Consider the following 144179-nt stretch of genomic DNA (forward strand, 5'->3'; position numbering starts at 1 on the left):
AAGACAGAGAAATTTGAAGAGAAAGGACTGCAAGAGAAAAAGAGAGACTGGAAAATGAGTCATGGAACCAATCAGGGAGTTGCAAGATCAAAACTAATCTACAATCCAGTGGATGAGTGGCTTTTGAATGATTTGCATTGCTACATGTTCTCAGTATTGGAACTGCGTCATTGTATGGTTATTTCAAAACAATATTACAGCTAGTTTCAGTATTGTTTAGATGTGTAAATGGTTCTTTGTTAGATGATATTTTGCATCTACTTGTGAACAAATGTTTTGTTATAAACACTCCTGACACTATCCTAAATTAGAAATCCAGAGAGAGAGAGAGAGAGAGAGAGAGAGAGAGAGAGAGAGAGAGAGGTTGGACCAAAGAGAAGTGATTTAATGACAAACGAACGTAACGAGAGGTTACAGTGTTTTCCACAGAGACATCCTCCCTAGTCGCTGAGCTAAAGGTGAGAAACAATGGCCGTGAAAGGATGACATGCCAGCACAACGCCACTATTGTAGAAATAACAAAGGCTGCTGCTGAGCCACAAGGATAAGAGGACACGGTAACAGGGGAGCGTTCAATGTTCCTGAGTCGATTATGTTGTTGTTGCCTCATAGCAACGCCTTCCTACATCGGCACTGTCCTCTAATGTACCTCTCCCAAGCTAACACTACCCTTTGTACTCACGTCTGCTCTATCATCATCGTATTTTCTGCCCCCATTGTTGTTGTGCTCAGTGAGTCCAGATAAGAATTTGTGTTTTTATCATTGTAATGGAGAGTAATATAAAAGAGTTATGCAGAGCTCAGAAATCACCAAGGAATTATGATGATTTTAAAACTGTCTATTTGTTTGAATGTTGAGCTGTTACTAAAGACAGACCAAAGGTTGTCTTATAACTTACCATAGTTGCGGATGTGTGGTTTCAGCACTACAATACAGTAAAATGGCCATCAGAGCCAGTGAAGAGTAACCCAGTTAAGCTAGCTGAAGAAATAATATAGTTCAGTCAATTTCTGCAAAAAAAAAAAAGAAGTGACCTTGTATATTGTTTTCCATGGTCATCTACTGGTCAGTATTCCAACAGCCAACTCTGTCAGCTGTCAAGACAGCATGCGTGCATGCGTGCGTGCATGCGTGCTTGATGTGGCAGGGTTTGAACCAGTGAGTGGTAGAGTTCAGAGGGCTTGTCTGCACTCTCTCTGTGGGCTTCTCTCTGACATGACAGTGAAGTGACAGCGTCAAAGTACGGACACATCACTGACAACTAAGGTTAGACGTATAAATGGGGCCAAAAGTTTCCTTTTGCTTTAAAACTGGATATGCCTGACTTTGATTAATTGCTTTAACATGAACAGTTTGTAATATGTCATTTGTATGGAACTGGAACTGTTTTGGCATGAAAGTAGTGTAGTGAGTACATATACTATATATATACTTTATATAGTATAGTATATAGCAGGGGTCATCAACTACATTTTTCCAAGGGCCAGAATGTTTCTAAGCAGACACTCCGGGGGCCGGACTTCCAAATAAAGAAAATAAAATGAATTTATACCTAATACGCCTATTCTTGTTTGAAATTTTCACTTTCTTACTGAATTAATGCAATATTTTTTTTTTTTTTACATGTATTAGTGTGAGCAAACTCCTAAAAAACATGGAAATTCCATAATGATAACTGGCTCTTTAACTAGAAAAAGATCTCAGACTAGGAGGCAATTCACTGAGGAGTGATGGTTAAAGTCTGTGATTAGGGAAACATGGTTGTATGCAGCTTCCTGATTGGTGGAAAATGCTTGCAGAAAGAAATGGCTGTTGTCAGGTAAAAATGTCACTGTCAAAGAGGCTGAAGTGAAAAGTTGACGTGGAAAAGCCCAGCTTTAATGATGACTGGACTGATAAGCAGGCTATGCATTCATCATGTATGCCCCATTTGCAATGAAACAATGCTGTTGCAAAATAATACAACCAGCATCATTATCAACAATGAAGAACGCGAACATAACGATTGCGTCATTCACGTGCATATTAAGTAGCCACATGCATCTGTTTTTAGTCTTATAATTAGGGCTGTCAGCGTTAACACGTTAATCGCAATGCGATTAAGGGCCGACGTGACGCGATTCATTTTCTTTAATCGCATTAATCGCATGCCGGCATTTATTAATTTATTTTACACTTCACTCGGCTTCGCGTGGTGCCTAACAGGCTACTATTTTGACCCTTTGCAGCACCTTTACTTATCATCAAGCTGCCACTTCCTCCTAACACATCCTGCTGTTGCAGGCTGCAGGCATGATGGAGAAAGACAGCAGCAATAACTCTGAATGGAGCTTTTTATTTTCCTCCTGGACAGATCGTAGATAAGTTGAAAGCCATATGCACATTGTGTAAAGCCGAATTAAAATATCACCGAAGCACGTCAAGCTTGAGCTACCAGCTACGAGCTAAGCATAGTAGTACAGTTAACGTGATGCTACCCGCTAGCGGGCTAAACGGGTGGCAACTAACTGCAGACCTGTCAGCATAGCAGAGGACTCGGGTCTTAAAGACGTACTACGGTTGCCGTCAAGGGAGACAGTAGTTTCACCATTCACATACCATGCAGAGAAAGCAGCCACACTGGAACAGGTGCAAGGTCCTGCAAACGCTGTCTCATTAACCGGTGATCACTGGTCAGTGAGTAATCAACATTATTTAGGAGTTACTAAACACTATATTGACTCTGGTAAGGATAGGGATTTTTAGTTTTTTAGTTAGGTACTTGGAAAGTTAGGAATTGTGCAATAATGACAGATTCACACATTTTTCTTTTGTTTACAGTAAATAAATAATTACAAACCTTAAAATCAAGTTCATAAAGTAACTTTCTTTGCATTCATTTGATTCCCAATCAAGATACACTGGTAACAATTGCTTTCGATTGTTAATATGTACTTAAAAACTGTTCTGAAATGCAAAATAACAGAATTGAATGTGATAAAATCTGTGATTAATCACGATTAACTTTAGACATTCAGTGATTAATCGCGATTAAAAATTTTAATCGTTTGACAGCCCTACTTATAATACATCCATAGGTTTACCACTCCAGCAGAGGATGGCTCGTTCAGCCAGCAGTTACATTTATAACAATTTGTCCAAATTTCAAGATTCCCAGCAAACTCAGATAAACAGTTAGACTACAAACAGACAGCTTTTGTTTTAGCTTGTTTGTAAAAAATTTGCTATTTGCAGAGTAGAGCTGTGTTCGCGTAAAACAGCGCGGTGGACAAGAGTGGACTGAGCAGACAGAGCAGATTGAAATATCACTTTCTACATGTTTATGCCTGTCTATACAGGTGAGTGCATTGATAAGTATTGACTTTTTACTCACAAAGGTTTTATTGTAGCCTACTTACAGTAACGAGACTAGCGTGAGTTCATCTGCCCCAGCGGCCGTTGGTAATCCACTCTATCATTCCCAGTCAGGTACTGCGTGAGTTTAACGCACACACATCTCAGCTCAGCTGCGTGTGTGAGCGGGCATCGCTGTACAGAATCCCGTCATGTGAATAGAGATGCAAATACAGGAGCTGGGTTTGTGCTCTACCTGTGTAATGTTACCTACTGTAAATGCTTGAAATGCTAAATAACAGAACGCATTTTTTCCTCTTCACATTTTCTGAAATCATGATTATTTTGCAGGCCAGACTAAACACTTTGGCGGGGCCAGATGTGGCCCGCGGGCCGCCAGTTGACGATGGCTGGTATATAACTTTAGTTCACAAATCTCGGTATCAAACCCCAGGCTCCGCGACATCAGTGAGCCAAGTGAACCATGGGCGTCACAGAGCGATCAAACCTTCTATCCTCACTGAGTTTTAAAGCCGAGAGATCAGTGGTTGCTGCAGAAACCACATCTGACACCACCAAATACTCAATCTAAAGGCGGGCAGTATGTCAGAACTGCTTGTTGGATAGCTGAATAGCTTCAGATTCCCCCTCTTTCCTCACCTTTCCGACATTGACCGAAGCGGACTGACCAGCTGTTCAACCTCCTTCGATTCAAAACACTTTTGCCTTCTGACGTGGTTGGACAGCACGTATGAACTAGTTATTTTCTAGTCCTTAGTGTAGACCAACTCAGTTTTGTCTGCCTGCGTGTGTGAGAATGTAGTTTTTAAATCAAATTTTAAAGGTACCCTGTGGAGCTGGTGCTCATATTGTTTGTATTACGCAAACAAGGAAGCAAATGCACACCACAACTGCAGAGGGCGGTATTGGTGGTGGTGATAAATGTGCATAGCAATGCAGCAATAAAAGACACACATTTGCAGATATATTGTAGCAAGTGCATTCAACATGTTTGTCAGGTCATCCATGCTCTCAACAGATATGGGTTCAGTGTCTTGCTGAAAGACAGCTGAGTTGGCACAACACAACACAAGAAATTTACTGTAGATAATCAAACAGTGGAAGGAAATTTGTAACTAGTCTCATGTCAGATCTTAAAATCTTTCCATAAAACAATAATCTGACAAGGTGAGATGGTAATCCCGCTCTTAAACAAAATGTAAAGACTAACTAAATGCCTAATTAAATTACCTGATTAGAGACATTTGCAATGGAAATAGCTCAGCTATATAGCAGAAAAGTTTAGGAGGGCTCCACAGAAATGCAATGCAATGTGACTCACATAGGGTCACATAGGGCAATGTAAGAGCCCCACACAAATATCTACAAAAATAACAACTAGCAGTATAAAAAGTCGAACTTATGAAAATGGAAAGTTGGCCACATTAGTAGAGGTCTGGGATCACATGCCACCACTGATGTGAAATAAAGATTGAGTTAACCACTTTATGATTGCCAGTCTGTGAATTTAAAGCCGTTACAACCACACAGTAATTCATGAAAATGATGAATCATTATTCCTTTGAAAGATCATGCCTTCAAATAACTTTAACCACAACATTACTACTAGCTATATGCAGTGGATGCCATGGATTTGCCCAATTAATTTCAGCCAGAAAGAATGATAAACAATTCTGTAAGTTATACAGTAAGTGTGTGTCAGTTGAGTTGAGGTTGGATTGCCCTTATTTTATGCTACTTAAGCTTACGTCTCTGCTGTGAGTGACATGATGGAATATAGCCTACATCAGTATTATGTCAATGCAAAGCCTGGAATATAAAAATGAAAAAACGCCTATGCTGTCTGCGTAGAAATGCAGCCACACTGTAAGGCTTTGACACAGAGATTGCATAACAGCTCATGCATAAAACATTAAGATATGCATATGCAATGCAAACACAGGCAGGCGGGCATATGGTGTAACCTACTATTTCCTTCTTTTGCTCAGGCAAGGAACCACAAGTCCATCATGGAGCTGAGTGTGTGTACTGTATGTGCATTCTTGCCCTCATGTCCACATAGTAATGTCAGACAATGTGCCCTTCTTGGAGAGCTGCTTAATTGGGAAGTTTTTTCTCTTTCCCCCACCACACTTTTTTCTCAATCTTTCTCCCTCACACGTTTTCTCTCCACCTCATCCTCTCTCCGGACCAAAGATGAAGCCCACAGAGTCAGTCCAGCACATGTTCATCAAGTCGAGGTTTGCAGAGGACTCATAGGAGAAAGGATTAGGATTTAGTAGGCTGCAGTCCAAAGGCGATAGCAGGGGGACGAAGACGCAACCAGGATCATGTTTGCTTTAAGCACAGCTTTTGTGAGCTGATTAAAAAAAGGGGATGAAAAAAGTAGAACATTAAAGGCAGCCAGATTTTCCTTGAAGTGTTTTTGTAAGTCACTTTGGTGTCTTCTTCGAAAAACCAGATAATGATGGCACACAAAAAGGCCATGAGAGGACTTTAAAACTTCAGGCCATTCGAGCTGAAGTTAAGGAAGGGAGGACGTAAAAAAAAAGCTTGACAATCATTAAAAATGTGAGAAACTTCAAAGTGAAAGTAAAACACTGGAGATAGTTTCGGGGATAATTATGAAACTTAGAGTTGAAATTTGTCCCATTTTTCCACACGCCCAAGATCCAGAATCTTCCTTCTCCGCCTCCCTGTCCTCAAGTTCACCTCTCTGGCTTGTTTTTCCCGAGCTGTCCTCATCGTTACCTAGCTAATCCCAGCCACTGTCAAGATTTAAATGTTGCTTTCAGCGTGTGCCATATTTTCAGCATTCAGCATTCAGCATCATTTCCCTGAGCCCGACAGACAAGGAGAGGGAGAGAGGAAGTCGAACTGGAGAGGAGATAAAGAGACACACTCGCACACGATTACACACGCACATACACACATAAATATGCATATACACATGCAGGAACACAATGTTTGAGCCTCTGTTTAATTAGCCCGGCGGTTTATCAAGGTGATCAGGAGTTCAACACAGTAAAGTTTCCTGTAGATAAAACCATGTTTGGGGAAGCCAGGCCTAATGAATACTGAGCAGCACAGAGCAGGAGGAGGAGGAGGAGGAGGAGGAGGAGGAGGTGAAAAGAGAATGACAAGAGGCCACCTCAGTTTAATTGCTTACCTGATATTTTGCTTTTCTCCTTATCATCCTCTCCTCATCTATTACAGCAGATGAGAAAATTGCATCTGACAGATGCATCTGACAGAAATGCTTTCTTTTATTTGCCGGGAAAGAGGTGAAGGTTTATTATGACAGTTTAACTGCGATAGTAACTAACTGTGCCTGCTTCCGCCATTTGGAAATCCAAGAGCTTTGTGTACGGATGATCGACCAGTATAAGTTGATTGAGGCAGATGGTTATTATATTTTGTACTGATGGTCAGCACCTTAAACTTGAGTTTCAAATGACATTTTCACAACTACACCTAATATTATTACTTTTTTCAAGTCATTGTGGAGCCCAGCGTACGTTTTTCTCAAAGCTTCACATGCTTATGAAATATGGGGTTAGCGTCTGCCTGTGCTATAAGGGGCTGTGGGAGAATATTTCCAACTGATAAATATATTTCACTTTGTTTATAGAACAGATAGGAGGAAAACAGTGAGGTGATAAGATAAAATACATGTCAGGAGGATGGGTTACTCTGTTCTGATAATGAGTGTTAAAATAAATTCTTAAACAGAAATTTGTATTATCAGTTGGGACAAACTGCATGCTCAAATACAGTCACATCTGGTCCTTAAGCCAACAATGTCAAGCATGGATGTGTTTGTTTGATCCTAGCTTGAAGATTTTAATGAAAACTATGGTTTTATATCTTGGGTTTTGTTTGAATAGCCCATCGGTTCTATAAGTTATGAATGATGACACTGTACGCACCAAAGTAACTGTAGTCTGTGGTCTCAGGATGAGTCAACATCTATAAAAACAGGTGCAACAGGGTAAAAAAAAGCTGTCACAGACAGTCATACAGGTTGTAAACAGGTTAGCCAAATTAATTTGGAAAAGAAAACAAAGGTCAAATCGCAACCAAAACTGTCCGTTGTAAACATCCAACGCAGTCAACTGACTTCCTGGTTGAACTTTGACCTACCATACATGCCACTGAAATCAGAGATTATTAGCAACATGATCTGTGCATTCAATTTTGGTTTTACCTCTGAAAAAAAGTTTACAACCTGTTTAACATCTGATTGCATGTGTTTGTTCTCCCAGATATATTTTATGCAATGTCACCACGTTTTGAGATCTGTGCAATTATTCTCTGGCAAAGGAAATAAAACCTATACGGTGTAATGAACTGAAGTTTGAGGTGTTCATACACCACCTTCAAGTCCTGAAAATGTCTTTTAACAGGTGTTACTGTAAGTAAAAAGCACTCAGAAGCCTTCAGCTTGTACAGGATGCTGCTTTTAGACTTTTAACAACAAACAGGATAAGATATTATGAGAGTCCACTTATTTGAAATCTGCTTCTATGGATTGTAAAGCAGTACTGTAAATTGCAGATAAGTGAACAAAAGATGCCTCTCTGGTATTCTTAGCGGATGGTGCTTACTTTTGAAGTCATTTTGGGCAGTTGCTATAGTGGCACCATCCAGAGGAAGGGTCATATTATACATCATGTATTGTTCTGGACAACACAGGACAACAACGTTTTGTGCATTTGCCAATATACAGGAACAGCAGGCCTGCCTATAGGCTCTGGCACCTAATTAATGAGTTCTTAGATATGTTGCCTTATCAAAACTGAATTCATGTAAGGCCAGCATCACACTGTCAGATTTTGTTGTGTTCTTTTGTTTTGGAGGAGCAAATTATCCCACCCATTGTCACAGTTGTGTCCAAACAGTGCTGTATGAGACTTTGTGTCTCTGCCAACTTTTATTCAAAGAAAATTAATTCAATAAGAGGTAATTTGTGATAGAACAAGCTACCAGATTTACCCCTGCCAGTGACTGGGATCATTCCCTCCCAGTTATAATGTAATCACATCCAATTAGGGGAATGACAAAGCAGTCTTCAGTGTTTTCAACAGGAGGGGAAGTGTCCTCTTACTGCCTTTGTGTTCATGGGGATGAGCTAGTTTCATCGTTCCCTGTTGTCCTGCCTGTTTTTTTTTTTCTTTTTACTGCCCCAAAAATTTTACTTTCCAATTTTCCACCGGCTGTCTGGCCAAATCATCAGTGAGCTCAGCAAGAGAGGAAATACTCGATGATCATATTGACGATCCTTCTGCTGTAGAGGAACGCTGGGATTATGATCCAGAGAGGAGGAGAGGCAGCAAGGCCTGGGAGTGGGCATGGATCATAATAGCATAGTGGAGCGTTCTTTAGATTATATCATTATAATGGGGTGCAATTTTCAGAAAAATGGTAAAACATATATTGCCATGTCAAGGAATAATTTATCCTAAATGTCCCACAATTAATAACACATATTAAATCATTCAAAACTAGCTATATCAAATGTTTCTCCTCAGAATTTTCCTTTACTCTTTAAGTTTGCTTTTATATACGTTTGTTTGAAGTTTTTCATGGTAAATAATAAGATGCAGGAACTTCCTCAGAGACATCTAACAAATGTTTAGTCCATCCTTCAAGTGTTTTCATGAAGGTCAATCTGGTTTCCCCTTTATTCCTGAAGGTTTCAGTACAGTACAAAGGAAACACAAAGATCACAAAGAAATGGGGGAAAGAGAGAGCAAATAGAGAGAGAGAATGCCAGTTATGGACTATCATAATGGTCAATTTAAATAAATCGGTTACCTTCTTCAGGAAAACAAAGGCTCATTTGCATTGGAGCACATACATATCATTTAAATAATATGAGAGAGAACCGCAGCACTATGACCAGAATATCTCATATGAAGTAAAAGTGGGATATTGACTTCAAAAACAGCAGTATAGTGTTTGCAGAGGCTTTGATGAGCGCTTCACAAAAAGAGCCTTGAAAGCCTGAGATTCCTTTCAGGCGGAGAACTGGCGCACAGAGAAGGGAGACAGAGGCAGCCAGCATACACCGTCTGGTTCCAGCAATGAACACACACGCACACATACAACACACACAAGTGCAAATGGTCAGGCAAGCACAACAAAAAAGGAATGTGGATCATTCATGATACTACAATATTACTGAACAGCTGGACTGAAATATATCGACCAGAACACTCACACACACAGCACAGGCCTGGCAAGTCGTGTTATTGATGTCATTCATTGTTCTCCTCTCAGCACCACTACCCAGTGAACAACCCCGACCAATAGGGGTGCTGGTGGTGAGACTTTAATGACCCCATCTGGCAGGGGATTGGTCAAAACTCAGAGCCAAGGAGAGAGAGGAGTATGAAAAGAGACAGACCACCCACCAACAACAGCAGTTCCGATTGGATAATCCACCACTCAGTCCAATTGTTAGTCATCTTTCTCAGTCAAAGAAGTTGGCCTTTGTTGTTGAAGAGTGTCTCGGTAGTGTGTGGGCTTAAGCGTGCGGCAAGGAGGAAATTGAAAATTGCTGATCTCTGTCTGGCGAATAAAGAGCAGCAGCCCACAGCAGGCTGTCAGCTTGGTTATGCCACCCACTCTGACAGCTCTGCCTCTTCAGTGGAGCGCAGGAGTTTCACTGAGAATGAGTTTGAGGCCTTCGGCTGGATCTGATGTAAGATTTCTTCCTGATTTGGTCTGTTATCACATGCAAACGTGGATGCTTGTGAGGAAGTCCAACATGTACTGTATACGGTTGTTTAGATTCATGTTTATATGCAAATGTGTGCTTATGTAAATTGATCCTCTGTAGTGGTTATTTGGTTTGGATAGTGGCTCTATGAGAAAGCATTACTCACATAATTGTCTGACTTCTAAGATGAAATAAGAACAACTGCAAAATCAACACAAATAACCAATGTCATGCTAAAAAAAGTTAGTACTGCGTGTTTACCATATTACATACATTATTAAATGTTTTCCATAGCTCATAAATCCCTATGTAAATTCATTTTAGCACAGTGATCCCAAACCTGGGAATTAGGTTCCTACAAATGCTCACAAGATTAATTGTACCAAATAAATCAAAGAATGGGAAAGAAAAAAAAAACTACTTTCTGCAACACAAAATAATTTTCTATATACTAATAACAGATTAACTGTACTTCAGGGCTCAAAAATATCAAAAAAAACAAAACGCCCCTTTTGATTTATAGATAGGGAACTTTCTTTTAAGGGGTCACAAGCCATACATTGTTGCTAGGTGAACTAAAAAGATTATTTACTGCATCAAAAAGGCTCGTTCCCATACAATCCCACAGAACTATTTATTTATGGAATACACAGCTAAACTTGTTTTAGTTAAGACTGCACTTCATGTCTGCGTGGTTATGTGTTGTATGTATGTTTAAGTGTTATATTGTACGTGCGTACGTACTCTATGTAAGTGTATGTGAGGTTGAGTATGGACCATCCTGCCTGTGCAGTTAGCTGGCACTGTGACTGCTGTGGATCAGGAAAGGTTGTCTGAAGGTAGGGGAAGGATTAGAGCACTTCAAAGCAATGCTCACTTCTAAGCTGGCTGATGCAAAATCCGCTTTGTGCAAACGGACAGCCGGCACTCCAAAACAAATCCAAGCCCAGAGTCGAGGACGACTCGACTGTACTCTCAATACATTCACATTACTTGCAACAGACTCAACTTAAACACTTCTAGAGAGAATGAGTGAGTGTATGTACTCCAACTTCAAATATACAAATTCACGAAATTGTATCAAATTATTATATCATGGCGACACACACACAAGTTTTTGCCGATAGTTTGTTAATGTCAATACTGATTTTGTGGGATAGAAGTTTAAAAAAATCTGTTCATTTACAAGTATAATCTTTAAATGCCAAACATATACTTTGTGTTTGATTGTTGTTGAAATATTCATCATTTGCTAGTCTGTCTTGGGACACTGTACACAAAGCAGGATAGTAAATATAGTGATTATGCAAAACAACACATTTCACATTAAATGCAATAAAAACTAATTTAACATTATAAAATCCTACAGTAAATACTGTTTCAAACAAACTGTATTATATTCACCAAATCAGACCAGATTCAGTTCTGGCCAATATTGGTCCCACTGCATATCAGTTTATTTTTTCTATAGAGAGTCAGAGTTATCAGTATTGCTGACTGAACACACACATAGAGAGAGATACGGAGAAATGGTCTGAGCTGTCTGTGCAATGAAATTAAGACTAGGAGGTGGGAGGGTGATGGAATGGCTGTGGTCAAAGTACAGCAGCTAGCAGGGCTGCTTCGCTAAGTCCTAAATCACCAGGAAACCCAACCATCGCTGTGATGGATGTGCGTGGCACGCCCCGGATCAGGAAACCTCCAATCCGTCTCTTAAGCAGAAATGTTTCAAAACGGACACACTGGGCTGGGTCATACACTAACTCTCCACACAAATAACACACACAGATGCATGCATGCAAATATACATGAACAGAAAACCACACAGAGTGACGCACACATAGTAAAAAAAAGCCAGCAGTGAAGTCCAACAGATTTATGTGAGCAGAGGTGCTGTGGTCAGGTGAATAGATTGGTTAGATGGCAAGGTGGGTGGGTTCTGTAGCCTCAGTGGCCAAGACAGACCTTCTAATCATTCCAGTAGGCTGGCTGATTTATGCTGATAAATTCTATCTGGAAAGAAAAATCCACCCGCATTTACAGTTCTGCCCAACCAGAAGATATTCACAGTAAGTAAGGACATCGTACAGGAAAGTGGTCTGCGAAAGTAGTTTTTATGTCAAAGAGAAATCACAGGCTCCCTCAAATTGGTGGGATTTTCATTTGAGTGAGAAGCAAGGTTGTCTCAGCTAACGTTACCTCATTCATCTTTCACTTTATATCAGATTTTTTGTGAACAAATATTAAATTAGAGGAAAATACGGTTAACAGTATACAGACATTTGTGCAATTTCCAGCCTGGTCTCACAGAATTCCGTGAAATGATCACGAACTGTCCAACTGTAACACACCGCATTACATGGTGGTGGCACGGAATGTGTGAAAATTCTGTGTGGCCTCCACGGAAAACAATGCCAATGTATAGTCAATGAGAAGATGATGTAGCATTAAGAGCGACTATGGTAGCAAGTAGTATAAAAGCCCGAAAGTCCGCGTAGGGAGGTTGGTTGGGGTGGTGGATGGGTCAAACAACACAGGACTTTCACCCTGGAGACCGGGGATCGTGTCCCGCGTGTCACGTTTCCTAAACCCAACCGTAACCGTCCCGTTATTGTTTTCCTAAACCCAACCGTCCCGTTGTTGTCCCACGTGTCATGTAAACATAAGCCCACCCACAACCTTTTCCTTAACTTAAGGGGCCAGTGTTCATTTCACGGAATCTTTCCGTATACCCATCACGGAATTTTCGGCGATCCGTGTTCATTTCACGGAATTCTTCTGTGGCCCATCACGGAATTTTTTGCGATTCCATGAAACTGCCACAGATTTTGAGTTAAGGGGCCGTGTTCATTTCACGGAATTCTGTGAGATCAGGTTGGCAATTTCTAATAGAGAAAACAGGAGTAGATAATGAATTGTAATAAAGTGATGAGTCGTTGAACATCTAAAAAGTAATTATTAAAAGTGCAATAGTTTTCAGATGCTTTTTGAAAATAATAAACCACAAAAACAACAAAAAGAAGAGCAAACTGATATTAAAACTGGCCTTAATCTAGAACTGTGCTTTTTCTGTATTCTTTGTGGCAACATTTATTTGGCCATTTCCTTGCTATGTCCTTTGCAACTCACTTGATGTGGTGAAAAGGAATGTGACTCTAAACATGTAGTCAGCTGTTACTGAATGTTAAAGATGAAACACAACAAGCTGGATGTTGACCAGGCCCTCGCAAATCTGTGTTATTTCGTATGGAGTCAATATGGAGGAGCACTTGATGTTGTCCATACTGGGTGCATGTTATGTTTATCCAAACAGATTAGATTTCTGCCAGAGCATCCGTGCCATCTCCTCTCTTATTATTCCACACTTTTCTTTTTTCAGCAACAATAAGTGGAAACTTCTTTGTGCAGTGAACTATCCCGCCCGGCTCAGGAAAGCTCCCATAATTAGTGTAAAGCCACAACAAAAAAGGTTCTTAAGTGCACCAGAAAATGATTGTTTAGATCTGTGAATCATCATTGTGAACCCTTAAATGGTTCTCTATTGCACAGAACAATTGTATAGAACTATTTTGGTGAATACATGAAATTAAACGTTTCTAAACTGACAGTAATTAAAAACCACATTTAGATATTCATTGTGATATTTTAATTTTTAAAACAAGCAATTACAGTGCAGGAGAGGAGAAAATGTCTGAAAGGCTTATTCAGCCTCCTCCCCTTATACAAAAGAGGAAAAAAAATAAACAACTAAAACATGATAATTTCTCTACAAAAAAAAAAGGAATTCCTGAATAGTGATTTTACAAATACAAAACAAAACCTTTTGAGCGATATGTCAGACTGCCTGCAGCATGTGCTGAATAGAACCACAGTGGACTGAACAGGGCAGAACCCAACAGCTGACCGAATAGAGAGAAATTATGTCGGCACTACGGACTTATCACTCGACAATAACATCACATAGTTGGAAGATGACCACATCATCTTTCAATTAGTAGCGATAGATTTTACAATGGATGGTTATGTTGCCCAAATCTGTGTTTAGCCCTGATGACTGATTTGTACAAGATGAATGATAATGAACATGTGTGTATGCGAGTTTGGCATTAATTGAGTTAGAAAATGGGCATTGAAAGAACTTTTTTTTCTTGTTAAAGTTGAATTATCCCTAAAACAAGATTTACCAAAAGAGGACCTCATAATCAAGGATGTAATATAGCACGGTAAACAATTTAATCCCAATTATTTTCGCCGCAATTTATTGGCTGAAATATTTTAAAATCTGGATTAATTTACTTTTATTTTCACTGTAAATATAATTGATTTCAGGTTGTCTTGGTGGTTGTTTGCCTGTGATGATCACCAATGCCTACTTTTTAATTCCTCTCTAAACTTCTGTAGTTCGTAGGTGTAGGTTTGTTTCCCTGCTGTTTTTCTAAAAGTACATGTCTGGTTGGTGAGCCTGTCGGTCCCACCAGTCTGAACTGTCTGAGACAGCTGGACTCTGAAGCAATCTGAGAGATCACTGGGCGTGTCGTCCTATTTCTCTTCATGTCAGGCCGCAGAATGAAGAAATCCATGGGATTAGTGCATGGTTTGTATTCGCTGACAGACTGGTGACAGGCCAGATCGAGAGGCAGTTTCACATTCAGTGTACCACGCCCAGCAGACGTGCACTATATTTGGTCTTTTAAAGCATTAACAACTGCATATTCAAGGAATATCCTTTAAAACGTACTGTTTTTTCTTGCCCAAAATGATTGGAAACACCATAATTCTCAGTTATTGTGAGTTTTTCATGAGCAGATGGCTAAAGAGCTATGACAGCATTGTTCAAGCTGGGGACTAAGTTAATGCTGTTATGAGCAGCCAATCCTACATCACAAAACTGTCACTGAATTATTCAAGTTGGATTTTGATTTGGAATTTGGGCCTTCTTTGGATAGTTTGATGGTGAAGATGCAGACAGGAGAATGGTGTATGACATGCAACAAAGGTCCCCTGCTGAAATCAAACGGAGGACATTGTGGTCATACCATGAGGACAGCAGGATGCCCCTAAAAGGAAAAGAACAAAACAAGACTCTCTAACGCTACGTTCACATGGAGATTGATCTGCCTTCAGGCCCTGCTTGGAACTTTCCTGTTTTTATTTGCTTTGTATTTTTATCATTGCATCAATCTCTATATGATCTATACATTTACAATAATTAGTGCTGAAAATGTGTGCACATACAGTGTGTACTGGAATATGTACATACACTGCGCACATATCATACATTATCCAATTGGTGTGTTTTGCTCGTTCTAGCGGAGTAGGGAACCACTTAAAACGCATTTTTGAGATTCCACGTGTCCAGTTGATGACGACATATCAAAGCGTAATCACACTAAATATGATTTTAAATGGTTGCAGATGTCACTTTGTATATTGATCCACGGTGCCGCTCGGGGCTCTGTGTCTCGGCCAGCAGGTAGGCAGCACCAACCTTTCCCAGAGTAAGCGTGTGCATGGCTGCATTGATTAGGTGTGACTACTCAGGTCAGGGGGCAATTTGAGGTTGCCAGAGGGTCAAGCGTGTTGTCCAATAAAACAGCGGGACCTTCAGACTGGATCCGGCCAGTATCCTGGCAACAGGCACCGCACCCCCACCCCGAACCCTGAGAGCACTCGTCCGGTGGTGATTGAGACTAAAGGGCTCCATTCTCTTTTCATCAGCTTCAATTCATGCGTTCCTACACTTGGCCTAGATGAATTACCCTGAACAATAGAAACAAGGGGTCAGTAAAGCGTTCGCCATTGTCAAAATGGAGAGCAATTAAACAGAATGTTCAGATCGCACTGCTATTGGGTGAAAACAATGTTAATGCCAAATCATCTGTTAGCATGCTGTGCAGATATGGAAAGTTTGTTCCTTTCTTTTTACTTGAATAACTGTTTCAATAAGAATGTAAAACTGTGCGTACATACAGAATACTATCTGTTTTTATACACCATAAACAAATGTATATTTACTGTATATACCCTCATATTTTCTTCACAACAAGGAAATATTAGCATGACCTAATAACCAGGTCCACCTTGGATGATTTGTATTGGTTTGTGCGTGTCTACTCTGTAATTTATGACTCAAATGTCATTCAACTTAATGCAGCCTTATTGCATCACAGGCCAGTACACTCACATATTAAGAGAATCCAAGGCAGCACCATCACAATGTCCCACTGATATGTTTTCAAGCTATTCAAATAAGTCATTATATTAGAATAACATATGCCTTGGTATCTAATAATGTCAAGTAAATTGCAAAGTGATTTTCAATGAAGAGGAGTCAGCGATTCCAGGATTACATGCTTAGTTGAATTCAATAAGGCGGTGTATAGTGTAATAGGAAACCACAGAAAAATCAGTACTTACCACATCATCTGATAAAAATGTATGCTGCTGCTCTGCAGGACTCTGTTAAATCTATTAAAACACTTTGTCCTCCTGCTAATTTCAAAATAATATGCTGATTACAAAAGAGCAATAACAGACAACGGTGGTAAATCATCTTGCACCAATCAAATAGTTATTAAAAACACCATGAACTACGGATCATTAGCACTGTGTATCTACGGACAAAAAAATATGAGAAACAGACTGAGGAGCAAAGGCATTTGTTTCAATGATCTTTCCATACAGAAGGTTGTTAAAGTCAGAGGGAGAGAAATATAGGGCTTCAAGGGGAACTTCACATTTACAATATCACACTCTTTTGAAAAATAAAAATCTCGTTAATCTCTGGCTCGATAGAGAGCTGTGGAAACTCAAGAGATAATAAGCTGCAGTGCGGTGTTACCTACTTATAGCCTTTAGTTTTCAAACTGATAATAATACACCAATTTATGCCACAATTAGCTGGATGGTATGTTTTATTCTGCTTTGTTTTTTCTGGTTTATTTTTTTATTACACATTTATGTTTTCAACTTTTTTAAGAAGTGATTATCGTTGTAGGCATTGTCTGCTGAACTCTTTAGCAGCAAGGCGTTATTTTTGGAAAAACTCAACACAACTCTGAAAAGTGCTTTTTGCTCAGTATGCGAGAAGTTTACATTCAGTCAGCATGTTTTATATCCAGTGATTGCCAGCCTGGGGGTCGGGACACCCAAAGGCGTCACAAGAAATATCTGAGGGGTCACAAAAAGACCCATTAGAGGACACTTGTTAATTTTAAATACATTCCTTTAATCTTTGCTATTTTCTTGAGTTGCTGGATAATTTAACATCTTAAGGCCTAAAAATATAAGATAACACATTGGGGGAAATCGCTCCTTTTAAAGGGGTTACAAGGCAAATGGGGTGGGAACTATTGGTCTTTTGGGTCAATGGATGTTGCAAAAATCTCACTTGTTACAGTATATGAGTATCATTTTTATAAGCTAATACTGTACATACATTATACTTTGCTACACTGACTCAATATGAATATTTATATAATTTTTTAAGTTGAAATGTTTTTAGTTTTTAAAACATTTTCTGCTTTGTGCTACATTTTAGTCAACTATCAGCAATATTTTTTAAATGCTTCAGTTGATCAATTATAGCAAGCTAGCAAGCCATCCATTTAGCTACATTCTTCAGTCTTATCAAAAATAACAAAACCTTTTTTAATAAACAACCTCATCACCATGAAAACCAACACAATCAGCCAAAATAAAAATAAAATGTAGCTTAATACACAAAATGTATTGACTTTTTTTTTTTTTTATAAAAATGCCATGCCAGTTATGGACAGTCAGTGTGATAATTCCTCAGTAGATGCACAGCTAAGCCATTGTTTACTGTCTCAAACAACAGGGAACATCAGTAAAAGTCAGCAGATGATGATAAAAGATGTCTAAAACTAAAACATAAATGTATTTTATTTTAAATTAAAAAATGTGTTACGTCATGGCAAAATTCAATTTCAGTATCACACAGAGAAGAGGAAGTGATCAAACCCAGTCGTGTGTTTGTTGGATGAGGAATTAAGCAGTTTCCTGATGAGACACAACACATTACCAATCTCACTAAATAGCAATCTCACTCAACACTCAATGGCACCCATATTTAGTTGAGGTAATGTAAATGTGTCATTAACTGGCATATGCTGCAGTGGTGATAGGTGTTGAATGGTCTCCATAGCAACAATCATCAGTGGGTGCACAGCAAAGGTAGTTAACACGGAAGTGAGGCGCTCATGTTTAGCTTTTTTGTCAATTGATATTTTCCTCAGTTGTATTTATTTTCTTCTTTAAATGAAATGCCAGCAATGCAACAATACCTTTACTTGATAACAGCACTTTGTACCTGGCAGCATGTCAAGTGTACAAGTTAAAATATCCTTCCCATAAACTACAGTTGTCCCTGATCTGTAGCAGGATACTCACACAGTCCACAGAGAGCTTTTCCAGGACACCTACAGAGACCCCTAGAGAGGGGCCTAACCAAGCACCAGGCCCTGCCTCTGGGACCAGCATCATCCATCCCCTGCATCATGACACTGATGACTGTAATGTGTGTCAAGTGGTTTACACAGTGGTGCATCCAATTGCAGTCCATTCTTCCCAAACACCTCCACGGCTGTAAGTAAAGGCTGGTCTATGTGTGTGTGTGTGTGTGTGTGTGTGTGTGTGTGTCTCTGTGTCTGTGTGTGTGTCTGCATGTGTGCGCCGGCTGGAGGAGTTACTATATCTGCATAAAGACTGTGATTTGCTCTTCTGTACTCCAAATATTTGCCCTCCCTGTATCTGATAATGAAGATTATGTTCTCCCAGTTTTCCCAGATTGCTGAGAATAGGTGTGCGTGAGTGTGTGTGTGTGTGTGTGTGTGTGTGTGTGTGTGTGTGTGTGTGTGTGTGTGTGTGTGTGTGTGTGTGTCCATGTTAGCCTCAGTAATTGGGCGAGCTCTGCTCTCCCTCGGAGCCCCCGGAGGTAGAAAAACTCACTGTGCCATTACATCCTCCTCCTCGCTCCCTTCATTTAATTTGTCACACACCTCCTCTTCTCCCTGCAAGTGTTTGCACCTGTGTTTGTGTGTGCGCATGCAAGTTCAAGTGTCTGTATGGTTATGAGTTTGTGGAGGCTGGTGTGTCCTCACGCATGGTGTGTTTGGGTTTGTTATTTGTGTGTGTGTGTGTGTGTCTCATAATGAAGCCATATGGCCTGTCTGTTTGTCTGGAGCTGCCAGCACTGGGAGCTGTGACGCTGGCAAAGAGCGCTGAGATGAGACGTGAGTGGCATACCCCTTTCTTCCTCTTCTTTTTCCTCTCTTCTTTTTTTTCCTCTCTGCTCCTCCTCCTTCCCCCTGTTGTCTCCTACCCATCCCTCTGTCCTCCTCTCCTCCCATTTTTTCTCGTCTCTTCATATTTACTTTCTTTACTCTTCTGCCCATCTGCCCACTCTTTTTTTACTACTCTTCTGCCATCTTCTTGTGCTCTCTACTTCTCTTTTTTTGTTATAACACCCACCTACACCCCAGTCCTTTTTCTCCTTTCCCTCGTCCTCTACATTAGTCCCTGTTGTTTTCGCTTTTCCCTCCCTCTCCTCCAATAAGATTAAGTAGTGTGAAACAATCCATTTCCACATTTTCCTGTGAAGCCCGGAGAGGAGACTGTGGCCTGACCTAAATTTACATGTTAGTGAGGGAATCTAGATGACAGCACATGGAGGAGGGATAGTGAGAAAGACCTAGAGATGAGGAGGGGGCGTCAGGGACTTCCTCCGGACAGTAAGAAAAATATTCATCTATGTTTTTGTTCCGATGAGTAACTTCAAAAGTTAAAATTGCGATTCCCAGTTATGTCTGTTATTTGATTATATGTCCTTTGAGATAATAACTCTGATCCGCTGCCTTAATACATTTGGGTTTTAAGCTAATACACATTATTTAAAAAAGATTATAATTACTCATTTTTAAATTAGAAAACCTTTTTTTTCAGATTGGTTGGTATCTAAATAAATTAATACATCATGATAAAATTAGTTTATAAATCATAATGTCACTATATACATAATGTAAATAAACGACGCACAAAAATCTAGAATTTAAAATAAGTTTGAGAAAGACAAGCATCACATTTATTATTGTTATTGAGTTATTGTACAGAATATGGTGAGAAACAATAAATATATATATATATATTTTTTTTAAAGTAGACAAAAAAGACACAAAACAATGGTTTAAATCTGTACTGTCTATTGTATTTAAAAATATATAGGTATAATCACTTACACACAGTAGTTGATCTGAGATGTTGGAGATTTGTCATTTTTTTCCATTTTATTGATATTTTTTGTTTTATTTAAACAATGTGTCTTTTTAATACATGTATAGTGCAGCATAGAGTTGGAACAGCCGAATATTATTTTAAAACATATTCCACAATATAAGGATGAGCATACTTAAAAGTGAGAGTTTAGCAATGGGACAACTCTGACACAAAACATTTCTGTATCAGCACAGCTGAGATGTTGCTTTAGGCTTTTATCATTACTTTTTCATATTGTTTTTTTTTTTTAATTACACAGTATTGATTTCAACTAAAAAGCTATATATATATATATGTATCAATAGACACACCAACAAAAGGAAGATTTAATTTTACTGTAATTATTATTTTCTTTTTTTTCTTTTTGTGCGGCCTCACAATGCTTAATGACTGTTGGACATCTACTGTTTGTCTAGTGTTATTATACATCCACTATTACTTTATGAACCGGAACGTTTAAAAACTATTGCAAATTTGGAAGTCACTCTTGGACAAGATATAATTCCGGAGAGTAGCGCAATTATAATATAACATTTTAATATAATATAACATTACATAATTGTAATTCGGTAGAGATCTATACAATTTTAGGATTATACGATGCATCGTGTGTCTCAATCAAAATAGCCAATGAATGTTAACAAATGTAGCTTATGTTAGACAGTGATTAGCTGTTGAGAAGGGAAAAAAAACTTATAAACAGTAGAGTCATTTTTGTTTATTATAATTGTGTGCTCACTCTGTTGCAGACACAATTAGGTCATCATCATATATCCATATTTTTAACATTACTTGGCTCGAACAACAGAACCTTCTGTGGTGTCAGAAATGAATCAGCCTGAATTCAACCATTTTCAACCAGTAAAAGAAAGAACATTTTCAAAATCATACCAACATACATACCCTACATATTTAATACTACCTGCAAACATATGTTAATGGATGGAATTCTCCAGTCATTTCCTGCAATACTTTAAGTTAAAATCCCATTTAAGAGGTGAAGGCTACATTTATCTGCCATCTTACAGGCATGTATACTGTAGAGGTTCAAATGATAATGAATTTATATTGTTATATATATATACTGTATATATAGGGGTTTTTTTATAGTGTGAGGTACTGTTGTGCAAATAGAATAATTCAGTAGTAGAACTTATCCAGGAACTATCGTTCTGCTTTTTTAATCTGTTTATTTTGGGCTCTCCCTCTCTCTATTTTTGTCTGCCATGTGTCCTCTGCAGGGAGCAGACGAGGTAGACTGCTTCCGCATGCATGGGTGTGAGAGGAAGATTGAAACCCCCTTCACTTGCTGAGACACACATTGATGGCTCAGTTTGGTGTGTGTTTGTGTGAAAAACACTCACGCAGTGGTACAAAATAGTTTGTTCCTTAGCTGAAGGGAGTGGGACTTTCACTCTGTGTGTGTGTGTGTGTGTGTGTGTGTGTGTGTGTGTGTGTGTGTGTGTGTGTGTGTGTTGACTATTTGTTGGTCTTACACTGCGCCTGTGTATCTGTGCATGTGTGTGTTTCTGTTCCAGCTAGGTGGCATGAGTTAGGCCTCTGTGTTTGCCAGTGTTCCCGTATGTGGGATGGCAGCAGCTTGCGTGATCAGATCAAAGCAAGAGAGCATGACAGAAAATCCCTCAATACCCGGCCTTTAAAAAATGCAGGAGGCCAACGCACGCAGAAGCAAGTAAGGTAAATGTATAAATTATGGACCAAAAAAAGTCTGCTTCAAAAAGAGGGAGAGATCCCCCACATGAGGCAGCAAACTTTATTGCATGTGAAGAGCGAGTGGCTGCAGCTGCTGAGTGTTTGCTGGAGTTCCTTCACTCCGCCTTCCTAAAAAAATGAGCCAGCACCTTTCTAATAAATGGACCGTGTAGAGCCCCGCTGCCAAATATTTGGCATTAAGCCAGAATGTTTTGCATTCAAGTTGACCGGCAAAGAAAAAAAAAGAAAAAAGCTGCAATGATAAAAGGTATTTTCACTTTATTACTGTAAGAAATACTTCAAACTCAGATTTCAAGATTTTGTAAAATCATTTCTCATGCATTATTTTGAGTGTTTACCATCCTGAAATCACACTGCAGATTAACACGTCACTTGACTGTTGTAAAGTCAAATAATAAATACTTTTATAGACAGGGTATTATTTACAATACAAACATAAAATAGAAATGCAAAATACAACATGAGAAATATGCATATCCACACAGGCAATGATGTAATACGTTAGCAAAAATATGTTAAATTTTTTTGTATTTGAGTTTTTTTTTATAGTCATATTGAAATAAGTGAGAATATTCTAATGTTAAAATGAAACGTACCAGTGCTTCCTATTATCTTATTGGTAATTTATTGTTTTACTTTTAATTTTCTCTCTTTACCACAAAACATCATCACAAAACAAAGTTATAGGCTAAATTTAGAAAATATATAGAAGAGTAAGAAAAGTGGCCATGAGAGATTTTAATAACTTTTTAGACAGATTATTTAAAATAGTCTAAATTATTTTAATGTGTATCACTCTTCATTTTCAACCAAAGACAGTGAGCAGCAATGTAGAAGATAATTACAATGTGTTTTTTTCTAATATGTCAGATGCTATATTTACAGAGTTGATTGACTATTTCAATATATATCCCAACAAGTACGTTATCACCTTTTGTTTAATTTTACGGTATATAACTAAACTATATAACATATATTATACAAGTAAAATAGCTTTTTTCTATAAAAGATTACATCCTGAAATCATAACTCATACTGTACAACTGCTCTGGACTTGTATAACTAACTGGCACACTGATATTAAGAAGAGAATGAAAGACTGAATGACTATAACCACAATGTAACTGGGAGAGTTCTTTTATAAAATTGTTTATACTAAATAAAATCCGTCATGCATTTGTTCTAAAAGTTTTGACCTTGTGTCTAAATCAAAGCACCAGTACAGGGGGAACAATCCAGCTTCACTGAAGGTTGAAAGAGAAAACAGACCTAATTTGTTTTTAAATCATAATTAAGGCGAGTGATTTCTTTTGCAAATTTGAATAGGTTTTAACTTCAAAAGTAAAGAATTTCCATAAGCTTTTAGGGGCATACCAGTAATTGTGTCAACCATCATGTTTAAGCTTACAGGGGGACACAGATTTTAAAAGCAAAGTCATAAATAAAACAGCAGATGATATTATATGAGTGAAACAGTCTTTTCTGTAATTTGGAGCTTGTAATTTTTTGTATTTTTTACAAAGGGTGTCCTGATTCTGAGGTGCTATTTTTTAATGCTGTAATTTAACAGTGTTTATGAATTCCCTAACTGTACAAGGAAACTGTTCTGATGTCAACTAATACAAACACATGACCAAGGTTTCATGTCAGACTACCAAATGATGCAGCCGCTTTCCTTTTAAGCACTCAGCGGCTGTGTGTTCCTTTGTGCAAATAAGTGTGTGTGTGTGTGTGTGTGTGTGTGTGTGTGTGTGTGTGTGTGTGTGTGTGTGTGTGTGTGTGTGTGTGTGTGTGTGTGTGTGTGAAGTGAGCATGCGCATTCGACTGGAGTCCTCTTTAAATTGTGCATCAAGGCATGACTAACAAGTCAGCACACAAGTCTGTCCTTGCCCGCCATGACAACGCGGCGTCATCGCTGGGATTTAGAGGTTGCCTATCATCGCTCAGGCAGGGTCTAAAAATCTTCACGACACAGAGTTTGCATAGTTACATACTGTACTGTCGCAATGCACTTCAGGTGGACAAGACATGTCATTATTCCTGGTGGGGATGGTCAACCCAAGTCAAATGCTATTTATGTGTCTCACTTTCAACAACAAAAAAAACTAGGAAACAAAAACCATACAAAAGCAATCAACCCATAAGACCACTTTAAACCGAAGAACATGTTTGTATGCTGTGTAGACATACACAGCATATGCAATATGAAATAATATTACATTGAGAAACAATGCATTAATCTACATACAGGCACATAGGCTGCCATGTACAGTAACTTTATGGAGCTCTGTGTCTAGAGACATATGGCATAAAATCACTAGCTGAGGCACACTGATATTATTCTGTATATTACAGTGTATATTAAGGAGAGAATGAAAGTTCTCTGTGAGGGCATGACTCAGTACAGTGAAGTACTGGACAGTATTCAGATCATAAACAAACAAACACTTCATCCTAATGTCGCCTTCCTTTGAACTACATACATTATGGTACAGCAGCCCTCCCCTCACCTATTTGTAGGTGCAATTTGCAAAAATATTTGTTTGATACGAAAGGCGGTGAATTATTCAGGGATTATTTAATAATGCAGCAATGTGAGGGGGAGACTCAAAATCATGGCAGTGAAAACTGCTCAGCCTTGCTGCCTGGAAGCTCCTGCCACAGATACAGAATACGCCTTATGCATTGCCCTGTTTAGTTTCTAATTGGCAGCCATACCTAGTCTTCTCAGATGCACAACCTTCATTTTGCACTTGTACAGTCCCTTACATATATCTCATTACTGAGCAAAGTAGAGACAATGTAAATTTGTCATTTGCTTTTCCCATGAGCTGGAAGTCCCCTAGATGCACCCAGAATAGCACATAACTCAGTGACACTAAGTGCACAGATTGTGTTTGAGTGTGTGTATGTGAGAGTGTGTGTTTGCATTAATCTGGGAATCCTGCAGTTTGACGAACAGACAAGTGTTATCGTTAGAAAACAGCTGCACTTGTCACCAAACAGAGACGGCCCCAGCAAAGTACAACTAAAACACACACACACACACACACACACACACACACACACACACACACACACACACACACACACACTTTAGGTGAGTCACCACTTCTTAAAGAAGCAGTGGGTGGTTACGGCACCAGCTTTAAATAGACAGTATACAGCACAGAGTCAATCTGTAGAGTAACTGAAACTGACAAAGACAGAGACAGAGAGAGAGAGAGAGAGAGAGAGAGAGAGAGAGAGAGAGAGAGAGAGAGAGAATAAGACAGGGAAGTCAGGAAAATGGGAGAGAATTTGGGAGAGTGTATTTGAGTTGTGCTGAGTGTGTCGTGCTGAGCTGGAGGGCTAGGAATCATCTCACATCCGTCATGGAGGCTGGTTGCAGGGTCAAACTCAGTGCTGTGGCGAATGGCCCTGTTATCTCACTGCTTTACATTCGCTGCGCTGCCTTTACTCAAAGGCGGCAAAACAGGGCTGGAAGACAACCAAAAATAGAGACGCCCAATTAGAACTGCTCCCAAAGCTTTGATGGAATTAGCAGTGAAAGGGAGCTTGCATAACCCACCCTCCCAGAAAACGACAAAATGTGCAGACAGCATATGCAACGCTTGTCCTATTTACTGGAAGTGAGTCCTGGGTCAATTTTCTGCTGCCGTGAAAAACAATGGCATAAACAAACGTTTGTGCAGAAGGTAACTTCCTCTTTCTTGTTGTCAATTTTTGTAACACAGATTTTTGCCTGCTGTTACATTAAGTGTGGCCCATGTGAGAAATCATCCAGGGGTTGGTGTGTAGCCTACAGATACTGGGCATATATGCATCCTGGTGTATATACTCCACATCAGCCGCAGCCTGCCTGCCTCAGGCTGTACAGCCACAAACTGCAGAAGGGAGAAGCTGACAGTTATTTCATCAGGATACTTTATTTACACCACATTTTCTTAAGCTGCCTAATGCCAAACGCTGACAGACACAACTCAAGACACCACCATCATTTTAATGAGGTGACACTCAGTAGAAATCTGATTTTATGACTGAAAAATAAATATTAAAAGAGCATAGAGTATTTGAAATGATGAATGCCTTTCATTTTTTTGTGCGCAAATAAGGATGTTTTTGTAACTATGAATTTGAGCAAAGTCATGTGTTAAAAAAAGTCACCTAATGTATTTAAATAAGACATTACTGATGAATGTCAAAGAGCTTTTGAATGTAATTAGATGAAACAAGCCATTGCCATGACATTTTCCAAAGATGGTATTGTCAGTTGACTTTTTTTAGAATACTGTTTACAAGTTTGTCTATGCATTTTTGTAAAGGTTTTTCATTGTTTTAGCTTTTTAATTATCCATCTCTTGTTCACAAAAAGAAAATCATTTTCTTTCATAAGGTGACTCACAGTAAGTATAGCATTCTTCTAGCTTAGTACAAACTGACACAGTGCCGGTATGGAGACAGTCTGTCCCCAGGGGTTTGGTCATAGCCCAGCAGCCAATAGCTCAACTGCTGACTGGACTGAGTGGCAACAGCAGAGACACATTGGAAATCCAGCTGTACTTGAAAACAACAAACAGGCCTACAGTATATCACCACATTGAATATTCTAGGACTTCATCCCTGCCTTTTCACCCAGAGTTATCATGTGTACAGAATATAGATAATCTAGTCTGAATTGAATATAAAACATTGAAATAATACGTTTTTTATTGCCTTACCAATGACAGAATGATGAATCAGAAACGATGCTAGAATTAATCTTTTACAATTTGAGTGCATAATAGCAGGAAATTTGAAAAGCTGCTACATTTGTTCTTAATGACTTTACACAGTTCATTTGAAGTTCCAAATAAAAAGGAATTTTTAAACCACATATATTAATAATAATTGTTTCAACCTAACCTATAATAACTTTTGTAGACAGTAAAATATTTGAAAATAACCAGACACACACACACATACCCCATTAAAGTGAGTCTGTCAGCAGTCTGTATGCTTTTGATATTTTTTGACCAATCATTTGTTCATCAAAGGGACCAATAACTGTTATATTTAACCAGACATTTATCTTCCATTTTGACCATTTTCATGCAGAACATTTTGACAATCAAAATATTTTGACTATTATTCCTCTATGCCATAGAGCACCATTGTTCATAAACTCATAAAGACATCAATGAGCCACACTGTTGGGCGTCATGTTCCTTCATTATGATTAACATGGGCACTGTAGCTAATTTGGAGTCCATCCCAAATACACCATCCTGCAAACGTAAAAACTTTAATCCATGGTTGAATGTAGTCCCCAACAAATTAAATCAGGCAGGGTTCATTGCAGTTTTTACAGATTGTTACATAAAATCTCAAAATACGTAGATGATTTGCCTGGTCAGATATTTGGTGTAAAAATAATAAGACATTTAAAAAAAATGTGGTCAAGACAAACTCCTTAAAGAGGCTAATATGCTAAAACAAATTATCAGTCTTACACTCCTAATAATGTTACTTGCCACAGCAAGAAAAAAAGCACCCCCAGACAGAGGCCAGGGACAGAATATGGGGGGAGGGGGACTATGGCAGTTAATGGGTTAAGTCTATGGAGTAACTCACCTCCAGCTCCCTACCCAAGCAGACAGAGAGTGAGTGAAGGAGAGAGAGAGGCTGGTGATTGTTGGGAGCTTCGTCCTCCTCCTCTCAATAGTAAGGAGTCGGATAGAGGCGGTGGGGGTGGAGTGAGTCGGGGGGGGGGGACAGAGAGCGCCGCCGAGCGTGCCTAATCGGACAGGACAGTTCCTGCTTATTATAGAACCAAGCACGGATAATAAAATCTGAATCAAACTGCCAGCTGAGAGCCACGAGAGAACCTCCTACTCTTCAATTTTTTAAGTTATGGAAGCGCTTGACACTGAGGTGGATCAAATAACACCAGTGTGCGTGCAAATAGTTACTTAGAGAGCCAGCGCGGCCCAAACTGTGCAGCCGACACACAGGTGAGCAGCACTGCAACTCAAGCTAATTTCACCACAGCCACACTACTACCCCCACCCTACACTCACTCCCACCACCCACCACTCCCACGCCCTGCAAACTCAGCAACTGTCACAATCACCCCCTTTGAGTGGGCACAGTTAATTTCTTTCCATTACTTTTCATGAGAGCGGTGACCGCAATGACAAATTCATGTTTTGAAACACCAAAACACCCAAACAAAGAGGAGGCTTAGGAGAGAAAGGAAAGAGAGACAGGGACAGCCAAGGATAGGCTGGCATCTCTGAGTGAGCTGCAGGCCAACCTCTATCTCTTACAAATTATGCTCATATGCATTAGCAAAATACTTTTTGGGGAGAAATATAATGCTGCCTGGAAGTTTTTCTTCTGCATATCAGGCAGAATGTTAATATTGATCTATCTGCCAATTTTTCACTGCCAAAGTTTTCAGACAAGCACAATTGTTTGTGCCAACTCAGGTAGGTATGTTATATGTTTTAAAGTTAAGTTGAAGTTATAAAAGAAGTCCATGCCAACTACTAGTGTGAAAAGGGACTCAAACTGGGTTGCCAGTGTTGAATACAGACAATTTGTAAAGTCATCCCACACCTGTACTTTTTACTGCTCATTTACAGTTTTTCACGATCGCTATGACAATTTTTTCAATACTTTTTAACAACTTTCCTAAACTCTTAACGCACCAACACACCTACAACACACAATTGGCAAAACAGTTAAATTTAATGCTCAAAATCACACATTGTAAACTAAACTCTAACACTGATTTTCAAAATACAATAATTCACTAACACAATACACTGTGTTTACCAAAACAATACAAACATGTCTCAAAATCAAATAATTCTTCCGAAACACTAACACATGTTCTCTCCCAACAGGAACATTTAGTCAATCATACCACCGTGTCATACAAAACATTAACCTCACATGGAATTACAGAAACTGCATTATGTGTCAGGTCTGCCCTTATACAATAGACAATAGTGATTGTATTGTGTTTTTCACTGCAGGTTCTCTTGAAGCCTCTCTACATTTTTGTTTTGTTGGGTTTAGTAAATGCATGCATATATATATATATATTATTTTTAGCTGTAAAGATTATTTTTTGGGCTTTACTTGACAGGACAGCTAGTTGAGAAAGGGGAGAGAGCGAGGGGGAAGACAGGCAGGAAATCATCACAGGTTGGATTCGAACCCTGGACCTCTGCGTCAAGGCATAAACCTTCAAGTTCATGTGCGCCTGCTCTTCCCACTGAGCCAACCCGGCCACCATTTTGTTTCTTTTGCTGCAGAAATTCAATTAAAAAAATGAATGACCCATCTCAGAGTAGCTTTATAGAATGTACGGTTTATGAAAAAAAGGAGACAGAGACAGAGTTGTCCTGGTACTCCTCTTCCTCTCCCTCGTGAAGGCATTTTTCTTATTTTCTGTGTTCATCTACAGTATATTGTTCAAATAGGTCCTCTTTTACTGTACTACCATATGATCATGCGAGTGAAAGAACCTCAACTGAGTGTGTTTCCTAGAAGGGAATCAGCTGTGATTGATCTATTTGCATAACTTCAATCAGCTGTTTCTCAATAAATGCATGTATAAAATGCAGGGGATATATTTGTGTTTCAATTTACAATATGATCAGCTGTTCACTTTGACTTTAGCCTATAAGTTAGGTTAAGAACATGTTATTATCTGTTCTGACATACAGAGTGAAAGCATTTGTAAATTTGGCAGTAAAGATCGATTGTTTTGGTCTTGGAGCTTGTGTGTAAAAGAATTTCAAGCATTTTAAATGTATATTAACTGTATGCATTTTGTGTCAAAGCAACAAGAAATGTGTTAATTGTATAGCCTACACAGACGGATGTTGTGCTAACTGTGTTAAGAGTTTAGGAAAGTTGTTAAAAGTATTAAAAAAGGTGTCATAGCGATCGTAAAAAACTGTATTATAGGACATTAAACATACATATACTTGCTATACTGTATATTGCCACTGTATAGATTGGAGCACACGGTAGCTAACATAGTGATCAGCCAGAAGACAACTGTATCCGAGGCTGCCAGTCAACATGGCTTCCATTTCATTGGTTCCCTTCAGTTTCTTGAACGTCTTTGCACATGGTGGACAATTGAGAAGGGTGGGACCTCCACCTTGACACCCCCTAAAAAATGACGCTGACTTGGAGTAGTTTCATTTCTCATTTTCTCGTGCAACATCAGTGTTGGGTGTGGTTACAGGTGCAACAAAGGACCCTTCTAACCACACCCTTCATCACTGATGTTCAGAAGTGAAACACTTCCAACCATGAAGACAAAAAACATAGCTTTTCTGCCTGGTGTCAAGTTACTCTCTATACTTATGCATCAGTCATGTTGTATCAGAGTTACAGTTATTACAACTTTCCAACTTGGAACGTCCTTACACCACCAACTCTGCAAACATTTAACCCTCTTAAGTCTTCTGATGACATGAACGCTCGCAGGTTATGAACATATGACTTGAACGCAGCATTAGCACATGTTTTTTTTTTTTATAATTGCTGTCAAATTAATACTATTATATTATTATAATATAATAATATTAATATGGTCAACAAGTAAAGGAAGAAGGAAATCAGTGCCTTTTGAGCATCAAATAAAACTCACTTGATTCACAAATTCTTGCAGGTTAATCATTGGTCTGAGTTGTGCTAACTGAAACAGGCACAGCTCTGAATCCCTGCCCTGATTTAGAAAAGTTAGTTTAGAGAGTGTGGAAATAATCATGCATCGTCAGCTTTTTGAAATGTTTATGTATTCAAGTCACCTCATGATCTGAATGGGTTGATTAGGTCTGTGGTGTAAGGGTTTCAACTCCCTGATGAAAACTGAGCAGAAGGTTGGCAAATATTAGCTCCTTGATTTGCTCAGAAAACTCCCCAATTTGTCATGGAAAATAGTAAAAATCCCCCTTGCTCTTGAATGAATCGTTTGTCTCCATGAATTACCAGAGCATAGCAAACAATAGTTGACATATTAACATACAGGATGTCAAAGATTAATTTGTACATGTGCTACATGGTGGTATGTGTAGCTCTCTGATAGCAGCCAAAGCTGGCCAGTATTGTTGAAATAGCACCTGATATAGCTCGCATCACAACTGTGTGAAAAGTGTGCTCAGAGTGCTGAGGGGACAAGGACAACATGTAATTAATGTGTGAATGTGATAGGCCAAGGATAATAATATCAAGAAACAAATTCAGTATTAAACATCTGAACAGCAAAATACAGCTGCTAGCTGGTGGCTAACACTCCTCCCTAACTGCTCAGAATACACACAACAACCTGTTATTTCATTCATACATTTAATGCATTTAAGTTTTGATCTTGGAAAAAGATACATCAATATCAGATTTTGCCAGTTAAACAATCTTTAACGTGTAAAATGTCAATGCCTTTATTGCCATGTTCTTTTGCATGACCAACATAATAAAAAAAAAAAGCCATTTGTGAGCTTGAATTAATAAATTGTGTGCACAAATTAGTTTTCCCCTCTGTGACACCAAGCTGCCTTCACAGTATTCAAACACCCTGTATTTGATCGTCAACCTTTTCCTACCTGACAGTAGGAGTGCCATCTGTGCTGGCAGCCCCCATTTGTAGTGCTTAGTCAGCCCCAAACCATATGTTTGGTCATTGCTCTGTATGTTTTTTTTTTTTGCCTCATCCGTGTCCACTGACTCCTCTGCTTGTCTACTGGTGTATGTGTGATGCCTGTAAAAAGTCCCAAAGCATATATCCTTTATTTATTCAGAAAAGTTTCACAGAGACCCAAGCGCTCTTTGAATAGCCTGTTCACACTGACACAGCACAGAATGAAGGAGCAGATAATGCTTTCCTACTTTGATGTAGTCCAGTTGAGTGAAACCTCTCAGTATGAAAGAGTGTGCATTTCTGTGCTTTAGCACATTACTGAGTAATCCATTGGAGTATTGAGACTAGAGGAAAGTAGTATTACAGTTTTTTACGATTGTTTACACACTAAAATAAAAATGTCCACACAATTTGCAAAATTCTACTCCAATGAGCAAAACACCTCCACAGATTTGCACAACATTACACACAATGTCTGCTTCACCCTTTTTGCAAAACATTACACTCAGTGATTTGTAAAACTCGACACACATTTTCACACCTTAGACACAGATAAGGATTGTGAGGTTACTTCCTAGTCATTAAAAAGCCCCGGATTGCCAATGACCACACTAATGAACGAATTGGATAACCACATCCACCAGCTGTGGAAGCACACATGTGCTAATTTGAAAACGCAGCACTCAGGTGTGCTATAAAAGGCAGCAGGTGAGTTCACCTGTCTTCAACAAAAAGGAGCTAGAAGAAGAAGAAGAAGAAGAAGAAGAAGAAGAAGAAGAAGAAGAAGAAGAAGAAGAAGAAGAGGAGGAGGAGGAGGAGGAAGAGGGGGAGCTCAAAGAGGAGATGAAGGAGGTAGAGGAAGAGGAGAAGAAGGAGATAGAGGAGGAGGCCTAGGTAGAGGAAGCTGTAGAGAAGGACTTGAAGAGTTGATAGAACCTGAACAAAGAAGACGAGGACCAAATTAGACTCAAGAAATCTGTGCAACACTTACTGACCATGTTATCAACCATGGACTGACACTGATGGAAGCTGGACGAAGAGTTCAACTAAATCTCAGCAGAAATACTGTTGCGTTAGTAATTCGGACATTTCATCGAGAAAACAGGTAAGCTAACCACACAGTACATTGAAATTGAAGCTTGCTGTACTTATCATCAATATTGTTTACTGTGACATTTGACAGTAGGCTGCATGTGTATTTTTTTCATATATCTTTTTTACATAGGATTGAGGGTCGAGGACACCAAGGTGGAAGGGGCCCTATGTTCACTCGTGCACAAGAGGCCGCCATTGAACATGGTTTTGACCAATAATTGTATCAGGCTGCGTGAAATCCAAGCCAATATCATCAATGATAACCATATTTTCAATAACATCCAACGAGTCTCTCTGTCAACATTAGGTCGAATCCTCAAGAAAAATCAAATATACATGAAGCAACTGTATCGGGTACCATTTGACAGAAATTCAGAGAGTGAAACATCTGCGCAATGAGTATGTGTATTGTCCATCTGACTATGGTGTGGTATTGTGCACTGCTCATAATGTTCTGGCACAAGAAAATACTGTGCAATAGATATTGAATAGCATCCTATTGTCTTTTACTGTGTTTCAGAGAGTCTTGCAAATGGATGCTGCAGAAATTCAACATGAATTTATATATGTGGATGAGGCTGGATTTAACCTTGCGAAATCAAGAAGAGGGAGAAATGTAATTGAACACAGGGCAATCACCAATGTGCCAGGGCAGCGAGGGGGTAACATCACCCTTTGCGCTGCTATTACACGAAATGGGGTCCTCCACCACCATGCAAATCGTTGACACTGCAGATTGTCACAGCATTAAACCAAGTGGACCAGATGCGGTACATTGTCGTTTGGGACAATGTCTCATTCCACCGGGCTGCTCTGGTCCAGAATTGGTTCCATGAGCACCCTGAATTTGTCTTATAGTCTTATACCTTTCCCCCATACTCCCCCTTCCTGAATCCAATAGAAGAGTTTTTTTTTCAGCATGGCGGTGGAAGTTATAAGAACTGCGGCCCTATGACCATTTGGCCCTCATTCAGGCCCTGGAGCAGGCCTGTGATCATATCGAAGCAGCTTCTGTGCAGGGGTGGATTCGTCACACAGCCTGTGATGTGAATGAAATCTTATGGCCTGATCCAGCCAGACGGAGAGATGATGAATAGTTACAGTATTCTTGTTGCTTTTACAGTAGTTTTTCTTCAGAGTCAAAGTGTATGTACTTCATGCAGTGATTTTTATTTGTCTACAGATTTTAGTTTCATTGATTTCATTGTTGGTTGATTACTGTAACTGTTTATGGTAAGAAATACTGTAAGTATTGAAATAAATACTTGAAATATTCAGTCTGCAGCATCTGTGTTGTGCAGTGCTTGTTAAGTTTATAGTAGGCCTATTTGTGTACATTCTCCCTATATCTCAAACTAATAATTTTTTGTCATCTAAATTATCCCTTACATAACAATGTCTGGCCAAAAATCTGGCACATGCTATTTCCTAAAATTAGTTTTTTTACAAATGTGTTTATTTATATAGAGCAGTGTGAAACCGGCTGCAAAAGTATTTGATCATTGAGGACTGTGTTGGTTAAATGAAAACTAATAGTATTTTCACAAATGTGTATATGTTTTGACTGAAGTGTGTCATTTAACAAACAATCTAGGAATTATGCAAATTGAGTGTGGTGTTTGGATAATTGTGATTATATTTCGTAAAAAAGAACCCGGTTTTCAAAATTGCATGTAAACAATTGAAAAAAAACTAAGAAGATACAGTAAGTTTTTTTTTTTTGAAGAAAAATGTGTACACTGAAAATGCTTATTAGGTGCATTTGCACGGCAGCACAACGTGCAAACACACTTTTAGGTTTCATTTCATCAAGCCAAAGCATTTGGAGCATCAATTGTTAAGCAGTTTCCATGATAATTCATACAAAAGCAAAAAGCAAGGTCATTCTTTTTGGATGGATGCAATCACAAATCTGAGCTTTCAGGGAGTTTTAATTAAAGCAATAATATGACTTTGTTTGGATCCACAGTAGTTGTTACTGTGGCAACCAATGCATTTCCTGCATAGCTGATGAGTGATGACCACATTGTATTCTCATTAACATGACCACCACTTTGCTGTGTTCAAGCTCTTAACTCAAAAGCCTTTTGGTTACATTAAAGAGCATAATGCAAACCAGTTCTTATCATTCGCTCCCGTCCAAGCCCTGAGTCTTGTGGAATTCGCCTGGGACAATCACACAGCTGTGGTGTGTTTTTAAAAGTTTGTCACAGGGAGGATAAAAGGAGCAATGGCTCACTGTATGGTATCATTAGGTCTGTGATGTTTATGATACTAATGAATTAAAAATGTTCTCATCCCTTTAAGGCGCTGACACACCAACCCGATTATCAGCCGTCGGACAGTCTGGCGAGGTCGCTGACCCAAATCTCTTTGGTGTGTTCTGTGCCTTCAAGGAGCCGTCGGCGTTCATTTGGGCCGATTTGACTTGTTGAATCAATCGGCCAGTGGGCAATTATGACGAGCGGGATGAGCGTGATGAGCGTGACTAAGCCTCTCAAAATCTAACGAAAATCTTTTAAACTGACCTTTGTCGATCTGAAATGAAGACAGATTCAGCAACTGTATGGCCTATTTCTCGCTTAAAATGTTTTCAGAAACACGTTTCGGTGAAATATTTTAGTATAATACTAGATCGTACTCCGAACGAGCCGCCATTATGGTCTGGCTTTGAAATTCGGGAGAAGCCAGACCCACGTGAAGCGTTCGTCCAATCAGCTGCCGGTTTTAATTTTTTGGGCGACAATACAGATTAGCGCCACCTTCTGTTATGGAGACGTATTACGTCTCGCCCACGCGCAGAATGTACGTTCAAGTCGGCGTCGCCAAAGACTGATCAGTCCGACTGCCTTTTCTCCCGAAGGTCGGTCGTCGGGTTGGTGACCTCCCTTTCTTATGCCTTGCAAGGTCAAGATCTGCTTCATGTCTGTATCCCAGCAACTAGTGGGGATTTAGTGTAAATCACCTTCTGCAAACAAACATGGCCTTAAAACCAGGTTGTAGTCATTCAGTCAAACCCCCAGTATATACTGTATTAAAGACTCATACGTGAGTCACTAAAAAGCACCTGATTTCTGGTTTCTGGTTATTTCATAACACCCAAATCTGATTTAACACTGTTTAACACATGTGAAGGGTTTTCATTTCAAATGTGAAATAGGAGCAAACTTATAACACTGGTTCACTTTATGCAAAAGAGTTCTTGGTATTGTAATATAGCGATTTTGTTTATTTGCAAATTAAACTAAAATGGATATATACACACACGCATTTCGCAGACACATAGACATTTTTATTCATGTGGTACAATTCATCCAAATTTACATAATACAGCGATTAGACTCAACAGGCCTTGAGACCAAAAGTTTCAAATTCAAACTCAGTTGATTCCGCTGACAGCAGACACTATGCACTAATATGATAATGTAAGACCTATGCATACAGACAGACACGCAGGGACGCATGAACACAGACTCACATTGTGTCATCTGCTCTCAACAGTAATTTATCCATCTGTGATGAGATCTGGCAGGCCAACATGACAGGATAATGATTAGGCTGACAAGTATGAGCAGTACAAGAAACAGAAATGGGTATAAAAACAAAGAGGAGGATGTTGGATCTTTTCAGGGTGCGTGTGTGTGTGTGTGTGTGTGTGTGTGTGTGTGTGTGTGTACGCGTGCGTGCGTGTGCGCAAGCGGACAGTGGAGGCTGTTAATTACTGTGATAAAGAGAGAGAGAAGGCTTGTCACGTTAGCCGCTGGGTGGCATTGACAATAGAAGATGATTTACATGATTGATATGATGGAAGGATGTGGAGGGCTCATCAGGTAGAAAAAGATGATTATGCCTTGCAAAGTAGTGTGTGTGTGTGTGTGTGTGTGTGTGTGTGTGTGTGTGTGTGTGTGTGTGTGTGTGTGTGTGTGTGTGTGTGTGTGTGTGTGTGTGTGTGTGCATGTGTGTGCATGTGTGTGTGTGTGTGTGCGTGTGTGTGTGCGTGTGTGTGCGTGTGTGTGTGTGTGTGTGTGTGTGTGTGTGTGTGTGTGCGTGTGTGCGTGTGTGTGTGTGTGCGCAACAGAGAGAAAGAGAGAGGGAGCGTCTGCGGGCATTTATATGTACACATCCTCTGTTATTGTCTCTTGATGTTGACCTGTCTTTGTAACATTTCATTATGAAAAACACAGACTGAGACAGCTTGCATTTTAATTTGAAATGTTATCAAGCAAAACCATGAAGCAAAATTGCAAAATTAAAATATACGGAGTGAGCCATTCTAAGTTTCGAAGAATTTTAATGAGGTGAGTGTTTCAAACATTATTTAGTGGAAGTTTTTAAAGTCTGACTTTAAGTCTCAATATGAGAAAGAAATCTGGATAAACACTGAATAAATGATCTGTTTGTAAAAACATCCAAAGCAGTTTCTGTCTGGCTGCAAGGTTCATCTCAACCCACTGAAAAATATTTCTTTGGTGACATACCCAAAGATAGGAGAGGGTAAGAGAAAAGAGAAACAACTGATGTATGAGGAAACACAAGACAAATCAGACAAGAAAGGAGGCGAGAGAAGACAAGACGAGATAGAATGAGGCAAGATGAGACATTTAGAAAATTAGCTGACAATATCAGACAAAACAAGATGATTTAGATAATACAGGATAGGAATGTAAATAAGACAAAGGTAAATATGCTGACAAAAATAAGACAAGATGAATTTAAATGAAGTTACATGAGATGAGATGAAACGAGGCAACAAGAAATGTGTGAGACAAGATGAGATGAGGTGAGATGAAGCAACAGAAGTCAAGATGGGACGAGAAGAAATGGAATTTAAGACAAGGCAAAATGTGTGAAACAAGATGAGATGGAATAACATGAGATGAGGCAACAGGAATGAAAGAAAAATAGATGTAATAAGAGAGGATGCTAAATATGCAAGACAATATTAGAGATTAGAAGTCATTATTACATGACATGAGATGGCATGAGATGAGGCAACAATCATTAAAGGTGCAGTAGGTAAGACTTATAAAACTAACTTTCTGTCATATTTGCTGAAACTGACCCTATGTTCCAGTAGAACTACATGAAGCAGTTAATTTAAAAAAATAAATCCGGCTCGTCTGGCACCACCTACAGCCTGTAGTGTGATTTGCAAAAACCAACCGCTCCCTGTTCAGATACACCAATTAGGGCCAGGGGGGCGGGTGTCTAACTGTGTCCATATACAACATATGAATTGAGACTGAGCAGAACAAGACAAAATGAGATGAGCTGTCAGAATTAGATGAGATAACACAAGGTGAGACAACATTAATGAGGGCAGACTAAGATGAATTGTGGTATGAGACAAGATTCATATGACAATGGGACCTTCTTTTGCATGACATTTGTTTGAAAATTAAACATGATGAAACAGCAAAAAGATGAATTGTCTATTAGGATGCAGCACTGGTCTTTGTTTTCCTCTGACACCGTATAAATGAAACACAATTTTAAGGGCTCAAGGGGTTAAAAGACAAAGTCAAGTCAACATGAGTCAAGATGAGAGGTGACAACTCATGAGCAGATGAAACAGCAAAATGATGTCTGTTGATATGTAGACTCCTGCAAGTTCACCGATCCCTTAATAATAAATCAGACAAAATGAGAAATGACAAAATAAACAAGATTAACCAAGGTGCGAGGAAAAAAAGAGACAGATAACAGAAAGAGGACACCGTGTCTTTTCGGGTTTCTTATTAACCGAACAGAGCCTCCAAGAAGCCCGCAGATCCTTATCGGCAAACTGCGTCCTGTCCCCCTAATCACTGTAGATGTGATTACTGAATTATCCGTCTCCTCTGATCTTTCCATCTGATAGAAAAATGACACTTCCTCTTCTCCGGGGCACAATTCAACTCCAGTGAACTGCCACCATTTCCCAGCCTCGCATCTGCACCCCAGCTCTGATCATATCTCTGCAGTTCAACAGGAGGAGCCGGGGAGATCACACAGAGTCAATTGCCTGTCATGATACATTGGTTAAGAGCCAGCCTCGAAGACCGATGGTTGTAATGTATGTCATGACTCACAAGCAGAACACAATTGAATCGGAGCATCACAGTGGTAAATGGTCAGAGGAGATCTAATGTGGCGAGCAAGAATGGCATAAACATTCGTTCAAGTCATTTAAGATTGGTCACGTCAGATTTGTACTTGAATAAATAAAAACGACACGCAGATAATGTATGAAAACTACAGAGGTATTCACTTACCAATTAACGGGCAACTGGAAAGAAATCTGAGATTTTAAGAATAAAGTGAAGAATTTAAAGAGTAAAAGTCATAATATTTCAAGGAAAAGGTTGAAGGCTTAATATTACGAGATAATACTAAACAGGTAAGAGCAGTCTTTCAGCTTTGTGAGTAGATGACCTGAGGTCACAGGTTTCACCAATAAACACCTTGTCTTAAAGATTTTAAGATATAAAATTGATGAAGTGAAACCAGTTACATGATGTATGAGTCAGAAGTTGTGTTTTGAAGCAAGGGCTGGAGCACAGCTTTGGCAGCGAACTAAAGAGCACAGTCATGACATCAGAAAGTGAGTAATGCTCAGTGGGCTTTATGAAAAAGATATGAAAGGCAGCCAGTATCTACCTATGATATTTGCTGTGCATTAGGGTCCTGCTCTGTGATCGGCTGCTACTATATATCCCATTCAGACACTCCCCTCTAGTTCTGTCTGGGATTAAACCAAATTAAGAGAGCTGCTGTGTCCTGCTCTTTATTTGGAGAAGTTAATAAGACGTACATTTGCCAAAACAATAACTAAGTCCTCACCCTAAAGCCTCTTCTCTTATAAAACTGACAGAAACGGTTTGAAAACATTTCAAATAATGTGGCATATACTGTATGTCACATCTGTGTGGCTTGTTTATAAAGATACACATATTCTTCGTCCAAGATAGGAATTAGCATGAGAAAGAATGAAGAAAATGAGTTAGTTAGTTATCATTTAAATAAGGCCAACAGCACCACTGGTATGGTCCTTTAATATACCTTTTGGTTTGCATTATCCTCTATGACTCAGGACAAAATACCTGAAACATTACTCTTTTAAAAAAAAAAAAATTAATTATCAAATAAAAATAAAATAAAGACATATAAAATACTTTTCTTACCCAGAAAAAAGTGGGAGGAAAACACACAGAGAAGGTTCTCTTTGTCTGGTATGATTGTGATCTGAAACCTTCTGTTTCCTTCCACTGTGTTTCTTTCAAACAATGTCTTGAACTGCGAAACTATATTGCTGCAATAGCCTACTACATATGTCTTTCATTTTTACACACATTATTTCTGCACTTGCTCTAGAAAAAGTTTTCTTTTGCAATGTTTGACCCATACAGATGCCAGCATTCACCATGCAATATTTGGAAAGATCCTTATCTTGTTATCACTGTTGATTCTGGTTTTTAGTTCTGAAACAAGTTTTCTTTTTTCCGTGAGTTACTCTTTAAAAAAATACAACCTGCCCTGGCACAGCACTCAAGCATTTTGTGGACATAGATCAACGTGAGACTTGGTGGTGGTTAGCATTTTATTTGTTTCCTTACAGCACCATAAAAATCTGAGAACTATAGAACTACAGCAAACCTCTAAAACTGTTATTTACAGCACCATAAAGAATTGTGAACAATGTTCTGTCATGATGCTGTAATAAAGAGTGTAAATCTGTACCTGGCAGGAACCCTTTCAAAATACTGGGACCCTCTGGCCTGATTTAAGGTCAAAAAGTTTGCTTTATTGAATGTTATTCTGTTCAGCTTGATAAATAAATGCCAGTGTTGTGTTAGAGGAAAATTGATTATTGCCACATAGCCCTCCACCTTTCTCATTGTCTTCAAAAGAGAGATGCAAAATGATAGCAGATAGCCAGTTAATGAAGCATGAATGATTAAAGAGCCCCGCAGGGAGAGGTTGTCAAACACTGCAGATGGTAAACCTTTTTTATTTGTGTCATCCTCCGTTCACTTTCAGCTAGGGGCAGGAGATACACAAAGAGAAGAGAGAAAATGAGGGAGATGTTGTGCCACAGGGTGAAATTGAAGGAGACCAGACACGTTTGCAAAAAAAAAGTAAGATAAACTGAGAACATAAGAGATAAAAGAACGGTTTATCTCACCACAAAAGAGCTCTAAAGTAGAAGGTTTGGAGCAGAATTATAATTGTACAGGCATATTTAAAATACCCTGACAAGTGACCTGCTCTAATATAAAATCAGAACGGCATGAAAACTCCAAACATAATCTTCTCAGTTTAATGCGGGCCATTAGGCTGCCACATTAAACCCCAACACACACGCACACTATTAACCTCAGACACACACCTACAGTGACTCAGCTTTGCAACTCTGCAACTTTACTTCATGTCTCTCCCTGCAACCCTCCATCTCTCTCTTCCGTCCTTTGATCAGAAACCCTAAACAGAGGCAGGATTTACATCAGTGGAGGCAAGCTGCTCTCATCACTTTGCAGTGCCAAAGCTTTTTCTATCAGCGGAGCACTGAGGCACCCAACATGGAGGAGAATTACATCAGCTCTTAGGGTGCAGCTTTTCTGTCAGCGAGGCTATGACTGTGTCTCAGCACTACTAAATAATCCCTAAGTGCTCCCTATTTGACCTCAGATTGATTTGTTGGAAGTAAATCTCGTTGCCGTGTGCACGGAAATGAAAGCGCTCTAATGAAAGTGTGAAAACAGTCTGTTGTAACTTAGCAATTTAGTTTACGTCAACAAATCAGACATTAAGAAAACAATAAATCACAAAAACCTGCTTTGTAAATGGTGTTTATATACATTAATGCAATCCCCCTGTGAAATGGAGACTTTCAAGATAACAGCAGCATTTCTCTCATGCTGTAGATCAAACAGCAGGATGTTATGTGGCTTTAATTTAAAGCCTCTGTAATTTACTCACCATAGTGAATCTTTGAAAATATTCAGTTTAATATTCAGTTTACAGACATTCTTCACAAGCCAAGCTTGCTATCTTTCTTTGTAGACAAGACGGTTTCTCTTCTTATTGGAAAATGCTTCTCCTTTTTAGCTGTAAATGTTTCTTTTCATATTTTGTAAGTCTTTTACTTTTATAATTGAAAATGAATATCCACTGAAATTCCATCCATCTATTCATCCACCATCCATTCATTCTGTTAACCACTCATCTTGTTTAGGGGTCAGTGTGCAGACACATACCTAGACAAACTAAATGAATGTGAACACCACATACGGTTGTGTTGGTAAAGTTAAAGGCATTTTGGAAAACAACTTATTTGCTTCCTTGCTGAGAGTTAGATGAGGAGGTTGATAACACGGTCATGTTTGTACTGTAAATTAAAGCTACCGCCAGCAGTCGGCTAACTTAGCTTAGAATCAAGACTGGAAACAGGCTCTGTCCAAAGGTAGCTAATCCTACCAGAACCTCTTAAACTCACCCTAACACATTACATCGTGTTTGTTTAATCTGTGCAAAGATAACAATTCGCCGTTTTACATGGGCTATATGAGGGACAATTTAAGATAAGATCAAATAAACATAACAAAAATAGTCTGGTGGAGAGGGTGGTAAGGGTGGTTCATCTTAAAAATATATTTTCCAAATTACATTTTGTGTGTGAAAAGAGAAAACACTTTTGATTGTGCTCATATATCAGTGCTCACTGCAGGACTTTTAAAATCCTCTTCTTGATGACAACTGGTGAACGGCAGCACTGGGGATGAAAAAAACTATGCAAATAAAAGTGATAAAAGCTTGACATTAAAAAAAATAAAACCAAAAGCAGTCCCCAGTATCACCTAATCAGCAGTCACCTATAACATATTATCTTGATGACATACTAAAAAGAGGATTTTTGGCTATTCATCTGCGTTGCTGATCCTCGCGCCTCGAACACAGATGTGCCCCATTATCTACAACGTTTAAACAGACTTTCACATAATGGGGGTCTCCTAATATAAATACTGTAAGTGAACTACTATCTGGTGCTATATAAAGAATGATCAGAATGTGTTCTTAGCAGAGCAGATGGTTGCAATTCTGCCAGCGCTAACTAGCAGCAAGCCATTATGTGTGATGATAAGTTGCTTCTCAGTTGAAAGCCTATCATCAGGGCTTTAATTAAAGCAGTAGCCAGGGTGGGTGACACTGTCTGCCACAGATTCCTTGTACCCATGGGAAGAGGGGGGGCGGCACACTAATTCTCTTTCTGTCAGAGCCACGTGGTGCACATGTGTGCCACTTGAATCTGTTTTTCCTTTCCTGTAAGTAGCTTGGTATACAGACTCAGCAGAACGCACACACATGGCAGTGTCTTCGACTGGGGGCAACCAGTGTCGCCTTGTGTGGTCGAGCATCTAGACTAAGTGGATGCCCGATGGCATTTATAAAGAGGATGGCTGAGGAAAGGGCACTGGAGAGTCTTATGAATTAAAGCAGTATTTCACTGTTGTTTGAACACAAGAGCCTCTCAAACTCATTGCAAACTATTTTGCTCATTACTGTCCAAAACTGAAAGTGCATATTGTCATATTGATAGAATGTGTATTTGAAGAGCAGAGACATGTTGTGCGTCTGTAGCCCATTCTTTGCTGCTCTGTGTCCCCAATAGACAGCTCTCATTACAACAATGAAAGAATGTACTGCTCTGTGCATTTGACCCGAGTATAAAAACAGAAGAAAAAAGCAATAATGCCAACTGTGCAAAGGACAAGTGGATAGTCTGGGCTCTGTGTGACTGGCCTAGTTTTTGAGAATGCTGATGGATTAATAAAACATGGCTGGGAATAGATGTTGTACCCTAGACATGATTGGAGAGTCAGAGGAGGACAAAGTCGCCTTTCAACACTTTTAATGTTTTGGATTATACAGTAGGTACCGTAGACCAGTGGTTCCCAACCTGGGGTCCAGGCACCCCTCAGGGGGGCAGCAAAGATCACAGGGGGTGCGCAAGTCTTTATCTGGTTTGAGGTTGAGGTAAAAACACACGTTAAAGAAATTATGATATACACTAGAACATATAATGTATACAAAAATCTGTATAAAAATTGTATTTTTTTGTTTTTTTTGGGGGGGGGGGCTCAGCTTTTCTTATACATAAGTAGGGGAAAACCCAAGGAAAAAAGGTTGGGAACCACTGCCGTAGACCCTCACACCATCCAGTGTAAACACATATTGAAGTTTTAGAGCACCCTAGCTCAAGAAGCACAGTAAAGATCATCATTTAAATTACTTCTTCAAATATACCTATATTAATTATTTTTGTCTCCACCCATGCACTTTACAATTGACATGAAACCATGGTCCAATCCAATTTCCTATTTTTACCCCTACCCCTTGTTTTCGAGTGCCCCTCGCTTTTTGACTTGCCCTTGGAAGAGAGTTACAAGGGGTAGTGGTTGAAATTGTCCCCTATGAAATGGGACCACCCTTTAAGACCCTGACACGTAATCCGTAGTCATGGATTGCGTTTACGTAAACAGACGTAACAAGTTTGTTGTTGAATCTTGGCAGCAGTATCACAAGAGCATGGATGAAAAAAACGGATTGAGTGTTCAAGATGGAGCCCTGTTCATTCCTCATTCATTCCATGCTCAGCGGCACATGAAGCCAAAAAAGTTCAACTACCGCATATAAAATTAACCGGATGATCGGCGCTGCTTCCGCACTATGGGGCCTATAGAGCAGGCGCAGTGGAGACCTCCGCCGGCCAAGCCGGCTACATCCGGTTTAGTGCTCCGCTAACCTGAATGGGGATTAAATGATTTAATCGTGCTGCTCTTCTAGACATCTCTTTTTGGGCCCCATGGCATCTCGTGACAAACACGGAAGTTGTAATTCCACTGTTTTGCCCCTATGTTAAATTGGCTTCAAAGCTTTCTGGGGACCTGCACCAACCTGCTCAAAATCTCCTGTCTGACCCGGCCAGAAGCTCCTTCATATCAGATAACAGGGAAAAAAAAGTTGTAGTGGAGTAGAAGTCAAAAAGTGACATGAAAATAAAAGACTACAGTAAAGTAAAAGTACTTCAAATTTGTACTTAAGAACAATACCTGAGTAAATGGACTTAGTTGCATCCCACCACTGATGATATCTACTGTATTGGTTGTAGACTTTAGCAAGGACTTTATTATTGCAAAGGATGTACAACAGAATGACGTTATCCTCCAGTAATGTCAATTAATATCAATTTCATCTGATGTGGATATACTGTAGCAAATCAAAGTTGACAGTAAGCAATTTAACCTCATAGCCATTGTTTAATTACAAATATAATGTCCTGGAGTACAGAGCCAAATGATTAAAAAGTGTCACTGTCTGATCACAGCATTTATCCAGCCAAGTGAAAAAAGCCATCATCTTAAAATAATTGCTTAGAGCAAGCACGTCACTTAATTCTGACCTTCTTTGTGTCTCCCTCCGTTTCTCCGCAACTCACTGTCTCTTAAAGAGCACTTTGAAAGCACCAGGCATCTCGCAGCACCCTTATTAAAAGAATTTACAGTTAAATTGAATGTCATCAATACCACTGAACTGCAGGAGCTGTATAAAATGTCAATCAGCGTCCTTCAGGGGCCAGCCATCGACTGCTGTTGGAATGAGCTGATTTGAATGCTCCTTCACTTTGTTAGTGTCTCAGCATCTATGGAGGCAGGAAGGACGGTTGACTTTATATCAGACAAATTGAAAGAAAGAAAACACTGCAAATAATGGTAATCTCTTCTACTAACAAAGAGTCATTTGTGCAAGTGTCATTTTTCAGAACCAGACCAGTGCTGGTCGGAGATATATTTATTTGTAGTTGGCCTTGCTAATGCAGACAAAATCATGTATAATATTATACATAACATGTAAAAAAAAAAAAAAAGTTTCATGTATGCTCTGAACTCCTATAAGTATATTAGGGTGAAGCTTACTGTACACATAATAAAAAGAATTGATTTATCCACCCTGTTGGTTAGTTTGCTCCCAACCTCAAGGAAACCCTTGCATGCTTCCCGCTGAGGTTACAGTGTAAGATAGCATTATACAAGACTGCATAGGACCTAAATTCCCTTTTTTGCTGAAGTGTATTTGCCTGCCCTTTGCTTTGGCTTCTCGGGATATCTGGAGTCATTCCTAAAAAGCCCGTTTCCGTATTTTATGGAGCTGAAAGAATATGTTCCCTCAATTACAGTAAGTGATAACATTAAGTTAACTTGATCCTTTATTTAAAAAAAAAAAGTTTGACTGATGGATGTCATTTCAGACAGTTTGGGTGTGTTTAGTCCAATGGAACGAGCTATCCAAACATCTCGAACAGTTTGAATTAATAATGCTGTACAGAACAGTAACCGCCAGGAGAAAATTAAGATGGATGACCTGGCTATGAAAAACATTCCTCGGTCAAAGATCACACACATCACCTCACATGCAGCCTCTGACTCTCCCCACCCATAATCCAGTGGGCTAGACTCAATACAAACACCATCCCATACAAGTCAATGTTAGAAAGCAGCTTTAAAAGAATGTTCAAAAATATCAATGCAAATTTAAATCTTATTGTCTGCCCCAAAGCCAGAGGAAAGCTTTATTTATTGACATCTCAGGGACAAAATATCAGATGTTTTAAATCCAATTGCATGTAATGATCATCAACTCTGCCATTACCGCTGCTGCTCCTGAAATGAAATCTCAGCGTCATCTCGTCCCCTATTAGCTGTACATTACATGTGTAGACTAGTTCTGCTCTCCTCCTTGAGACGCATAATTACTTCACAGCAATAGCTGCAAAGTTGCAATATCCTTTGCAAGGAAGGGACATTCTGTTTTGGGACTGTAGAGAGAAGATAGCCGTCACTTGTTCTCCTTCTGCCTTCTACTTTTTCTTAATGTGTCCCTTCCTCTGTGACCCTCGCTAAATGCAGTATAGACAATTACCATCTCAAGCCTGATGATATGAATCCCAGAAATGTTCCACTGAGTATGATTCTGTTCTCTAAATGGCCATGATATTGCAGTAATTTCCTGGCTTTTAGCAACGCGCCTCATATTTACAGTGCACTTTCTGGTCTGAATCAATACATATTGTGAAATTTTGTATGGCGATACTGTTGTGGACTATGATTGCAAATTGCAGTAACTTGCTGTGGAGGATGGATAGTGACAATGAAAAAAGAACAGCTATTGTATAGCATAGTCAGAACATTGTTAAGGACACACTTGTTTCTGTTTCAAAGTGTATGTGCTAAATGCTTAACAGGCTTTTCTTAAAGCTTTTTTATAAACACCGTCTTTTCTGTAGCAAAGAGGAGCCTTATAAAGTATTTCTGTAGAGCCAAAGCACCACCATTTCCCTTGTAGCTTCACTCACAAAGATTAAACTAAATAATTCACATGCTACATTTGTACTGAAGGTGTATCATCCTATGAAATGATCGGTTTGTACTCCAAATGGGCTAACATGGTGTTGTCAGCACAGCCAAATTGGACCATAAGTGCTTACGTCTGCTTACTGTGTACGGCTACACCGGCTAAGAGTCCCCCTCTTGCACAAAACAAATGCTCTCCCATGTGTCCGTCCATCATCACAAATACCTTTCCGTCACAGGAATGGGAAGCACATCATGGGCTGCTTGAGTTATGACCCTTTCTGTGTACAGAGAAGAAGTATGTGTCCTGCAATGGATATTCAGTGGAAAGAAATAATAATAAAGTGGAGGCTGTTTTGCTGACACATCTGCAGCAGGTTACTGCCAACTGGCAGCTATGACGATGATGACATATTGACAGAGGCTCCACGGGGACACTCCCAACTCCATCGCTGTGCTGGGCTTAGGGCAAGAGATTTCTGCTTTGGGGTTTCGTCGGGGGAAATCTAGACGGGGTTGATGACGCCTGCGGGCCTCTTGGATGAGGATGGATGAGGACATTTGGCTGTCAGCAGTGAGGAGGCCTATCTGGCTCTGTCAGGAGCCCACAAGGGAGAGAAAAGACACTAGGGGCCTGGTCTCAATAGGCAAATGTAGCCTTACTCACATGCATTCCTCATCATCCTCATCATTCACGAGGTGGAATTTGTGGTATTTTTGCGTCTGAGTTGCTTTATAATGCCAGGATGTCTTTATTTTTTTTTTTAAGAATTGACTCTTTCTTCAGTCATCGATTGCTTTAGTGCTGTTCCTCCCTGAACTCTAGTGTCAATCATGCTATTTCTTTCAGTGGAGGAAGGTGAAAGTAGAGTTGCCAAGGGAGCCACTTTGGATGATTTGGAAGAACGTATAAGAGTCCTGTGTGAGATGGTCATTGATTTCACTGTCTTTCACGGCCTGTCTCTTTGTTCAGGGCCTTCAGGGCAGCAGTCTGGTATCCCACAACAAACACACTATGGGGGGTGAACAATCCACAGGCCAATCCACAGGGTGCTTTATCAATCAACATGACCTTCTGCTAGAGCACTGATTCTTACCTTCGTCTTTGTCTTCAACCTCCAGCATCTTTAGCCCCACACCCTACACTGCCCACTGGGTAGTCTCGCATTGCCAGACCTATCTCCACAGCGGTGTGGAGTAAAGACTGGCTACACCACACATACATTCTGGAATAGGAGAAAAGAATGCTCTGGGTTGTTTGCATTTCTTTAAACCAATCACAATCGTCTTGGGTGGTGCTAAGCTCTGGACGCAGCGATGGTGGCTCTGCGTAATGGTCTCTGGAAGGAACTTGTTTTGGTGGAACATTTGCACCCCGCAAAAGAAAACGCCACATACAATATCAAATTAAGTTAACTGCCCACTGCCTGAGAACAGCAGCATATAGAGAGCGGAAGGTGAGGAACATCCGGCATGCGGCTCTCAGGCAATTATCCTGGGAATGTACTTCCGTTTATCCAGACTACCCACTGGGTAACGCAGGCTTTCAGCACCCACAGAGTTGAGGCAATCTCATTATCAGGTTATCCTTTAAAAAGATAGCAATGGGTTAACATAATGATGTGAGGTATTCTAGCTTGTCTGCAGGATTCAGCGCAGCCAGGAGTACATTTGCAGCCCACTGGCATGACATTAAATCTGTTGAGTAACTCCTTGGTGGACCATTAAAATCTCAGGAAGAAGGTGAAACAAGAAATGGATTTAATAAACGACTACAGCCGTCTTGGGAATTTGAGTGCGGAATGTTTTCATTTTCTCCGACTGAGGACTGGTTGACTAATTGGGTTACGTGGGCTCGGCGAGGAAGTTGTCAAGCTTCAGAGGTTTTTATTTGTGCCTGGCCGTCAAATCACAGCCCAAGGCACTGACCCTTGGGGTGACGCCCCCATGAGGCCCTTTAAGGTACAGCTGTCTGATGAGTCAGTCCAGAAGCCCCGCTTTCCCAGAAAATCCCAGGTTCTGAGGTGATAGGGTGACAGAAAGCAAGAGGCCACACAGCTTGGTATTATGGGAGGGTTTTACTGCCACTTGGGTCGGCTTAGCGGCTGCTGCAGAGGAGGAGTAGCCGCCATACACAGTACATCACTCTCAACTTTACAGGACAAAAAAAAAAAAAACACAAAGGTGATGATAGTACTGTGGATGATGCACTCTGTGGACATCAATGTGTACAGAATGCAGCCACACATTTTAAAATGTGACTTTAATGTGTTATCCTGGACCAAGTGCTTGTGGTCCTGTTTTATATATGTAAATTGCTCGATATTTTGTGCATTTTCGATAAACACACACACTGTTTCATGTTTGTTCGTTAAGGACAGATTTTCTCTTATCAGTATTGCCACTAAGCTGCTGCACTTTCGCTGATAATGATATATTTGCTCTGAGGAAAGTGTTGAGTATGAGCTTGAAAATGTAATAAGTCAAAGTTAATATTATGGTTTGACATTGATTTTTCCTAGCAATTTTCAGTAAAGTCTGTAGCACTGCTATAATTACGAGGCCACCCTGCCGGCCCAGATGTTGGGAGCTTAACCAGATGTGGTCCACCTGCTGGGATGAGGACAATGACTTATGACCAGCAGGTCGGAACTACTTTCTTCTTGTCTCCTGTATTACAGAGAGAGACCAGCCGAAGTAGACAGCGGACACAGCTCACAGCTGTTTATGACATACAAACATATGACATAGAGGGTGTTTGCATCTGTGTATATGATCACAGGAAACTGGCTACATGAAACTAATGATAGTCAACATATGTACACCGTGACTCTCTGCACAGACATAGTGCACATTTGACCTGAAAATGCCATTGTACGCTAATGATATACATCATCTTTTTAATTATCCAGTTTTAGTCATTGAAAAATACTACATTAAAAAAGATTTAAGATGACAGATATGGAGTGTAATATTTAGAGCAAACACACTTTTCCACCAACCCAAATGTAATTAATCTATAGCTGCCTTCCCCTTGTGTGTGTGTGTGTGTGTGTGTGTGTGTGTGTGTGTGTGTGTGTGTGTGTGTGTGTGAGCGCGCGTGCGTGCGAGAGCGTGTCTAAAGGCAGCTACGGTGGTGGTGGCTTACTGGGGAATTGAAATTAATGAGTGTAATCAGAAGCAAACAGCAAGCCAGGCAAGGGCAATTAATACAAGCAAGGCGAGCAGAGCTGCTGGTTTGCTCGGCCAGGCATGGCTGCAACTGAAGAGATGGAGGATTAAGATGCAACCACAGACAAACTCCACAGCTTTTCCACACACAGCAGATGTCCACAGAGGGAACGCGCTGGGAGCCTGGCATCGACACGCATTCGCCAACCGGCCACTCGGTCAGCACGGCCCAATACAAGCTGACAACCTCCTGGCAGCATTCTGATAACACCATCTTCTCTGTTCAGCTCGAGAGCCAAGAGAAGGACCTCGCCGGGGGCTCCTGCACTGCATACGAAAGGGACTTTCACAGTGGAGCCACTATGTGTGAGAGGGGGAGAGAAACCGAGGAACATAAAGAGATAAAGAGAGAGATGGGGGGGGGGGGCATTGTGTGCAGGCTCAACTCAAGTACATCTCAATGTGAGGGGCATTTGTTGTTACCCCTGTGTTCCCTCCATGTTTTTCTGATTGAAACATCCTTGGCTGCATGCATTCCCTCAAACATGCATATTAGCTTCAGTGTAAATAAACATATTTGACCCAGCTGCCTTCAGAAACGGCTCTGCTTCTTGTTTTCTTTAATTGACGCTAAACGAGAGCGTCACCGCCCAGGATCTTTTCACTCAGCCCTTGCTTTGTTGCCTTGAATGGCGTCCATTCCCCCGGCGGTCTCGCATTTCCACTGTTTACGTGAGATAATGATGCATGTGTAAGGATACACCGCCAGGCAAAGAGAGGGGCTGATATGAACTGTGACGGCTGCCTCGTCGGTCCAAACCAATTTGTGTTGAAACGGAACAGTGATGTCAGCTCAGACATCAGGGAATGTAATGAAGAGTGATGCTATAGGGGCAGATCTGTGATGCACGCAGAAAGTAAAGGCTCAGGCACACTCCCAACAAAGACTTAAAGGTCCCGTAAGGTCAAACAAACATGAGGCCAAACCTGATTCTACTGATGCCACGATGTTGTTGAACTCATTCCCTCTTTGTGTAATGTTCTTAGAATGTAAATGTTATTACTTTGCTTGCATATTGAGTTTAAGTGGACCTTTCCAGGAAATTACCACTACTTTATGGCAAGAAGTGACCAGACAAGACGTTGTGATGTAATGTCTCTCTCTTTGGGTATAGAAAAATAGCAAACATCAACATTGTTGTTAAGATCAACTTAAAATGTATGGATAATTAACTTGTGTAGAAGTAGCCTACAGCAGTAGAGCAAAACACATCTTAATCAAAAGCTTGCAATAAGCTACAGCAGATTGTCAATTCCATAAACCAAACAAAAAGTAAAGATGTAACCCCTCCTCAGCAAATGATAAAGTGTTGTGGTTGTGGTTGGAGAATTGTGGATTGTGGCTTTAACGCCAATGCCAAACACTTCTGACCTCAATCCCTCCTCCTTGAGTTATGTGGTTGTTTCTCTGCACTTTTAGTGTGTACTGGTTTATGAAACACTGCTGGGTTGGAGGGCAAGTCCAACAAAATGACAAAACAACTCCGTCAAACTTTGATTGAATTCTCCTCTAACATGTATTGTCAGCAGGAGAAATACCATTGCCTATTGATTGAGTCCTTTCCTATTCATAAATCCTATTCTTTATTGTCCATAGAGTGCAGACTGCAGAGTATTGTGTTAAAATTGTCTCTGACACCTTCACGGGTCCTGATAAATTACTGACACTTCAATAACTTGTGAAATACGTGCTCTTGTGCCTATGAAAGGCAACAGTTTAACGTGTCGCTCTTTAAGAACCCCATTACTTTAATGGAAGACAATTCAAACTTGAAAAATTTACAGTTTTTCTCATGGCATTGGCCAGATAAAAATTGCTCACTCAGATTGCTCTGAGGAATTGATGAGTTTCCTCACGTAATAGTGTTAAAAGGATTCCTCCCCCCTCCCACCCCACACCCACTCTTCTCTTGGCCAGGGATCAAAGTCTTTCTTCTCTTTGGTGTAGCTTCTCTGCCCTCTTCTGGCCTCAGGCTGTCATTAGGTCAAGTCATATTGATGCATCACTGAGCAAAAGAAAATAAATATTAACATGGTATTTTTTGTATAAATATGCATCATTCTAAATCACATTGTTAAAAAGTAACATAAGATGTCACATACCTCAAACTAACCCATATGGGCAAATGATTAAATGTCTATTTTAAAAGCTAGAAGTTAACAGGAACAGAGAAACCTACATGTCTTACTCTAGCCGTCTTTTTGGGATCATTTCTATTAAATTAATAAACATAAAGATGAGATGTATTACTAATTTTGCATAAAACCACTTCAAGAACTCCTTGAACTACCCGAGAATACCCTGGGCTCCACTTTAAGAATAACTGCTGTAGACATTATTTAAAAAAAAAAATACACTTTGGCATTAATGGATCTGTAAAGCCATCAGCTTGTCAGAGAGTGAAAAATGCCTGTAGCGTGAGGCATTTAATAAAGTAATGTTGATAACTAATAAGGCTAAGGTTTCTAAGAGCAAACCTAGCATCCAATCAGTCACAATCAAAGTAAACGGTGAAAGAAAATGGATTGACAATCAAAGAAGCAGTCTCCATGGTTCACCACCCATAAGCTATTTCAAAGAACCATGGAACTAAGTTTGAGCATGTTTCTTTATGAGAAACACACTTCCCTATTAGAGGTAGGGAATGAAAAAAGAAGGGGAAAAAAGCTCACATAGTCAAAACCATCACCAGACGCCACTGCAGCGGTATTTTTGAACTTGTGCGTCAGAGCTGCGCCCGTGGCCAAACCGCTTATTAAAACGCAGAGAAGCCAAGTGCCATAAAGACAGAAGGCGAGCAGCTTGTTATTATTCTTTCTGAGAGGTGAACAGGCTGAGATCAATGGCTGCAGTGGTTTCTCCTCACCACAACTATGGCTCAGTAAAGCACAAAAGGCCATGCGGCTCCGACCCATACAGTCACAGATATTAACTATTCCAGGGGCCTTTGAAAACAGCTGCCAAGAATAATTTCCCACATGTAACATTTCCCACCAAAGCCACAGAGTCATACTGGCATATTCGGTGCCACACCAGACCCTATGGGCCCTGACTACGATGACACAGTAGAATCAATGGAAAACCAGAGCCACATCACAATTAGGGCTGCACAATTAATCGCAATTGCATCAAAATCGCAATATGGACTAGTGCAAAATCCAAATCACAGGGGCGGCGCAATATTTGTTAATGGCAAAATATGTGTCAAACCATTCTGAATAAAGTATTGTGGTGCTGCAGAGATGTCCCGGCCTACAAATCCTATCCTACAGACTAAAGAAAAAAATCTTTGTTTGGTACAGATCCTTGCAAAAATCACATCATCACAATCATTTTAATTTCTTTCAATGTTAATAATTTAATGAAAATGAGAATAATTATACAAAAACGATCATTTCCTCCAATATCGTGAATCATATCGCAATCACAATATCAGTCAATAGAATCGCAATTAGATATTTTCCTCATATCGTGCAGCCCTAATCACAATCCAGTCAATTTGTGTAAAGAGCTTAGTTTTTTAGTTTTGTCCAATTAATGGAGCATACACAGTATCAGTAAAAATGTGTGCTGTGTTGTGCAGGTGAAATGTGGCTTAAATTACCAGTTAGTGAGAAAGGAAAAGCTGCTATGGGGATAAAAAATAAGTACTTTCAAAGCTGATGGAGTCTGTTAAGGCCTCCCATCGGTTGTTGCTCAGCTGTTTTACAGTACACTGAGGTCCTGTGTTAATGATGAAGCGGCTGGATCCTCTCCTGACTCTTGCCCTCATCACCCTGATCTTTCTGATATTTGTCCTGTGGGGCAGATAACCTGAACCTCCTGTACTGCTCGAGCTCTCACGCATGCAGTGAGGAGGGTTGTTCTCACTTCTAATAGCAAAATGCAGAGTTGTTGCTGTGTCAAGAAGGGCTGGACCAATACATCTGAATGTGATATGCCATTTTGGCCAGTGAAGAATAAAATGTCAAATATGATGGAGGTTTCCTTCCTGACCACAGCTAGTGAATTTGTTAATTTTTATATACACAGATGTCTGACCTCTAAGAGAAACCATTGCAGTGTGGTGTGGGAGGCTTTCGGTCTGTAATGACACCTGTAATCAAACCTGTCTAGAGAGCATTGGGCCCATTATTAGCTGCTTTATACATTTTGAGAGACACTGACAGAGCTGACAGACTATGGTATGAACACGTTGTACACGTTTGTCCTCTGCTGGTGTATGGGGGATGTAAGTCACAAAAAGTAAACAAATGTGGCAAAAAATGCATTCTACTTATACATTCTGACTATGAAAATCTGAAAAAAACATATCTTCTTTGCAGTGCAATGCCAAGATGAACATCACATCTATGAGAAAAGCTTGGACTTGTGAGAAAGAAAAAGAGATCTGTTCATCTTGACAATACTTTGGTGAATTATGTGATTTTCTAGGGCCTTCAATACAGCATGAGCTCTGAGCCATGGGAGTGCACAGCATCTGGCCTCCCTACAAACAATCAAAGTAAGCATTGTTCTGCTTTGGTTAAGGCCCAATGAGACTTACATACATCAGGCATTTTTGTGCCAAATTACACTGTGCCCAAGGATAAATAGAACACACAAAAACAAACAAGCACTTAACAACTAGGCTGTCATTCTCGCCACAGCTGTGCACCATGCTATCAAAGTGTAAAATGTTATGAGTGGCGGGCTGTGTAGTTTACACCTGGGCCTTCAGTACTATCCTACAGCAATTAAACCACCTTTGGATAACCTCACCATGACACTAGGACATAATCCTGTGGAATAAAGTGATGTAAGGTAACACAAGGCTCAACACCTAGAGAGTTTCAATACACTATTGCAGAGACATGAATACACGGTGATTAAAGCCATCGCTTTTACGCAGTATGGCAGGATGCTGCATCACATATAGTCCAAATGAATGTAATTACCAAAGAAACTAAAACAAACCCACAACAACCGGTTACATTTACTTATACGACGAATGCAAAGTTATCAAAAACACAAATAACACAATTGGCAATCAACAGGCTTCCCCACAAATTCCATGTACCGGTAGTGTATAGATATTTATATAAAATTAATAATTATTCAAACATAATTTTCTGATTCTGACAATCTCTTGGCCAGCAGAGAAGGCCTTGCTGGCCCTCCTCTGTGAGAATGATACTCTACTGTATATTGAGGCAGCTATTCTACACTACTGCTGGGAATCACAGTATAACTCATTCTTGTAACAATATCTTGTCCAGAATAAAGGTAGTGTCACAATATACGTAATTCAGCAATATGCAATATCAATCAATCGATTGTTATTTGTCACATGGAATCGTATGAGTTACATTTCCAGTGAAATGTTATCCCATCAGCTCCTTCAACTTGTGCCTGATTCATCGTAAAGCAGAATGTGTCCGCCAGAGTCACCATCAAGGAAACATCAAAAAAGTGTCTGTTTAACTCAACAGAGAACTATAGTGGCAAATTATAAAAAGCACAAATTACTCACAATATAGTTATTAAGAGTAAAGGTGTAAATCACATTTTTATCATGATACGACATATTGATTCTTAAGACGTTTAAATATTTACTGATATCACACACTCTGCCACGATATGATTTCAATTTGATTCAATTCAGGGGCCTGCGACCCATACGAGACGATAAGCCCGTTTAACACAATCAGTTACATTTGCATATACATATTTACAAAAATAATTAAATTACTAAGCTCTTCCAGACTTTTAAATTAAAACCAAACTACTCTTTTTAATAAAAGTAATAAATCTCAAGTGTGAATTTTAAAATAAAGGTGCATCTTAAAGATGACGATAAGTATAGATATTTTCACTTTGTATCAATTATATTGGATAATTGGGGATTGTATCCTCCTAATTAAGAGCTGTCAATGTTACAGACAAGTGTGTACCTTATCGCACAGGTTTGAACCATTTTAATGCAGATACGTGTTTACCCCCAGCATTTACATGTATTCGTATTTTTGACCCTCTGAATTTGCAGTTGGACACGCCCAGGCATGAGACCAAAGGGGGTAAGCCTCTCTCCTCAACGCGTACCTCCTATGGCGCCATTTTGATGCTACCTAGCTCTCACCCGCCGTTAGCATTCCATTGACTGCCATTCATTTTGACAGCGAATAACTTTACATCTGACGTGTTTAAAAATACTTTATTTGTCCATTGTTTAGTTCTAAAGAAACACGACAAAAAGGCTCCATTACCTTGTATCTGACGTTATGGCTCCATAGCAGACGTTTTTGTAAAAATAGGCTAACAATGTGTCATAACCACGCGACTTACTGTCGCATAGTAGAGGAATTACCGTATAGTACAGGAGAAGCTCGCAGGCAGTTTCGACTTACATTAGCTGTTTAAGTTTAATTACTAATGTTAACTAGCATTATAGTTAGCAATAATTAGCCTGTGCCTATGTTATCTCCTTACATATACCTACGTTCCCCGTCTCTGCAAGATTGGGAATGATTGAGATTTCTCTTGGCACAGCTACCAGAAGACTTCCAACTTTCAGACAGGTTGCTCACATCACATCTATGTCTACGAGCTCAGTTGGAGGATGCGCAGTAATGCTCAGCCCTCAACGGAAAAGTGCTTCTAATATCCTTCACTGGTCTCCGTCCAGAGCAACAGGATCTGTTGGTCCATTTCTTTAACTGTCTATGAATGAGACGGGAGGCTTGATATACCCAGAACAGACCTTTGCATGATTACGCTCTGACTTTGTGAGCTTGTTTGACATTATCCTAATCCAATACACCTCTAAACATTATGAGCTGACCTTTCTTCATCACATAAAAGCACAGCGATCTTAGATTATGTTCAAAATCAATTTTATTAGACTGTATTGTCAAATGAACACGAACATACTATTTATTCTGTTTGCAAGTAGTTCCCTACTTGTCATTACTGTATAGAGCACAAGTGTTAATATATTTTTTATATTTGATATCATTCATATTTACAAAAGCACATCCATGTCTGTATTTACATTTTATCTTAGGTAAGGCACAGGATGCAAAAGCAACATAATTTGCATCAAAGTACAGTATATTTGAAGCAAAATGTTTCCACCTCCAGAAGCAGCAGATTTCCATTTGCTATAAGCAGAAAATAATAAGGGAACCTTTTCTCAAGCTTCGTCATGTGTTGATGTTACATCAATGATGTACCAAGTACATTTAGATGCACACATGGTTTGTGCCAGTACAATTGCTGTGTTCTAATCTCTGAAACAACTGCCTGAATAAACGCATTTGGGCAAGTTAGATGAGTCATCAACTGCAGAGAAGCTGCAATTCGGTGGAGTTGTAACTCAAGGCAGGCGCTACCGTGTCTGTCCCACCCAGAGCATCCTGCCCTTTGATCTTCAGGTTGACAAACTTGATCTTCCAGCAGTTTTTCTCCAGCGGAGAGCGGATGAGGCCAAATATTTGCTCAAAGATGCCCAGACAGGCTTCGCCTCTGTGGATGGTCCCAGCTACAGCCACTAGTACCAGGCCATGGGGGGAGGTCAGCGTCCTGAGGCCATTAGGCTGCATGTTGGGATTGAGGAGGAGGTGCTCATCCCCAGTCAAGGCCAGGAGACGACTGCTAACCAGTTCAGCCCCCAGGAACTCGTCCATCTGTTCGTGGCCGGCTCTGAAAACGGGGACACAGCTCTGTCGTCACAGTTTAGTTTGGAGTTTTCCTCAATTTAATTGTAACTATTGTAAAACACAGGTCAAGTTCAAGCTTCTACGTGCTTATCACATCTTTCAAATTATTATGATGGTATTTTTATTTGCAGAAAAATGAGACAATTGGTGCAGCTGAAGCCTGCCCAAAACATATAACTGCTGTGAACACAGAGAAGCTAACAACACACACATCACCAGTAGCTTAATTTCAATTGCCTTACATTATAATGGCTTTCTTACACAGAGAAGAGGCGTAGTTTCACATCTGGCAAGAAGTGTTGTGGTCCCCAGTCCTGAGGCGGCTGGCCCAGCAAGGGGTTGTGACTGTTTAAGAGTTGGAAGAACCACTGGCAGAACTGCTGGCCGAGGACCACTGGGTCAAAGCCCACGTCAGCCATATCTGTCTCTCCTGGAAGGCTTTTGTCAACCATGGTCTTAAAGAAATGAGACGTTATTGATATAGCTTACTCAAATACCTTGCCAAGCTGTGCCTGGATTACTTTTTAGTAGTCATGTTCAAATAACACATGCTGTCAACAGCTAACTATTGACACCGTAACATATTATCACCATCACCATCTTACTTAAAGGTTACTTCAATATATTCAACCTTGTTAACATATCTGGGATGTCTGACCCTACCTTCCCAGACGACCAAAGCTCCAGTGTCCTTTTCACAAGCTGGTGTTTCTCACTGTTTGGGGGCATCGCCACACCTTCTTGGGCCAGGTACTTGAATATGAGTTCGCGATAAACCTTCTTCCTCTTCAGGAGCTCCTCAGCATGTTGAGTGTATAAGAGAATTGTTTCCGTAGCCTCTATGTGAACAGATGAACGTAAAGGTCAAGACAATTGGACATTTTTTTTTTTTTTGGCAAAACTTTACAGACATGTAGTATAGTGTTTGAACAGTTCGGCATCATACACACAAAAATAATCATTTCCAACCAGGGAACATTATAACCTTACTTAATAAAATAAAAAATATATATATAATAATAAATAATAATAATAATAAAATTGAAATATATATAAAATTTAAAAAAGGGCATTTAATACATAATTAGGAAAAAAAAACATATAAACATATAATATATATATATATATATATATATATATATATATATATATATAATACAAAGGCAATATGAAATGGAATGAAGGCTATATAATCACATTTCCTTGAAAAACTCTTGCAGTAGATCAGCTAAATAAATAGTTTTCTTATTATTAATAGTTTGGATTGCCTCAAAAAAGTTCCGAAATTCAATTCTGAAGTTTGTAAAAGCTGGCCGAGATTTAGAAAATTTCGCTTGATGGATATGAAATTTCCCTAGTAGAATTAATAAGTTGACAATTCTATGTATTGTTTTGTTTTTGTTATCGTAATTAAGAATAACATATTTTGCCTCCAATTTAATTCCATGGTTCTTTTGAATATTTAAATAATTTTTTTTCCAGAACTCCACAGATTACCGACACTCCCAGAATAGATGTATAATAGTTTCTTCTTCAATCTTACAAAATTCACATGTATTATCCACAGCCGCAAATCTTGAAACAAATGTGTTAGAAGGATAAATATTGTGCAGTATTTCTGAACATCATATCCTTTAGGCAGACGTTGAACAGCATTAGCAGTTCCGGTTTTGGTGTCCCTGGTGTCAGCTTATGCCTAAGTCAATTTTCGAAAATGCATTCTTTCCTTATTGGTAAACTTGTTGTGACTCGCTGATCGGAAATGTACGACCTTCTACTTCTGCGTTTTAGAATTAGTTCGTGCCAACCCATCTGTTACGTTGGGACAAGACGAGAGCTAGCTAACCCTTAAGTATTTACAGCGGTGGATGTCTTAACAACCGCTCGTATAAACTTTTAACTTCTGAAATAAAGTACTTATAAAATATTATGTTTGACATGAACCTGTCTGTTGACATATCAGGAAATGAAGTGTAATTAACTAATAGTATGCTAGCTAACTTGCTCCTTGCTGTCTCGTAACGTAGCTAAGTTAACAGATTGAAAGCATAACGTTAACGTTACCTGTAACATTTTCCACAACTATCAACTTATTCGTGACTGTGTCACAAAGTGAGAGTAAGTCGCCTTTTGACATAGACTTCAGTATCTTTGTACATCCTGCGCGCTCTGTTTCTGACAGTGCTGACATCTTCGACACCCGAAAGCAACTTTTCTGTTCTCCTCTTCCATTCGTGTCCTACTAGAAATGTGTCCGTACAGGAACATGTATTAGTGGGAAAACGTTCCGCGCAAAGCCATGGTTGCCTTTATACGGCAGTTATGTCCAGCAAAAGACAAGAAGCTGCATTTATACCGATAGGTATTGTCGGTGTTTCAGGTTGAAATACACACAAACAACCCTAACTACTCAGTTCTAACCTATTTTATACAGTCTGTGTTATAACTTGTTACTGGCTGTCCATTGTTTTCCTTCCATGGCATTCACGTTACATCTTACCAATAATAATAATAATAATAATAATAATAATAATAATAATAATAATCACCACCAGGATCTTGCTAATCAATTCCCAGTTTAACCAAAATGTGATCAAAGAGCATTATGTTTGTCCAGGCATAATGACATACGCCACATATTGAAAAGACATTTACAACCATACCTGTTAACAGACCAGCATGGTTTGGCTCAACATATCTGGGGGCAGAGGTCTAGGGCTGACAGCACAAACTGCATAAATACAGTGTGTCACATCTTCTGCTGTGTCTTTTAGGATAAACTGGAATTGTCTACTAATACAATTTAAAGTAATTCCTTTATGACTAGACGATAGTTAATACTATTCTGTAATGTTTGTATTGGCCACATAAAAAGAGCAAATTTCATCCAGGAGAAAAGACAGAATGGAGTTAACAGAAGAAATAATCTGCTGCCATGTCAAAACAAGTGATTGCGGTTTGTAATGGGAATTGATATTATAGGTGTTATTATAGACTGTTAGGTGTTATCATTTATAGTCAAGCACGCTAGAATGTTAAGTTTACGAGGAGCACCTGAAGGCATCATAAAACAAGATAGCTAGCTAGCTTAACCAAAGCAGCTAATATGTGCTAGCCTGCGCAATGATGATGTACTGCCTGTACTGCCAGTGCAACTGGGTAATTTTCCTGCAAGATAAGCGACCTCTCGGCTGGCGTTATGCAGAACATATGTATTAACTAATATGTTTTCATTAACAGGACTAAGGGGAGCAGAGTTTTAAAATTGTACTGCCGAATTAAGCAAGGGAGTCAATCGCTGAAAGGTAACGTACCGTTATATCCACATTAAGTTAGCTTGTTACGCCATTCCCTTGTTAGTTGTATTGTATACGGTAAACGTTAACGTATATTCAGCGTTAAATAGTATATACTCATATGCCACTGAATTAGTTGTGTAATGATTTAATAATTGTTATAGTATTGTCAGTTATATTGCTTTTCACTTATTGAAACAGACAAATGTATCCCCTTGCTGAACTCCATAACAAACTTTAGGAATTTAATATAACTTTAGTCTTGCTTGTTGGTAACGCTTTACACCCCTTAAAGTTGAACTTTTTTCTAAAAAAAAAAGTGAAAATCTACAAATCGGGGTTCTCATACAACCGTACAGTGGCGTTTCATTTTAAAAATCTCCAGATTTCCTGCTTGGTCATCTTTAACGTTATATGATAATTGCACGAGAAAAACGGTAATTTACTAAACCACTTCCAAAATTCACTTGGGGACAGTTTATATGCTTATTGTATGGTCTCACTTCCATATTCGGTATACTAACTGCACTATCTACTTCAATAAGGAATCAAAATTGTTGAGAAACTAGGACGACTTGTACCTTGCCCTGTTTTCATCTAGCACTTGATAAGCCTAGACTAATATTGACTGACTGCTGGCCCAAAGCTGTGTAACAATCAACAAGGAACTGTGTCATTGGCTAACTTCATACAAAATCTGTAGAAATGAGCTGAGAGGAAGCAAGTCAGGCAAGTCAGTCAACTTAAATCACCTCAAGTTATAAAGGACTGTGAGATTGCTAGTTTAAATCCCTCAGCAGGAGAACATCACTCCAAACTACTATTGGATATCATTCAAAGTACAGAAACTTGAGGACAAGTACTTGAATCCTTCAGTATCGTGCAAAAACATTTGGAGAACGGTCTCCTTCCTCAGGGAACACAAAGCACAAATGAACCAAACCCACGACACTTGCTCATACTGGAACCAGTTAATCTCAATCAGACAAACGGTTTCACCATTTTGTGTGTGTGTGTGTGTGTGTGTGTGTGTGTGTGTGTGTGTGTGTGTGTGTGTGTGTGTGTGTGTTTATACACAAAAGTAATCTCACATGTATGCACATAAACTTACATGTATGCATGCATGAATATACAACACATACAGTATGCATTTACACATCTACACACATACACATAAAGACCAAAACTTATTAATACTCTCTACATGTGAAACCACCAACTAACCCAGAGAAAGCAATAGTTTAAGGCTTCATTCAGGCCAAACTATGTATATACTTAACATTTAAATAGGAACTTAACATAGGATGTGTTGGATAAAAGACCTACTGTGTAATCTACACTTGTTCAGTGGCTAAGAGCAGAAAGATGAACACTAAACTGTTTTTGTAACACGGAGCTCAGCCAATTTTCTCTGGACAGCTAAAGCTTAAAATTCTTTGCCCTCTTGTCTTTCCATAATTGCAGCAGATGGAGGAGTTTGACAGCAGTGCACTGGGCCGGGTAACAGTGTACTCCATCCAGGGCTGCCCACACTGTGTGCAGGCCAAAGCCACCCTGGGGCGTTTGGGAGTACCGGTATGTGATGTGGATGTGGGAAGGCATCCAGAGCTAAGAGCCAGAGTGAAGGAGTTGACAGGACGCAGCTCGGTCCCTCAGATCTTCTTTAACAACATTCATGTTGGGGGCAACGATGACCTACAGAAATTGGTGAGGAGTGGAAACACTTCCCCATTTGACTATTGAACTTGTTGTAATGTATATTTTTAACAGTGTCAAAAGAAATTAATTCCATCTACTATAATTCAAAATAATGTTTCAACTTGCATGCACTGTATGTGTTTCACTATCTCAGGCTCCTGAGGAGCTTCAGAGGTTGGTGAATGTGGTCAAGAAAGAGCCTCTTCCAGCAGATGCTCCACCACTACCAGACGAAAATCAACCAGAGGACACGACTGGGGAGAGTGATGGAGGTGAGGGATTTATTGGTTGATTTTTGTTGTCTTCACATAAGGATTAGTTTAAAAACAAGATCAGTTTCAGATTGGTTTAATCTGCTCAGAAATGGGTTTTGAAATGAACCACACTCTGGGGGAAACTTCCTTAATGTGAGGCATTGACTCAGATGAACTATACTTGGAACTGTAGTTTACGTTAAGTGCTGGCATATATGTTTGGGTAACAGCAGATGTGTGTGCTCATCTCCTGTCACTACTGCCGACACACACAGACAGTTGATATAGGAAACTTGATACTTTGGATGAGCCCAGCAGCACCAGGTTGCCTCACAGTTCCTGATGATATGTGATTTTTAAGCTCCCTACTGTGATAACAAAGTCTGTCCAAAGGGGTGCTTAAACTTCCTTTTGTGGAGAAATATTTGAATTTGGTGTGACCTACAAATACAAAATGTATTCCTTCGTATTTGTATCATTATGTCAAAGCTTTCATTCCATTAGTCCTTGCCCTCTCAACAGTCTTGATTATACATTATCTGACTATGGGGTACATACAGGCCACTGTATAGCCCAAAGTGAATGTGGTGATATCAAAAATAAATAAAAAATAGTCAAAGTTGTCAATCTAAATGACTCACTTGGATTCAATGCTGTTTTGTCTGGATTTTGAATAGAAACAAAATTACATACTAAGGATTTTGCCTGTTGAACAATATTTGTATTAGCTTTGACATTCCTTTTAGTATGTTAACATGGAAACACAATAATGTTATTTTCTGTTCTCTTGTGCTCATGAATTATTAATTTGAGAAGATGCACAAGTTATTTGTGTGCAATACTTAGTCTGTTTTTCTCTGTTTTCTCCATTATACCTGTATAGAACAATGTTGTTGTTTTTTTTATGACAAACATGCCATATGTTTATTTAAGTTAAACTGTTCTTACACATTAGCAACATAAGCAATTTGTTGCTGTGGTCCTTTCTGAATAATGTAAATCCGCCTTGCTGGATAAGGAGAAGCTATGACCTGAATAAATTATTTTGGTGCTTCCTTTCCCACCAACTAGATATTTTTGTTGTGCACATGCTGGACTGCACATACTCGTTTTTCATACATGTGGGTATGAATGAATATGTGTGTTTTTGTGTGTTTGTACATGTGTGGCTTGGCATATTCCTGCCCTCACAGAGTGTATGTGTGAGAGGGATGAGTTGGCGGACGTGGTAGAGGACCTGAAACATGGCACTGTGATTGGCAGTCATAGGAGGGGACTGACTTTGTACAAAAAGAGCTTCTCAGGTGCTCAACTCGTTGACTGGCTGCAGAAAGAGAAGGGCATGGGTAAGTAAGGCTGCAGACCTGCAGCAAAACAGGCTTTTAGTGTTGTGTTAGTTTGATTTTGTAGAAGTTATTAGAACAATCTGGAAACTCATTGAACTATCTGCCAACTCTTGACTGTGGCCATGTGTGTGTTAGCCAGTGCTGAGGCCTATAATACTGGCCAAGCATTGTTGCAGAAGAAGTACATGGTCAGTGTGCGTGGCTGTGGGCAGCAGGATGGCAGTTTTGGAGAAGGGAAAGACACACTGTACAGGCTGCTGGAGGATGACCCTCATTCAGCCCTCAACGCAGGACAGACGGCAGCCTGCAGTCCCATCCAGGGTAGGTCAGGACTGGATCAGGCTTTGGGGCATACACACATTGCATTCCAGGTTCACGCTGACTGGTGTCCTTTAAATGCTCTCTAAACTCCTGTCATTTCTTTGCTGCTGGCTTGGGATATGACCCTTTTTGGGTTTGCTTGGGTTTGTGTATTATGTCAGTGAGCTTTGTGGTGGGAAGAAGTGAAGTAGAGCTTAATGATGTATCTGATATATGGCCTTCATTCCCTGAGTAACTTCCGCCTCCTGTATGATGGTTATGGTGCAGTATGAGCATGAAAGTCTATGCTTGACCGTGACAATACCTGTCATATTTTGAAGAACAAAATATAATATATAAGAAACATGTTTGGTAAATTTATATTCAGTCCTATAATTTCTGTTATCAAATGTATCAAGAACTCCTGAATTGATTCTGATAGCACCTGAAGAAAAAATGAAAAGTTGGCCTGAATATATATATATATATATCATTGAAGCCCTATTTCAAAACCATGTTTGTGTTTCTGCAGGTTTGCTGTCATCTTTTTGACAGATTAATCCTTTTTCTTGTTCTGTGGTAGTGGTAAAGCATACAGTATTGCCTGGCTCTGTATTATATTCATACCTGAATGTTGCACACCTCTAGAGGCTAACTAACAAGCTAATCCGTGCAGTACAACACAGAGGTGATTATAATCACACTGCTTTTGTAAGTGTTAGTGTTATTATGCTTGGCTGTTTTTTTTTTTTTTCTCTTGGACTTATCTGCAACATGCTTTTCTCACAGTTAATGTTTCCTAATGGTAATCTCATTTGTACAACATCAAGGTTAGCCTGATCTTTATGCTGTTACGTTTTTTTTTTTTCCTTGGGTTTATTTCACAGCTTCTTTAAATATACACTTACCGATCATGTAAGAGCACCCAGTAACATCCCCAACATGTTGTCCCAGCTCAGGGGTTAATGTTTTGAAATTGGGCTATGAATTGTGTTGATTTTACATTACAGCAACACATTGAGTATATCTTATAAAAAGATCCAATTATTGTTAAGATTTAGGGGTTTATGCTAACACAGTTGCTCTTACCATTCAGCTATTGATCTTTTTTCCGTCTCAAAACGCTATTAAACATTAACTCTCTCTCTCTCTCTCAGCTGCTGAGCTCTCTTTGCTTGTACGGGAGTTGATTTTGAAATTGTTCTCCGAGCATCTCTCTGCTGATGGCAAGGTAATGTCCTCATTCACTTTGGGCTTCTGACGCAGGGTGTATTCATCTCTGTATGTTTGGTTGTTTTTAACTGCAAGTTTATGTACTTTATGTGTTGTCCTTGCTCCCACAGTCTGTGGACTACAAGGGCATGTCAGTCAACCCTGCCTTTGAGCATTACTGTGAGCTAGCCATTCAGCTGCAGAGGGTGGAGCTGCTTTCGCTGAGTCGGGAGGAGAAGCTGGCCTTCTTCATCAACATCTACAATGCCTTGGTCATCCACGGGTACCTACGCCTGGGGGCCCCCACCAACATGTGGCAAAGATACAGAGTACGATCACACAGCTGCGCTCGAAGATAAATATCCCCAGTCCTTACCATATTCCACAGTCCCTATAGAGCTCAACATTGTGGTTCCGGAAGTAAAAATCCCATTCATTTTCTCCATAAGGATTTTGATTATTAGCGATTATGTCTAACCCATCCAAGGTAGACTGACCACGAGCTACGAGCTTGTGAAACTAAGGTTTATGCTCCTGTAGAAGCCACTTGTCCGTATGATATTAACCTTGTCTTTAAAACATGAAAAACATGTTTTATGCTCTGCTACGCTTTTATGCGATGTCATGGAGAAATTCTACACTACCCACAATCCTAAGCATAACAGTGACGTCTCTGATTGGTGGAGCTCGCTGTTACCATGGAAACCAATTGCCCCTCTGGGGACAAATAAAGTTCTACTTGACTTGACTTGAAATGTTTGCCAAACTTGCAAACCAGCTAGAGCGAGTGGGCTGCTACCATTGAAGTCTATCATCGTTTACGTACACAGTCTTGTACCTTTGCCTTTTTTTGCCGTTTTCAAAATGTTCTTTTGTGCCGAATCAAATGTTTTATGGTTAAGATTTATTTCGCAGCTGGTTGGCTTGGCTCCAGGCTTAAAACTCTTTTATATAAGCAGTTAATGAAATGTCTGAGGAGTTATTGAATAGTGAAAATCACTTCCGAAACCAGAGCTGTTCAAAAGGTGGGCGGTTACTGTTGAGCTCTACAAAGTTTAGCCTATCAACAGCTATCAACTACTGCTAAAAGTATTTCTGTTTTTTAAATAATAATAATGCTCGGCTGATATTTCTCTATTGAGGTTGAGGATAGCCATTTTTGGTGCTGATTTACACTAATTACATCCAGACTGAAATATAAAGATGCACAGAAAAAAAGAAAAGAGAACCTGCATACTAAGTGGCATGAATGGTCATGTTTTCTTAACCTTTTGTTATATTTAAGATTGTCTTACTTTTTAATTCAATTTACATCGTATTTAAGCAGGAATGGATGACATTACATTAAAATATTGTTTCCTGTCCTATTTATAGTTCTTCAACTATGTGAGCTACCTGATTGGAGGAGAAGTGTTTACATTACAGGACATTGAGAATGGTGTTCTGAGGGGGAACAGAAAAGGTGTCGCACAGCTTCTAAGGCCCTTCTCCAAAACAGACCCACGACTACAAGTATTCAGACATTCTGTGAAATCTCAGCTGAACATTTCACTAATTCACCAATGACACAATGTAATGAGGAATTCCATTTCCTCTGTTATCCACTAGGTGGCCCTTCCGGATGCTGAGCCCCTCATTCACTTTGCCTTGAACTGTGGCGCAAAGGGCTGCCCACCAATTAAAACATACACTCCACAGGTAAGCACATTTCAAAAATACTTATGGGGTATATTGGTCATCTACTTATCTGGTAAATACTTAGGGCTTGAATGGTCTGAAATCAATTCTGATCTACTCAACTCTATCAGGACATTGACAGCCAGCTCCGCACAGCAGCTGAGGCCTTCCTGGAGAACGACGACGCCTGTATGGTGGATTCTGGGAAAAGAGAAGTGCGACTCAGTCAGATATTCAAGTGGTACAAGGCTGACTTTGGAGGAACTGATGAAAAGGTAGTTATGACTGCCAACCGTGTGGTCTTATTCACAGACGACAGCAGTGGTAGGAGACGTATTATATTTTTATTCAAGTAAAAATAGCAATACTACAGTTTAAAAATACTCTGTTACAAGTAAAAGTCCTGCATTCAAACCCATTTATACTTATAAATATACTAGTACCAAAAGTAAAAGTACCCATTATGCAGAATGGCCCATTTCAGAATCATTTATATTACATTACTAGATTATGATTAGTGATGCATTCATGTGTACATGACTTAAAATATGATCTATTATTATAGGTTAAGTAATACTAGCCCCACCTTTACCAGCTGCAACATTAATTTCTTGATTTAGATTTTTTATTAATCAAAATCTGCAAAGTAACTAAAGCTGTCAAATAAATGTAGTGGAGTAAAAAGTACAATATTTACCTCCAAAATGTAGTGGAGTCGAAATCATCAAAATAAAATACTTAAGTACAATTTTGAGGTACTTTACTGAAGTACAGTACTTAAGTCAATGAACTTAATGTCACAATCCATGGTTAAAATGGCTATACACTGGCGGAAAGAGATGGTGATATTAAAATCCCAATTATCGTTAACCCGACCGTAGTCTCGCTTTGCCAGACCTTCCTTCACAGCGCTGGGGAGGAGGGTCTGGCGAGTCCACACAGCATTCCGGGATGGGAGAAAAACATGCGCTGGTTTATTGGCATTTCTTTACACCAATCACAATCGTAATGGGCGGCGCTAAGCTCCCGCACAGTGCCGCTGCAAAATAGTCTCGGGAAGGAACTTGTTTTGGTGGAACGCGTACGTTCAAAGGTTGTTTTAGTCGTGCAACAGAAAACTCAGATTGGACAGATAGTCTAGCTAGCTGTCTCAATGCAGAGATCTGAGGAGCAGTTAACCATAGTCCTCATGAATCCACCAGAGTTTAAAATTCCAACACAAAGAAAGCGGAAGGAAACAGACATTGGTGAAAATACATGCATCCGGCGGAATTTCCCTGCGGCACCGGAGCAGTCCCGGAAGTCCCGGAACGTCGAGGATATAGACTAACCCGACCGTGAACCTCACCGCTTGTTTTCTCTGCCACCTTGTCTCTCCTGTAGCTGCTGAAGTGGGTGGTGGAGCACATGGGGGACTCTCCGAAGAAGACCAGCCTGCAGGGTGTCCTTTCTGCTGGGAAGACCAAAGTCAGCTTCCTCCCTTATGACTGGAGCACCAATAGCACCCACTGAGCATGCACACACCAACACATTCACATCCAGCTATATGCTATGTCTCTATTCATCTGTCCACTTTCTACTAAGCTGCAGCTACTTAAAAACCAGTAGGTTGGTGATTACGTGCTTGTCAAATGCAATCCACTGGTCCTCAACCATGCAAATGTTTTTTTTTTTATGCGAAAACAAACTGTAAATCCAAGTGGTGATAGTGGCGCATTTGCACTGTACCATCAAGTCATACTTCTCTTGTAGGCTTATCCTAGCTTTAAGTTCTTACTGTGAGCTCAGATAACTTCTGTTTGGAAGTCTTAACTGTATATGAGTTGTACATTCAAATTGTATTGGTTTGAAGTAACAACAGAGAGCCGATTATAGAAATCAAGCTGCACACTTTGTACTGCAGCAGCATAATTAATAGGATGAGATGCACATTAAGCATGTTATTGACTTCCGTTATTAATGTCCTTTTGTAAAATGTCAAAGCCTGAAAATTGACAGACATTCCCCAAATTATCTTAGAGTAAATGAACGCGGAGAAAGCTAACCAGCAGCAACAACAGCAGCAGCAACAACAGCAGCAGCAACAGCAGCAGCAACAACAGCAGCAACAACAGCAGCAGCAACAGCAGCAGCAACAAGGAACAACAACAAGAACAACAACAAGAACAACAACAAGAACAGCAAGAAAAACAACAAGGAAAAACAACAAGAACAACAACAACAAGAACAACAACAACAAGAACAGCAACAGCAGCAGCAGCAGCTTCCATGCTCTCCAGTCCTTGTATTTACACTTGTCAGCAACTCAGGAGTCATAGATTATCACAATCTTCTCGGTTCAATACAACACTCGTCGGGCTATTCATGTGGAGCATTTACTCCGAGCAGATGGAGATGATAGAAACACACTGCCTTGACAAGCCATATCAAAACCCTTTTGAACTTACCAAACCTACTCATTCATGTTAAGCGGGCTGCAGATTCTCCACAATGCTGGTCCAACATTTAACCTGCAGATGTAGACAAGCGGACCTTGTTTCCTACAGGGAACGAGAGGAACAGCTGTTGCAGTTTGCAACACTTAATGGTAATGGAACATTATTATATCATCTTATGCCGTGGACATTAAATACTAAAATATAAACATTACTTTGCTTGTGGCTGTAAAACGCGAGATGTTTAGCCTTTTAAAGAAATGTGTAATTAATTTCCTTTCCTAAACATCTATGACCCAGGTGTTAAGCTCTTTTTCATTGGACAAACAAAATCTGGTTAGGTGCTGCTATTGTCACTTGTCTTTGCCAATCGATTGGCACAGGTTGGACTGGAACTGTAGCGTGGTGCGGTGGCTCTGAGGGGGCTGTATCCTCTGAAGCCCCCGTATTTGTAGGATCCAGTCCCTGAATAAGAAAAGAAAGTGTTACTTGTTTAGAGCGCACAGACGTATGCAGCGCTCAGACTTTTGCATGTCTTGATCAGGTTTCATTTCTAACCCCTAGTGGCGTTTTTTTTTTTTCTCCCCCTTCCTTCACGTGAAGTCACATGGTTGTTCACCCATCTTTATGATCCAGGTCTTCCATTTTAAATAGGAAAAGTGCTACTGCTGTATTTTTGGCACAGTTATTTGGTAAAAGATAAAGTAATATTTTGAATTATAGAAATATGTATCAAAACGTCACCCCTTTGGGATGCACTCTGACACTTTGCATGTTTATCACCAACTTTGAATGCTGTCGAGACATATTTGTACTGTTTTTTCACAAAGAAGATGCTCACTGTTGGTCAGTAGGAGAGTACTGGGCTGTGTTTATTTATCCAGCTATTTCCAGGGAGTCTGCAGAAACTTCATTGCCCAAATCAGTAGTCATGAAAACAATTAAATGTAGCAGTTTAAGTCTTGATTAGAGTTTGCAGGTTTTTGGTGTGTTGAGTTTCTGCCTACAAAACTGTGCAGGATGCTTTTCATTTATTTTTCCAACATTAGAATTTAATTTTATTAGTTTCCATTTTACCTGGCCTTAAATGTTTGTAAGACTTCATTTAAAAATAAATCTTCCAGTGTGATGGACACACATTAAGTGCATATAATTACTCTATATGATTATAAGGATTGTGTGTGGCTTAGAAAAACTATTTAAGGGCCTTTCTCTGTTTCCATAATTCAAGGATCTTCTTATCTCAGGTCAAAGGAAAATGTATGTGAGTGAAAACAATATGAAGTTGTTTGATGTCATCGATGCACTCTATGCTGCATGTTGTGTATAACAATTTCAACTCGGTCTGCACAGTCCATATTCCTTTGCCCAGACATTGTGTCATGCACATTACTATATAACTGTCAGGATTCTTTGTCCGTAAGCGATAAGCAGCACCAAAGCATATGGTTAAATTAGCATGTGTTGAAACTGGAATGCATTTTGCTGCATGAGATACTGGAAAACTTATCTTGAATGCTGGCCTTTAGCAGGACTGCCTCTCTTACTGCTTTGTTTCAAGCCCGTAAACTCAGCCATAAGAAATAGTGGGACCTTAACACGTAGCCCCCAATTAGACAAATAAGGTGTCAGTTAGACCCTAATATTGGAATACAATATGTGTAATAGATTTAAAACTGACTGTATTTTATCCGTCAGTTCATTTATTCAGTGACTCCTGGCTTCACTACACTCAATTCCTTTGAGTAACTGAGAAAGAAAAGGGGAAGGCATTTTGTGGGCTAAAATGGACAGAAAAAAAAGGTTTTATTTACGTATACTACTGATCCCTGTACTTTTTCAAAATTACCTCATGTATCAGGAAAAAGTGATGCAAAAAGTTTTTTAAACAAGCAATTCTATTTATTACCCTCTTTCCTGGGGTTAACAATAAAGCAATATGTGTATGAATAGTAAATATGCAATGTTGAACAAAAAAATAAAATGTATGAGTTTGTCTACGGTCTCTTTTACTTTATAATATCATTGCATGCAACATATCTGCTTTAAAGCAGATGCCACGGAAGGAAAAAGAAAAACTCCTTGGTTCTTGATTTACGTGAATAACGTGCAACAAAAAAAATATAAAACAATTATCATCCATGACAACAGCTTTAGTTTCAATTTGTTTATTCAAACAAATGTAATCACTTTCTTTAAGAAAATAGATGGGGCATTATCAGTACCTTTACAAATTGAATCTATTAACATCTTTACATATAAATAAGCACGTTTAAGTGCACAGTCCCATAAAAACATTACATTAAAAAGTTATTAAACAGATCAAACCGTCTCAAAAGTATATACATAAACGACCCATGTGAAATATTCTACATGGCAGACATGGTCATGGAGTTAAACGGAGTAAAAATAGAAAACTTGAAATTCAAAGCAATAAGGTACTGTATTACTGTCTTTAATGTTTATCTTTACCTACAGTGTAACACTGATTTAGTCTTGGCACTAATACAATTGTGAATAATTTGTATACTGTACAGAATAATAGTGTGACAGTAAGAAGGCAGATTTTCAGACATTTTGGTCACGACTTCAATGAGTGATTCCTGTTGTCGTACAGGCAAACCCAATCGTGCTTCAAAAAAAAAAAAAAAAACGCAGCCTACAAAACGTATGCTGAAAACACCTTGTCTTGTATAGAGTAACAGTATAGAGAAGGTAAAGAGGACGCAACCACCACATATCCACTATTAATGTCATTTCTTGTGAGACTTTTTATATTTTATACATCCTCTCTACAAAGACCAAAGCTCAGAGTTGTGCATGATTCATTTGGAAGACCACAATAATTAAACAAGCATTGAACTCATCTTTCCAACAGTTAACATGATATTTCATAGTTGGAAAATGTCATACGGTTGCAAACACTGCTCATGATATACTGCATGTAAATCTACACTCTTAAGGACAAAATAGGATAGGATTTTCAAATCATAAGTAGAAGCCATTAATGGCAGAATTGTGAACACCACAGGTGGGAAAGCCAGATGTTTAAGAAGTCCCTTTGAGCATGATGGGACACCAAGGGTACAGCAAGGCAAGAGGAGAAAAACACTATTCAAAGACAGATTCTTAATGCCAACCCATTTCTTTCCAAAACATTATTAGAGGGTAAAATAAATGATTGTTGTCCATGAAAGAAGTTAGTTGGGGAACTTTGTCTATAACCTTAATCAGAGGCTCAAATAGATTTTAAATGGTTTAAAACCACTTGATCAAAAAAGGGATTAAAAATGACATTCATTCAGGCTCACTTTAGCCGACTGTTAGAGGCTTCAGCGTGTGGCCCAAATGGACATGTACTAGATAGTGTCAACAGGTCAAACGGAAGTCAACCAAAAACAAACATCTTTCAGTTACATATACCACGTCTTACTGTAACTTTACCACGGTATGGTGCAATGGTTCATCATTATCACACACTGGCATTCTGTGGTCTGAAATAGAAATACTGGGATTACAAGTTATTTTAAGGCGGTACATAACAGAGTATTGTGTTTGTTTATTCTATGGAGGTTGCCTTGGGCCATATTTGGTTTGTCAGACATTTTTCAGCGTTACATTTAGACTTGCTTAGAAAACAAAATTTGTTTTAACAATAAGTTTGAAGACTTATCGTAGATTAAGAGAATATACACTCACCGGCCATTCATTAGGTACACCTGTTTAACTGCTCGTTAATGCAAATATCTAATCAGCCAATCACGTGGCAATCAAGGACATTTAGGCATGTAGACATGGTCAAAACAACATGAAAGCATGGATCCATCCTGCCTTGTATCAACAGTTCAGGCTGGTGGTGGTGTGGAGATATTTTCTTGGCACACGTTGGGCCCCTTAGTCCAATCGAGCATCATTTAACACAGTCACCAGATTTCAATCCAACAGAGCACCTTTGCAATGTGGCAGAAAAGGAGACTCGCATCATCTGTGATGCTCTTATGTCAAAATCTCTGAAGGAACGTTTCCAGCATCTTGTTGAATATATGCCATGAAGAATGAAGGCAGTTCTGAAGGCAAAAGGGGGTCCAACCTGATATAAGCAAAGTGTACCTAATGAAGTGGCCGGTGAGTGTATTTATCACAGATTTGTTTTAGTTTTACCTACTTGACAAAGTGACACACAAAGTGATGCTTTGAGGCAAACAATGTGACAAAACGAGTTTTAGCTATTAAAGTTATTGCTTCAAAAAGGTTCTATCAATGAAATAAACCTCCAATTAACCATGTTGGCACATATTTGTTTACAAACTGGTAGTCAGGAATTAAATAAGTACTGTATCTGAGTATTAGGAAAGAGTTCCAGTGTTCCTTCATCTTGAATGCTTGCCCTGAGCCAGCTGGCTGGTTTTCATGAGTACAGTCGTCACCCCAGTTACAGCTCCTCTTGCTAACCTAAAAAAACAAAACAAAGAACAAATTGATTATCCAGTGGTTCAAGTGGGTTAGAAATAAATAACGGCTTGTTGCACTATATAATCAGTGCATCAAGCACACTTACTTTCATCGTCGGAATCAAAGCCAAAGAGAGCAGAGCAGGTGTTAAGGGCTTGGTGTTTCTGTAACTCTTCTAAGCTGCTGAAGGAGGAAAGACATTTGTCACAGCGCTGCCTGATCTTCTGTGCAGAGGCCACATTTTCCACCTGCTGCTGTTCTGGGACAGGCTCCATCTTTTTCTTATTGCTCCAGTAAGCATTTTTCCTTGGCGAAGCCTCATCAGTGGACCTCCTTTTGCGCATCGAGAGCCGAGATTCATCCAGGTAGGTGGAGGGTGGCGGCCGGATGAAGGGGGCTTTGATGAAAGTCGCATAGGCTGGATCTTCAGGTTTGAAGGTTTTGTGCTCAGTGATGTGTGGCTCTCCTAGTTTCTGCTGCACTCCCTCAGATATAGTGGACAAATCCTCAGGGTCTCGGACATTCAAGGGGTCCCACTCGATGGGCTTTCTTTTTCGACAGCTCTTACTTGGAGTTGCTGCAGCATTCCCTGTTCGGGAAGTGGAGATCTTCCCCTCTGACACTTGGTTTCTTGTCTCAGCCTCATGTCCATTAATGGTGGCTACGCTCTCATCCATGTTCTCAGTTTTCAGACAGTTTTCAGACGGGTTTTGATTACTGCCTGAGACTTCACAAAGCTGATCTTCAGGTTTTATAATTACGCTCAAATCCTCAATACTATAGGCCACACCATGATCAAGGGCCGGACTCTCCCTCTGCTCCGTTTTATTCTGCAGCCACATCTCCTCAACCTTCATTCTCTGCTTCCACGGAGCTTCAGGATTTTGCTTCATCTGTCTGCTGAGTCCCATCTCTAGCTCCTCTCTTTGAGGCGCTGGGATGTAGTGTCTCCATTCATGGTCATAGAGACCTTGAAGGGTCGAAAATAGCTTCTCACAGTCTGCGACTGAACACTGAGGTCTGAAGGGCTGATGAGTTCTGACATGGTCCTTTAATTCCTGCAGCGTCAAAAAGCGCTGGGTACACTCCAGGTGGTAGCAGAAGTGCTGGAGAGCAGTATTGTGGAGCTTCATGTGGTCCTTATAATGCTGGAGGACCTGTATCTGCCTGTTAGAGGAAAGCACAGTCAGCACAATAAGCTCCCCTCAAAAACAAACTCAAAATAACAGTAGCTTCTATTGAATGTGCAAAAATGGTGGAATTTGAAAACAATTATTGTACATTTGGCATCTAAGGAGAAGAAAATAATGGTTGTGATGCCAGTTTACAAACATCAATCACTGGTTTGTCTTTAAAACTCGGGAATCCAAAAAGGCACCAAAACTTCTATTTATCCGAGGAAGATGCTCTAATCTCTACTGGGGTGTCATCATCCTCCACGTTTTACATTATCTGCCCCATCAGAAAAGCGTGTTGTTGATTGATTCATAGTCTATATCGACGACGTTTCATTTAGGGGATTGTCCGGTGCTGCCGGAAGTTCCGCCACATGTCCCTCATCTGTCCAATCTGAGTTTTCTGTTGCACGACTAAAACAACTTTTGAACGAGCACGTTCCACCAAAACAAGTTCCTTCCCGAGGCCAGACCTTCCTCTGCAGCGCTGTGGAGGAAGGTCTGGCAAGTCTAATTGATTCATAACTTAAAGTCTATTTCCACCATTCCTAATTTAGATGGACACTAGATGCAGAACTGGGAAAGTATTTATTGCCAGCTATGCCAGATAAAATGGATGTTGCGATGTACAAGCCATCCAACTTCCCACCTTTTAATTGTACCTGTGCACAGCCAAAAAAATATATTAAATTATAAAAATAATTTAATAATAGAGCAGATAAACGTGTAAAAATAATCATGTTAAACTCTCCACATAAGGAAGTCTGTGATGCCCAACATATTGTACGTCTTACCTAAAGCATATGCTGCACTTGTGTTTGGCCCACACAAAAGTCTTCTCCAGCACCTTCTCTTCGTTAATGTGGCATTTGATGGCATGCTTTGTTAGTGTGGTGCTGATCCTCAAGAATACTCTATCACAGGATTCTGAGGGGCACAGGTGATACGTGATGTCCACACCGTAGCCATTTTCTCCTGCTGGCTTCTCCTCCCCTTCTCCTTCTTCTTCCTCCTTCACCATCACCGATGTATCTTTTACAATCACCAGGCCATCTTTAATGACCACCTGCTCATCCTTGAAGTCTACCTGTTTGAATATATTAGCGTCAGGGTTCTTGCACTTTTTGTGAAGCACAGATGTCTTTTTGATGAGGGTGCGGAGGTTCCTGATGATTCGATCTTCCCTCTTGAGGCTTGACACTTTGGTTTTGCCTCCGGGTTTCTGTTCGGGAGTTTTCTCATCCGAAATGGGAGTCTGAATTTCATCCTGAGGCTGACTCGGTTTTTTCATATCATCTACAATTCCGTTAGCAGCTGGGGTGTCCTCAGTGCAAGGCTCCTTATCAGGGGGTTTCTGCCTGCACATTTCATCAATGTGGTCCAGGACGTGCTTTTCGGCAAAAGGGAACAGTTTGAAGCGTTTTCCACAGAGTATACATTTTAGTTTTCTACTTTTAAGGTGTGAGAGAGCATGCCTCATAACATTCAGGCCTTTATAGTCTTTGCGGCAGAAGTTGCAGTGGTACATCAAGTGGGCATACTTTTGAGTACGGAGTACTCTGTCCTTCCACGTTCTCTTGGCTTTAACCTGGAGGAAAATAAAACAAACCACTGCAAGAAGTGCTACGAGTTCAACAGAAAAAGTCAGCAGAATATCAAATCAAATTCAAAACAAAAGATACTTCAACCCGCTCATGTCATTATATTTTCCTTACTTATATGCAGTCAATGCTAAATATTTTTCACAAGACAGTGAAGTAGTAGTAGTCACTGCAGTAGTTTATTCAAAGCAAAATCCTGCTAATGCATCATCTAACAAGTAAGACAAGATATAGACACATTCATTTCTAAGACATTCCGGTAATTATGAATATACAAATATGAAATTCCTGGGAGGATAATTACAGACAAACAACTGACCTCAGTGTTTGACGCTTCTGTTTGTACTGTGGGTTTGGGCTCCTGTCCTGTGTCGCCTTTAACTTCATTTGGTGCCGAGGATTCTGCAGGATGCAGTTTCTCACCATCAGGCTTTTTGGACTTAAGAGAGTAGCTGTGTAACATTGTTGGACAATCCAATAAGTCTAAGGGCGGACCATCAAGTTCAGGATCAGCTTCAACAGCAGGAACAGCAGCTTGAGGCTCACAGGGAAGACCTTCATAGAACTGTGTTTGAGATTCCATTTGGGTTTGTTCATTGAGACTGCTACCACAGACCAAGTCAGGATGTTGCTCAAGTCCATTTTCCTTCTCAAGATCATCCATTTGCTCAGAATGATTCTCTTTCGGTTTGCTCATTTGTTCAAGTTCATTCTCCAGGTGAGGCATATCCAGCTCCTTGTCTTCTGTGTCAATCATCTCCTCAAAACCAGACTCCTCCTCTGTAAGGGACATTTCATTATCAGGGTAGGAGAGTTCCAGTTTCTGTAAAGGCTTCCGTCCCCGTTTTTTCCCTTTAACTTTCACCTTCTTCTCTTTAACTTTCACCTTCTTCTCTTTAACGGTCTGCACCTGCTCCAGCCTGGGAACACCCTGCAACCATCTTTTCTTCTGACCCTTCCGTTTCAAAATTTGGCTCTTCACATATCTAGACAAGTATTCTCTCTTGCGGGTTAGAGGGACTTTTACAGAAGATGAACTCTCCATGTTAGTGTGATTGTGTCGTAGTGAATACACAGGCTTATTGCCTAAAGAGGTGGATTTGAGATTGTATTTGATCTCTGGATCATCACCAAGGTCAGCCTCATCGTCAGACATAGATTGGTTTCGCAGGCTTTTCCTCCATTTTCTCCTCTTCGGAAGAGCATTGTTTGATGGGTCAACACACTTTTCTGTCTTTCCATCCACAGTCTGCTCCTCTAGGAGGTCTTGGTTCACAAAAGCAGCTTCAGTGCACTGACAGGAATTGAAACCTTGAGTGCAAGAGTCATTTATACACCTATTTATTAACAGCTCTTCACTGTATTCCTTCTCCTCTTCCTCCTTTATCTCAATGAGAACAGCAGCCTTCATGGCCTTGTCACTAATCAACTCCAAGCAACGGTTCCTGAGGGTCAGGAGGTTCCAAAACTCAGGGTCAAAACACAGGCGCTCCTTAAGCATCTGGAAAACAAAGATGTAAAAGTCTTAGCCACAAATCATAATGCTAATATATCCAATATGTCATATCAGATCATATATGCCACTCTTCATCCCCTCCCACCTGCAGAATGTGGAAGCGAACACTGGTCCGGACAGGGCTGTTGTGGGGATGCGGCTCCTGGTCAGGATGCATGTAAAGCAGGCATACAGTTCGGTAAGCTTCCAGACTGCGTTCCTGGCAGAAGACCAGCAGGGCACACGCCCGACAGATCTCCAGGTCATGAGGTTGCAGGAAGGCGATGGTCTTGCATATAAGGGACCGGGTTACACTGTCTACCTGCATGTCACTCAGCTGCAAGGCCCTGGCACAAAGCTCCACACAGACCTGGACTCCGTCAACCCCCAGCTGTCCAAATACAAATAATTAGGTAAAATGGTAGATAAGAGAATCAAATGTTTAGGACCAAGATGAGGAAAAAAATACATATTCAATTTGACTCAAGACAAAACTGAAGCTCTGCGCTTCCAACAGTGTAAAGGGGGTTTTCATCTGACAATCATCTTCCTCAGGTATGAGGAGCGTGTAAGGTCCTTGTCAGATCGAAGTGTTTGTCAGTTTGTTCATACATGTTTCAGATGAAAGCTTCAAACTACGTGCAAAATATTTTCTCATCATTTGTCCTGAGAAAAAAATAACATGATGCCGAGATGTCATTCTCACCTCTGTGGTGACCAGCTTGATGAAGGGGAAGATGGCTCTGGCGTTAGTAGCCGAAGAAGCCAACTGCAAGCACTCGTCCAGAAAGCCATGTCTGGAGGGATGGGCCCTAAGATGCAACCTGCTCCAGATGAACACCAAGTCCCTGCAGGAGGCAGTGGATGACAAGCCAAAGACATCAGTTATGTGTTAATTAAGCAACTCCGGTTCTAATTCTTAAGTCGGTAATCAGAGGCGAGACTGAACCACATCAATAATATCAAACTGTGCGTCCTGACAACAGCTCCCCTTACATACTACAAGATTAATCCTACACATATTGAGCAGACACTGGGTACATTTAAAGAACCTAAAAGTAAAGGTAGTCTGATGTAGTATTAGGGGTGGAACGGTACATGTATTCGTATTGAACCGAAACGGTACGGGTGTCTCGGTTTGGTACATGAATTCACACAGAGAATGCACGGTATAAAAATAAATAAAACTTGCGTGCAAATTAATTAATGTACTGCAGAACTACTGTTAGATACGCGTTTCTTTAGGGACACCTAATCTGTAACCCCCTCTGCTCTGAAGTTCGGCATACATGTCAACGGTCCAGTGAGTGAGTCAGAGCTAGCAGCACTAAGCACGAGTAGCCTAGCCAGTGGTGAGTGGTGGCGATCCACAACAGTTAAGAGGACCCGCCGGCCTCTTTAAGATCGCAAGTTTGGGAAAACTTCGGTCTTCCAGTCAGTTACAGTAGTACAGGCAAGAGAGTGGTGGATAAGACGAGGACTGTGTGTCGGCGTTGTTCAGCAGTTGTTGGGTATGTGAGTGGAAATACATCTGACATGCTAACGCATATCCGACGCCATCACCCAGATGTGCCAATCACTGGAACGAGACGAAAAAAAACAAAAAAACTTTCCAACTTCTCCTCCATACAGTGCTTAACCAGCCTTTAGATACACATACAAATAGGGCCAAAAAAAAATGTTGGCCCCATTTGGCCATATTCACTCGTAGAGGAACCTGGCTTCAAGAATTTGCTGTATGTACTCGAACCTTGTTACAACATGCCATCCCGTCCGTATGAGGCACACTAGTCCCTTCCATATACAACCAAACACGGACGTTGATGGAGCACGAGCTGTCAGCTGCACCCTCCGTTTCACTAACAACTCATGGTTGGACTTTGCGTGCTACGGAAAGCTATCTCACGGTGACTGCTCATTTTATTGACTGAGTGGGAAATGAAAGCGTCAGTTCTACAGACGCGGCCCCTGTATGAGCAGCACACAAGCACTCGCCTAGCTGAGAAGCTGCAGGAGGTCGCGGCAGAGTGGAAACTAGAAAGGTATGCCTGTCGCACTTAATAGCAAGAATAATTTCTTCTTAGTGGGGGAAGGTCTCGTCTAAGTAGAATTTTTTTGTTTGTTATTATTCTATGTAATTTGCACTTTCATAAATAAGAGATGCTGTATTTTCAGTTTTATAGCTGATTGTCTTATTTTGTTTACACGTTACAGATGGAGTCTGGAGATGATGTGGGGTACTTATTGTTTACATCTTGCTTTACACACTAAAGCAGTGTTTCCTCTATGTTGATAGCATAGTGGCGGTCCGCCACGGTAAAATTTCCAGCGCCACGGTATCAGAAATAGGGCAGACGCACAACAGGGTTTCCGCTATGTACACCACCGCTCCTTCAGCTGTTTATGAAAAGTCATAAACTCATAGCGCCGTCTGCTCTACTGAATTCAAGCAACTGTTATCCGCTCTCTCTCCCCCTAGGGTGAGCAGAGCAACTGGAACAGTGACAGGACGTCATCACTCGCGAAGTTATGGCAACCAAATAAACAACAGGGCGAGTACTACTTCACTCAATAAGTGATAAACAGCGACGAAAGCCGTGACGTGAAATCCGCACTCCCACCCGTGAAATATGACAGCTACAGTTTATTGGAAAATAGCATTGTGATGAATTTACTGTCCCAGACCCCAATTTATTCAGACCCCAGATGAGACAAGAAGCTAACGTTAGCCACGCTGCTGTGACGGCCCCTCTGCCTCTGACTCGCCGCTGTGTATTCCTCCGACATGCTGTAGTAACGTTACCGATTTAAAATCGTTTTCCAGGTTAGTGGGGGTGCATACCGCTCAAAACTAACATGAAAAATGTAGCTAGTAATGTTCACTTAGCGTTTTGTGTAAAATGAGCGGTGACGTTAAATCACCCTACGGTACCGTCTATTTTCTGGATGGTTTCAAGGTAACGGTCGGTAGCTTACATTAGCAGATAAGCCCGTACTCTGACATCCAACACCCCGTGTACTGTTCCACCCCTATGTAGTATTAGTGTGATGTACATGTCTGAAAGTCATTCTTACCAGATGTAGTACATGTCTCCATTGTGTAGCTGCTGGGTAAGGAAAGCTTTACAGAGAGACAATGGAAGCTCATCTTTTTCAACGCTCTCGGTGTTGCAGATGATCTCCACTGCATCACGGCCATCTATCTCTGCCATCTGAGGAAGGAGATATGTAGAAGCATATACATGCATTAAAAAATACACCAAATACAAAATACATCTAAATGCATTACAATCAGGGATACAGGGAATACAATAAACTTGTGTTCACCTGGCTGCTCGTAATTACAATGTCCACTGACCTCAATCACACAGCATTGACAAATTTCATTTTTGTATACCATCATAATCATGAGTTCAGTTTGAATCATTTATTAGATTATCACTGGCTGATATACATATTAGACTATTGATATCATAGTCCTATAAACTATTTGGAGAGAACATGCAATGCAATTTGTTCTCTTCCCCATTTGACTGGTGTAACTATTTTTGTTTCTTGTTTTTAAGTATAATCATTTCCAACAACCACATCTCTGCCATCTGAGAGGGAGAAACATTTTCACCTACACAGCCCCACAACGCCTCAACTTCAAATCCTTTGCCACTCTTTGTCTCTTACCTCCTTGTGGAGGTGTTCATGCAGTGAGGCCTTGTAGAGGCAGGTCAGGTAGACCTGATGGAAGTACAGATGCTTTGCAGCCTCGCGATTTTCCAGGCAGCTTTTAGCCAGGGCCATGGCCTCTTGCATACGTTCACAGGCACGCAGATAGCGAATCCGCAGCTCAAAGAATACTGGCAACTCTGAGCTTAAGTAGTCCTCAACTGCACAGGAGGGAATTACATGAGTTAATGTATATGATATGGTGTATTTATATGTTGGCTTGGGTAATGTCAAATAGAGTAACACTGTCTGATTTTGGTGTCATTAGAATCCTATGCTGGCCCTTGAGTGTTATTGATCTTCGATGTGATGGTAAAGGGTTTGCTGTACTGTAAAATCTTAGGTATATTATTTTGTAAGCATTACATAAACAACAGCTTAATACACAGCTTACAATCAGCTAATGGTTTTGCTTAAAACATTTTGTCAACTGCTGATGAGCTCAATACATTTTTAGGAGAAACTGGACTTTTGAAAAAGCTATTTATCAAATACTGTAAATGACATGAATATCAGCCATCACAGCCTGCAAGCAAAATTATTTTTGAACAAGTCAATACAAAATAGCAACTCCATTTGTGTGTGGATTGACAGTGTGATAGTGATAAGGGCAGTGGTTCCCAAACTGGGGGGCCCAGAGTTATAATGGGGGGGTGTCTTGAATTTAAATAATGCATAGTTCTGCTGCACTGCTAGAAAAGCATGGAGAAATTTATTAAAGTGGTGCCAGGTAAATTAAAAGCACCCAAAACAAAGACAAGAAAATGCGTAGTGACTACAATATTCTCTTTCTCTCTCGCTCTCTCCCTCCCCCCCACCCAACCACACTGTTGTCGGCCAGTGCGTCAGCATGCAGACCGTGCCGAAGGGTTTTTATTGGTGACACAACCTCAGTGGGTCTTATCAGTAGCAAGTATGGTCACAGGAGTGGGGTGACTCACTTTACAATGCAGTGTTTTCTGTGTGTATGCTATATCAGCTATTAAATATGGCGATGAGCCTACCCTCTTTTGGTGTCAAGTCTGCCTCCTTCAGGATTCCTTGCAGCACTGGATTCTCCCATGGGCCTCCCGCTTTGATGATCAGCTTCACATGCTGAAGGTAGATGTTCCTGTGCCTCAGGAGCTGCGAGTGGCACTCCTGCAAAGAGTGGCAAAAAAAACTGGTTCATTCAAATTTTCTTAAAGAACACACATCTTTTTTGTGAAATGGCCAATCACAACAATGACTTTTAGGATTTCTTGATTGGTTATTGCGTACTAAAAGACTAAGTTACAACGGACAGCTGGAGTAGCAGTAGCAAACACTCAAGTCGTTATTTTAAACAAAAGAAATTGCGGTGTGACCTACTGTCGTTTGGGTGCTGGTAACTTTTACTAAACACTCACAACTAACTAATGGCAGGTATGGCAGTGGGTCTTATGAAAGTGTGTTGTGTGAATAAGTAAACTAAGGATTGAGTTTGTCAGTTTCTGTCACCTGAAAGGAATCAAGGATGTCTTTTAAAGGCTCTTCCATAAATTCTTCTTTGCTGAAAAACAGCATCAGTTCAAAGAAGCTCCTGCAAAACAATGAGAGGAACATTAGTTTGCCAAAAAACATCTCACAGTAAGTGAGACAGCTTAAACCATAAATTCAGCTCATCAAAGCAGTTATTTTCCATGCAAGTGCTACTGTCAAAAAGTAAATAATGACCACATTGCTGTGCCACTATTAGCGGCTGATCCGAGCAAAACGCTTTTTAGTTGTAGCTCTACTGGTCTACTGTTAGTATGCCAGCATACCAGCATTTTCCTTAAAGCTTTAGTGCGTAACTTTTTGATATTAATAAACGTCCGTTACATTCAACCCATTGCCAAATGAGTTGCTACAAAGCTAATTAAGACTATCAGCTCCACACAACTCTCTCTGGATTTCTCAGTATGGCTATGTTCAGAAGATTGTGCTGTCCGGTGACTTTCCCACGCAGAAACTCGAGTGAAGACAATTACCTCTTCTGAAGAGTCCATCATGTTTTTTTAATCCTCCTGTCCTCCTTAGCTGCTAGCAACTGCATTGAGGAGGGGTGGTAGCGCGTGCACAATCACGTAAGGCATGTATCATGTGGACACGCCGACAGTGTTGTTGTCATTACTTAGAATTCCTCATGGGGGCGACAGAAACTACACACTATAGCTTTAACAACAAGCAAACAAGGCTGCCATGTCCACTACGGTATATGGTTTAGTTTTAGATTACCTGTGTGGATATCCAAAGTGTAGGCTAAGAATCCCTCAGTAAAACTCAAACTCTAAAGGGGCTGTACTCGACTTTTAGAACATTACCATAGCAGTAAACACATATTTGCTATGTAAAGATAGAGGTTTATTTTTTTCAGTATTTTGAGTACAACTACTTTAAGGCTAAATCAACAAACATTGTTTCAAGGAAAAAGCTAAATACCTTACACTCTTAAACACTGGTTGATCATTGTTATTTAATTCATATAGTTGCTTTGAAGTTGACACTTCATGCTTTCTGGTAATAGTTACTAAAATAAAATGAAAAAATAAAGTATGCCTGTTAATGAAATTGAATATTCAATTTGCACTGTAACAAACTACTTACAAAGCCATACTGCTGAGAACATAGTGGATGTGCTGACAGTCATCAGGGAAGGCAGCAGTGGCTTTAGTGAAACTGCAGAGTGCAGTGCGCAGCACCTTTAGCTGAGGGAGAGGAACTTGCCATTGCCCCGTGTACTCCTCAACCAACTGTGCAGGAAGAACACAAAATGTAGAAATATGAAATATTTGGTCATTTCAATAGTATTTAATATTAAATATAATAGTTTATCTTACAAAGTCGTACAATTTAACTCAATGGGCTACAATTGATCACCACCCTTTTTAATTGACCAGTTGCATTGTTTTATTTATAATAAATAAATAAACTAAGCACATTCGGACATGGTTGGTTGCCTGAGCATGCCTACTATTGAAGTTACTTGGAAGTTCAGTGAGGTACCAATGTTCAGTGCACATACAATGATTTCACAGTCGTGTGTCTTAAGGTAAGCCTTAGCTAACGCTAGTGTTTACGTTACTAACTTTACTGCTAATAACATGATTGCTATTTCTTGCTAGAACACCTTAACACCATACCGTTAACGTTACCATTTAGTTGACGTTAATAAGCTTAGCTTAACGTTAACTGACTAGCTAACGTATAAAGCTAACGTTAAGCATTATCAAATGTCAAGCAGATATCTCGAGACACACGGGTACTACGTGAAGTGACATAGCAAGGAGCACAGTCGATATCTACATTTTGTTAACTATTGCTGTTGCTTTTCTGACGGGCTATACATATAACCATATAACAGTAGCTAGCTTAGCAACACATAGAGCTAGTCTGGAGGCTAACGTTAGCTAGCGAAGCTAGTAGCATTAGCAATAAACAGACGCCGACTATGGAGAGACCATCAAACAAAATGGAGTCTAACATACCTCACAGAACTCAGAGCAATAGCCTTTGCTCTTCAGAGACGCCTCATCGCTGCAGTGTCTATCACACAGTGTGTCCAGAGCTAATTCAAGCCCGTCTGTTTCCAAATCACTTTCGGGGTCCGCCATACTGTCTGCTGTATCCAGCGCATAGTCAAAGTTGCCAGGTTTGTAAGGTAGCATCCTCCTATCCCCCACGACAGAACACTTCCAACCTGGCAACCCTGTAATTACAAACTCGTCTCGCATTGCCAGACCTATCTCCACAGCTCAGTGGAACGTACTAATAAAGTTTATTGGGTTATAGACAATACACAACAAACCATCATCTCCAACCATTTTAAATGCCTCTTATAGATAAAATACTGATTTAAATAATATTATTTGACTAATGAAATGGGCCTATTGACAGAATCACACTGAGGAAATATGTGTAGGTAGCTTTATGTTGGCCCCTGTAAATAGGAGGTAAAAGTCAAATTGTCACATTATGCTATTGATTTGAGCCGGATATATAATCTTGAGCAAAAACTGTAAATATCTTCATCTTCATAATTTCTGTCTAGATCAGATTAGTATTGTCTTATAAATTATTTTAAGCTTAAGAAAAGCGTTTTCAGTAGATCAGTTTTGAGTGTAACAGGCTCTAATTGGTATAACTATTAAAAACAAGTTAGTCAATTACATGTTCAAGTAGAAGTTGTACATTTTAGCAACAAACCTGGCAACAAAGAAGAAATAAAAGCTTACTTTTACATATTCTTCTGTGAAAGAGGCATCTTGCCTTAACTTTTCAAAGCCCTCTCCAAGGAGTCATTTTATAGCCAAATAATGTCTCTTAAATTGCTGCCAATTAAAATAATACTGGTAACATCAACCTCAGTAAAGATCATAAGTATTCCTGTTGTTTACTGTCAGTGAGAAAGGAATTGGGGTAAAACATCTTTACCTCTGAGAACATCAACCACTTTTTTAGGGCCTGCCTAGGTGATTCAGGGAAAGGCATCCTGTTCTCCTTGCCATGTTGGAAAAAGAGAAAAAACTTTGCCTCGTTTATGCCTGATGCCTGCATTACATACAGCTTTGCTGCTGCTGCTGTTGTATGTGTGCTATGGAGACTAGGCAGCCCCTTTCATAACAGATGTGGGCTCAGTGGGTTTGTGAAAGCACTCCACAAGCTTGTGTGTACATGCACATATACACTCTACCTATATGTTTTATTTTTTTAACTTTTGAAACAGACTTTGCAGACTTCAGTTTGGTTAATAGGTGATGCCGGGGCAAAAACCACTGTTGGGACCTAAGACTCTATTTCTGCCAGTGGTGTGTTCCAGAAAAGAGAAGAGTGTGAAGTCCCTGTTTTCGACCTAGTTGCTAGTGACACCCACCAGTTGTATGGGTTTCCTGCACAGGGTGCCTTAATTAAGGAGACATAGTGTGGCCTTCCACTTCTACAGCCTACCTGTAAATACAGTTGTTTTATTACTATTATTATTATTATAACTAATTCTATTCTACTTTTCCATTTCCATTTCCTATGCTTTATGTATATTTTTTCTCCTATGTCTACTTATAGTACTGTGTATTTGTGTTACTCTGATGTGTGTACATTTTTGCTTCTGAGCTGCTGTAGCACAGGAATTTCCCCAGTGTTGGATTAATAAAGTCTATCTTATCTTATCTTATCTTATCTTACCTTAGCAAATCTACCGACCGATAGGTAAAACAGAAGCAGCTGGCCCCACCATATGTGTATCAAAGGAACCACTTTCCTGCCTGCATCAGCTCCACAACATGGTGTATGGAACTGGGAACTTCAAACTGGTGAGAAAAGGTGGGAATAAAAGAGATATTTTTCTTTCCTCATTGTTAAAATAGAAAACGGTATTTGAACATGATCCCCATAACAATACATTTGACAAGACAGAGGGCTAAAAAAGAATGTCTGTGTTATTGAAGGCTAGTGGCTATGATGGGAGGGCTAGATACAATGGAAAAGGTTCACTATCACATATAGGCTATAGTAAATGAAGGCATTCAGTTTCTGGTTCAATGTACTCTTAGAATATTTCTTATATAATAATAAGCAAATATATATTTTCCATGAAACATGACAGAGAGGACCTGCTCAATGATGCATATGTCTTTTTTTGAATTATTTTCATTTGTTTGACGTATGAGGCCATATGAGCAATACCATATTTCCAGACCCAGAGAGAGAGAGAGGGATGTAGTTCAACACAGCCAACTGGAATGCCTGCAGTCTTTCTGCTATCAACAAGGGGGCGCCATCACATCAGAATATGGAAAATAACTGGTCTTGTCACATTTAACAGTCAGAAGATTGAAATATGGGGTTGCAACATATCCTATCAATGTTCATTCACACAAACAGATTATCAGTTGGTTATAATTTATGTTGTTCCTGCTATCATTCTCTCCGTACACATACTGTACCAAATCGTCACTCAGAAAATGATCATTAACTCAGAAGAACGGGGAAGATCATTCATATGTGGGCTGTTAATTATTTATTATTGAGACAGAGAGAGACAAAGAAAGAAACAGTTTACAAATACTGGTCATACTGTCACTGATGTATGTGTGTGTATAACAAACTGTGTATTATCTCTCTGGCGTACAGTACACCCTCACACATGACTCATCCACAATATTTCCATCAACATATTGTGTGCCCTCTTGGAGGCAGTAAAGAAATAGTAGTTCTATTCCAAGTACTTGAGTGGGATCAATGTAATGAGGAGTTCTGCACCGGTGGTTCTCACATTCATTGACCTAATGCTGGCTATTGTGTGGGAGTGAGATGGGATGGGGTGTTTAATTGCTCCAGGATAGATGTATAAATTAATACTCCACTAAATAAGTTAAAGAAACATAAAATGTTGTGCAAAACATCAATAAAAGTGGCAGTGTCTTATAGAACATGTAACCCCAATACCTTAAGCCCTCTCCAAAAGGTAACCTTTTGTTGCAAAGTTATAACAAGCAAAACATTTTTATTGGTCCCTAAGTAAATCTGATTTTAAACTTGTGTATGTTTTATTAATAGTATGTTTTGGTCCTAGATCATAAAACATTTAATTCACATTAAAGGCATTCTTAGCTGTTTATCCTAAACATTTATATCATGGTATGTTGAGTTCAGCGTTGTGAAATTTATGAATGGCAGGCAATAACTTCTTGCTTTCGGATTCTCAAATGAATTAAGCCAGTACATTGCCATTACCAGACAAAAACCTTTAACAATCTACAAATGTATAATTCATATCTGTTGGAGTGTTTTGCTGAAGACAAATCACATTCAACAGTTTTTGTTAACAATCACTTCGACAGTCAGTCAGATAAATATCACCCTCTATAATATAATGGCCACAGGAAATCACAACTTGGTATGCTGTGGTATTTTACACGTTAGCCAGCAGCTTGGAGTAGATAGAAGGGAGGTCATTAGATGGAATAGCTATAATGGTCAGCTATTTCAAGCTCCTTTAATGGGGCTGATCCTAATGCTCAGAACCCAAACCTCAAAGGTCAGCGATGGCCTATTTTCTAAAAACCAACATGTCAGTATCCTTTCAAACACACCAATTAACATCAAGGAAATCTCAGGCTGTTCTATTAATAGCAGGACTTGGATTTCAACATGGGACTTTGCTTCAAAGCTCATTGCTGAGCTGGTGCCATTTAGGCTGTTGGGGTGTTTGGTGGAGATGGGAGTCAATCCTTATTGTCTCTCAGGCACATTTAGTCAGTATAGAGTCAGTACTCTCTGACCTCCTGCCAGTTACATGTGTACGTGTGGTGGTTTATGGGTATGATCATGCACAATTGTAACCATCAGAGGTAATGACTGCACCTAACAAGTCTTTGGAAAGCTTTTTTAAAGTCTTCATTAAAGATGGTGTAGATGAGGGGGTTGATTAGCGAGTTAAGGTAGCCCAACCATGTCAGAAAGTCACCCATCTCCATCGAAGTACTACAAGAACTGCAGGTGTTAACGATCACCTCCTTGACAAAAAATGGCAACCAACAGATGACAAAGGCTCCTATTATCAACCCTAACGTTGATGCCGCTTTGCGCTCCCGTGAGCCTGAGATCCGTGGTCCTTGGTAAAACTGGCTCCGACGTGATTCACTACGTGAATCACTACGTGACTCACTACGTGACTCATGCCGGCGCTTCTTGCAATGGAAAGCCTTTACTGATACTCGCACCCGTTCACGTGGAGGCTCCTCAGTTGAGGGTTCAGAGAAGGACTTTTCTGGTGGGCTTATAGGCTCTGGACTTCGAGGTCCCCCATCGCCGTCACCATCTCCAGCAGGGTAGGATGATGGGATCATGCTCCCATTAGTCATGCATGAGTGACGGCTAGCCCGGCTGGCCTCCCTGCGCATATACAGGGTCTGAGCGGCCCGATAGATTTTGTAGTAGAGGATGAGGATGAGCAGCAGGGGGATGTAGAACGCTCCAAGGGTGGAGTACAAGGTAAAGGTAATGTGATGGTGCATCATGATGCACTGATCTTCCTGCTCTGCATCCCCGCTGTAGTGCCGCCAGATTAGAGGAGGTAGTGAGATGAGGATGGACAACAGCCACACCACTGCCACCATCGCCCCAGCCCTGGCTCCCGTGCGTTTGCGGGAGTACTCCACTGCATCAGTAATGGCTCTGTAACGGTCAATGGCGATTGCAGCAAGGTGCAGGATGGAGCATGTGCAACAGGTGATATCCACACTCAACCAGATGGTACACACCACCTGGCCCATGTGCCAGGTCTCTTTCTGGATGTACATAATACTGAAGGGCATGACCAGCACAGCCACCAGCAGGTCGGTTACTGCTAATGAGCAGATGAGGTAGTTGGCTGGGTGGTGCAACTTGCGCGTGACTGCAATAGCTGTGATCACCAGGCAGTTGAAGAATGTAGTCAGGATAGCCAGTACAGACAGGGTCAGTGAAAGCAGGATCTTACTGGGAGGGAGTTTAGTAGTCTCCAGTGTGTCATTACCACTGCTATTTGTGGCCCAAAATTTGTGGCTGAACACCCCTTCAGTGTAACTGGGAAAATCCATTCTGCAAGCAGAATGGAAAGGGAGTTGTACATTAGACATAAGGGAGTAGGGAGCTTAGGGAAAAAGTATTTTCAAAAAATCCTTTTTCAGTAGATGACAATTTTTGGACTGCTGTGTATATTGTTGTTATTTAATTTGGTTACAATATGGCATGTAATTTAATCAGTCTTTCTGTGTTTCTGCACTTCATACATAAAACATGCCAAAGTGGATAAAAAGATTATGCACTTTAAAGACTGCGCCCAAGGCCTTACAACATTAAATGGCTGAACATTCCAGTCCTACCTGTCTAGGCTCTAATGTGTTGCATCCAGTTGGTTCAGTGTGCAGCAGGATCTGTCCTGCCTGCTAGTTCGGCCATCGCATAACCTCTGTCACTCATTAACACCTGAGAGAGAGAGAGAGAGAGAGAGAGAGAGAGAGAGAGAGAGAGAGAGAGAGAGAGAGAGAGAGAGAGAGAGAGAGAGAGAGAGAGAGAGAGAGAGAGAGAGAGAGAGAGAGAGAGGAATGAAAAAAGACAGCGTGAGAAAGAGAAAGAGACAGAGAGAAAGAGAGAGGAGAATTGGGAGGTAAGATTGAAGAGAGAAAAAAGACTTAGAAGCAATACAGTAAAAAAAACAAGCCAAGGACGAGTACACCTACACAGCAGATGAACAAATCGTGAATGCTTTCTCAAAAGCTAATGTTTGCATGTCTTTTTGAATTTCAGTCAACTCTCCAATTCATGTGAACCGCTTTCTGAATCTGTGGCTCTTATTTTAAGATGATCAACTGAGTATTCACCAATGTGACTTCTGCTCTTCTGATTAGGGTCAGTCTTACATAGCTCATTGGCTTGCATAATAATATTAGTACCCTGAGTTCATAACATCACAGTCGTAATGCTGTTTCAGAGGCTTTTCAAACTTAATAAGAATACGAAACTTTGGTGGATAACGTTTTTGGAATTATTTCCATGAACATACTTAGGCCTACATTTGAAGCCATACAACATCAGACAGAAATATTCTGTCAGCTGATTCAATCCAAAAATATCACTCTTTGTATATGGGGAATATATTGGTCGATTAATAATTTAACAGCCACTATGATTGTTAGTATTATTGTCAGTGCAGCTCTCCTTTACTCTCCGCCTTTCACAGTATCCTGAAGACATGAGTGGGAACTGTTGCTATAAAAACAACAAGAAGTACAGTACTTTTACTTAATGTGGCGATGGGGCAGAAGCAGCCAAACTCTGACTGTCGGGTTTCTCCTGAGACTGTTTGATCCCAAGAGTAGGTCCAGGGGGTAGATGGGTGGGTGAGTGGTGTGCCAAGGCTACATGACAACGGAATGAGATGAGAGATTTCAGTTCACGTAACCTTAACAGATGGCAGTGTCAGCTAATATAATTTACCAGGAAAACCCCTTTTTGACAAAAAGGCTTCTATATAAAGACAAAAATGTGTTCTTACTGTTGGACCATAGCTAACCCCGTATATGGTATAGAACCATAGCACTGTTTTTACATTATATTTCTTTAACTACAAATTATGTTTACTTTATATTTTTCCTGACACACTTTTCTAGCTCACTGTTAACAGTGCCAGAGCGTAGTGTTAAAGAAAACAGCGGCTCTGGCCTGTTAGCAAAGATTTTCAAATAGATTTTCAGGGTTGGTGCAAGAAAATGACTTCCTAAAGTGAAGTCTCACCAAACACTTTAATTAAGCTCTTTGCTGAGAAGAGTCGGGCACAGTTCATTACGCTACACTACTTTCAAAATGTAAATGGTTTCATAGCAATTCTAGAACATTTGCTGTGAACCAATGAAGAGTATTTGCTTCTTCATACCTATAATTTAAGTCTTTAAAGACAACAAAATTATCTTCCTCTGAGTGTGATGCAATTATACATGCCTTCCCATTTACAGTACCCTCAAATGAATGTGGAAATAAACAGTACTTGATATGCAGATCACTTTGCTCAGATAGATATATGATAATTACTGCTGCACATCTGTTGTGCTCTATGTCACTGCACTGACATATTCTGAGCCATGCATCTAAAAATAGTATTTTTTTAGGTGTTTGTGCACAAATATATATTTAAATAGACAGTATGGGCTCAGCGGGGCTTGTGTATGCATGTACATTATGTAGGCTATATGCGGAGATTGACAGTATGGGTTAACAAAGAAAATCATCTGCTTTTGTCTCTAAAAGTTCTAAAACACAGGCGTTCTGTTCAAGGCCATCTTGAGATAAGCTCCAGTGAGCCAGAGTGAGTCGGCTCTCTGCTTTATTCAGAACAAAATCCAGTGCCCTTGCATGAATTCAGCAAAACAGGGAAACCGCTTCATTCACTGACTGATAGTCACATTGTTTTTAAATTATATAGTAACTTTCAAGTCTGTTTTGTATGGTGTTGCTACAGAACATTATTTTCTTCATTAATTATCTAATGATTATGGAGAAGGTGATAAGAGATAAGAACCAGTAAACCCTGATAGTGTTCAGTAGATTTTACGATATTAGCAGATTTATTCAGCACTCAAATAATAATACTTTTCAAAATCAATTTGAGTTGGTTATTATGGGACTGTAATATCAAGCTACAGAAATACTGCATGATGATGCTTCTGCAGTCTACAAGTAACAGATTATGGTTGTGCAGATAATGAGGAGGCTGACAAAGCAGAAACGTGTCAAATATTTCCTCCACATTCAGACATGAAGATATAAAGATTAGTTTATTCCATTCAACTCAACTCTTGCTTACAGCTCAAACACATAAGCAAGCACCTTTAGATACACTGTAAACTCACACAGACATGTATACATACAGTATACTGTATGCACACACATACAAACCCCAACTTTACTCTAATTTCAAAAGGATTGCAGTCACCGAAAAGAATGTAAACCCCCGACATTCAATCTCTCTCTCTCTCTCTCTCTCTCTCTCTCTCTCTCTCTCTCACAAGAAAAGGGAAACTGCAGCCGTCACATGAAGTACAATCTCTGAAACGCTTTTCCTAAGCAGGGCATCAAGCTGCCAGCTGTTAAGGAGGAGAGTTGTGAAAAAGCTGACTGACAGCCTCTGGAAAGATGCAAAATAGATTACTTACTGCAGCACCTGACAGCACAGCAACTCTCATTCATTTGCTAGTCTATCTGTCTCTTTGTCTTTTTTCATCTGCTGTGTATTTAATTTGTTTGGGGAGGTAAATGACAAAGTTGGCAGGTAGTAATACCGCAAAGTGCTTCCTCTAAGAACATGAAATACTGTTTTTGTTTTCTCCTGAAACTAAAGTGGAAAGATGTGGAATACATAAGTGAAGGTAAATATGAATAATACCATTCTGGTACAGAAAAACACCCTACATAAAAACATGGTCATGATAAAGTAACATAATAAAGTGTATTTTTTTGGAATGTTAATGGCATGGGAGGATTTGAATAAGTAAAAGGCTCAGTAGAGGGCTGAGTATTTAAACCTTCCCCTAATATTTTAATAGTCTTTTTTCCCATTCAACTGCTATTCATTTTTAATCACATTTTTACAGATGAGACCACTAGCAAGAAAATCTAGCTCCACATCAAGTATTAATAAAAAACTAAAAAAAGTACTAGTGACTAGTATTTGGGATTATAATGACAAGTTTCTAAATGACAATATCTATGTGCTAATTGCTAATGTGTGTACTCACTGTCCTGCATTTCACAAAAAGGTTGATATCATTCCCATTACCCTGAGTGGGCTAAACTGCTGTCATGTCCACTTTGCAGCATGCATTGTTCTCACTCATTGACCTGTGTCCTCGTTTCAAGCTGGACTGGATCACTTCATGACGTACGCTACACACATTTGGATGTTTTCATATTTAACATTCTTTTTCAGTGATTTCTAGTGTTGAATGAAATGGTTTTAAGACACCTCAGTGCATCACATCGAATGGTCATTTTTACCTCATCTTTCGCACTTTGTGGTGTGCTGTGTGTAAATATTTGGAATTTAACTGTAAAGATTCTCAAAATCATCACCATTATCAGTGTATGTGCACTGGAGGCTTCTAGTTATATTAGATATTGGACCATGATTGATTGGCCAAACTAGTTGTGATGTCATAAAATCTTGCTTATGCTTGTGCTGTGCATACACATCTTAGACTCATAATAAGGAGAGACTTTCCCCCTTCAGCAGGTAAAAGTGAAAACAGCCTTCTAGTGTCAAAGTCTGCACATAAATCATTCTGTACAATGAAACATCCAAATGAAGTAACAATAAGTAAAACACATTTTTCAGTGGAGGACGTTTAGTAATGTTTGTGTTGACTGAACCCTTTTTTTTTTAAAGATTATTTTCCAGGCCTTCATGGTCTTCAATTGACAGGATAGAGTTGAAGACATGAGGAGAGAGTGAGGGGGGACGACACGCAAAGGCCCATGGGTCGGAGCCGCTGCCAAGGCCTACATAGGGCACACACTCCACTGGGTAAGTTAGTGGTCGCCGCTGACTGAGACGTTTAATCATCTCTCAGTATTCTACAGTGCTGAAAAGGATCTATTGGTTCTTGTAAGCATCTGTGGGTCTGTATGTCTACTTTTTGTGAAGTTGCTTAATGTGTGGCCCTACCCTCAACCTTGGATGTGAATGCAGTATAGATATTAGAAGATATATATATAGAATATCCTTATTTTGTACTTTTGGCTAAGGCTGATTAATATACATCCATGCATTAGCTCAAACTGACTCATTTCAATGAAGCAACATACAGGACAGCCATTACAAATATCTCCACCGTGAAAGACTGGTAATGCGTCTGGGAAGTTGGTGATGTACAGTATGATCATCCAGCTTGTGTAAAGAAATCTTGCCTCAGTGCTCTGCTGCTGTCACATCATGCGTGAATATGGAAGGAGAAGGTAAAAAACACATTTAAAGAGGAGGATGAATTCTTCCAAACGTGGAGAGACTTCTTATGTGAGCTTATGTCACAGTTTTTTTTAATATAATTTTTTTTGTCAATGTTATTTCACTCGCTATTGTTGTGCCGTTCACTTTAACTTGTAGAGCACTTTGTTCGACTCCGGTTGTTTTTAAACATGCTATTTAAATAAACTTGACTTGACTGAAAGACATGAATTTCACCAAAAAATAATCTTAAAAAAACTGTAAGTTGTCATGACTGGTGGTATGTTTGATCTGCAGTCTTAAATTGGAAAGCACTGCCTCAAAACAGGCTGACTTACAGTTTACCTTGATAACCAGGATTTTAGGCTTTTTTACTTTGTCAAAGACAGCAATACATAAGGGTCTTTAAATCAAGGTACAGCAAAACAATCACACAAACATAATACTAGTCGGTTAATTCTCCGCTCTTCTACATTGCAAATCATTGAAATTAAAATAATCTCTAAAACAGCTGTGACAGACAAGGTCAGTGTAATATGAATAGGTTTGCCCTTAACATACAATGCAAATTAGGATGAACTCGGTATGAATCAGATAGTAAATATATTAAATCAGTTAATGAGTTAATACATTCTGGGAATAGTCTTAAATTGCCAAATTGGATATAATTTGGAGATAAAAATGTGAGTTTTCAAAAGACTAAACTTGTCAGAAGGCTGAAACACGAGCCGGACACATCTGTGCTATTTACTTCAAAGAAATCGTTTTTTCTACAGCGAGGAAAGAGCAGAGGTTGTTATATCTCACCAAATGATATTTTCTTTGAATATTTAACACAGCAGGTGTGTAGTTTGATAGAATTAATTGTCTGATACGCTGTTATCCCAAATTAGTTGACTTCACTAGAAATTTGTTCTTACACAAGGTTGTATTAACACAGAGCGGTAAGTTGATGCAGTAGACAAATCCAGTTTACTTTAGTAGTCATTACTAAAAATCATTAGTAAACATCATTTATTTTTTTCTGGAGTCACGTTGTCTGAAATAAGATGTTAAGTTAAACATGTAAACAAACAACATATAAAAGATTAGGCTACTTATCAGAGCGTGATAACTAAAGAAATAACTTCTTTGTATACAAATTATTTTCCTTTATGTCGGTATGATTTTAAAAATGATATATTCAACATATTAGTTCCAAATATAACAAAGGAAAACTATCAACTTATAACATTGAATTATTCTAATGTATTGTGCTGTGTGGTAAATTACACTTAAAACAGCGTTTTGATTTCCAGTATGTATAAAACACATTATCAGTGACCAGACCCCATCGGTCCCCACCCAGGTCTCGATCATGGTGCAACAATAAATGTAGCTAAACATGAATACAAAATATACCATACACAACTAAAACCCAGATAACATTAATGCACACCCAAAACATTAACAGAACATTATTAAAACACACTTTAACTGGGACAGAAGCCATTCAGAACATATATTATTTTTCCCATGAGCCTTTGCACCGCTTCAGGCAGAACAGTTCAAATGACCCCGACCCTCCCATACAGAAACTTAACATCCTTAGTTATCTCTGCTTACTGTAATATGATGTGCACTGCATACAGTTGACAAGAATGTTTTACTAAACATTAGAAAAAAATGTTTTGACATCCATTATTACAAACAACTAATGTCATTTAGTTATGAATATGTTTTTTTTTTAACAAAACATGAAAGAATAAGAAGTGACCACTAAAAAGTTTAATTACAACTAAATCTGGGTTTATAGTGTACCCAAATGTTACAGCTATTAGGATCATGTTCAAGTAGAAATGTGGTCTTAATTAATTCAAATTGCTATTCCCCTGGAGAAGAAGCAATATTAGAAAACTTCTGAAGATAAGAAACCAGGCAAAAATGCCCCCTTAACACTGAGAAACATCAACCCACGCTGCCAGATAGCACAGCAGCCACACATTATTAGCTAATTAAGTTGTTTCGGATAATGCATTGGCAAAATATGCCTACGCACATCCTCACCTTATCATTCATTTGGAGCTGTGTTCTGGCTACCTGAATACTGAGGTATTCTCTCTGAGTAATGAAGTACTCTAAACTCTTTCTTTTAGTTCTGTTTTGGTCCCTCCAGCTAAAGACAAATACCTGCTCAAATGTTCACCAGCTAGCGGATAACCTTTTCTGTCTGCTGTTGAGTGCTGGGCTGGCAGCACACAGAGGAAGCAGGTTAATCAGATCTTACTGCTGAAAACAACTTCAAGCAACCCTGCCCTCTTACAATTATGTTCACTAGTGCAGTGCCCGTTCAAAGCGTCCCTGTTCCGAACAAGCCGATTGCTTGGCCTCCGGTGTTGCCCCTCCTTCAAACAACTTTACACTCAACACTTTGCTTCCTTGGGTCCTGAGCAGGGCATGGAATTAACACCCGACCACCCGCCAAATGCGGGTGAATTTTGCAATTGGCGGGTAACACTGTCAATCTACCTGCCACGTTGGCGGGTAGCCAATGAGAATTGAGTGATTCAGACACGTAACTATCGGTAAGCACGGTTGCTGGGCCCGGTCCAATCATGGGCCCGCATCACTGGAAGACATTGATTGACAGCCGGGGCCCCCTATCGCATTTTCATTACTCACACAATCCCAGCATCCCATGTGCAGCCACTGACCAAGCGGGAGTGAGAACGGGTCAACCACCTGCCACAGTGGCTGGTGGTCAAAAAAGTTAACTTCATGCCCTGGTTCATGACATAGTTGTGTGCCCAAGAAATGTTAGAGTATACATGTAATCTGCTAACAGCTAGCTATTTTGGACCAGGCTATTTAGCGGTAACACAATTCTTCAGTCCGAAAGTTACATTGCTGATGCTTGAAATGTTTGAGTTTGCTACATTTAGCTGACAACAAAATAATACCTGTAATACAAATAACTAGGGCTGTCAAACAATTAAATTTTCTTAATCACGATTAATCGTTGAATTTCTATAGTTTAATCGCGATTAATCGCATGTTTTATCACATCACTAAAATTCTATTATTTTGCATTTCAGAACTGTTTTTAAGTACATATTAAAAATGGAAAGCCATTCTTACCAGTGTATCTTGATTGGGAATCAAATGAATGCAAAGAAAGTTACTTTATGAACTTGATTTTAAGATTTGTATTTGTTTATTACATATTTAATCTAGTCACACCTTTGAATTTAACAATAACTTTGAATGCACCACAAGGCTGTAAATTACCAGTTTCATTGAACGCACCGTCTGTGTTTTTCCGACAATAGCAGCTGCAGATTGTTACATCCCGGTGTCGGAATCCTCTACAGTGAAATACAGTCACACTTTACACCGTTTAGCATTAGCTATCAGCATTGTAAGTTTAATCAAACTACTAGCTAGCGGTAGGCTAACGTTAGCTGCTGTCGAGTATAGTGTTAACTAGCGTCACGTGCAGCAATGTTTCTATTGCTTGTAACGTCTGTTTCAGAGCATCAGAGAGAAGTGCAGGCATATCAGTGGCACCGGAATGAGGCACCGAAATTCTATTACAGTGATTGCAACATTCCTGTAGCAGCAGGATGTGTTACGAGGAAGTACGACAAAATAGTAGCCTGTTAGGCACGACGCAAAGCCGAGTGAAGTGAAAATAAATTAATAAATGGCGGCATGCGATTAATACGATTAAAAAAAATTAACGCATTATGCTCGACCCTTAATCGCATCGCCCTACAAATAATATAATATAATATTCATTCTTGAACCCTACCTTCAAAATAAGAAAATGTCTATAATGAGTGTAAATAAAAGCTGTGTAACTGTAAATGGTCTGGGTGAAAATTAATAGTGAAAATAGAACAGAAGGTTAGTGGAAAGAATAGCACAAAAATAGGATGGCCCATATTTTATTTGTAAATTCAATAAAATAATTTGAAAAATATTAACAAAAATCTAAAATTCATCCTTGGACTTTAGCATGCATGCACCTCTTAGACGGTTTCAATATCTCTGATCTGATGATGAGGTAAAAATATCACCTGTGGAACCTCAGTCAAGTTTTTTTGTTTTTTTCCACAGTGCACACATTGTCACGTCTGCATCATGGAAAGTCAAGCTGCTTTGGCTACTAGCACTGTATAACAACAATCACCTGGGTTACTCTGTCGGTGTGACATGAATATTACTGCAAAGATTTAGATGCATCTGTTCAGAGCGCATTATCTGTGCATGTCCGAATAACGTATTTGTATGTGTAGTGTATTCATTTGCTAATGTATAATATATAGAGAGCGATTTGCTCTGGGGTTTGATGACAGAGACTGAGGGCCGTATCTTGCACCCAGCGCAATTGACTTTGTACACCGACGCATTGAAGTTAATATCACAATACTACTCATTAATGTAGCTTTACGTTAGTGCATAAATCAATATGTTAGTATTAACCTCATATTATTTCTTAAACATAAACAATGATTCTTTGCAAACATCAAACATGAGTTTGTACAGCAACCGTTCTCTCAGTCAGAAGAATACACTGTGGCTGTATGTATACTCAAATTCAGAATTGTCACATACTCTATTTATATGCACATACTAAACTTTAATACCCAATTTGTTAATATTAATGATAAACCCTCCAAATACGCCAAAGTTAGCCATGGCGTTCCTCAAGGCTCAGTGCTTGGACCAGTTCTATTCTCTTTATATATGCTTCCTCTAGGCAATATTATTAGGAAACACTCAATTAACTTTCACTGTTACGCAGACGACACCTAATTATACCTGTCAATTAAGCCAGACGAAAGCGGTCAGTTAGCTAAACTCCAAGCGTGCATTAAAGATATAAAATCCTGGATGACCCACAATTTTCTGATGATAAATTCAAACAAAACTGAAGTTATTGTGCTGGGACTCAAGCACCTCCGAACTTCATTATCTAAAGATATAGCTACCCTAGATGGTATTGCCCTGGCCTCCAGCACTACTGCCAGAAATCTAGGAGTTATTTTTGATCAGGATTTATCCTTTAACGCCCACTTAAAAGAAACCTCAAGAACAGCCTTTTTCCATCTTCGTAACATTGCCAAAATCAGGAACATCCTATCTCAAAACGATGCTGAAAAATTAGTCCATGCATTTGTTACTTCCAGGCTGGACTACTGTAATTCTTTACTATCAGGTTGCTCAAATAAGTCCCTTAAGACTCTCCAGTTTATCTAGAATGCTACAGCACGTGTTCTGACAAGAACTAAGAAAAGAGATCATATTTCTCCTTTATTAGCTTCTTTGCATTGGCTTCCTGTAAAATTCAGGATTGAATTTAAAATCCTTCTCCTGACCTACAAAGCTCTAAATGGTCAAGTACCATCATATCTTGAGGAGCTCTTAGTACCTTATTGTCCTACTAGAGCACTGTGCTCCCAGAACTCAGAGCTACTTGTGGTTCCTAGAGTCTCTAAAAGTAGAATGGGAGCCAAAGCCTTCAACTACCAGGCTCCTCTCCTTTGGAACCAGTTCCCAATTTGGGACACCGTCACCACATTTAAGAATAAACTGAAAACCATCCTCTTTGATAAAGCTTATAGTTAGGGAGTGAGGAGTTGCAGCGTCCGCCTAACCCAGCCCACCTGCTTCTCTTCATAGTCGTCACGTTAGGGAGTGAGGAATTGCAGCGTCCGCCTAACCCGGCCCACCTGCTTCTCTTCATAGTCGTCAAGTTAGGGAATGAGGAGTTGCAGCGTCCACCTAACCCGGCCCACCTGCTTCTCTTCATTGTCATCAGATTTATCTATCATATAAACAATAATATAGTGAGAGTAGAGGGAGGCAGGCAAGTACAGCCCGTTCCGGCAGGGGAGAGTTCTAGCCCGATCCGGCACCTCTCTTTAGCTTGCCTATCTTAGTTATGCTATTATAACTCTTGACTGCTGGGGAAGTTCCTTCCTTCCAAGGACACAATGAGTACTTATGTTTCTTCTTCACCCAGACTATCGCCTTGGAATAGGGTGGCACCAAGACCTGGGTCTTGGGTGCAGCTGTCGTTGTGGACCTACTACACCAAGCTACGCTCTGCGATTCCCTGCAGTGTCCGGCTGCATCCTGCTGTGTCCTGCCGCATCCACCCATGTTCTGCTGTGCCACACTACACCCCATAACGCCCTGCTGTGCCCTACTATGACATGAACTACTACAACTACCATTGTGTACACTGTTCCACTATCTTTATTATGACTATTCTTGCCACTGTTCATCACACCCCCAATCGGTACCGTCAGACACCGCCTACCAAGAGTCTGGGTCTGTCCGAGGTTTCTTCCTAAAAGAGTTTTTCCTTGCCACTGTCGCAATAGCTACTGCTAATGCTTGCTCTTGAGGCAATCACCGTAATAGTTGGTGCTTTGTAAATTACAGAGTGTGGTCTAGACCTGCTCTATCTGTAAAGTGTCTCGAGATCACTCTTGTTATGATTTGATACTATGAATAAAACTGAATTGAATTGAATTGAATAAACATCTTTTCTTCATTAAAAAAGTGCCTTATGTAAAAATAACATCAACCATGCACGCACGTAAGCACGCACGCACACACACACACAAACACATACATACATAATGAGCCTAAATACTGTCATAATCAGTGTACCTCATGCATAGTTCCCTAAACCAGCAGGAGCTAATACCTTATTATGGACTGGGTTGAGCCAATGAAGCAAATGGCTAAACTAATGGGAGGTCCATGTAAAAATACATAATTCATGTGGAATGGGAATTTTTAATGGCCTTTAATGGCATGTCCTCATACGACTAACATCAACACTATGAGAAGAATAATGTGGATTGACGATTCTTGATTTAAAAAGTTTGCTGTTCAACAGCAAACTCTGATGTCTCAGAAGTCAGGTTGTCCCTGAATGCATCAACAGCATTACAATGTAATAACATAAATATTGCCACATAAATATCTTATTCAGTAAGTCTCCTTGCGGTTGTTTGGTGCAGATCAAGGTTATACAAGTACACTCTCATTCTGGTCAACATTTCAATTAGAGTGATGTTGGAACATGTAGCTACTAATGCAGGATAGAAACTGGGTGATAAAAGAAGATAAGTAGTTGTCTTGGCTCACTCTCTGTATATGATTGTTCAAGGTGGACCTATGTGTGTGAGAGAATATGATGGGAAGGGATTTTTGCTTTATTTGTATTAGTGACATGTTTATAGAAAGACATTATAAAACCTTCTAAAAAAAAATATTTTTTTAAAAGTAATTTACAACACTGAATTTTCTTCTGATATGCTGCTGAATCAAACTGCATGCTCTCCACTGTTGGAAACAGATCAGTGATTAAAACCTGCAAGGTGATAGAAAAGGCGTTGAGTGCAGCAGCATGAAGCTTTATAATTTAAATATGTGTGAGAATGACTAACATAGCTGCCGGGCTTGAATATATTACGAACTTCCAATTGAATTATGTTATCAAGTGTTGAGATTAAGGGCTAATTTTTTTCAGAAGGTCCATCAGCCTTTACTCTGCTCACCAGCAGATAATATACATTAAAAACGTTCCTAAGATAGATGAAAAGATGTGGTCAAGCATGGTGGCTTATTCATTACGCTAGATTACACACAGATTCATGATGTATAGTGTGTTCTTTGGTTTCTTTTTTTAATTGTTTTTAAAGTTAGGATTAGCTTATTACTTAGGGCCTAATTTGATTTCAGAAGGTGTATTTGGATTGTTTATTTTCCCAAAACAAAAGCCCAAAATAACAAATTAAGGGGGTAGTGATTTGAATTGGTCACTGAATCAGTAGTGACCTGGAGTAGCAGCTGTGATTTTAATGCAGTCAAAGCTTATATTCACTGCAAAACAATCCGCCTAAAGAGATTTAGTTTTGTAATTTCATTATCACTGTGGGACACACAGGCTCTCAACAACCTCAGTAAGGAACAACGTTTTTTTTTTTTGTCCAAATGGACAAACTATAGTTCCTAATGTATGAGGGAGGTTCTCTTGTCCTGATAGAGAACATATGGTCCAACTAGCATGGAGGCTTGACAATTGTATGCAGTTATCACAAAAACAAATCTTTGTAAAAAAAGAATGCACTTAGAACTTCCATCAAGCTGAAATATTTTGTCAGATAACTGATAAGTAATGGATTTGTTTTATAACAACATATGAGTAAACAAAAGGATAGCAGGATATATGAGACATTTTACTGTATTGTATCAGCCCATGTTGTGGTCAACATATGGTGTGGAGTAGTGAGTGACTGCAAACGTGCATATATTGTCATATTTTATTTCATTACCTCAGTCTACAGTTTATATGTATCAAATTAAGGGTGTCAGTAACAGTTGCTTCTGGGCCCACATACTTAAAACCTTATGTGAGAAGTTTACAAGACAATTATTTTACAATACTACACTCTACAGTCATAAGTTAAACCAATTACAGATTCCTCTATTGTGGCAATGATATTAGATGAGTTTACTTGATAATAAGATAAAGAGGAAGTCAGTCAATGATCAACAATGCTTCTTGTAAACCCAACCTTGACCAGCCAAACCCTCAGAAATTAAATTTCCTAATTGTGATGATGTCAGGCAGCAAGCTTACAGATATGGAAAATGCTCACTTAAGCTGCAACTACTTCCCTAATCACATTTATTTTATTCATTAACTCAACCCAAACCAAAGTTTTATTAGTTAACCAAACTCTTGATGAAGAGTGCCTTGAATTTTCTGTTGATGATAATAAAGATGTGTGCAATTCAAATAATTAATTCCCATTACAACCCTATCAGAACAACATCCAGAGGATTGCTATCGAGACAATGGATTTCCAGACCACTTAAGGATGTACTGTGTGAGTGTGACTCCTTTCCAGTACAGATTAAGAGAGCAATAAAAGTGGGCCTATAAAGCTCAGGGAACACATTACAGGATATTCACACTTGTGCAGTAAATCAGTTATGAGTATAAAGAGAGTGATGCGGTGCACATTGTGAGAAAGTTCACAGTTGACACAAACACATTAACACACAGTCACACAAAATACTCACACATGCATTATCCTGTCTGCATCAACAACCATCCTGCACCCACACAAAGTTTTGAAAGTAACTCAAATGCATCATTGGGTCACTGCAAATCTTCATGGGATGAGTAATGGACAAGTGCTGCACAATCATATCCAGTTTTTTAAAAAACACTTTTACACATGCGAATTAGGGCTGCACAATATGAAAAGAAATGCAATATGCGATAATGTTGAATTTCGATACGATATTACCTGCGATGAATAACCAGACAGTGTATTCAGTTCTGCATTTCTGCTGCTTTCAGTGTTCTGCTAAAATACAACAATTGCTTGTTGAATTTAAAACAAACCTTTTATTTATTGGATTGAATATAAAAGGCACCACTAAAAAAGAATGACAGTTACATTTTAAAATGCAGTTTTCTACTGATAAAAAATCTCAGAGTGTCTTTTGCAACATGAGATCAAGCTCATTTATTAACCATTCAGAATTTTTTCCCTCAATGGTCAATGAAGACCTGGTAAATTGACACATAACTTCTGTGCCTGTCCCCAGACTAATGTGAAATGGGAGGAAAAATGTGTCATTGTTCCTAGCCCGCCTTTGTGTGCATTGCTTACATTATCTATCATTCAAAGCTTGACTTGCTACAATGTGCCCCTGAGTGATGCCTGGATCCAAAATTCACCAAGCAATAACCTAACATATTAGCTTTGATCTTTGACTGATCCCACACATTCAGCAAATAAGCGTTGTGAGAATGACACTGCTTGCTCAAAAAGTCAGCACCAACAGAAAAGTAATCAAAGTCACACAAAGGACAAATCTACCTTTTCATCTCTTTGAAACATCACGCTAATATTTGTGAGGGGGGAATGAGTACAGACAGTTTTGTGTTCAATAATGAAAGCAAAGAGGTGGAGATTCAACCACCATCTTTCACAGATGTCAAGTTTGTGCTAATGGCAGACACTCTCAGATGAGTCCTTTGTGTGGATCCCATTTTAATAGCTATTTTAAATAAAAGCATATTCTGTATGTAAGAAGAGTGAATGATGTACATTGCCCTGCTGCTAATTCCATTCTGATAAATAGATTTTCTTCCTTTTTGCCATCCTAGCAACTCAGCTTTAAGGATGGTGATGTTGGTTGGTCAATCTGTCTGTCCTTCCCCACAGGGTGTTTTTTGATCATTCACAACGAAACAAAACATGCAATAATTAAATACCATGGATATAGTGCCACTCAGCCAGCCATGCCAAAACACTTATTTATGAACTTCAATATTCAATGGAAAATAATCTTATTTGATTGATGTACTAAATGAAATAGTACAACGTGGTGTCAACATAAATCACAGCGGAGCTCACTTTGCGGCGAAAACAAAATATTTTCACCCAGAAAACGCTTGTTCGTGTTAATCCAAACCACGATCTTTTTCCTAAACTTAACGAGTTGTTTTGGTGCCTAAACTTAACTGTCATCGCTGCATAATGCTCACCTTTTCTGGCTAAACTCAACTTCCATGGCCCCTGAAAGGACCGTCATCTGTTGGTGGCTGTAGCCGGCTTGCAGTCACCTATTGGCGGCTAAACAACTGCCGCTGGTAGCTAGCGTCCCAGAGCTCTGTAGCGGCTAAATACAACCAGCAACTGCTGCTCAGACTTTATCGTTCTATGGCACAATAGACTGTTTAAGTTACAGCGCTTAAAGGTGCAGTAGGTAAGACTTATAAAGACACCTCTCATGCTGTGTGTGAACAATTTCTTCACTTTTTTACTAAGAAGGTCACTTCTATTAGGGCTAAAATGACACCTTCTACTTATGATTCTTCCATCTCTGTTGAACCTGTTACTCAGTCTGCACTACAGAAGATTGTTGGTCACTTGAAGCCCTCAGGTTCTCCAAGTGACAGTGTCCCTCCTCGACTTTTTAAGGATGTTTTCCCTACTATATGTACATCTGTTCTTGCAGTTGTTAATAGTAGCCTTTCCTTGGGTGTGGTCCCTGAAAATTTTAAACATGCAGTAGTCCAACCTCTAATTAAAAATCCTGGACTCGATCTGGCAGATCTAGCAAATTTCAGGCCAATATCTAAACTACCTTTCCTATCTAAAATACTCGAAAAGTTGGTTTACAGTCAACTAATGGCCTTTTTGGAAGAACACAACATTCTTGAAGTCTTCCAATCTGGTTTTAAAACTCTACACAGCACCGAAACTGCTCTTTTAAGAGTATTTAATGATATATTTTTAGCTACTGACTCCGGTGACTGTGTTGTTTTGGTGCTTCTTGATCTAACTGCTGCATTTGACACGGTGGACCATGAAATCCTGATTTCTCGTTTGGAGCAGTGGGTGGGCATCAAGGGCGTAGCTCTCAGCTGGTTCAGGTCCTATTTGGAAGGTCGCACTTTCTGTGTCAGCTGTGGTGACTCGGTGTCCTCCTCTGCTCCTCTCGTGTGGGGTCCCACAGGGCTCAGTTTTAGGCCCTCTTCTTTTCTCTCTCTATCTGCTCCCGCTTGGTTCCATACTTAGGAAGCATGGCGTTCTATTCCACTGCTATGCTGACGACAGCCAGATCTATGTGCCCCTTAAAAAGAGCAACTCTCTCAGACCACTGCTCGAATGCCTGGATGACATAAAGGCCTGGATGGCTTCTAACTTTTTAAGTTTTAATGAAACAAAAACGGAAGTGATGGTTTTTGGTGTCCACACTGGGATCCCCTTTGTCGACCTGGGTCCCTTGGCTCAATATGTCAAGCCAACCGTTACCAATTTAGGGGTTAAAATTGACTCCGATATTAAGCTTGACAAACAGATTGGGGCAGTGGTTAAAGCAGGCTTTTTCCAACTATGGTAGTTAGCCAAAATAAAGCTGATTCTTACTAGGCAGCACTTTGAGACAGTAATACATGCCTTTGTGACCACTGAGTTGGATTACTGTAACGCCATGTATGTAGGCATCAGTGCCTCATCTGTTGCTCATCTCCAGATGGTGCAAAACGCGTCTTTTAACTGGAGCATGTAAATATGAGCACATTACCCCTATTTTAGCTTCACTCCACTGGCTGCCCATATATTTTAGGATCCATTTTAAAATTAATTTACTTGTGTTTAAATCCTTAAATGGTTTTGCCCCATCCTACCTGTCCGAGCTGCTTCACCCCTACACACCGACCCGCTCACTCAGGTCAGCTGAACAACTGCGCCTGAGTGTCACAAAAACAAAGCGGAAACTTAAAGGGGATCGTGCCTTTGCTGTGGCAGCTCCAAAAATATGGAATGACCTACCTCTGCCTATTAGACAGGCTTCTTCACTGTCTAATTTTAAATCTCTTCTTAAAACCCACCTTTTTTCCTTGGCCTTTCCCAACAGAGGCGGACATTTTTGTGCAAAAATGTTTACTGAGATACTGTTTCATGTTTTAATTGTTAAATGTTTTAAATGTTTTAAATTACTTCTACTTTGTTCTGTACAGCACCTTGTGCAATGTTGGTTGTTTTTTAAAGTGCTTTATAAATACATTTTGATTGATTGATTGATTTAACCAGAAGCTTGCTTAATTACTATAAATAAGATTTTTGCACAGACTTGAGTGTGTAGATGCTTTTTTCCCCATTAGTTTTATAGTTCCTAGTTCTATAGTTTGCGCCTGAGCTATGCCTCATACCGGGGGACTGGTGTTTTGTTTCTCTATTTATTCTCTCTCGGAACAACACACATTTAATTACAGTTGTAAAAATAAGTCCAAACCTATTCATCCTATTTACTGGGAACATTTTCTTATTTATTTAGAGCATTTTCACACCACACAAAATACACAAAAACCTTTTCCTACCTCCCTTTTCCCTCCCAAACCCATCCCTACAACCTCCAGCCTGTCAGTCTGTCACCAGTGTCTCAGAGGAGGTGTAACCACACCGCGACCACTTTCGGCATGCCATCTTATACAGTATTGAAAAGTTTAACCACACTTGTGACTGCTTTATCAGCATAGCTCTGACTCACTGTGACTTGAACAAGCTGAAGAGGAAACTTAGTGTTCCTCTGTCTCCACGGTAGCTCCGCTGTCCACTCTGTGCATCCTTGTGGTACTCAGTGGTACCACAAATTTGATTTGTTGAATGGAAATGTTTGACCTTACGAGTTGACAAGGAGCGATTAAAAAAACTAACAAGCTTGCTGTGATGCTAGTGAGGCTATGAAGACGGTTAGGCGGATGGATGGATGTAAATAACTGAATGGTACTTCCTCCATTGCACCTTCAAGACAAGCTTTGTATCTTAGCCCCACAACTGGTAAGGCTGTAAGAGGAGCAAAAATGTGAGTACAGAATGTTGCTTCATCTATCACTCTTGTTTGTGAAATATAATGGACATTGCAGCCTCTAGGTGCTGCTAGTGGGGCTTTAGGCTTTTACTCTTGTTCCATTAGGAGTCAATTTCCTGTAGGAAGCCACAGGAAAAGACCAGACTGGGGCCACTCTTTTAGATGTAGCTAGTTGATGGATGGTCGCTTAAGGTCAACTTCAGGCCCTACAGGTTTGTCAAAGTTACAAAGTCAGTTACTGTATAATGCCACAATTCCTTTCTGCTAACAAGAGAACAGCAGGCAAATAGGCGCTCTCTCCATCTGTCTCTCATTCTGTCAGACACACAAACAAAAATCCCTAAGGTAGTACTGGTATGTTCACTCTATGCTGTCTTTGTTTTGAAGGATTTCATGGATTGGTGACAATGAATTAAACTTCTAAAAGATTCTTGAATGCTATGGGCCTTTAAAGGTAGCTGAGAAGCATGTATGTAGTAACGTTCACAATAGGCGGTTCTAGCAGACACATAAGGGAAAGACGGAGTTCAGAAAGGCCTATTTTCATTGTCTGACATGAAATGGTAAGATGTATCCAGACAGATTTTGATTGAGGCCCTCGCCACTGTCAGCGAAAAGCTTTACATCAGATAGCCTATCTGTCTGGGCTTTGTTAGAGCCAGGGGAAAATAGAAAGGCACCAAGAGCTTACACAAGCCAAGTGTATGTATCCATCTCATCAATCTAATTTACGTGGTTGGACCATAAGAGCATGCCAGCCGCACAAACTTCCTTTGTCCTAATGAAATTATATTAAACACTAAAGACAGTTCTGTCACAAGAAAGGACAAACAGAAATGTATTAAACATTCCCTTCCAGTCAAAAAAGATAAGGCCCTGTTATTTAAGCTTGGTTGCATTCTGTGATGTTATCGGTGGTGCAAATATGAGTAAAACCAGCAGTTTTCAAAAACAGTGGGCCTAATTAAACATATGGAGCTGTGTAGGTTGTCCATGTACCAGCCATATATTATAAACATCTTAGTGTCATTTCAGATCAATGAACTTTTAGTTCATCACTTAGATCCAGCAGGCTATAAACAAAATAAATAGAGGGGAAACACTTGTTCAACATCATTGTAAAAATAAGCAACCATGTCCTCTACACATTCAAATTGGCTCAGCTACAGTATTTTGTTTGCCAGTTGGCTGTCACTGGTTATAATTCACTAGTCAACGTTTGTGAAATATTCATAGCACAATTCCACAACACCCAGTTAGCAGGAGATTCAGTAGAGGCATTGTTTCTTTCTTTTTTCTTGTTTCTTTAGCATACATTGGTAAATAGCATGTTGTACTAAAATCACCTCTCAGGATTTCTCAAAGTCACATTTTTCAGCAACCTCTCACTTTTGGTGGCAATGAAATGGTGATGTCATATGCAGGTTTAAATAAGGTTGCAAGGATGCTTTTATCTTTTTTCACCTGGACGACTGTTAGTCGAATTAGTAGAGAATTAGTGGAGTGGAGAGCTTTTGTGAATGTTTGACATGTGTTTCTGTTTTAACTGTTGCACCCCCATTTGCTTTTGCTAATCTGTCTTTTACCCTCCTAGTGTTTCATGATTGTTGTTATTGCTTTTCTTTGCTTTTGCCTCTATTTTTATTGCTTGCTTTTTATTGTTGTTTTTCCTTGTAAAGCACTTTCTAACATGTTTAAGGAATATGTAAATAAAGATGAGTACATCTGTAAATCTATTGCAGTTAAGTTACGTAAGATGTGAGCTTACAAATTTCCCCTCTATAAAATGGCTACTAATATTTCATTGCAATTGGCTGACATCAAATGTGCCATCTTAAGAGATATTAAGGTTTTGTGATCCCTAAGGGAAAGCAAGTAAGAGAAGAAACAAGGAAGGAATACAAGGACATTTGAATTGAAATAAGAATAAGGCAAACAAGGTGCATTTTTCATAATAGTTACAGGTACTACTCTGGTCTCCACGTCTTGAACATAAAAAATGTATTGGTATTGGCACCAATACTGACGCCTGTTGTGTGGAGCTAAACTCTAAAATAAAACATAAAAGAATGATCCAGTTCCACTCAACTGGAAAAAAAGACTATTGGTATCAGATCTGTTGGTATTGGTCACTAGACAAGTATCATCATCACTATCAGTAGAGGAAAATAAGGATTGATAGATCCCCATAAAAAGCCAGGGTGCTACAGGATGAACTGCAGTAAATGCTTGCTCATGGCCTCATATCATCAGAAGCCACGATGTGTCCTTGGTTTCACACTGCTACCCATCACTGGTGTCCATTATTTTTCTTTCAGAGATAACTCCCCCATTGAATTAAGTACCATGAGTAAATGCGTCTCCTCGGCCAAAACGAGCTCACTGTGGAGCCCTTCTTCAATATTTCAAGTCATTAAATGAAAGTGTCCTCAATAATATGTCCTTCACTGCAGTGAAATTCCTAGCTTTACTGTACATACATTTGCATACATGTTTGCTGTAGGCATGCATGGGCCTGCCCAGTATATGTCCATATTTACATCCAATATCAGTGTGCAGTGATAACGCAGTGGTGTTTCCTTTACTTAGTGAGGTACAAAGAGCTAGGATGGTGGATGGGCGTGTACAGTGTCCAACTGCCATGCAAAAACTCAAAATTAACTTTCCTGGGAATGTACATGGAAAAGCCTGCAAGTCACTCACCTCTGTGATTCCCTCACTGTCTTCATCACACCAACCCAGTCTGACTGTATCCTACATGCTGAAAAACACACACACACACACACACACACACACACACACTCCCATCACATGCAATGCTCTCCCTTTTACATTCTATTTCTACTGCACACACTATCCTTTTTAAACACACTACATATCATTTTGTGGGTTTGGTCCAGAAAAGTCCCAGAAGTGGACCCGCTGTTGGTTTAAATAACCATTTCCTTGCAGCAGAACAGATTCCCAGGTAAATTCCAATGGGTGTAGGGGTTGCTTACTTTTAATAAAGTCTACACCAGATGTGGTTCATTTTGAGCAGATACAGTACGTGGACATAGGCTACTGAACATTCACAAACACATGCAGCCACTGTAGAGCCTTTGCTTTGAGATTAACCCTCCAGAAGAAGAGGAATCTCCTCATCATGACTCCCTCTTGATGATTCAGGTCTGGTAAAGATCCTGGCAACAGTCAGTCAATGCAAATCACTCTGTACGCAGCTATAGGCTATTGTTTTCTCTCTTACATAATGAAATCACCTTCTGATTATCATACAGTAATCGAGAAAAACAGTAATTGGATTGGACACATTGACAAAAAATTCTAGAAAGATACAGATGCATAGATGCATTATAGGCTACTATATGTCTATGGGATCATAAAGCCCAGACTGTATCTTATTACATGCAGTAAAATAGTTATAGTCAGCACAAAGGTGGAGGCAGTGTAGGTGCTCTGCTTAGGTTTACAACGTTGATGAGTGCAATGTTTAAAAGCCAATTAAGATGACAACTGGAAAGGTATGCCATATCAATTGCACCTAATGTGCACGTACACATAAAGCGCCCGTCTATAAACTACTTTCCAATTTCGGTTCATGAATTCAGAAACTGCATGACAGCCTTACTGTCAATAAATGTGCAACCTGCAAAATATTAACTTACCCGGCTTCCGTTGCAGAGAATAAATGATAGAAGAAACCAGGCAGTGGCAGAGGAATATTACATTCCCTAATGTCCATTCACAGCTCAGCGACGTTCACGCCGACACCCGTTTACAGTGTCGACGGAAAGGTTGGGGGGGGGGGGGCGCGCAGACGGGAGCGCGCTTATTTGGCGATAGCTAGAGCTCAGAGAGAGGTGCGTCAGTGAGGAGGAGGTGTAAAGACAAGATAAGAGTAATTACAAAAACAGACCTCCAGCAACCAAAGCTAATAAGGAGACAAGCGCTTTTTCTAGCAAGTCAATATATCATGTTCTGTGATAGGCAACTTCATAAAGGTCGCATGTGTCCGTGGTTCATTGTGACCGTATTTTAATCTCACAATATATTATTATGAAGGTTAATTTGGGATTCCATATGGTGGAACTAGGCTAAAAAGAGATGTCAAATAGAGGATATTTAGTGCAGTTTAATATATCTGTAATCATACACAAATATGAATGTAGTTTTTGACTTTGAAAACTATTGAAAACTAATAGTTTTAAGCCCCTTATGTTACTATCCCCAACAAGTGATTTCCTACCTTTTCTAAAAGTTCTTATATTTTCATGATTCCTAATATAATACATCTTTGTGATCAATCTTTCAAGTATTTAATAATGAAAAGGATAAGTCAACATTTGTTATAATTAAGCAATAGAGGATTGAGAAGAATTCCTGAGGATAAATTAAGACACTTTTTCATGTAACCAAGAAGAGGGGAATTACTCAAAACCTTTAGCAAGTGTTCCACTCAATCTGACATAATCTATTGACAAACTCCTGAATGTCCTCGTGTGATGTACATGTTTAGCAGGTCAGGCGGGATTCAAGTTGTTTTTGGACCTATATTGTGTCGAACATGAGAGGGGTACATAAAAATGCCCTTTAGAAGAGGATGTGTGAATTTAATAGCAATACACAATGTGTGAAATGTGCACCTTGCTCACATTAGCAAGTTAGTTCACAATAACACATTCCCTTATTTCACAGAGAAAGTGTGAAATCTGTGCAGGTTTCATCCAGAGGCAATGGGAAGGTTAATTAACGAGTTGAAACAAAGAAGGCACCATAAAATCCTTTAATGCAAAAAGAGCCAGTTGATGTCATTTTGGTTACATTAGGGGCTTGTTATAAAATGAGCTGGTTCCTGTCTTTGAGTTGGAGTTGTTGTGTTACATTTTCCATCAATCTCTCAACTCACCTCCCTCTGAGCGCTGCAGCTCTCTGCTGTTTATTGAGCTGGGTGTTATGCAAATGAGTAGACACTATGTTGATGTTCAAATTCCCTTGATTCACTGTTAGGATGTAGATTGTTTTTTTTAGCGTGCTATGGAGATAAAAATGTGGACAGTTGGGTGTGATGTGTGGGCTGATGTGCACTGCGGATCGACAAGAGAGAGGCCAAAAGAACCCAGCAGACAATAACCGATTCATATTCATGCTTATATTGTTTGGCAAGTAAGTGCTCACTCAAAAATGAAATATGTTTATAATAATGCAGCCACAGCTAGAAAATTCTAAAACTGTAACTTCATCATCATGTATCATTATTGCTCCTCTCTTGTGTTTGAAGTGCATTTAAAAGAAATCCTTCAAAAATATGCTGCCTTGTCACATCTGTGTCTTCGTACTCGGTACATTTTGTGTTTGCTGGGGAAGAAATTATTTTTAAGTTTTGATTCCAATAAATGTAGTATTTCAAACATAACCAAAAGAAAATAAATGCTAAAAATGGCAAATCTTATATATATATATATATATATATATATATATATATATATATATATATATATATATATATATATATATATATATATATATAATGTTATTGTAAATAAATAAGTAATCTCTAAACACATTGTGATTAAATAGCATAGCATATGCTATTAAAGGACAATTCCAGCGCAAAACGAACCTAGGGGTTATTAACAGATGTGTACCCACTCTGTCGCTCTCTGGGACATGTTTTCATGCTAATCGAATGAGTTTTTAGCTTGAAAGACGCTAGCGCGGACCGCTGATTAGCTTACAACGCTAGTATTCGGGGCACAACGAACGTAAAAATAAATCGCTATTTATACCACTAAAAAGGCTCAAAATATCATCAAACTTCAACATTCAGCATATTGAGGGTCCCAAAATGTTAAGCGAAGCATTGAGAACTTTGTAAGTGTTCAGACAGTTTATTGAACGAAGAGCTGCGGGAGCTCCGTGAAAGGGCTACGAGAGAGAGAGAGCTACTGGTAGTCAATGCCGCAACTCAGCCTCGTACTTCGGGAAACTGGTGGTGTACCTGCGGACATTGTGAAGCTATGGCCACCGAAGAGGAGTGTCTGTGTTGCACGGAGTGGGACCTGTTGCATCGCAACACCCAAGAGACACAGTGTTTTGTACAGTCTGAAGATTTCCCCTTTCTGATAAACAGGGCTGTACTTGAAACTTTTTCAGCAACCCAGACCGGAGGGACCAGATGGACAGTTATCCACTGAGTAAGTACACTAGACAAGTTATGCAGAGTGCGATTATTTCAGATATATTGAGCAAATTGCTTGGTTTGCATCGCCAGCTGTAAGTCATGACTGGTTTCCAAGATGGCGGCGGCATGTAAACATGAACGCGAGTGTCTTTATAATCTATCTTTTCAATAAACTGTCTGTACACTTACAAAGTTCTCAATGCTTCAGTTAACATTTAGGGACCCTCATTATGCTACCGTTGAAGTGTGGTGATATTTTGAGCCTTTTTAGTGGTATAAATAGCGATTTGTTTTTACGTTCCCTGTGCCCTGAACACTAGCGTTGTAAGCTAATCGGCAGTCCGTGCTAGCGCCTTGTAAGCTAAAAACTCTACTACAGAGTGGGTACACATCTGTTAATAACCCCTAGGTTCGTTTTGCACCAGAATTGTCCTTTAAAGGTGCTCTAAGCGATGTTGGGTGACGTCACTTCTTGTTGACGTTCGAAGTAGAGGGCTGCATTGGGATTGGGTCCCACCGGGTCCCACGGGACCCAACGCAAATCTCGCGGGAGCGGGCGGTTTTAACTTTGCTGCGGGCGGGAGCGGGTGGCTAAAAAAAACACTGCGGGATTGGGATGTAGCCTGGAACTCCCCCACGCCAGCAGAAACCATAGATATACATATATACTGACTGAGTATATACTGTATAGCCCATCTATGAGCATACACCAGCGTGTCCGAGTCTCCCAGGACGGGGGAGCTCCGAGCCAAGGCTCCGTCCACCGTCCACCCACTCCCTCATCCTCGGCTCCTTCCTCCCCCTCTTTCCCTTTCCTCTCTCCCTCATCCTCTGCTCCTTCCTCCCCGTCTAACAGTAGCAAGCACCTGCCTTCTTTGCCTGTATCTTCTCCCTATTAACCTATAAAATGATGTGTTTTCTCATGCGGGACAGGAGAAGACACAACATCAATGCATCTCTATTATTGTGCGGGCATAAATTCTCAGCGTTTTGCAGGTGCGGGTGGGAGTGGACATACACATTGCGGGAGCGGGCGGGAGTGTAACACATATGTTGCGGGTGCGGGCGGTAATGGTCAGAAATTCGCCGGGAGCGGGATGAAGAAAACAGTCCGGCGCAGGGCTCTAGTTCGAAGTATTGTCAAACAAAACGGAGGCTAGCTCACCCCTCCCTCCTCCTCATCCCGTCCCCTCCCTTACACACACTAACCCCCCACCCCCCACCCCCAAATCCGTCTTGTCCTATATTGGTTGGAACACTGTTTGTTATGTTTCGTGGTGCAGGTTGGCGCAGTTTGTTTTTGTTGCCGTTTGTGGAGCCTGGGCTGTCTACAGAGACCACGTTTTTTTACAGTGTTCAGACAAAAAATGTTGTAGCCTAAAAAACGCGTGACATCGCTTAGAGCACCTTTAAAATTTGAGAGGTTAGTGCATGCAGGGGGTAGCACAGAGGAGAGAGAGAGTAAATGTGGAGAGAGGAAGGAAATGTAACTATTTTTTAAACTTTCCCTCATTTTAACCAAATGTTGTAGTTGTCTCTTATATCTATTAAAATAACAGCATTAATAAAAAGCTGCAATCCGTAACTTTATGCATATTCAAATGTCATCAACCAACCAAGTTAGACAGCACAGGCATTTCAATCAGGAGAGACTTCGTTGCAGATATGCAAAGAGTTATTGTACATAAGTATAATATGAAATGTACAGAGTCTTAGACTCTTAGACTAGTATTAGACTCATTATTAAGAATATTTTAAAGGGGTATAGAAGCCAGACATATTCCCCCCGATGGAGCCTAGACACTGGTGATGGTGGAGAGAGAACCCAGAGACCAAACGAAGGACCTATCTGCGGGAAAGGGACTCAGGTTGCAATGGTTGATGATGCCCGGAGGTGGAAGGGGAGGAAGAGGGTTGCACGTTTGCCTGAAAAGACAGCTGATAGCAAGGAGAGAAGACATTTAAACCAGGATGTCATGCTGTGATTGGATCATGAATTTCATGGCCAATTCTGGTTGGTTTACTGAAGAGTGAATGCCTCCATGGTCACTGCGTCGAGGACTACAGCGAGCGGTATACTCACCATTCCCGACCTGTCGCATGGTAACGTCATGGGAGCGCCGTAACTATTTATACTCGTACGTGGTGGTCGCGACACTAGTTGCAGTCGACTCCTGAACAGAGGTGTCGCAACTTAGAAAAGGCTACCGACTTTGCTATTTCTACGAACTAGAAGAAGAAGAAAAAGGTAAACAATGGCAGAACTGGCAGCAGCATTGACGTCAATGTCAACAGTGGCTAAGATGATATTGGAGTCAATGGATGAGGAAGAACAGCTGCTTTTGAGCCTGCTTGCAAAGAAACAAAGAAAAAGAAGATGGAATGTTAGTCCTTTGAATAACGCCAGACATAAATATGGTGAGTTAAATATCCTCGTGAAACAAATGAGGATGATAGACAAAGAGAAGCACTTTGAATACTTCAGAATGTCTGAACGATTCGATGACCTACTTCGTCGGAACAAGCCTTTCATTCACCATGAAAGAACTCATCTTAACCCAGTAAGTTTACAAGAGAGACTTGCAGTCACACTGAGAGTCCTGGTCGCGCACTTTAAATTCTGGCTCGCCAGTGAGATCTACGTCATTTTGACGTCACATTGTCGTGCAACAGTTCAGGAACGGCAACTGAAAAGAGGCCTTAAGCCTCTGTAAATGGGCGAACGCTCTACCAGGTGAGCTACCTAGGCACCAGCTTTGAGGGGTTTTAATCCACGATAATATTCATGAGTTTTAGTTTGACTAATTTTCCTGTCACCTAAAAAAAACTGTAGTTCCATCCTTCACAGCAGAGAACCAAAAGTATTTGCCTAATATGTTCAAACTGCTTCTAATTATCTTCCCATCTTTATTGCTTCATTGTTTTGAAACACTAAACCTTCCCACTCACACCAATGTTCATTCTGTAATACAAAGAGACATAATTAGGATCCGTTAATAGAGGATTGACAGTCACCCTTGTTGTTGCTAATTAGCAATGGAATTTCATTTTTTTTATCTTGTCACTTTTGAAGACAAAAAAACAGAGGAATTGTCTCAAGCTGCAAAGCTATGTAGCACAATAGAAATGATAGAGAACATTTTAGGTATTTAAGCTGGAATCAGAAACGACCCACTTTTATAAGAGATAGCAAAAAGCCTTTCTGTACTGTATGTAAGTAAAACATATCTGTATCTACTCACCTTTCCAATGGAGAGACCAGCACTTTGCATTCATCACACTGTGGAGGTTGGAAACCCACAATCTTAAAACATAAGCATCTAATGATTTTATATAGTACACACATTCTCCATTCCGCATCCTGAGAAATATTCCTGAAATTAATGCAAGCATGACTTATGCTCATGTTTCACAACTATGACTTATCTTTAGATAACAGGAGAACAAACTTGCACAGAGAACATACATCTGCACACACAAGGAATCAGGGTGAACATTTGAACTCAGGAACTTGTTACTGTGAATTGTAATCTCTTAGTCACAATGTCAGACTTCTCACATGTGTAGATTTTAAGCAACTTCTAACAAAAGCTTGAGAGAAGTAAGGGAGGACGCTCTATAGGTGTTTGGCATCACTTTCATGATTCATGTCGGTGTTGATATCTTTTTCATTCCTCTGGCTTTGTAGGTTTTTGATGCAAAGTAGGAGTTGGGTGGATGCATAGTATCAGATCAGTAAAAGATGCTGAAGTTGTGATGACACCCCTGCAGTGATGGCAGCCTCTGTGTCACAACACAGCTCTAGGGCTCATTTGAATCATCAGAGTGTTTCTGCGAGTGTGTGTCTCGTGTCAGATCTGATCCACATGTAGATTTAAAAGAAAATGATGATCTGCATTTAGCATTGTTTCAATTCTTTCTTTTGTAGACACACTTTTAAACTACTACTGTGTGGCTTCAGTGACTTCACCTGAGATTCCTCCACAAGAGCTTTTCTGAACTTCAATCCATTAGTTCCAAAACAAACCAGCTATTTCACCACCTACACAAATGCAAATCAAGAGCAACACAAGTAATTCAAACCAAATGTTCTATCCAGAGAGTGGGAACAGTAGTGAAGGTAGACTGTGCAAGGCAACCTTAGGCCACACTTGTAGAATATGAGAGAACTGTGCTCTCCATTATCAGCTATTAGTCATTAAGAGAGACAGATGGGTGGCACGGCTTCTTCAATGCCATCACGACATAATCATTACCTAATGAATTCCAGCCCTCTGGTTTGCGGTAAAGCAGGCATTGGTAGAGCTGGCCAAGGCAACAATGACACATGCTGCATTCTGAAGGCTGCAACAAAAGATCTGCACTATCTTCTTTTGTTGGGGCTTTCAAAACAGAACAACTTGCACCACCATTATGTTGTTCCCTGGCAATCATTGCTGCGCTACCTATACTAAAGTTAACGTGATTTTAGTTAACGTGATAAGCTTGCTGCAGCGATTTCAATCTTCTGGCCAAAAGCAGTCAATAGCTTTCCCTAACTGGCATTTGGCAACAAGCAGTAGCTCTGTGTGACAGCTCAAACAGACGGATTTTCAAACATGACCAGCAACACCAGTTTCTTTTATTTCCCTCCAGAAACTCTTCTTTCTGCCCCCATGTCTGTTCATTCATGCAATTCAGAACAACACAATTTAAAAATTTAGTAAAATGATGATTCCAAAACGACTAGGTACAACATATGATAGAAACTACCTAATCAAAGATCAAAGGTAGGTCTATTTCATTTGGGGTCGATACATATGTCATGGAAGAGAAGGGGGGAGCAAGAGAGAAAGAGAGAGGGACACACACATACTTTATTAAGCTATAATGTAAGTTACATCTGACCTAAGCATTTGATACAGTATTACAAAGAGAAGAAAATAAAAAAAATAAACTGACTTCTTACTGATAAATTTGGCCTTACCTTATTATTGATCTGTCAATGGGACAATTTTTCTAACATACATTTTTTCCAAAATAATGTTTCTTTGTGGCTAACATAAAGAAGCAACCTGCTTCACAAAGGTGTGTGATTGGGAAGGGCAGTAAAGTCACTGCATGCTGATGGATGGAGGGGATACTCAGCTTTAATGCATAACAGAAATGATGAGAAAGCGGCTGTTGAACTGAATGCACTGTCAGGAGGTGCTAGTAGGAGGATAGTTAGACATCTTGGGAAATATACTTATTTGCTGTCTTGCTGAGAGTTAGATGAGAAAATTGATAACACTCAACGCCGTGTATTAAATATGATGTTATAGCCATTAGACCAGGGGTGTCAAACTCAATTTCACTAAGGGCCACACTGGAAAATGAGAATCACATCAAGGGCCAGACATGTAGGGTTTATTGACATGCTTTTATTTAATCCAAAAAGTTAAATATCTTTGACTGTATTAATGCATGTCTCATATAGTCTTCTCACTCACAGTTTGGTCGACATAAAGTCTTAAAAAAGTCAGCAAAAATGTTCTTAGCCATCATAGAAGAAAGCCCCCAAAAACTTTGGAAAAAGCGACAAAAACGAAGAAAAAGTGACAAAAACTAGGTGGGCCAAAATGTATTGTAAACCAAAATCTGCAAGGGGCCGGATTTGGCCCGTGGGCATTGAGTTTGACACATGTGCATTAGACGGCTAAGCTAACCCTGGTAACAGGGGGAAACAGCTAGCCAGCTCTCCAAAGGTAAAAATCGGCCTTCTAGCACCTCTAAAGCTCATTAATTAACAATTATGTTGTTTAGTCAGTACAGAAATAAAGTATAAAAACAACAATTTATAGTGTTAACATGGAGTTGTGTGCCAGAATATTTCTTGGCCTTGGTCTTCCAGAAATGTTGTCATTATCCTAAGGTTGCTAGGCAACTCCATCTAACTTTTGCCAAGAGCATATTTGTGTGTTTTCCAAACAATTCCACTTCAGGTGTGATTAAACAAATGCTTGAAGAAAATCTAAATGGTTTGCTCTTCATCACATCCATAGACAGACATAAAATGAATGGACAAAGCCACGCCGTAGACTTGCAACAGAGAGCAGTGAAGTCTATTAGAAGCACTTTTCCGGTGAGGGCTGAGCGTTACTGCGCAGCCTCAAACTGAGCTTGAAGACGTAGATGTGACGTGAGCAACCTGTCTGAAAGTTGTAAGTCTTCTGCTAGCTGTGCAAAGAGAAATCTAAATCATTCCCAATCTTGCAGAGACGGAGAGCGTAGGTATATGTAATGCTCTTTTTATTTTATTTCTATCTTTATTTTTAATTTAATACATACTGTGTACATATACTTATACTTATATTGTTTATACCTATACTTATATTGTTTAATATTCCATTTAGAGATTGTGTGACGTGCACCAACAACACCAAAACAAATTCCTTGTATGTGTTGGCAATAAAACCCTTTCTGATTCTGATTCTGATTCTGATTCTGAAATAAAATAGGCACAGACTAATTATTGCTAACTAAAATGCTAGTTAACATTAGTAATTAAACTAAAACAGCTAATGTAAGTCGAAACTGCCTGCGAGCTTCTCCTGTACTGTACGGTAATTTGTCTATTATGTGACAGAAAGTTGCGTGGTTATGACATAATCGTTAGCCTATTTGTTCAAAAACGTCTGCTACAGAGCCGTAACGTGAGGTACAAGGTAATGGAGCCTTTTATACATTGTCATGTTTCTTTAAAAAATAAACAATGGACAAATAAAGTCTTTAAACGCTTCAGATGTAAAGTTATTCGCTGTCAAAGTGACGCCAAAATGAATGGCAGTCAATGGAATGCTAACGGCGGGTGATGGCTTATTAGCATCAAAATGGCTCGATAAGGGGTACGCTTTGCAGAGGCTCGCTTACCCCCTTGATCACATCAGTCTTGTGTCACTCAGTGCTCTGTTTACTGATGGGATCAAATGGCATTAACCTAGCATGGTTTTGATTCTCTAAGGAGGCCTCTGCGCATCTTGTACATTCGCCTGTCCGTACTGATCTGTAAACAGAGGCTGAATCAAGGCAAAATTGCACCAAAATCATTTTCGCTGTCCACTTTCATTTAGATCATATGCTATCAAATAATGGAGGCACAGATAATGCCTGTTGAGGAGCAGACTGGGGCTGGCACATCATTTTTTGCTTTGTTTGAAGTAGCCTTCCTCTCTGATGTACACTCTTTACTAAAATGGTTCTTTGCACTTCTGACAGAACCCTGACACACCATTGACCACATATAGGATTTATTTGTAGAATTTCTTGGAGTTACATTTGTTTGCTCAAGTTTAATAAGATAAGATAAGATAATACTTTATTGTCTGTTACACAAGGGTTACAGAACATTTTCTTTGACAAGGCTCCAGTCACAAAAAGACATTCACAGACATATAAAAACAAGACATGTCAATGTCATCTTTATTTACAGTTTTTTAGTTATAGCTCAAGACTATTTTAATTTCAATTTGGATGCCTTACGCTAGCCAAGACCCTGGAGGAACCCTTCTTTATGATGAGCCAGCCATTCAGCTGTTCTGTGGTCGTTTAGTGGACTTCCAGAAGCACTACTCCAGTTCCCCTGATTGGCCAAATCAGGAGTAGCAGCTGCTAGGTTTGTGAAATAATTGTTGAAGAGCACATGTATTAATTGCAAGTATAGCCTAAGGTCAAGGAAGAAAATTAATCAAGTTCTGAATGCACACATTTTAAAACCTTGTTGCAACCAGCTGGCAAGTAGCCAATGCTCTAATAATGAATTGTGTGTTGTTATTATCAGTCACTGTTTCCAATCAATGTTCTGCAATCAAAAAAATCAATGTAATTAGATTGTGGAAGCATGCAGGCATTCCCTATACACTAAGCTAAGGAATTTACATAGATGTAATGAAATGAAGCATAGCGTAAGTTCAGTCAGGAAGATTATCTTCATGCTTACTTATTTATCTACATGACATAACCTCTGTGAGCTAATCATCTTGGTGCTGTCAACGGTTCCTTTGAGGATGATGATGATGATGAGGAAGAAAGAAGCTCTAGATACTCGAGACAGGACTTTGTGTGTTGAGTTAATTTACAGCACACAGAACCGGAAGTTGTTGCTGAGGTTGACATTGGGGTCAACCAGTCCGATGCAGATGTCATGGATGACCCTCTGCCTAGAGGATCCAGGAAGAGGACATGCGAAAACAACAAAGATAAGGAGGACAGAAAAAGGTTCAAATGGTAATGGAATGATCTCCCTCTAGGTGATATTGAAAGAGATGTTGAAAGTGATTACACTGATGATGAGTGATGAAGTGATGCTTAAATAAAGTTAACATCTCTTCTGCACCTCATGGGTGCATCACATCCATTAGGTGTTGACAGCAATCCTGACAAATCACACCTTCCCTGTACACCAAGTCACTTCCTACTCTGTAGGCAGCCAACTGAATCCCTCATCCAGTGTTGACCTCCACTATCCAACAACAGAGACAATCAACCACCAGCCCACTCTCAGAACACATCAACAGATTGCCCTTGAGGCGGATCTCGCTTTGAGCATGCCCTCCCAAGGTTTCTTTCATTTTGCCTTCAAATGGAGGCTTTGGGGGAGTTTTACCTTGTCTTCAGTGAGGGTCTCTAGGTTTGTGTCAGCATTATATATTGTAGCAGATAACTGCTGTTAACCACTGTTATCCACTGGAGTTTTGAGGAAGCACCTGGAAATGAAGTACTTGTATTGCCAAGTGAGTCAGAACCTCATGTTAAAACAGCCGAGGATGTGAAAGAATACCTGAAATGTGAATAAAATGTCCTACTTTGTTCAACTGAAAATGCCACCATTTGACTGCAGTAACAAATGAAATGAATCCATTGTGGATAAATTAGTCATTTGAGGTTGTGGGCAAGATGTTAAGAAAATAAACAGATTAAGGGTCCAGTTAAAATTGTGAGCGTGAGCCGAGGTGTGGGATATCAGGCAATTACACTAGAAATGTACTTCCATTGATCCAGACTAGTCAGAATTTATGCTCATGTAGGAGAAAACTCTTCAATCCCTGTCAGACTGTGGGCCAGATGTACTAACACTTTTGTGCCCACTTCAGGCATATTTGTTTCTCAACATGCACGTAAAAGCATGGCGAGGTATGTACAAACAGGCCGCACTGAGGTAAAAGCGCAGACTGCCTGTCGCGGGAACTGAAAATGGCAAATTGCCCTTTTCCGTGTCATGCATATGCATTCACTGGTGGGTCAAGGGGAAAGTGGGAGTTTCCCATAAAGAGATGGGAGGGGAAGCGTAAAGTGCGCCTAATTATATATTCCGTGGTATGTACAAAAACCGCCCGTGACAGCGCGCCTCTATTTTGCCATGAAAATAAAAGCATGTGTAAACCAGCCGCAAGCGGGTTTCCTCGCATATGCCTCCTGGTGAAATGGCACCAGTAATCCGAGCAAGACGATCCTTTTGCCACAAGGATCACACTTTTTCAGTTGAGTGAACACAAAATCATTAAGCGTTACAGATTAAGCAGTCATGCAATATTACAGTTAGGCTACTGGAAGAAATCAAAGATGACACTGAATCTCCAACTCAGCGTTCACATTCCATTCCAGTAGTTGTTAAACTCCTCGCTACATTACAAATATTGGCATCAGGATCATTTCAAACAGTCATAGCATCAGCAGTGGGAATATCGCAGTCTGCACTCAGCCATGTCATAGCACCAGTACTTAACGCTTTGCTACAGCGCAATTTACGGTATAGTGGGTGGAGAAAGTCGCTGATTACCTGATGAACTGCAGGTTTGGTAAATACGACGTAAACTGAAGTATCACAGCCTGCGCTTTCTGCAGGTTGGACATGGCGCTGATAACGCTACATTCGCAAATGTACGTACATCTGGCCCTCTGTGTCCTGTGAGGGAGAACCACATGTTGCCAGCTACCTCCTCACAAGAAACAGACATGACAGCCTTTTCATGGGAGAACAAACAAATGCTTCTGAGGAAATGCACACAATGTAAAAAAGCAGCATGCACACACAAGTGAATGCTGTTTTATATACTTGCTACTGCACCTTGAATACTGCCTTTAATACCTGTTCATTGTTGGAAGGGACAGGAGATGAAAACGGTGATCACTGCAACACTAAGATGTCTGGGGATATACTGAGCTCTTATTATCTGCGTGTGCCAAAAACTGAGAGTAAGTGTCTATTTCTTCATTCACGCCGGTGCAGGATTATCTCTACCTGAGCGACTTCGTGCTCCAGTCTCATCCCAATAGGACCTGTATTCATTTCCACAGTGCCTATTACCCAGAAAGAGAATGAAACAACTAGCAATTATAGGAAAAAAATCCCAAAGGAGTAACTTTCTCTGAGAAATGGAATATTTCTTTTACTTTTAATGTATCCAGGGAAATTCAACTGAGCATCATTACTCCTTTTCGTCAAAAAATGGCTATCTATCCTAAATGCATCCATGGTCAAGTTGGGCACCTCCCCAGGTCAAATGTTTCCTAGTTGCAGTAGTAGTAGTTGTAGTTGTAAGTAGTTTGTGTATGTGTGTGTGTGTGTGTGTGTGTGTGTGTGTGTGTGTGTGTGTGTGTGTGTGTGTGTGTGTGCGTGCGGAGGGGGAGTTGTTAGATTCAAGCTCTTCTTTTATCAGATCTTATCCATCGTTCATTAACAAATACACATGTACACTCTCGAGTCTGCGGTTGCTCTAAATGTCAAGTTAGAGGTGCAGGTGCAGGGTGGTATTTCATGGTGTCAGGGTGATGCTGAGGGATAAAAAGCTTTACATACAAATTTCCATCACTGGAAGAGTATTTGAGCTTTTTACACATGGCATCCCACTCTTGCACACAAAGAAAACACTAAACATACTGTAGCATTTTAAAATTAGAATACATTTCTTTATGTATCATCAATGCACCATAATAGTGCAGGTAAAGGTGTATGTGTGTGTGTTATTTGTCTGTTTTTCCAAGAGAGGCAGTTGGAGACAAAAAAACAAAAACAGAATGGTGTTCATTTCTACACAGAAAACACGTTCTCTAATTGGCCACACACACTGTGTGTTGCAGCAGTGAGCATGGATAATAGCTGTGGTAGCTTGTTGTTAGCTCCAACACTGCTGAGCTCATTAGAAAGCCACAGTGCAGAATATTCCAGGCAAACTAAATCAAATACCAACAGTTGCATCAAAGCTGAACATTTTCAAGTGTCAGTCTCAGTCACCCAAAACTTGTAGACTGTAGATTTAGCAATATTGGCTCAAAGAATGAATTCCTTGACTTTGTGTAATTTGGAGCAGTTACTGTGATGAACCTATGGAGAATTATCATCCCAATCTGCAGCTCCCCTCTGCTTTGTGGAGCTTCATGAGTTTCTGCTCATTGTTTGGCCCTTTACTGGATGTTATTTACTGTTATCATAATGTGATGTTGTCTTTTCCAGCTGCAGCAAAAAGCTGTTTTCAGTGAAAAGGCTCTAAAAACCCACTATACACATGCTCAGGTTGCGGACCCTGGCGGACCCTCGCGCACGCAGACAGTATAATGTTGGTCAGATAAATAGTTTCAGATAACTAGTGTTCATGTATGTGGTCACAGACTTGCAGTAGTAAAATAGAGTACTCAGTTCATCAGTTAGCTTGATTTTATAGTATTTTATATATTCCTTTGTGTATGTCTCTCTGCTTTCCCAAAAGTAACCTTGGAAACCCCATTTATAAATTTCTAAAAAATCCCCACATGGCGTTGCATTTGAATGCAACATATTGTACAAGTTTCTGAGACATTTGCTTTTAGCCTTTCAAATAAATGTTCTAGAGACCTGAGAAGCTTTAAATGGCTACAGTATATAGTATACCATTTTGCACTTGAGAAGCTGAAGTCAAAAACTCAATTCACATAAGCAAAAAAGAAGAAGTATGACATTTTAGCTGTTAACACTTGTCACCAAAGCAATATTGTCAAGAAAAAAGGTTCTTCAGCTCTATGGCAGATAAGCGGTTGACTTGTTGACTCGTGTTACTAATTGTGACTGCACCCTTGGGAATGAGGTCAATATATGAAGAATTTTATATTACCTAACTATTTAATGCACTGCAGTAAATGGCCTGTGCCATCTAAGACATCTGTTTTAATACAATTACAGAGTGTATTTGATGGAGGTCTTAGTGGGTTTTGTACAGTCTGGTCTATGTTGCAGTGATATTCAACACCACAATCCTTCGAGAAAACGCTTTATTTTGTTTTCTCACATTGGATGAGTTGGTGAATCTACTGCTTGAAAATGTTTTAATCAGGCACAGAGCAGCAGCAGAAAGTCAGCACCACTATGACCTGATGTGGTATTTTGATCCAATACTCTATGGATGATTACTATTTCTAACTAACTGTGACACTGTAAGATGGAGCAGATGAGACATATGGACTAACAGGTCTAAAGATGCAAAGAACGAGTAGTTGGGGCTGAGGCTGTGCTGCTTGTGTAAACCCTTTGGAAGTTTGTTGTCATGGATTTGTAGCCTAATGCACCACTAGTTTGCTCAGGAAGTTTGGGGATTCATGGTCGAGATTAAAACTTCTGAAGCAGCCAACAAAAACAATTGCTAGCTCTGGCTTTAAAGAAAAGATACGTGAAATCCAGAATATGCAAATATACTTCATGACAATAAAACTGAAGTAATGCATTATGAAACAGAAATTACAGTACACACTATTTCATATTGATTATGTATAGAAAACTGTGATGTTCACACTTCAATGTCACATACACATCAGAATGTCCCAGAAGACACTGGCTTCAAGACTACGTATTAACACTTGAATCGTTTCCCAGTCTTTTCCGGCTCATGACCTAATTTTTAGGCCTCAAAATTCTCATTTCCCCAGCAATCAGAGAGTTGTCATGTGAATTCAAAGTATGGTGGATTGTACGGATACATTGCAAACCTGGTTAATTCATTTTGTAATGAGCAGACATCAGTCATCATAATATCAGCTGTAGAATTGGTTTGTAACCAAGGACAAATTGGCTTGTCTTGAGAAATGTGAATATATGGTTGGCATGTGAGAGAGAGAAAACCTTAGACCTGCTGCAATATGTGGTCTCTAGACCATATGTTATAATATCATGTTAATAAATATACCAGACGCCATTTTTTATTTAAGTATTTCAAATAGCAGACATAAAATAAATACTGATTGTGTTATATCTACATAATGACACCAATATGACTTACATATCTTTATATCTCTATTGGCCTTCTACAACCACAACAACACACTATTGGCAATATCTTAATATCACAACTTGTACAAAAGCTATCAATAATACAAAAAGTCACAATGAATTGTGCAGGTATACTTATGTAGTATAATGTAGCATGTGTGAAGGGTTGGGTTTTGTGGGACACCAGAACTTACTCTTGGCCTGTTTTCCTGTAACAGCAGTGAAGGAAGGCCCCCACCTGATAAAGTAATCATCAGACAGATGGTAACACAAGATTAACTTACAGTGCTCATATTTTTATGAGCACTTAGGTTATTTGTCGGTTCATAATTGTTTAAACAGGTTGTACCTGAATAGGTTTACATGGTTCAATTTTCAAAAAACACCATATTTTTGCTCTACTACACATTGCTGCAGCTCCTCTTTTCCCCCTGCGTGTTGAGCTTTCTGCTTTAGCTACCGAGTGAGGCATCTCACTTCTGTTCAAAGATAAAGTTTCCAAAGATACACTACCAAATATATTGGATATATCTATGAACATTTAAAGATAAAGTCAAAAATCACATTGTGGCTAATTAATCAAGAAACAGCCTAAATGAAGTGTTAAAACAACAAGATGCAGTTTATGTCTGTGAGACAGTCAGACAGTGTGGAAAGATGTAGGTTTCTCTGTGTGGGATAATCAGGATTGCCTGTGGATTTTCTGTCCCAAATGTGAATGAGATGTTCTAGTGATCCAGGATTCTTACAGATGGACTCACGCAGATAGTGGAAGCTTAATATCGTGCGTAGACCGATGCCAAAAGGAGGAGACGCTGATGCACTTGAAATGTGTCCACCATGGAAAAGAGTGTTTATTTTCTTCATTCTCACGTTCTGTTTCAGTAATAGCAACAGACACCATTGTCAATATGTGTTGTTGCGTGAACGTTTGTGTTCATCATCAAGCTGGGCCGGGAATAGAGGCAGGTTCCTGTGTACTGTATCTGCACTGCTGGAGCTCAACACCAACTGACTCTATTTCTAACACCAACTGTGATCATTTTCAATTTTGTGACACCAGCAAGAGGTGAAAATAGTAAGCAAAGAGTTTGTTTTTCTTTAGTTGTACTAGATTTGCCTGGGTAATTATGAAATTTAAGGTACCAGGTTTGCATCATGTGCATGCACAAGGACACACATGCACATTCCTGCTGCCATTTCACACGGTTCTGCTGATTGACAGTTGCCGGTGGTAATAGGTTGCAAATGTGCCAGCGCAGCAGCAGTGGAGAAGAACACTGGCAGCTATTGTAGGAAACACAGATGTAAATTATACAGGTTTCAAAATAGGCTATTAAAATTAATTTGCTCCATGAATGTTTTATGAGGAAATAAATGCATTTAACACATCTGTTAGGCCTGAATATAAAAATAAATGTGTTGATCATATACAGTAGTAAGAAAATATAAAACTTTCTTGACCACCGTGAATCATTTGAGAAGTTACAGCAATTAATAACAGAACCAGCCACATTTAATTTAAATTAAAAATATATACAAAAAGCAGCATTAAGTTTAACATTAAAAACTGTTGAGTTCAAATGTATCAAAAGAATTTGATTTAATTCAAATGGCTGTTGCATTGTGAAAAGTGCAGATATAGCAACAAGACAGTATTCATTCATGCCAGCAGCTCTGTGATGCTGCCCTTGGCACAGCATTGCTTTGAAATCAATGCAAATATTAGCATGCTAACATGCTCATAATTACGATAGGCTACCAACATGCTAATTTTAAGCAGGTGTATTGATTACCATGATCACGACCTTAGTTTAGCATATTAGCGTTTGCTAATTAGCACTAAGCACAACTGCTGTGTCTGATGGTAATGCTGTGAGTTCAGCAGGTATTTGGTTATAAACTAAAGTATGTAACAAAGTGAATTTTTGACCTGATGATAGCGCTGGATGAAAAGTCAGAGGATCACCAAAGTTATAAGGATTCATCCTTTTGTGACAGTGAATGTTTGTAAAAGAAAAGTCAGTCATGTCAATCCATCCGATAGTTGTCGAGATATTTGGGTCTGACTCTGGACCAAAGCGGTGGACTGACTGACATGCCATCCCTAGAGTCATGCTGCCAGCATGGCTAAAAAGGCAGTGAAAGAAGATACTGAATGACTACTTCTTATGACCGACTTCCATTTCACATTTCTACCATTCTCTATCTACTAGATGCTAATTGTACTAATTATAATACTATTTCATGGTAAGTACATAGTAGTCAAACATATCAATATATAATTTTAAAGTATTTTAAAAACTCAGTTAAATAATCTCCTTGACATGCCAAACCTTTGTCTGCAGCTTACCGCTCCCCGGACTGAGGGGTACCAATAATGTTAGACCAAATAAATAATCAGGGATTTGAAATAAATAAAAATGAGACTTGAGAGTTTCTTTCCGTTGACTGTGACTGAATTCAGAGAAAGAGGTAATACACCAAAGAGGATTTGTGATTTGCTCTCAAGTGCTCAGCAGATCTCAGCAGGAACACATTGCAGGAAACACTGTATTTTCAGTGTCAGTGTGAATCAAGCTGAACTAAATGTTTTGTAAAGAAAACTGTTAGAAGGCAGTATTAAATTGTTTTGCTCAAGATAGCTCGAGGTATTTTACAGTAGCACCAAATAAAGAAAGTCTTAATTCATCTAGATCCCTGTCTGCATCTATTTACTTTAAAGATGATGACAAGGTGAATGATTGACACTCAGTCACAGCAGACCAACCACATCTAGCAGATCTGATGGAGAATGTGCAACTGTTGCTGAACTTGACAGCTGGTTTTGTCATTTCCTTTCCTTGCTGACACATTTCAGCATTGTACCAGCAACACCTGTGGAAATACAGTAGTTTCCATCCACATACTAGTGGTTGCTACAGGGGATGTGATAGCCCTGGTAGAATTACATCACATAGGTTACATCCAGTGGAAAGTAAAAAGAGTGGACGTAGCATCAGTGACGTCACTCATTGGTTTGTGGACTACAATTTTGAAGCCTTTAGTTTCGCCATTTTGTTTTTTTGAAACCAGACGTTACGGTTTTTGGATGACAGGATTAGAGAATGGATACCCGACCTGAACCCGTCGGGACCCGAAACTTGCCTGGTTGGCAAGATTCCATAAACCACAGAACATAACATTTGTAGGCGACCAAAATGTTCCAATTAACTTTGATGAAGGGAAAACATCCTGATAAAGAACCAAAGTTTAAGACAAAAACCTGGACAACACCCCAAAACAAGTTAATGGCTATTTTAATGTAGGCTACAAAGTGCCATGGATAAGCATTGCTAAGCCTGTTTGACAGGTCGGCGTGTAGCCACGCCCTAAAGCATCTCCTGCTTTATTCTCTATTTGAAAATAAATGGGACCATAATTTACAAAATGAACATCATGCTGTCTTGAAGAAGACTTGAAACTAGCCATTTAGAGCATAAACTCATATGTTCTTAAATGTTTACTGAGGTAATAAATCAAGATATAATGGTGGAAGCCCAGATAGCCTTGAGGTGGGATCACAAAAAAGACCTGTCAATTAAACAATTATAAATATAGTCTTATAGTAATATAGCTTTTAGCAGTGTCTTACATTTTCAGCTATTGTGTTGTTTGCTTTCAACTCAATACTTATTGGAGACAGGGATGGGCACAGACATTTGGAGGGGCTATTGCTCTAAGGTCCTCATCTTAAATAGAATGATTAGAATCAGAATGACGTAACTTCTACAGTATACTGTATTTTACGCTGTAAAAAACGCACTAAGAAAACTGAACACTAGTGCAGCCAGTTTGTCTATATAAACATAAATATAGGTCATAATTGCACAAATGACCTCTGGGAAAGTTTCTTGGAGAAGGACAGTCTCTTTAATATTAAACATCTCTCTTTCTGTGTTAAAGGTCACATGACACACAAAGTGTAGTTACATGTGATGTTATTCTATATATGTTAAAGGGTTTAACACTTTTAATTACTTCAATCATTTCCGCTGAACAGCCTGCAGACTAAAACAAATTTAAAGTGATAACAACTAATTACTCACTAAAAATAGAAATTCTGAAACTTGCAAGTTGAAATCGACATAGGAAACCACAAATTAAATCACTTGCATCCATCACAAACACTCCTGTGTAGCTTACTTCAGGAAGGGTTTGAACCCACGTCTCCAGCGTGTCAGTCAGCCTCATTCCCCACTGGACCATCTCCAGGGATGAGAACAAAGAAGAAACATCACCTTCATCAACCTGCAGAGTTTGTCTTTTCCTTCTGTTGCTCCTTAAACCTGTTAAACATGTAGATAATCCTTAAACAACATCTTAAATGTGTCGATGATCCTTCAAAAAACCCTTTAACACTTTTTCAAGACATAAGTGATAACCAATCAAAACCATTTAATATAGTGTAATACATTTATCAATCCATTAAATAACTTGAAACCTGTTTCACAGATGTCAACCGACTCTGTAATCATAATTTATATATTGAGCCCACCTATCTGAGCACTGACAGCTCAGTTGGAAGAAAAACAGTTCTGTAGTCTGAAGTTGTGAGTTCAAATTCCACCTTTGGCATTTGTTTTGTGTTTCATAAAGGATTATCTTATTGTGAAAAGCCTGCGCCTGAACTCATTAAAATGCATCAGAGGAGGCAATTAGTCCCAACATGTTTCTGTCTTCTTCTAGGACAAAGAGTAAAAATATTTTATCAACTCACCAAACAGGAAGTGACTCATAACTCAGCTAAAACGTCTAATACCCCATTTCCACCAACCAGAACCAGGTGCTGGTTCGGAGCTAGAGCTAATGCCGGTTCGGAGTTGGTTCGACTGACGAGCCTCCAAAGAACCGGTTTGCTTTTCCACAGGCTGAAGAGCCAGCACGGAGCCAGGTCTTACGTCACTGTATACGTCTCATCTTTCCCAGCAATGTTAGCGCGGCGGCGCCAAACACAAACACACCATCAACAATGGCGGACATTGCTTTGCTATTGATATTCATGGCTTTGCGGACCTACATCGGCATCCAAACTCGGCGGATCCAACGTGTTCGTGCGGCTCGCCTTTATTTGTACAGACGGAGATTACAAGCGAGAGTAACATGTATAGGTATGTACATAAAATTTATTTTTAACATTGTCATAGGGTGACCAGACGTCCCGAAAAAATCGGGACAGTCCTAAAATCCAAGCAGTTATCCCGAATCCCGAATCCTGCCCTAATTGTCCCGAAAATTAGAGCCAAGTCTCAAGAGCAGACTCTTGAGTAGCTATAGTCTCATAGAACATTAAAAACTGTTGCTGCTCATTGGCTGCAACAATACGTAGGTGGCTAGGTGCGAATTTTGGTAACACGCATTGCTATTTTTCATTCATTCATTGTTGAAATGGAGGCTCAGGCTTTAAACCACCAAGTTTTTATTAACTTCCAATCATGAATTAATTTGGATTTTAGTCATATTTAATGTTGAAATGTTATAGAAGTTTATATGCAGCTAATTGCTTCACCTGATTAACATGTTTAATATACACATTATTTATATGAAAATACACCAAATCACATAAAAACACACACAAACCATATATGATATTTGCCTGTTAAGTGTTAAAGAAACTGAACCAGACAACGAATAAAAAACCTTACAAAACTTTGAAAAATGTAAAGTGCAGTTTGTGAAAACAAAAATTGTAAATACTTAATTTAAATAAAAGATTTACATAAAAAGCCACCAAAAATACTGTGGTGATATAATTTTTGCCCTTGTGCCTCCATTACGGCTACCATGCACCCCATGAGTCCAAGCAGGGAATGTGTGTCCGCTCTCATGTCCTGACACAAGGCATCGTCCATTTCTTTGCTGTGCTGCAAGAACCTCTCATCTGCCCTTTCCAAATATTGCATCAGTTCTGAGGTACTGTCTCTCTTCCTTTTTCCTATGTACAACAATAATTGCAGATGACAGATCATCAATGTGTTGTCATAGCATTGCAAATAATTGTTTTCTGCAGGCAATTATGAGTATGCATCTGCTATATTAATTATCTAAAAAATATAGCATCATACTACATCACTATCACTTCAGATTTTGTCCCATAATAAAGCATCAACATTATACTGTATATAGCAAGTTCATGTCAGATTGACTTTATATTCTATTCTAAACTTTTTTAAAGTGTTTTCTAGACTTTTGCTTTTTGTTTAAGGTAATAAAATTGAGTTGTTACATAAAGCATTTTGTATTGCTGTTCATTAAGTTAAATGAAGAAAAAATATAAACATTATTTTAGTACCTGATAGTAATATACAGTATGTGTTTTATATATATATATATATATATACAGTCAGGTCCATAAATATTGGGACATCGACACAATTCTAATCTTTTTGGCTCTATACACCACCACAATGGAGTTGAAATGAAACGAACAAGATGTGCTTTAACTGCAGACTTTCAGCTTTAATTTGAGGGTATTTACATCCAAATCAGGTGAGCGGTGTAGGAATTACAACAGTTTGTATATGTGCCTCCCACTTTCTAAGGGACCAAAAGTAATGGGACAATTGGCTGCTCAGCTGTTCCATGGCCAGGTGTGTGTTATTCCCTCATTATCCCATTTACAAGGAGCAGATAAAAGGTCCAGAGTTCATTTCAAGTGTGCTATTTGCATTTGGAATCTGTTGCTGTCAACTCTCAATATGAGATCCAAAGAGCTGTCACTATCAGTGAAGCAAGCCATCATTAGGCTGAAAAATCTAAACAAACCCATCAGAGAGATAGCAAAAACATTAGGTGTGGCCAAATCAACTGTTTGGAACATTCTTGGAATTCTTGGACCACGGAAAACAACTGTGGTGGATGACCGAAGAATACTTTCCCTGGTGAAGAAAACACCCTTCACAACAGTTGGCCAGATCAAGAACACTCTCCAGGAGGTAGGTGTATGTGTGTCAAAGTCAACAATCAAGAGAAGACTTCACCAGAGTGAATACAGAGGGTTCACTACAAGATGTAAACCATTGGTGAGCCTCAAAAACAAGAAGGCCAGATTAGAGTTTGCCAAACAACATCTAAAAAAGCCTTCACATTTGTGGAACAACATCCTATGGACAGATGAGACAAAGATCAACTTGTACCAGAGTGATGGGAAGAGAAGAGTATGGAGAAGGAAAGGAACTGCTCATGATCCAAAGCATACCACCTCATCAGTGAAGTATGGTGGTGGTAGTGTCATGGCGTAGGCATGTATGGCTGCCAATGGAACTGGTTCTCTTGTATTTATTGATGATGTGACTGCTGACAAAAGCAGCAGGATGAATTCTGAAGTGTTTCGGGCAATATTATCTGCTCATATTCAGCCAAATGCTTCAGAACTCATTGGACGGCGCTTCACAGTGCAGATGCACAATGACCCGAAGCATACTGCGAAAGCAACCAAAGAGTTTTTTAAGGGAAAGAAGTGGAATGTTATGCAATGGCCAAGTCAATCACCTGACCTGAATCCGATTGAGCATGCATTTCACTTGCTGAAGAACAAAACTGAAGGGAAAATGCCCCAGAACAAGCAGGAACTGAAGACAGTTGCAGTAGAGGCCTGGCAGAGCATCACCAGGGATGAAACCCAGCGTCTGGTGATGTCTATGCGTTCAGACTTCAGGCTGTAATTGAATGCAAAGGATTTGCAACCAAGTATTAAAAAGTGAAAGTTTGATTTATGATTGTTAATCTGTCCCATTACTTTTGGTCCCTTTAAAAAGTGGGAGGCACATATACAAACTGTTGTAATTCCTACACCGTTCACCTGATTTGGATGTAAATACCTGCAGTTAAAGCACATCTTGTTCGTTTCATTTCAACTCCATTGTGGTGGTGTATAGAGCCAAAAAGATTAGAATTGTGTCGATGTCCCAATATTTATGGACCTGACTGTATATGTATGTGTGTGTGTGTGTGTGTGTGTGTATATATGTATGTGTGTATATATATATATATATATATATATATATATATATATATATATATATATATATATATATATATATATATATATTTTACAGACACATCTCAATGTTTGCATAGTGTATGGTGTGACCATTTGCATACCAAGTCTTACCCCGTTCTGAAGATGCTTCTCCAGAGCTGCTACACAACGGCGCAGGAGAGCTGCAGCCCAGCGGTGGCGGCAACTCAATGTTGTCATCATCACGGTCGTTGATGGCAGACAGTTCTATAAAAAAAAAAACAAGACGACAGTGCTTTAAATAAATATTGTCCATTACACTTTACACACTGTTCTGTGATACTTACTACTTTTAACCTGATTCTGATTAACAATCAGTCTAGTTCCAGTTTAGGAAAGTCAATCAATTACAGACATCTATATGTTGTCTAGACAAAGAACAAATTCTAAGAATTTACTAGTGATCCATTCATTTTGGATAGTATTTTAAAACCTGCATTTGCATTGAAATTATATTGACCTGGATTGATTTAAAATAAATTACAGACCTTATTAGACAAAGTACACACATTCTCCGAATTTTTCTCATGATGAATGCATTTCTGACCGACTTATCCATAGAAGCTAGAAGTGCCATGACCTGGCTAATAGAGCACTGATATAAGCACTTACCTTCAGAGCTAAAGGTAGTGAGTTCAAGCCCCAGGAGCTACAATGTGAGTGTTTTACACCTTTCAGCCATTGTGCTTTGGATACATTCCCTGTTTCTGAGCATCACACCTATCTGAAATGATCAGCTCATTAGTTTGTGTCCTAGGTTAACATGCCACTGTGTACTCTGGCTTTATGCTGTGGGGATTAGAGACACAGAGCTCTAGCTCAACAAGGTTGATACTGGTTTTCAGAGTGAGAGGTTCAGAGTTTCAATCCCCTACACACCACTCATCAACCTTCACTTAAGCAGTCGGCCTGTTCCTTGGGCATGATCAACGTGATTAGCAGGAATGTTTGGCACTTCTGCTGACAGAATGCTCATGTATTTGCAATTTTTCTCTATAATTACTTATAAAATCAACATTATTTTAAAGCAGTTTTTTTGTGATGCTCAGCACAAATTTCAATCTAATGTATGTTAATTAGAAGTAGCCTATATTTCGTGCCTGCACCACATATTGTTTCTGTCAGAAAACTCAACTTTACTAATGATGGACTGCCACAATGACAAAAAAAGTAAAGACACAAGTTTATTTAGTTTTTTTCTCTAGAGGGGTAACTCAGCCAACAAGGGCAAACTGGCTGTTGCCCTGGCAACATTAACCTGTACCTGTGAACGTCACTGATTGAAGAGGATAATTAAACGTGATATTACTACTTTTAATTGGTTTCTGAGGAAACATAAGTAAAGTTCTGGTAATATTCTCTTTTTGCCATGAAAATGGTAGAAGATAATAGAATGTATTTTCTACAATCTGCTTATGACATTCCTTCTTCCACTTTCAGCAGTTCATTGCTCTCATTATTCGCTCCTATTCTTACCTTTTGATGGCTACCTTCCTCTCAACGTTACATCAGCTCCCCTTCTTCTTTTTCTCTTTCAATTTTGTCTGACTTTAAAATAGCTTTCCTCTTCTCTCCCACACTTCAAAGTCTCCAGTGCAGCTAGCCATGAGCTTATTCTCATTTTGTAAATCAAGTGCTCTCAAGTGTTTCTGCTCCTTGTCGGGGCGACAGATAAGCTAGAAACAATACCACAATCCTAAATCAGTTCATTTGAGTGGATGCATATTTGTATTGACATGCTTAAAATGTTAGATTATTTTCATGCAATTTGCAGCAGGACCATACTTTTGTTAGTGGAATTGCCTCTTATGTGATATGTGTTTTACTAGCAAGTATTGACACCAGTCTCATAATTTGTTGCAGGAAATATGTGAACATTTTAAAGGTAATTTAAAATGCACAATCACAAATTAGTCATCTAAATGTAAACAAAAAACAGGATTTGAACCTGAAACAACTTTCAAATTGACTGACAACCAGATGCTTATTTGAAATAATTTATCAAAAGTGGAGGTGCTAGCTTATAGTAATACCACATTCCACTGTGTTTGCTGAGACTGTCTGGAATGGGGATCTCAGAATTGCATCTCTACTTTTTGATGATGTGGTTCTGTTGGCTTCATCAAACTGTGACCTTTAGCACGCACTGGGGCGGTTTGCAACCGAGTGTGAAGTGGTCGGTACAAGAGTCAGTACCTCCAAGTCTAAGACCAATGTTCTCTGCCGGAAAACGGTGGATTTCTCCCTCTGGATTGGGAGTGAGTTGTTGGCCCATGCCAAGCAGTTGTGCCAAAGACGTTGTGGTAAAGAGGGAGCTGAGCCAGAAGGCAAGACTCTTAATTTACCAGTCAACCTATGTTTCAACAATCAACTATATTCATGAGCTTTTGGTAGTGACCGAAAGAATGAGATCACGGATATGAGCGGCTGAAATGAGTTTCCTCTGTGGCTGGCCTTACCCTTAGAGATATGGTGAAGAACTCAGACATCAGGATGGAGCTCGGAGTAGAGCCGCTGCTCCTTCGCATCAAAAGGGACCAGCTGAGGTGGTTCGGGCATCAGATCAGGATGCCTCCTGGAGATGAATGAATTGATATACAGAACACTTCTAGTTTCACAAACATAAATGTTAATGGTAAAATATGATAATATCCTTGTTCAACACCTCTGAATAACTGCCCATATCTATGGTTTTATCATCAATGTATGTATGTACAATCAAATGTATTTTGTGGTGTGCTCACTGACAGGTGTTTCCAGCTGGAGCCAGAAAAATGACAAATTGCTATGAAAATGGTTGTTGTGAGCTGACTCACAGAAATTACTCTTGAATGTGTATATGGACAACTCCTTCTAGCAATCACGAATGTAGCTTCTTTGTTGACTTAAAATTGGTGTGTTCATATTAGCCCGAACATGAACATGATATCAGACTGAATAATGAAGAGCTCAAAAGTAAAACTTTTCAACTTTGACCTAGTTGCCGCTGACCTTCCTTACTAAAAATAGATATTCTTAAACTTACAAGTTGAAATCGATGTTGGAAATTCACAAGTTGAAATTGATGTTGGAAAATTACATCCATCCATCCATCCATCTTCATCCGCTTATCCGGGGGTCGGGTCGCGGGGTAGCAGCTCCAGCAGGGGACCCCAAACTTCCCTTTCCCGGGCCACATTAACCAGCTCCGACTGGGGGATCCGAGGCGTTCCCAGGCCAGGTTAGAGATATAATCCCTCCACCTAGTCCTGGGTCTCCCCGAGGCCTCCTCCCAGCTGGACGTGCCTGGAACACCTCCCTAGGGAGGCGCCCAGGGGGCATCCTTACCAGATGCCCGAACCACCTCAACTGGCTCCTTTCGGCGCAAAGGAGCAGCGGCTCTACTCCGAGCTCCTCACGGATAACTGAGCTTCTCACCCTATCTCTAAGGGAGACGCCAGCTACCCTCCTAAGGAAACCCATTTCGGCCGCTTGTACCCTGGATCTTGTTCTTTCGGTCATGACCCAGCCTTCATGACCATAGGTGAGGGTAGGAACAAAAAACTGACCGGTAGATTGAGAGCTTTGCCTTCTGGCTCAGCTCTCTTTTACGTCTAACGGTGCGATAAATTGAATGTAATACCGCACCTGCTGTGCCGATTCTCCGACCAATCTCCCGCTCCATTGTCCCCTCACTCGCGAACAAGACCCCAAGGTACTTGAACTCCTTCACTTGGGGGTAAGGACTCATTCCCTACCTGGAGAAGGCACTCCATCGGTTTCCTGCTGAGAACCATGGCCTCCGATTTAGAGGTGCTGATCCTCATCCCAGCCGCTTCACACTCGGCTGCGAACCGATCCAGTGAGTGCTGAAGGTCACAGGCCGATGATGCCATCAGGACCACATCATCTGCAAAAAAGCAGCGATGAGATCCCCAGCCCACCGAACTGCAGCCCCCTCTCCACCCCGACTACGCCTCGATATCCTGTCCATAAATACTACAAACAGGATTGGTGACAAAGCGCAGCCCTGGCGGAGGCCAACTCTCACCTGAAAGCGAGTCCGACTTACTGCCGAGAACCCGGACACAGCTCTCGCTTTGGTCGTATAGAGATTGGATGGCCCTGAGAGGGACCCCCTCACCCCGTACTCCCGCAGCACCTCCCACAGTATCTCCCGGGGCACCCGGTCATACGCCTTCTCCAGATCCACAAAACACATGTAGACTGGTTGGGCATACTCCCAGGCTCCCTCCAGGATCCTTGCGAGAGTAAAGATCTGGTCCGTTGTTCCCACGACCAGGGACGGAATCCGCATTGTTCCTCTTCAACCTGAGATTCGACTATCGACCGAACCCTCCTTTCCAGCACCTTGGAGTAGACTTTACCGGGAGGCTGAGAAGTGTGATACCCCTGTAGTGGCACACACCCTCTGGTCCCCCCTTTTTTAAAGGGGAACCACCACCCCGGTCTGCCACTCCTTAGGCACCGTCCCAGACTTCCACGCAATGTTGAAGAGGCGTGTCAACCAAGACAACCCCTCCACACCCAGAGCTTTAAGCATTTCTGGACGGATCTCATCAATTCCTGGGGCTTTGCCACTGTGGAGTTGTTTAACTACCTCAGCAACCTCCACCAGGGAAATTGATGCCAATCCCCCCCCTCATCCTCCAGCTCTGCCTCTACCATAGAGGCGTATTAGTCGGGTTAGGAGTTCCTCAAAGTGCTCCTTCCACCGCCCTAATACCTCCTCAGTTGAGGTCAACAGCGTCCCATCCTTACTGTACACAGCTTGGATGGTTCCCCTTCCCCCCCTCCTGAGGTGGCGAACGGTTTTCCAGAAGCACCTTGGTGCCGACCGAAAGTCCTTCTCCATGTCTTCTCCGAACTTCTCCCACACACGCTGCTTTGCCTCTTTCACGGCAGAGGCTGCAGCCCTTCGGGCCCTTCGGTACCTTGCAACTGCCTCCCGGAGTCGTCTGGGATAACATATCCCGGAAAGACTCCTTCTTCAATCGGACGGCTTCCCTGACCACCGGTGTCCACCACGGTGTTCGTGGGTTACCGCCCCTTGAGGCACCTAAGACCCTAAGACCACAGCTCCTCACCGCAGCTTCAGCAATGGAAACTTTGAACATTGTCCACTCGGGTTCAATGCCCCCCAGCCTCCACAGGGATGCACGAAAAAGCTCCGCCCGGAGGTGTGAGTTGAAAGTCTGTCGGACAGGGGCCTCCTCAGACGTTCCCAATTTACCCGCACTACCCGTTTGGGCTTACCAGGTCTGTCCAGAGTCTTCCCCCACCCCTGACCCAACTCACCACCAGATGGTGATCGGTTGACAGCTCCGCCCCTCTCTTCACCCGAGTGTCCAAAACATATGGCCTCAGATCAGATGAAACGATTATAAAATCGATCATTGACCTTTGGCCTAGGGTGCTCTGGTACCAAGTACACTTATGAGCATCCCTATGTTCGAACATGGTGTTCAGTTATAGACAATCCATGACTAGCACAGAAGTCCAACAACAAACAACCACTCTGGTTTAGATCAGGGAGGCCGTTCCTCCCAATCACGCCTCTCCATGTGTCTCCATCATTACCCACGTGCGCGTTGAAGTCCCCCAGCAGAACTATGGAGTCCCCGACTGGAGCCCCATGCTAGAGACTCCACTCAAGGTCTCCAAGAAGGCCGAATACTCTGAACTCTTTGTTTGGTGCATATGCACAAACAACAGTCAGAGTTTTTCCCCCCACAACCCACAGGCGTAGGGAGGCGACCCTCTCGTCCACGGGTTAAACTCCAACGTAGCGGCGCTCAGCCGGGGGCTTGTGAGTATCCCCACACCCGCCCGGCACCTCACACCCTGGGCAACTCCGGAGAAGAAAAGAGTCCAACCCCTATCCAGGAGTATGGTTCCAGAACCAAGACTGTGCGTAGAGGTAAGCCCCACCAGATCTAACCGGTGGCGCTCCACCTCCCGCACAAGTTCCGGCTCCTTCCCCCCCACAGAGAGGTGACATTCCACGTCCCCAGAGCCAGCCTCTGCTGCCCGGGTCTGGTCCGTCGAGGCCCCTGACCTTCACTGCCACCCATGTGGCAGCGCACCCGACCCCAGCGGTTCCTCCCACAGGTGGTGGGCCCATGGGATGGAGGGATGTCCGCCACGTAGCTTTTTCGGGCTGTGCCCGACCGGGCTCCGTGGCAAACCCGGCCACCAGACGCTCGCTGACGAGCCCTCCATCTGGGCCTGGCTCCAGACGGGGGCCCCGGGCTTCCTCCGGGCAGGGTCACTTCATCCCTTCCTCGATTTTTCATAGGATTTTTGAACCATTCTTTGTCTGGCCCCTCACCTGAGACCACTTTTCCTTGGGAGACCCTACCAGGAGCACAAAGCTCCAGACAACACAGCCCTCAGGTTCATAGGGACACACAAACCTCTCCACCACGATAAGGTGATGGTTCCCGGAGATGTTGGAAATCTGTCAAAATCGATGTAGAAATCCTGTGTGGCTCACTTTAGGAAGGGTTTGAACCCACATCTCCAGCATGTCAGGCAGTCTCATTCCCCACTGGACCATCTCCAGCTGTGAGAACGTAGAAACATCACCTTCATCAACCTGCAGAGAAACACAGTTTGTCTTTTCCTTCTGTTGCCCCTTAAACCTGTTAAACATGTAGATAATCCTTAAAAAACATCTTAAATGTGTCGATAATCCTTCAAAAAACCCTTTAACACTTTCCAAGACATAAGTGATAACCAATCAAAACCATTTAATGTGCCCATATTATGAAAAAATCACCTTTTCTGGGATTTGGGGTGTTATTTTGTGTCTCTGGTGCTTCCACATGCATACAAACTTTGAAAAAGAAAAAAACCATCCATGCTGTTTTGAGTGAGATACAGGTTTCTGAATGTGTCCTGCCCTCAGTCTTTGTGTGAGCTGTTCAAAATCTGCACGGCTTTCTACATAACTAACCGAGAAGAGGGGCCTAGGGGGCTAACCGTT

The 144179-nt window shown here is 40.1% G+C and overlaps 4 protein-coding genes and 1 long non-coding RNA gene across 8 annotated transcripts; 2 read left to right on the plus strand and 3 right to left on the minus strand.

Moving 5' to 3' along the window:
• Positions 1 to 57318: 57318 nt before the first annotated feature.
• Positions 57319 to 60415, minus strand: c11h3orf38 (chromosome 11 C3orf38 homolog). The gene is made up of 4 exons (XM_078261614.1): positions 60225 to 60415; positions 58824 to 58999; positions 58422 to 58615; positions 57319 to 58143 (listed from the first exon to the last, which is right to left on the minus strand). Exons 1-4 carry the CDS (start codon positions 60349 to 60351, stop codon positions 57780 to 57782), a joined length of 861 nt encoding a protein of 286 aa, XP_078117740.1. The 5' UTR covers positions 60352 to 60415; the 3' UTR covers positions 57319 to 57779.
• Positions 60416 to 61233: 818 nt separating this feature from the next.
• On the plus strand, positions 61234 to 70002 carry LOC144525108 (uncharacterized). 4 transcript variants are annotated; one of them, XM_078261616.1, is made up of 12 exons: positions 61234 to 61319; positions 61401 to 61465; positions 62921 to 63163; positions 63309 to 63426; positions 64602 to 64754; positions 64890 to 65075; positions 66212 to 66285; positions 66398 to 66595; positions 67641 to 67778; positions 67875 to 67964; positions 68075 to 68218; positions 69327 to 70002. In XM_078261616.1, the coding sequence occupies exons 3-12, from the start codon at positions 62924 to 62926 to the stop codon at positions 69453 to 69455; spliced, it is 1470 nt and encodes a 489-aa protein (XP_078117742.1). In that variant the 5' UTR covers positions 61234 to 61319; positions 61401 to 61465; positions 62921 to 62923; the 3' UTR covers positions 69456 to 70002. The 4 variants fall into 4 exon arrangements, with proteins under 4 accessions (XP_078117742.1, XP_078117744.1, XP_078117743.1 ...); XM_078261618.1 differs by having other exon boundaries at positions 62924 to 63163; XM_078261617.1 differs by lacking the exon at positions 61234 to 61319 and having other exon boundaries at positions 61326 to 61465.
• A 2528-nt stretch (positions 70003 to 72530) lies between these two features.
• On the minus strand, positions 72531 to 86446 carry znf654 (zinc finger protein 654). The gene is made up of 12 exons (XM_078261620.1): positions 86310 to 86446; positions 85429 to 85574; positions 84301 to 84382; positions 83826 to 83961; positions 82780 to 82982; positions 82177 to 82313; positions 79808 to 79949; positions 79208 to 79492; positions 77926 to 79107; positions 76800 to 77593; positions 74937 to 75997; positions 72531 to 74830 (listed from the first exon to the last, which is right to left on the minus strand). The coding sequence occupies exons 1-12, from the start codon at positions 86433 to 86435 to the stop codon at positions 74826 to 74828; spliced, it is 4299 nt and encodes a 1432-aa protein (XP_078117746.1). The 5' UTR covers positions 86436 to 86446; the 3' UTR covers positions 72531 to 74825.
• On the plus strand, positions 85782 to 102804 carry LOC144525110 (uncharacterized). Its single transcript, XR_013502662.1, has 4 exons — positions 85782 to 85873; positions 88008 to 88140; positions 95741 to 95878; positions 102306 to 102804. It is a non-coding gene; the product is annotated as an uncharacterized LOC144525110 (long non-coding RNA).
• On the minus strand, positions 89891 to 91400 carry htr1fa (5-hydroxytryptamine (serotonin) receptor 1Fa). Its single transcript, XM_078262774.1, has one exon. It carries the CDS (start codon positions 91398 to 91400, stop codon positions 90165 to 90167), a length of 1236 nt encoding a protein of 411 aa, XP_078118900.1. The 3' UTR covers positions 89891 to 90164.
• Positions 102805 to 144179: the final 41375 nt, after the last annotated feature.

This window comes from Sander vitreus, chromosome 11 (assembly GCF_031162955.1).
Source record: "Sander vitreus isolate 19-12246 chromosome 11, sanVit1, whole genome shotgun sequence".
NCBI classification, from domain to species: Eukaryota; Metazoa; Chordata; class Actinopteri; order Perciformes; family Percidae; genus Sander; species Sander vitreus.

What these genes read in the sequence shown, in the direction of transcription:
- c11h3orf38 (XM_078261614.1), bottom strand. Translation starts at nt 60,351, where the DNA reads ATGTCAGCACTGTCAGAAACAGAGCGCGCAGGATGTACAAAGATACTG. An exon ending in AGCTTTGGTCGTCTGGGAAG is followed by an intron (nt 58,616 to 58,823) that starts GTAGGGTCAGAC and finishes CATTTCTTTAAG; the next exon opens with ACCATGGTTGACAAAAGCCT. An exon ending in AAACTACGCCTCTTCTCTGT is followed by an intron (nt 58,144 to 58,421) that starts GTAAGAAAGCCA and finishes CCCCGTTTTCAG; the next exon opens with AGCCGGCCACGAACAGATGG.
- znf654 (XM_078261620.1), bottom strand. Translation starts at nt 86,435, where the DNA reads ATGGCGGACCCCGAAAGTGATTTGGAAACAGACGGGCTTGAATTAGCT. An exon ending in GTTCTCAGCAGTATGGCTTT is followed by an intron (nt 84,383 to 85,428) that starts GTAAGTAGTTTG and finishes ATTGTTTTGCAG; the next exon opens with GAGCTTCTTTGAACTGATGC. An exon ending in ATGAACACCTCCACAAGGAG is followed by an intron (nt 82,314 to 82,779) that starts GTAAGAGACAAA and finishes CTCCTTCCTCAG; the next exon opens with ATGGCAGAGATAGATGGCCG.
- LOC144525108 (XM_078261616.1), top strand. Translation starts at nt 62,924, where the DNA reads ATGGAGGAGTTTGACAGCAGTGCACTGGGCCGGGTAACAGTGTACTCC. An exon ending in TTAAAACATACACTCCACAG is followed by an intron (nt 67,965 to 68,074) that starts GTAAGCACATTT and finishes CAACTCTATCAG; the next exon opens with GACATTGACAGCCAGCTCCG. An exon ending in TTGGAGGAACTGATGAAAAG is followed by an intron (nt 68,219 to 69,326) that starts GTAGTTATGACT and finishes TCTCTCCTGTAG; the next exon opens with CTGCTGAAGTGGGTGGTGGA.
- htr1fa (XM_078262774.1), bottom strand. Translation starts at nt 91,400, where the DNA reads ATGGATTTTCCCAGTTACACTGAAGGGGTGTTCAGCCACAAATTTTGG.